Below are 144,179 nucleotides of genomic sequence, written 5' to 3'. Positions count from 1 at the left end.
GTGGTACATGACTCTTTTTGAATTATGGTATTCTCAGGGTATATGCCCTGTAGGGGGATTGCTGGGCCATATGGTAGTTCTAGTTTTAGTTTTTTAAGGAACCTCCATACTGTTCTCCATAGGTGGCTGTGTCAATTTACATTGCCACCAACAGTGCAAGAGGGTTCCCTTTTCTCCACACCCTCTCCAGAATTTATTGTTTGTAGATTCTTTGATGATGGCGGTTCTGACTGGTGTGAGGTGATACCTCATTGTAATTTTGATTTGCATTTCTCTGATGATTAGTGATGTTGAGCATCCCTTCATGTGTTTGTTGGCAATCTATATCTTCTTTACAGAAATGTCTATTTAGGTCTTCTGCCCATTTTTGGATTGGGTTGTTTTTTTGTTATTGAGCTGCATGAGCTGCTTATATGTTTTGGAGATTAATCCTTTGTTAGTTGCTTCATTTGCAAATATTTTCACCCATTCTGACGGTTTTCTTTTCATCTTGTTTATGTTTTCCTTTGCTGAGCAAAAGCTTTTAAATTTTATTAGGTCGCATTTGTTTATTTTTGTTTTTATTTCCATTTCTCTAGGAGGTGGGTCAGAAAGGATTTTGCTGTGATTTATGTCATAGAGTGTTCTGCCTATATTTTCCTCTAAGAGTTTTATAGTGTCTGGCTTTACATTTAGGTATTTAATCCATTTTAAGTTTATTTTTGTGTATGTTGTTAGGAAGTGTTCTACTTTCATTTTTTACATGTAGCTGTCCAGTTTTCCCAGCACCACTTATTGAAGAGGTTGTCTTTTCTCCATTGTATACTCTTGCCTCCTTTATCAAGGATAAGGTGACCATATGTGCATGGGTTTATATCTAGGCTTTCTATCCTGTTCCATTGATCTATGTTTCTGTTCTTGTGCCAGTACCATACTGTCTGGATTACTGTGGCGTTGTAGTATAGTCTGAGGTCAGGGAGCATGATTCCTCCAGCTCCATTTTTCTTTCTCAAGATTGTTTTAGCTATTCTGGGTCTTTTGTGTTTCCATACAAATTGTGAAAGTTTTGTTCAGTAAAAAATGCCATTGGTCGTTTGATAGGGATTGCGTTGAATCTGTAGACTGCTTTGGGTAGTACAGTCATTTTTATAACATTGATTCTTCCAATCCAAGAATACAGTATATGTCTCCTACTGTTTGTATCATCTTTAATTTCTTTCATCAGTGTCTTATAGTTTTCTGCATACACGTCTTTTGTCTCCTTACGTAGGTTTATTCCTAGGTATTTTAATCTTCTTGTTGCAGTGGTAAATGGGAGTGTTTCCTTAATTTCTTTCAGATTTTTCATCATGAGTGTATAGGAATGCAAGAGATTTCTGTGCATTAGTTTTGTATCCTGCTGCTTTACAAAATTCATTGATTAGCTCTAGTAGTATTCTGGTAGCATCTTTAGGATTCTCTATGTATAGTATCATGTCATCTGCAAACAGTGATACTTTTACTTCTTCTTTTCTGATTTGGATTCCTTTTATTTCTTTTTCTTCTCTAATTGCTGTGACTAGAACTTCCAAAACAATGTTGACTAATAGTGGTGAGAGTGCACAACCTTGTCTTGTTCCTGATCTCAGAGGAAATGGTTTCAGTTTTTCACCATTGAGAACGATGTTGGCTGTGGGTTTGTCATATATGGCTTTTATTATGTTGAGGTAGGTTCCCTCCTGGCTACTTTCTGGAGACTTTTTATCATAAATTTGTGTTGAATTTTTTCACAAGTTTTTTCTGCATCTACTGAGATGATCATATGTTTTTTATTCTACAGTTTGTTAATATGGTTTAGCACATTGTTTGATTTGAGTATATTGAAGAATCCTTGCATTCCTGGGATAAAACCCACTTGATCATGGTGTATGATCCTTTTAATGTGCTGTTGGATTCTGTTTGATAGTATTTTTTTTGAGGAATTTTGCATCTATGTTTATCAGAGATATTGGCCTGTAGTCTTTTCTGTGTGTGTGTGTGTGTGTGTGTGTGTGTTTGTGTGACATCTTTCTTTGGTTTTGCTATCAGGGTGATGGTGGCCTCATAGAATGAGTTTGGGAATGTTACTCCTTTGCTATTTTTTGGAAGAGTTTGAGAAGGATAGGTGTTAGCTTTTCTCTAAATGTTTGATAGAATTTGCCTGTGAAGCCATCTGGTCCTGGGCTTTTGTTTGTTGGAAGATTTTTAATCACAGTCTCAATTTCAGTGCTTGTGATTGGTCTGTTTATATTTTCTATTTATTCTTATTCTTATTTCTATTTATTCTTATTCTATTTATTCTATTTATTATTTATTTATGGTTCAGTCTCAGATGGTTGTGCTTTTCTAAGAATTTGTCCATTTCTTCCAGGTTGTCCATCTTATTGGTGCTCGTAGTAATCTCTCATGATCTTTTGTATTTCTACAACGTCAGTTGTTACTTTTCCTTTTTCATTTCTAATTCTGTTGATTTGAGTCTTTTCCATTTTTACCTTTATGAGTCTGGCTAATGGTTTATCAATTTTTTTATCTTTTCAAAGAACCAGCTTTTAGTTTTATTGATCTTTGCTCTTGTTCCCTTCATTTATTTTTCATTTATTTCTGTTGTGATCTGTATGATTCTTTCCTTCTGCTAAATTTGGGGGGGGGGGTTTGTTCTTCTTTCTCTAATTGCTTTAGGTGTAAGGTTAGTTGTTTATTTGATATGTTTTTTGTTTCTTGAGGTAGTATTTTATTGCTATAAACTTCCCTCTTAGAAGTGATTTTGCTGCCTCCCATAGGTTTTGGGTGTCATGTTTTCATTGTCATTTGCTTCTAGGTATTATTTGATTTCTTCACTGATCTCTTGGTTATTTAGTAGCGTATTGTTTAGCCTACGTGTGTTTGTATTTTTTCCAGTTTTTTTCTTGTAACTGATATCTAGTCATAGCGTTGTGGTCAGAAAAGATACTTGATACGATTTCAGATTTCTTAAATTTACCAAGGATTGATTTGTGACCCAAGATATGGTCTATCCTGGAGAATGTTCCATGAGCACTTGAGAAAAAAGTATAATCTGTTGTTTTCAGATGGAATGTCCTAGAAATATCAATTAAGTCCATCTTGTTTAATGTGTCATTTAATGCTTGTGTTTCCTTATTTATTCTCATTTTGGTTGATCTGTCCATTGGTGAAAGTGGGGTATTAAAGTCCCCTACTAACTTGTGTTACTGTTGATTTCCCCTTTTATGGCTGTTAGCATTTGCCTCATGTATTGAGGTGCTCCTATGTTGGGTGCATAAATATTTACTATTGTTATATCTTCTTCTTGGATTGATCCCTTGATCATTATGTAGTGTCCTTCTATGTCTCTTTTAATGGTCTTTATTTTAAAGTCTATTGTCTGATATGAGAATTGCTACTCCAACTTTCTTTTGATTTCCATTTGCATAGAATATCTTTTTCCATCCTCTTACTTTCAGTCTTTATGTGTTCCTAGGTCTGAAGTGGGTCTCTTGTAGACAGCATATATACATGTCCTGTTTTTATATCCATTCAGCCAGTCTATGTCTTTTGTTTGGAGCATTTAATCCATCTACATTTAATGTAATTATCAATATATATGTTCCTATTACCATTTTCTTAATTGTTTTAGGTTTGTTAGGTCTTTTCCTTCTCTTGTGTTTCCTGCCTAGAAAAGTTCCTTTAGCGTTTGTTGTAAGGCTGGTTTTGTGGTGCTGAATTCTCTTAACTTTTGCTTATCTGTTAAGGTTTTAATTTCTCCATCGAATGTGAATGAGATCCTTGCTGGGTAGAGTAATCTTGGTTGTAGGTTTTTCCCTTTCATCACTTTAAATATGTCTTGACACTCCCTTCTGTCTTGCAGAGTTTCTGCTGAAGGATCAGCCATTAACCTTATGGGGATTTCCTTGTATATTATTTGTTGCTTTTCCCTTGCTGCTTTCAATATTTTTCCTTTGTATATAATTTTTGATAGTTTGATTAATATGTGTCTTGATGTGTTTCTCTTTGGATTTATCCTGTATGGGAGTCTGCTTCCTGGACTTGATTGACTGTTTCCTTTCACATGTTAGGGAAATTTTCAACTATAGTCTCTTCAAATATTTTCTCAGACCCTTCCTTTTTCTCTTCTTCTTCTGCTACCTCTATAATTTGAATGTTGGTGCGTTTAATATTGTCCCAGAGGTCTCTGCGACTGTCCTCAATTCTCTGCATTCTGTTTTCTTTATTCTGCTCCCTGGCAGTTATGTCCACTCTTTTATCTTCCAGCTCACTTATCTGTTCTTCTGCCTCAGTTATTCTGTTATTCATTTCTTCTAGAGTATTTTTAATTTCATTTATTGTATTGTTCATCACTGTTGTTTTCTCTTTAGTTCTTTTATATCCTTGTTAAATGTTTCTTGTATTTTCTCCATTCTGTTTCCAAGATTTTGGATCATCTTTACTATCATTACTCTGAATTCTTTTTCAGGTAGATTGCCTATTTCATCTTCATTTTTATGGTCTTGTAGCTTTTTACCTTGCTCCTTCGTCTGTAAGTAATTTTTTTCTCAATTTTTTCTCAATTTTTTCTCAATTTTTCTCTCATTTCATTTTTTTTGTTTTGTTTTGTTTGGTGGGTGGTGCTATATTCTTGTCTTACTGGTTGTTTGGCCTGATACGTCCAGCACTGGAGTTTGCAGGCAGTTGGATAGAGCTGGGTCTTGGTGCTCAGATGAGGACCTCCAGTAGGCCTCATTCCTACTGATATTCCCTGGCATCTGAGGTTCTCTGTTAGTCCAGCAGTTTGGACTCAGAGCTCCCACTGCAGGAGCTCGGGCCCAACCCTTAGCCTGGGAACCAAGTTCCCGCAAGCTCCTTGGCATGGAAAAAAAAAAAATGAAGAAAGAAAGAAAAAAAAGGAGCAGTACAATATCAAAGAACAGAAAACAAAATAAAATTAGAAAGATAAAAAATATATTAGGGGGCTTCCCTGGTGGCCGGTGGTTGAGAGTCTGCCTGGTAGTGCAGGGTACATGCGTTCAAGCCTTGGTCTGGGAGGATCCCACATGCCGCAGAGCAACTAGGCCTGTGCACCACAACTACTGAGCCTGCACGTCTGGAGCCTGTGCTCTGCAACAAGAGAGGCCGCGACGGTGAGAGGCCCACACACCGCGATGAAGAGTGGCCCCCACTTGCCACAACTAGAGAAAGCCCTCACACAGAAATGAAGATGCAACACAGCAAAAATAAATCAATTAATTAATAAACTGCTACCCCCAACATCTTCTTTAAAAAATATATATATATATATATATATATTAGGAAAAATAAAACTATAATTGAAACAACTGAAACAAGGTAAAATAAAACCACAGCAGAAAAAGGGGGAGGGGGGAGGCGGGGAACAAGCCAAAAGGAGAGATCACTAACAAAGTATAAAGAATAAAATAAAATTAGAAGAATAAAAGTTTTTTCAGGAAAAATAAAAATATAAAAGAATCAACAACAGTGAATCAACAAGGTAAAACAGAGCCCTAATCTATAAGAGGAAACAAGAAAAAAAACAAAACAAAACCTTGGCTCTGGGGGCCAAGTTTAGGCAGGGGATGGAACTTAGGCAGGGGCAGGTTTTAGGGTAGGGCCGGACCTACGCGGGTTGATGTTTGAGCGTGGGGCGGGGCCTGGGCGCGCGATGTTCAAGTGTGGGGCAGAGCCTCTGCTTAGGACCTGCGCAGAAGGGGAAAGGAGGGCCTCTGGATTGTGGGGTTCTGGAGTTTGCAGGTAGGGCTCTGAGTGAGGGTGTGTGGGTGGGGTTTAGGCCCAGCTCGTTGGAGGGGGTCCTAGAAGGGGTCTCTGAGTGTAGAGGTAGGGCCCTGGGTGCGGGTGTAGGGGTGGAGCTTGGGCTCTGCCCAGCAGGAGGGTGGCTCCGAGGATAGAGGATTAGGCCTGGGAGCCCAACAGGCTCCCTGGTGCCTAAGTGGACAGGGAAAGCGCTGGCCCCGTTCCCTTCCATTCCTTTGTGCCCCTCTCCCATTGTCTCCTCCAGGGTCTCTCCCATCGCCGCTGGACCCCTAATCATGGGTGTGTCCCACTGGGTGTAGGAACTCCTTCCCTCCCCCAGCCACCCCTCAGCGGTGTTGGTCCCAGAGGTCCGGCCTTTACTTTTGCTCCCCCTTCCCTCCCTTCCACTCCCTCAGGACCCGCCGGCTGGAGGGGGCCTAGGTGGGCAGAGTGTCAGGCCTGGGGTCTCAACAGGTTCCTGGGGTCCAAGTGGACAGAGCAAACCTGGCCATACTCCCTTTTGATCCTCTGCCCTCCCAATGGTTCCCCAGTATCCCCCTTCGGGCGTGGGATCCCTTCCCCTCCCCCTGCTGCCCTTCAGGGGCGCCAGTCCCGTCCCACCTCCACTTCTCCTCCCGCTTCACTTCCCCCATGCCCCACATCCTACCCAGTTGCTGGGGGTTCCTCCTGTCCCCTCAGGTGTCCGTGGTCCCCCACCAGTGCCTGCTAGGTGCCCTAGTTGTGAGGAGAGGCGAATTCCACATCCTCCTAGTAGGCCATCTTGACTCCACCCCCTCCCCCTTAATATCTCGTAAGGTTTTGAGAAGACCAAACTGACAAGACAAGGTGAAATTTTGGACAAGGTTGTAAGAAATAAGGCTGGCTAATTACAAGAAGGCTGGGGTAGGGTGCAGCTTGTCAGAGAAGTTTAAATTGGGTTTAGTATGAAATAGGAGGTAAGAGGAGGGGTTTTATATCACTAGTGATAGGAATTTACCATCACCTGTTTGACCTGCTTGCAATCTAAGTAAAATCACACTTCTTATTTTCCAGTTAGTTGTTTGAGTTCTCAAGTTTCCTTATATAGAATAAGGTCCTCTGTTTCTTTTTTTAAGATGTCCCCCTACATTCCTGCCCCACCCCTCACTGAATTTTCTAAGAACCAAGGGGCTTACCCAATACAAGTGAGATTAGTTCTGTTTCCAGACACCAGACAGGAAAAGAGGATGGTACAGTCAGATTAACCCACATCCACCATTGGTTGGGTCATGAAAATTTCATCCAGTCAGATGATGTTTCTCCCCTCCTGCAGGGGTGCCCTTGTCACTTCTGATAACTGATCAGCATAGAGTTGTGACCATCTTTCAGCTTCAAGGATACATATCTTAGATAAATATTTTCTCAGACATTGTTTCCTATAACAGGACACCATACCACAGTGGCTGGGTCTCAACTCATGCTGACTCACAAGGGAACAAGACCGCAGAGATGTTCTTAGAGGGTGAGCTCAAAATTCCACAGGCTCTGCCTGCTGGCAGCTGATCATGGAGTAAACTTTGCTGCCCTGCTGCAAATTGGCTTCAAGTTTAACAATACCAAGTGCTCTTGAGGATGTGAGTAATCTGTAAGCTTTAGAGAATGCTGGTAGGAGTACAAATTGCTTACACACTCACCTTGAAAAACAATTTCACATCTAGTAAAGTTCAAGATGTGAATTTGCTTGTACTCACTAATTCCACTTCCTAAATATATGCCCAAGAAGAGCATGTTCATGGCGGTATTGGCAGAAGAAGGGGAAATGGTCGAAATGTCCTGCAATGGAGAATGACTATATAAATTTTGATACAGTCATGCAATGGATTAAAATTCAGCAGTGAAAATAAATGACAAAGAGCTACACATGCCAGCATGGATAAATCTCACAATGTTGAACAACAACAAAGGCAAGTCATAGAAGAACACATGCAGTTTGAGGCCATATACATCATTTCAAAAATGTGAAAAACTGAACAATATATGGCTAAAGGATATGTACATGTGTGGTAAATTAATAAACACAAGGGAATAATAAACACAGACTTCAGGGTCCTAGTTAGCACTTGAGAGGATGGAGAGAACTGTGATCAGAGACAGGCATATGGGAGGCTCCAAAGACATTGTTAACTTTATGTAATGTAGAGAACAAAGTGTTTGTTTTATTCTTCTTTAAACCAAACATAGGCATTTTATGTTTTGCCCACACCCATCTACAAACACACACATATATAATTTCATAATTAAAAAATTTTCAAAAAATCATTTAAGTAAGGAGATGAAGAACTATTTGCATAAGGATCTCAGGGGCTTTCTGAGAGAAGAAAGGCCAAAATATCACCTCCTCCCTAAATGTTCTCTACAGACAACCACAGATATTTGTAACTGTGTCATCAGATGCTCGGAGAGCTTCCTCACGTGAAAGGCTTCCTGTGGATGACGGGACCCCCACATCTTCCCACAGTTTTATCTCCAAGTGTCTCCTCTCCAGGCAACCATGCCTCTTGTTTACCTCTTCCAACTTCTTTTTTCCTTCTCTCTTCCTTTCTTCACCTACTTCCCTGATTTTTTTTAACTTTATTCTCTACTTGCGAAATCTTAAAGCTCAAAGTAATAAAGAAAGATTAGGTAGGAAGAAGAGAAAAAGAGAAAGAAGTACTTCCAAACAAGTTCTAAATATACTCATTGTGTCCCTGTAGGTATTTGAGGGGGTGGAGCCTCCCTTATTAAGTATAGCAGATATTATAAAAAATGTGTTGTTTTCTTTTTTTTTTTTAACATCTTTATTGGAGTATAATTGCTTTACAGTGGTGTATTAGTTTCTGCTTCACAACAAAAATGTGTTGTTTTCTAGCAGGACATATCAGAGTCTTTGAAAATCTAAGAGGAAGATTATAGTATGTTGTTTATATCCAAATTTGTTTGACAAAAAATTTCCCTGTTTTTCAAATGCCTATCTTGGATAATACTATGTTCAGTGGGAAACTTATGGGAAATATGGAGTTTGAATTATGACAAAGAATGTTCTCACAGAAAAAGAGGAGTTAAACATACTTTTTCAACATTACATATTGCTCACAAAATACTTTAATTGGATTCTCCTACTTTCTACAATGGATTCTTTGTTGATATGGATAATACAAATTCTTGATGGTAAATATTACAGTTTAGTGAGTACTCTCTCAACATAATCACCTTTTAAAATTTTTTATATCATGCTTTCTCCCCCACTACTGAATGAGTCCCCACTCTATATTAGAATCTTAGTGCTAGGGACATAATAGTAAACTATAGACATAATTACTGATCTCATGGAATTTACATGTAAGAAAAAATTGTTAGAAATTAATCACCCCTCTATTAAACGCACTTAATATAATAGTAAAATAAGGAACACAATTTTTAAAGGCAACTTGAGTGTAATTTTTAATCCCAAGTATATTTTTTCCAAATTATTACAACTCTATGCAGGTAAAAGCCTGAATTAGTTACCTGGGTATTCATTACATATTTGAATTCCCCATAGTAAAAAATATTGCATACGGAAGGAAAAGTCATCATATGATGAAAATTTCATTTAGAGGTTTTGATTCACTCTGTGCTCAAACACCCCTCTTCTGTTAATAGCACTACATTGATCACCCATGACAGCAATGTCTTTACCCATCCAGGATTTTAATTTTGTATTTGTGTTTTATGACCTGATGTTCTATGCAAATACCATTCAAGTTATGAAACAAAATTACCAATGTCATTGAGACTCTAAGATTTAATGCAATTGATGAAAATAATGTTGGAAAAATACTATAAAGAAATCCCATAAAGAAAATCTGTCAGAATAAGAATTGTTAGCAAATAAAGGGAAATATTTATAAGAATAACAAAATAGATTATTCAGGGTTGAATTATTAAGACAGTTGCTGGAGAAATTTGGTATGCTCTCAAATATGTTTGTAGAAAGGATTCTTTAAGATCATTCCACAAAAACCAAATATAAAGGCAGTTATACTCTTACACATTTTTTTGTAAAATTCTATACCAAAAGAGTCAACCCTTTTGCTTTACTCTTTGTTCAACAAATTAGAGCACAATTGAAATGTAATCTAAATTTTGTTAAACATGTGTATTTTTAGAGTTTTCCATTTCATCTGTCAAGAAAACATCCAGTCAACCTTGTTTATCACTATTTATTATGGATTTCCCCCCTATCTTAAAGGTATTCATTTTAAAAGTCACATTGAAGTTTGGAGCCCTGTTTTCTCAGTAAATGAGTTCCTTATTGTGGTGTTGGAAATTGTAGTTAGCTGACTTAGCCATGTGTCTGAGATTGTTAAAATATTGAATCTTTCATCTTTAATAGGATAATATTTGGTTCCAAGTGCTATGCTCTTGACACCAGAGCAATGAAAACAGCAAGTCTCTGTAGGCTGAATATTGGCTCCCCAAAGATGTCTATGTTCTAATCCTTGGAACCTGTGGATATGTTATTTTACATGATAAAAAGAACTTTGCAGATGTAATTACATTAAGGATCTTAAAATGCAGGAGAGGATCCTGTATTATCCAGGTGGGGCCCCATGTAATCACAAAGGTCCTTAGAAGAGGGAAGCAGGAGGGTCAGAACATTTATAGAACATGTAAGGGTGGAAGCTGAGTTCAGAGAGGAGATTAGGCTTCAGGTCTTGAAGGTGGAGGAAGAGGCCACGGGGCAAGGGATGCAGGCAACCTCTAGAAGCTGGAAAAGGCAAGAAACAGAGCCGGGAGCCTCCTGATGACATGCAGGCCTGTGGACCCATTTTAGACTTCCCACCTCCTGAATTGTAGGAGAGATTATCTGCATTGCTTTAAGGCACTAATTTGGTGGTCATTTGCTACAGCAGCAAGAGGAAACCGATACAGTCTCATCTGAAATTTTCATGCTTTCTGCAAACTTCACCTTCCCCTGCCCATTTCCCTTTTAGGGGAAGCTTGGCAAGGAACAGAGAAATGGCTTTCCTTTTCTAACCATTCCTTTTATGGGTCAGTTCAAAAGTCTTTTCCTCCTTGAGGCCTTAAATCTATCCCCTGGCCTCTCCTATCAGGTTGCTTTTATTTACAGTGACCATAGGTCAATTCTGAAGGTGCAATGGGATGAAATTAATAATTATGCTACAACAGGGACAAACTGGAACAGTGCTGGGGCATATGGTCACCCTACATATATTTCCACTGCAGTACTCATTTTGTCTCGTATTTAAATTACCAGTAAATTCTTGTCTTTCTTCACATCTCCTTCCTCCTTCTGCCAGAAGTAAGAGAAGCTTTACTGCTCACCTGTATTCTCCATAACATATCCATCACCATCATTGCCTGCATCATCATCGCCATCATCACCATCACTATCATGGTCGTTATAGTAGTTGAATCTTCCATCATACTTACTATATCTCCAGTACATAGTCACATTACATGTAATAACTCAGTTAATCCTTGCAACAACTATAGGAGGATGGCACTATGTTATCCTCATTTTAGAAAGAAATTATTTGAGGCTTGGAGAGGCTAACGTGCTCAGGGTCACACAATAGGAGGTGGCAGGACCAGGATTCAGTTGCAGACAGTTTGGTTTCTTTATCACTATTGCCCCCAAATAGGACTTCTCATAGAGAAGGTGTAAATAGTCATTTGAAAAGTAAGGGACACCTAGATTCACATGCTTATACCCCTAATTCTGAATTTTAATAGAAAAAAGCATTTAGGAAATAAACAATAATTTCAGTATAATAATTTGTGTTCTATCTACTGCAAATATTAAAAAACAAAACAGGTATGCACACAAAATGTTGCCCCTGGTCTTCTAATAAATTATTAGAATTGATTTGGGGAAGTGAGAGTTATTGGAAGGAACATACACATTTTTGTTTATTTTCCAGTTTTGTTGAGTTATATATAATTGACATACAGTACTGTCTATGTTTAAGGCATATGGCATAATGATTTGACTTACATATATTGTGAAATGATCACTACAATAAGTTTAGTTAACATCCATCATCTCATATTGAAAGAAAAAGAAAAAGGGTTTTTTGCTTGTGATGAGAACTCTTAGGATCTACTCTCTTAATAACTATCAAATATACCACACAGCAGGGTTTACTATAGTCATCACGTTGTACATTACATCCTCAGTATTCATTCATCTTATAACTGGTAATTTATACCTTTTGATCACCTCTATCCAGTTCCCCCACCCTGCTCCCCCCACTTCTGGTTACCACAAATCTCATCTCTTTTTCTATGAGTTTGGTTAGGGTTTGGTGGCAGGGGGTGGGGGTAGTCTTGGTTTGTTTTTAGATTCTCCAAATAAGTGAGATAATACAGATTTTGTCTTTCTCTGCTTAACTTATTTCATTTACCACAGTTAACATCCAAGGTCTCAAGTGGCAAGATTGCCTTCTTTTTATGGCTGAATAATATTCTATTTTGTGTGTTTACATATCACATTTTCTTTATCCATTTATCCATCAATGGACACTTAGGTTGCTTTCTTCCAACCTATTGTAAATAATGCTTGCTATGAACTTGGAAGTGCAGATATCTCTTCCACATAGTGTTTTCAGTTCCTTCAAATATATTCCTAGAAGTAGAATTGCTGGATCATATGGTAGTTAAATTTTTAATTTTTTGAGGAAACTCCATACTGTTTTCCATAGTGGCTGTACCAATTTACAATCCTACCAGCAGTGCACAAGGACTACTTTTTCTCCACATCCCCTCCAGTATTTATCTCTTGTCTTTTGGATGATAGCCATTCTAACAGGCCTTAGGTGTTATCTCATTGTGGTTTTTGATTTTCATTTCCCTGATGGTTAGTGATGTTGAGCACCTTTTCATGTACCTGTTGGTCATTCGTACATCTTCTTTGGAAAAATGTCTATTCAGTTCTTTGTCCATTTTTATATTGCATTGTTTTATTTGCTATTCAGTTATATGAGTTCTTCATATATTTTTGTTGTTAGTCTCTTATCTGTTACATGGTTTACGAATATTTTTCCCATTCTGTACGTTGTCTTTTCATTTTGTTCATTGCTTCTTTTGCTGTGCAGAAGCTTTTTAGTTTGTTACAGTCCTACTTGTTTACTTTTGATTCTGTTGCTGTGCTTAGGTGTCGTATCCAAAAATAATCATTGCTAAGACTGATGCCGTCTTGCCTATGTTTTCTTCTAGGGGTTTTATGCTTTCCAGTCTTACATTTAAGTCTTTAATTCATTTTGAGTTGATTTTTGTTAGTGGTGTAAGATAGGTGATCATTTCATTCTTTTACATACGAATATCCAATTTTCCCAGCTCTGTTTATTGAAGAGACTGTCTTTTCTCTGTGGAGTTTTCTTGGCTCCCTTGTCAAATATTAGTTGACTGTATATGTATGGGTTTATTCTATTCCATTGATGTGTGTGTCTGTTTTTATGCCAGTACTGTATTTTGATTACTATAGCTTTATAATATAGCTTGAAACCAGGAAGTGTGATGTCCCCCACTCTGTTCTTCTTTCTCAAGATTGCTTTGGCTATTTGGGTTTTGTGGTTCCATATAAATTTTAGGATTGTTTTTTATACTTCTGTTTAAAAAAATGCTATTGGAGTCTTGATAGGAATTACATTGAATCTATAGATGGCTTTGAGTACTATGAACATTTTACCAATATTAATTCTTCTCTTCAATGAAAACAGAATAACTTTCTATTTATTTGTGTCTTTAATTTCTTTCATCAGTATCTTGTAGTTTTCAGTGTAGAGATCTTTTACCTCCTTGGTTAAATTTATTCCTAAGTATTGATATTTTATTGATTTATGCTACTGTAAATGTGATCATTTTCTTTATTTCTTTCTCAGATAATTCATTGTTACTGTGTATAAATACTACTAGTTTTTGTATGTTTATTTTGTATTCTGCAACTTCACTGAATTTGTTGATTATATCTAACGGGGTTTTTTGGTGCTGACTTTAGGATTTTCCATATATCAAATCATGTCATCTGCAAATAGAGACAATTTTACTTCCTACTTTGCAATTCTGATGCTTTTTCTTCTTTTCTTCCTTCCTTCCTTCCTCTTTTTCTTCCTTTCTCCCTCCCTCTCTCTCTCTACCTCTCTTCCTTCCCTTCCCCCCCTCCCTTTTTCTTTCTCTTGCTTAATTGCTCCGGCCAGGTCTTTTACTACTATACTGAATAGGAGTGGTGGAAGCACACACCTTTGTCTTGTTCCTGATCTTAGAAGAAAACTTCTCAGACTTTCACCATTGAGTATGCTGTTAGCTGTGGGTGTGTCATATATTCCTTCTATACCTAATTTGTCAAGAGTTTTTGTCATGAATGGATACTGATTTTTTTTCAAAGCTTTTTCTTTATTAAGATGATCATATATTATTTTTCTTTGATTTTATTAAGGTGATGTATCACATTTATTGATTTGTGTATGTTGAACTGTCCTTGCATCTCAGGGATAAACCCCACTTGATCATGGTAAATGATCCTTTAAATGTGCTGCTGCATTCAGTTTGCTAGTATTTTATTGAGGATTTTTGCATATGTATTCATCAGTGATACTAGCTTGTAATTTTCTTTACTTGAGAGTCCTTTTCTGGCTTTGGTAACATGGTAATGCTTGCCCCCTAAAATTAGTTTAGGAGTATGTCCTCCTGTCTGATTTTTCGGAAGAGTTTGAGAAGAATTGGCATTAATTCTTCTTTAAATGTTTGGTGAAATTCAGCAATGAAGTCATCTAGTCCTGGGCTTTTCTTCACTGAGGGATGTTTGATTACTGATTCAATCTCCTCAATAGTAATTGGCCTGTTTGTATTTTCTGTGTCTTCCTGATTCAGTCTTGTGTTTTATATTTTGAAAAAGTGTCCATTTCTTCTAGGTTGTCCAGTTTGTTGGCATTTAGTTGTTCATAGTAGCGTCTTATGATCCTTTGTATTTCTATGATATCAGTTGTAATGTCTCCTTTTTCTTTATAATTTTGTTGATTTGGGTCCATTTTTTCTTGGTTAGTATAGCTAAAGGTTTGTTAATTTCATTCATCTTTTCAGAGAACCAACTCTTAGTTACGTTAATCTTTTACATTGTTTTCCTGTTCTTGGTTTCACTTATTTCTGCCCAAATTTATCATTTTCTTCCTTCTGCTAACTTTGGCTCAGTTGTTGTTTTTTTCCCCTAGTTCCTTGAGACATAGAGTTAGGTTATTTGAGATCTTTTTTTTTTAATGTAAGTGTTTATTGCTATGAGCTTCCATCTTAGAACTGCTTTTTCTGCATCCCATAAGTTTTGGTATGTGTGTTTTCAATTTCATTTGTCTCAAGATACTTTTCAGTTTCCTCTTCAATTTCTTCTTTGATTCATTGGTTGTTCAGGAGAGTGTTATTTAATTTCCATGTATTTGTGAGTTTTCTAGTTTTCCTCCTGTTAATGACCTCTAGTTTCATACCATGGTAGTTAGAGAAGTTACGTTGTATGATTTCAGTCTTCTTGAGTTTACTAAGACTTGTTTTGTGGCCTAGCGTTATGGTCTGTCACATAGAATGTCTCATGTGTGCTTGTGAAGAATGCGTGTTCTGCCGTTGTTGAATAGAATGTTTTGTATGTCTGCCAGATCCATTTTGTATATAGTGCTATTCACATCTATTTCCTGGTTGATTTTCTGTCTGGATAATCTATTCATTGATGAGAGTTGGGTATCAAAGTCCCCAACTGTTACTGTATTGGTGTTTAGTTCTCCTTTCAACTCTGTTAGTTTTTGCTTTTTATAATTAGGCACTCTGATGTTGGGTACATAAATATTTACAATTGTTAAATCTTCTTGAGGGATTGTCCCCTTTATCATTATGTAATGATCTTCTTTGTTTCTTTTTACCAGTTTCAGTTTAAAGTCTATTTTGTCTGATGTAAGTGTAGCAACGCCTGCTTTAGGGGCGGGGGTTACCATTTGCTTGAAATATCTTTCTTCATCCCTTCACTCTCAGTCTATGTGTGTCTTTAAGGCTAAAGTGACTCTTTTATAGGCAGCATATCATTGGATCTTGTTTTTATCCATTCAAACATTCTAAGTCTTGGGAGAATTTAATCTATTTACATTTAAAGTAATTATTAATAGGTAAGGACTTACTATTGCCATTTTGTTAATTTTTTTCTGACTGTTTTATAGATTCATTTTTCTTTTTTCTTATCCCGCTGTCTTTTTTTGTATTTCGTGTTTTTTAGTATCAGTATGCTTTGACTACTTTATCATGTTCTCTTGTGTAATTACTACAGGTTTTCCCTGTGGTTACCATGGAGCTTACATAAATATTTCAAAATTATAACACCCTATTTTAAACGATAAGAACCTAACTTTGATAGCATTCCTAAACTTTACATTTTTACTTCTCCTCACACTCACATTTTAGGTTATTGATGTTATAGTTTACATATTTTAATATTGTATATCCAATAACAGATTATTGTAGTTATGGTTAATTTGCTACATTTGTTTCTTAACTTTTAGAATTGTAAGTGAATTATCACCACCACTACCATATTACATATTTCTTCTGAGTGGTCAAGTCTGCTTTTGAAGCTCTCTATTCAGTTCTTCAGGTCAGTCATTTTATTTTTCAGCTCTAGGCATTTGTTTAACTTCTTTTGTTCATGTATTATTTTCTCAAATTTGTTTAGTTGTCTGTGTGTTCTTATAGTTCACTAAACTTCTTTAAGAGAATTATTCTGAATTTTTCGTGTGACAGTTCCTAGATCTCCATTTCTTTAGCGTCACTTATTGGAGCTTTATTAGTTTCCTTTGGTGCTGTCATGTTTACCTGATTTTTTGTGATTCTTGATTTCTTTCATTGGTATCAGCACATCTGAGTAAGTGGTCTCTTCTTTCAGACTTTACAGCTTCACTTTGGCAGATAGTTCTTCACCAGTCAGCTCAGTTTGAGCTTCTAAATGTGTCTACTTGTAACATCCTTGGGCAGATGGAGCTTGCTATCAGGGTCTGTTTTCGGGTGAGGCCGCTGCCCAAGGTATGAGGTTGGGGCGGGTGTGTTTTCGGCTGAGAAGAGTTGGTTCCACGACTGTGACTGCTTTCTTGGTTCCCTGCCCAAGCAAGTCTGAAGGATGGGTTCTGCAGTTGCGTGGGTCCTCTAGTCAGGCTTACTAGATGGTTGGGACAGAGTCCTATACTCAGTAGTAGGTGGGTCTATGAATTAGCTTCCCTGCCCTGGTGGGAGAGCGGAAGGGGCCCCAGGGCCTGCATGGCTCATTGTTTAGGGACCTAAATCAAGCAAGACTATGCCCTGAGTTCCCTAGCTAGACGAGAACACCAGTTTTGCTCTGCAAAGGGAGAAAGCCCTGGGCTGGACACTCTGTTCAGGTGCCACTGTAAGCAGGGATGTTGGATGCGCTGTGCAGCTTCCCATGTGCTCTAGTTAAGCCTGATCAGATGAGCTGAAAGCTATCTTCAGCAAGGGGTGGAGTCATGAATTAGTTTCCCTTCCCAGGTAGAGTGGGAAAATTGGCTCCAAGATTGGAAAGGCTTTCTGTTTGTGGTCTTGATTCAAGCTCACTCATGCACCAAGTTTTCTGCCTGAAACAGGCCACTGACTTGGCTTTGCAAGCAATCAGCTCTGCCTGACAGACTCTCTGCTCACGTGTTGCTGGGCTGTGAAAATTTCCAGTTGCTACAACCAGGCTTTGTAGTCAGGCAGGGTTGGGAACTATACTTAGCAGTGCCCTGGGCTACGACTCAGACCCTCACTTCCCCTCCCCCAGCCTGGGTAGGGGCAGACCAGGCTCCAGAGCCAGCAAGGTCCTTATCTGAGTACCTGAATCAGGCAGACCTGCATCCCACCAAGTTCCCTGGTCTGACTGCACCACCATCTTGGTTCTGCAGATGAGCAAAGCTGCTGGTTGGGTCAGTCAGTCTGTCAAGATCCGAGTGCTGGTTTGTTGCAAACCCCTCCTCCCTTCTCCATCACAGTCACATTCTAAGTGGTCAAGCCCGGAAGATCCACCATTTAATTTCCAGGGGGCGAGACTGGAGTTGGGGCTCCCAAGAAATAACCCACAGTGCGGGTGGATGTCCACCCTGGGCTCTCTTTTCCCACTGGAGGAACTGTAGGCTCAGGGGTGCTGGGTGGCCTAGGGGAGGGGCAATGCGGTCAGCATGTAGCGGCTCCTCTTCCCCTTCGAATGCAGTCTGTCCTGGTCTCTGTGTTGCAAGGGTGTGCTTCAGTCTCACCCCTGTGTTCTAGGGTTTTCTCAGTGGTGTCTTGTCCATGAATAGTTGTCAGTTGTATTTCTCATGAGAGGGAGCAAAATCAGGAAGGACATATGTTGCCATCTTGGTGACATCATTCCTGCATTTTTAAGTTGCTTTTTGATTAGCAATTAACCATAGTGTCTCTACGTGGAGCTGGTTTAACAGGTCAAATGCTTTCCAGCTGTCCTTGACAATAACTAAACAGAAAGGACATTTTTGCCAAAGGTTCAAGGAAAAGAGAGGTAACATTTAATTAGAAAATATGGTACTTTTATATGGCTTATTAGATGAACTCTTGCCAAATTTGCGGCAAGTCATGTTGAGAGAGAGCTGTGGCCTGGAACTGCCAGCCAAATGTGTGACGTCTTCTACTGCTTAGTAAACAGAATAACCATTGATTTTGATTATCGACACACTAATGCCAAGAAAAATCACAGGCCTAAAAAATAAAGTTGGATTCTTAAGAAATTAGGTAGAGGAATGATGCTGCTTTTTTCCTATGGAAAATAATGGTTCCAATGTGAACAATGATGTATTTAAGTAAAGGTAAATGCAGTCTACTCATTTAGTGATACGGAGGGTAGAAACAGACTTACCAGAATGAAGATAGGACTTGTGTATGAGCATGATTTGATTTCCTAAAGACGGATTCTTTCAAACATTAGATTGTTTGATATAAAAAATGAATATAAATTTACTTGAATATTAATGCCTTTAATGGATACATAATCATTTAATTAAATGATAATTAAGTGACTATAAAACCTATTCTTTTTCTTCCTATAATTGTTAGAGCAACTTAAATCAGCTTTAATCATTTAGACTATTCCAAACTTTAAAAAACCCCAAACTAAACATATTTCTAAAATATGTCTTGATAATTTCAACTATTTACCAATGAAATTATTCACATATCCCAGTATAGTTTTATTTGGTACATGTTGTACTGAGTAGAAAACATTATATTTCTCATGGAATGATTTATGTATGTATACTCTCATTAGAAGTATGGCTAAAATATGCATATATGTAAAATAATCTTTCTCAGATTGATACTATTCAATTAATGAACTCAAATCCTGAGGGAAGTTTGAGGATCTAGAAAGCTTCAATTATACAGAGAAACAGATGAGATTTTATTGAAACTTAGAAGAGATGTGATTTTATTGCTGTCTTGATGAGAAATACAAAGCATGCATCTAAGACCTTGGAATATTTGGTGTCCTATCTTGATTTAAGCCCTGCAGAATATCAGATTCCTGTCCTCCTCCACACCTCCAGGGAGCTACTCTTTCTGAAAAAAGTTCAGAAGCTTTTTTAATGCATGACTGTACTCAGCCCAGTCCTGTGGGAGGTGTGGAGGAAGAAAGGAATTTGGCCGGGGGAGTTGAAAAATATTAAAAAACAAAACACAACACAGTAACAACATTAAAAAGAACACTAATATTGTGATTTGGCTTAAGAATGCTAAAGAGATGGGTTTGTAAACCAGGATTTAGTAGTTTTCCAGTGCCCTGATGCATCTACTCCTATTCCACTTATTGGAACTAAAAATAAAGATACAGCTGTTTGAAAAACTCAGTTTTAGTTTTAGAGTATGGATTTAAAATGTGTGTTGCTCTCTTTTATTACAGCTGACATATTTGAAGTGAGAATGAGATAGCCAGCCCCCTTCCCCTGAAGGTAAAAGCCATATTACACCAAACCAAACCATAGCATTTTATAACTGGAGTAGTCTTCAAGTCTTAGCTTTTTATCCATGGTATCTGCTTCTCTTAAACTTGGGAACTGTTCCATGGAATGCAAATAGAGTTGTTGTGGAAGAAAAAAATCAGTGTTTCACTTCCAAGTAGAAAGATAATGCAAGATGCTTGAGTATTTTATATATTCCATGAGGCACGTTAACCAAGTAAGGAGGAACAGGTGGAATTTTAAAGATATATTTAATTTAACTCGGTATATCCAAAATATTAATTTAACGTGTACATTCTTTGTTCGCATAAATCTTGGAATTCCTGTGTGCCTTTGCCCTCATGCCACACCTCAGTTTGGACCAGCTACATTTCAAGTGTCCTGCAGTCACGTATGGATGGTGACTGCTGTGTTAGCACAGCTCTAGGTTTGTAAAACAGCGGGTTAATACACACAGGGGCTTCTTCACTGAAGGACTTTTCATGGCCATTGACACGCTAATGTACACCAGGCACACTTCACATCTGCTTAGGCAACACTATTTGGGACACACTGCACAACACCCTGCGGCACTCTTAGGGAAAAAAACCTCTTGATGCGACTGGATTCTGAAGCCATGGCTAACAAATGACTTTCAGCCCTGGATTTTACTCCCACTCTGCCATTTGCCAGGGATTCAGCATTACACCAGATACTTAACCTTTCTTAATGTGTCTCCTTATCTGAAAAATGGAACTTTGACCAATGACATTGCAGGACTTCTCTGATGACTAAATGGGAGCATTCGTAAAGCACTGTGGGAAGTCCTGGGACACAGCAGATACCAAGGAAATGTATTACATATGCATTTTCTATGTATAGTTATGATATTAGAAGGGACAGAAAGATTATTAGAAACTTATGTATAAGCTTAAGTTATTAAGCTTAAGTTATTAGAAACTTATGTATAAGCTTATCGTGTTGAAGGAATCCTTATTATATTAGTAAAACTTTTCAAGGGACTCAATTTAGAACTATGTTGGGGTTTTTTCCTATATAAATAAATATATATATATATGTATTTAAGCTGAAGTACAATTGATTTACAATGTTGTATCAGTTTCAGGTGTACAGCAGAGTTATTCAGTTACACACACACACACACACACACACACACACTTATATATGTATATCCATCCATCCAACTATCTATATTCTTTTTCAGATTCTTTTCCATTACAGGTTATTACAAGATATTGAATATAGTTCCTTCTCTACTATACATAAAATAGACAAAGAACTTTGTTGTTTCAAATCTGCACTTAGAAGCCTTAGGTGTAAGAGATCAGAGGTGGGGTCTCAGAGAGAAGAAAGGGCGCTTTATATTGGTTCCATGCTTTCCCCTCTACCTTTGTCCAGAAGAACTCTTTAATCATTAGATGTTAGATGAGTTTCCTTTTGACAAAAAATATACACAGTTAAAACTAATTGGTAATCTAAAATAATAGGGAATTTAAGAATGGAGTAAAATATATTCCCAAGCCTGCAAAAAAGTTCCATTAATTAGAGGTTAACTGCCTTGGGAAGTAGATTGCTATGAGAAATGGTCACTTATATTAACAGGTTACTTATGTTTGTGAAAAGGGGAAACGCGTTATATTCTAGTGGAATGCTGCACGGTGAGCACCACAAATTAGATAAAAGAATTTGCTGCTGGGATGGTCCACATTCCACAAGCTACAGAATCAACAATTCAGTACTATCGGGTTGGCTAAAAAGTGCCTTCGGTTTTTAAGTAAAAATAAAAGACAGTTTTCATTTTCATCAAGAACTTTATTGAACAACGTATTCACCCTTTTGTTCCACTACCTTCTGCCATTTTACAGGCAACTTCATAATTCCATCTTCCCAAAACTTTTTATCTTTTTGAGCAAAGAACTGTTCCAGTTGCCTTTTACAGTCTTTTACAGTCTTGCAGGGAATGGAAATTTTTTCCATTAAGAGAATTTTGTAAAGACCGAAATAAATGGAAATCCAAAGGTGCAATGTCTGGTGAATATGGCGGATGAATCAGAACTTAGGGAGGAGCTCATAATAGAGGACTCCCTTCTAATCCCACCATATACACATTACCTTCTTTGGATGGAGACCGGCCTTGGGTGCTGTTGGTGGTGGTTCATTTCACTTGCCCCATGATCTCTTCTGTTCCACATTATTGTACAGTATCCCCTTTTCATTTCCTGTCACAATTTGTTTTAAAAATGGAATGTTTTCATTACATTTAAGTAGAGAATCGCATATGGAAATATGATCAAGAAGGTGTTTTTGCTTAGCTTATGTGGAACCCAAATATCAAAGCGATGAACATAACCAAGCTGGTGCAAATGATTTTCAACACTTGATTTGGGTATTTTGAGTATGTCGGCTATCTCCCGTGCGGTATCACGCTGATTGTTCTCAATTAATGTCTCAGTTTGATCACTATCAACTTCAACTGGTCTACCCGACCGTGGAGCATCTCCCAGCAAGAAATCTCCAGCATGTAACTTCACAAACCACTTTGGACATGTTCGATCAGTTACAGCACCTTCTCCATACACTGCACAAATCTTTTTTTGCATTTTGGTTGCATTCTTTTACGTTTCTTGAAATAATAAAGCATCATATGCCGAAAGTGTTGCTTTTTTTCTTCCATCTTCAGTATTAAAATGGCTACACAAAAATTCACCAATTTTAATGTGTTTTTTTACATGCACGCTGATATGACAGCTGTCGCATACAGTCTAACAAAACTGTTTCGAATGAAGCTCAAGACAATTAAGTGCTACTAGAGCCATCTTACTGAAAAAAACAAATGAAACTTTTTGGCCAACCCAATATTTTTTTTCCTTGAATGAGTACATTTTTATTCACAGACAAATAGAATTTTAAAGGTGGAAGGACATCAGGCATTTATTCCTTATTCTACTTATTTTTATTTAGACATAATTGACATTGTTTTCCACAGTGGCTGCACTTATTTACATTTCTACCAACAGTGCACAAGGATTCCCTGTTCTCCACGTCCTTACCAATGCTTGTTATTTCTTGTCTTTTTTATAATACCCATTCAACAGGTATGAGGTGATAGCTCATTCTGGTTTTTGACTTGAATTTCCCTGATGATTAATGACTTTGAGCACCTTTTCATGGATGTGTTGTCCATCTATATGTTTTCTTTTGAAAAATGTCTACTCAGATCCTCTGCCCATTTTTAAATCAGATTGTGTGTATTTTTTGCTGAATTGTAATGAGTTCTTTATATATTTGGTCTTTATATATTTGGATATTATCACCTTATCAGATACATGGCTTACAAAATTTTCTCCCATTCTGTAGGTTGCCTTTCCAGTTTGTTTATGGTTTCCTTTGCCATGCAGAATCTTTTTTAGTTTGATGTAGTCCCACTTGTCTATTTTTGTTTTGTTGCCTTTGCTTTTGGTGTCAATTCTAAAATATCACCACCAAGACAGCTGTCACATAGCTTACTGCATATGTTTTTTTCTAAGAGTTTTATGGTTTTAGTCTTACGTTCAAGTCTTTAATCTATTTGTAGTTAATTCTTTTGTATGGTGTAAGATGGTCTAGTTTCATTCTTTTGCACGTGGCTGTTCAGTTTTCCCAACACCATTAATTGAAGAGTCTTTTGTCGCTATATATTCTGGGATCCTCTGTCATAAATTGATATGTAGATTTATTTCTGGACTCTCTATTGTTCCTCAGATCTATGTGTCTGTTTTTAATGCCAATATCATACTTTTTGATTACTATAGCTTTGTACTATAGTTTGAAATCAGGGAGTGTGCCTCCAGGTTTGTTCTTGCTCAAGATAGCTTTAGCTGTCTGAGGTCTTTTGTGGTTCCATACAAAATTTAGGATTGTTTGTTCTATTTCTGTGAAAGACGCCATTGGAATTTTGATAGGGATTGTATTGAATCTTTAGATTGCTTTGTGTTGTATGGATACTTTAACAATATTAAGTCTTCCAATACATGAGCATGGAATATCTTTCCATTTATTTGTGTCTTCTTCAATTTGTTTTATCAGTGTCTTATAGTTTTTAGTGTACACATTTTTGGTTAAATTTATTCCTAGGTATTTTATTCTTTTTTGTTAATTTCTCTTTCTTATTGTTTGTTATTAGTGATAGAAAGGCAACAGATTTTTGTTGGCATTTATATTGACTCTATATCCTGCAACTTTACTAAATTTGCTTATTCTAATAGGCAGCAGCTTTTAAAATATGAAAATATATATAGTCCTGCGGGACCACAAGCATAAATCCTACTGGCCATCAGAGCTAGGTGACCTGAAGCCATCTTCTGGAAAGCAGTTGCAAAAATTGGGGCATGAGATGAGTGTGCAAGCCCCTTTCCAGGAGATACTGGCAACCTGGAGTGAGGCAGAGGGAAGCACACAGATGGTGTCTGCTTGGCCTCCCTCCCCTACACTTCAGTAGACCTGTAGATATATGCGAAGTCAGAAGCCTGCCCCATAGGTTGCAGCTCCAGGACAAGCAAATAGGCCTCTTTCCCATAAAGACTGGGGGTGTGTTTCAATCTGCTGTCTGCGCTGTTCCCTGGTGGTGGTAACCAGCTAAGAACTCTCTCTCCATTTGTTACAGTCCCATGAAACCCATGAATGAAAGCCCCATTTGCTACCAGAGACAGGCAGTCAAGGGGCATCCCCTGGTTGACAGACAGAAAAACTGGGCCACCAGACGTGTGTACAAGCTCCCCTCTGGCAGGTACTGTCACTCAGGAGCTCAGCAGAGGGATAGTGAAAAGAGAGTGCCAGCCTTCTGAAGTCTCTGGAGAGGATTAGAGTTGGCCCTTAGATGTGTGTTTAATAAGCAGCCTGCCCCTCAGGCTGCAGCTATGAAGATGAGCTAATGTAGCACTTTCACAGAAAGACAGGGCACAGCAGTCTCTGGTCTCTGGCTGGGCCCTGGGGATGGTAGCCCGTTAAGAACTCTTTCTCTGTTTGTGACAGTCTCTTGGGAATGGTGAGTGTAAGCCCCACTGGCCACCAGAGCCAGGCATTCTAGAGGTGTCCCCTGGGCAGCAGCTGCAAAAATTGGGGTACCAGATGAGGGTGAAATTTCTTTTCCAGGAGATAACATGTGACCTGGAACAAGGCAGACGGAGCCCACTGTCCTCTGTCCCTGGAGAGTATTTCAATAGGTCCCTAGATGTGTGTTACAATAGATGCCTGTCTCTCAGGTCCATGCTTTAAGATAAGCATAAAAGCTTCTTTCACAGAAAGTTTGGGTGCTTTTCAGTCGGCTGCCCCTGTGGATGGGCCGTGGCATTGGTGCGTCTGTGCTCCATCCCTCTGAGAAGTGTTTCTGTTTGCTATAGTCTTGTGGGTCTCATGGACGTGAGTCCACTAGCTTCAAAGCTAGATGTTTTGGGTGCTCATCTCTGAGGTGCAGGCCTTAAAAGTTGGGGTGCCCAATGTGGGGTTCAAACCCTTTGCTCGTCAGGGAGAAGCCTGGGGTTTTGAGTTCTGTTCTGATTGTGTGTTGCCATCCCGTGGCTGGGTTTTATGACAAGATTGTGTCTCAGTTTCCCTTACCTGGTTCGATGTGGGGTTTTTTCTCATTTGCCCAGTGTGTAGGAGTTGCTCAGCTAGTTTTTCGGTTTTTTTCCAGAAGAAATTTTTCCACATGGAGCTGTAATTCAGTGTGTCCATGTGAGGCGGCAAGTTCAGGATCTTCCTATATTACCCTCTTGAACCAGAACCCAGGGTTATTTCATTCAATGAAAATTAAAGACAGAATTGTTTAGAAGTAGCTTTGACTTCACTCAGTTTTGATTTTCAAAAGTAAGGAAAAGGATCAAAGTTGAAATTACTGTGATATTTTCACAGAAAATAAAATTCAAGAGGGCATGACAGAAAATTCCAGGTAATATCCAGTCTTCATAGTGGCTTATTTGTAAGACTAGCTTTACAATGAAATTGTACAAATATGTCAATTTAGTAAAAATTAACTACAAAATCGTACACCTGTGTTGGAAAAGGAATTTCTTTGGTTTGGATTCTTAGGTTCTCAAGAGTTCTACTCCATGTACTTACTTTCAGGTGAGGCACTATGCAATTCAGAAGGATGTGATACCTTCTTTTGCTAAAAGTGGCACTACCGCCTGCTGAAATAATAGTTAAAATCTGCTTTGACTGATCGTCTATGCATCGTTTGCTAAATACTAGCATCTCATTTTTAATCAGTTACAATGCATTCTTAATTTGAACACTATCCCTTGGCAATGTTTCCATTCAGTTTGTTGGTATGGAGACCCAGGAAGATGGCCAGTGAATCAAAGAAGTTGAAAATATTTGACCTTATATATGGTGCTCGATATTTATAACACGGTAGGCCTGTCCCAGTTCAGGCCTCCTCAGCCCTGGCCTGCTAGGTTGCAGCAGATTCCTGCCTGTGCATATTTGGGTGTTTCCGGACTTGATGAAATGTGTTTCATAACTTTTAAAGTAACTAAAAAATCCAAGTAAATAATAGAACACATCACAACAGACACCAAAGCAAGCAGTTACTGGTTAAGGGAAAAATGCCTAGGAAACAGGCCAATGGAGTTGTAAAACATAAAAGTTTTGATATAAATGCCATTTTAATTATTAAGATGGGGGTTTTCAGAAGCAAGAGAAAATTTCCCAAATGAACTTTAAAATAACATAAATCTCGCATATTTTTGGTTACGTTAAATAACATCATAATAAATAACGCAAATAATAAAAAAAAATAAAGATAACAGAAGTGTCCTGAAGTTAAGGAGGTGCATTTTTTTTCTTCTCACATTTTTCCGATATCATTACCAATGTGAGACACTCTGAAGTTTTAACTATAAAGATGAATTATGATAGTCAGCTTGTTTGGAGACATTTCATTCAAAGCTCGTATCAACAGCTGCTGGTTAAGCACTGATTATGACTTTAAAGGCACCCCCAAGTTAAATAGTTTTTATAGTCAAATAGCAATAATACTTACTGAAGGTTTACCACATGCCAGGCTCACTTCCAAGTACTGAACATGCATGTGAACTTAATTTTAATGGTCTGATTATTTAATCCCTATTTTTTCAGATGATAAAAAGGAAGCCAAGAAAAATTAAATAACTTGCCCAGGTTTACCCAATTAATAAGAGATAGAGCCAGGGTTTGAACTCAGACTGAATGCCAGGGCCTAGGCCACCCCCACTTTCAACTTCTCTCTAAAATAACACATTAAGCAATGACAATGCTAACATCTGTAATAGAGATTACATTATTAAACTCCTTTACACAAGGCACCATGGGTGGTTCTGTAGACAATAAGCGATGTAAAAATGCCCATCACTGTTTGTCCCCTTAAGTGCCTTCAAATCTAATGGGTATTGATAACATAAATAGCTTTGATACAAGATATAATAAGTATCATATATATTGTTTGAAGTTTTTATGTATTTTTATCGATCATATAACAGTATATTAGTTCATGTGTACAACATAATGATTTGCTATTTGTATATGTGGCAGAATGGTCATAATAAGTCTAGTTAACATCCATTACCATATAGTTACATATTATTTTTCTTGTGATGGATGAGAACTTTTAAAATTTACTCTTAGCAACTCCCAAATATGCTACCCAGTGTTATTAACTATAGTCACCATGCTGAGTATAGTTAGTTAACTATGGTTAACTGACTATAGTTATTAACTATAGTCACCCATGACTAATTTCATAGCTGGAATTTTGTAGTTTTGACTTTCTTCACCCATTTTGCCCACCCACACACCGCCTCTGGCAACCACCAATCTGTTCTCTGCATCTATGAGCTGAATTTTTTTTTTTGATTCATATACAGGTGGTATCACACGATATTTTTCTTTCTCTGATTTATTTCACCTAGCATAATGTCCTCTTCAAGGTCCATCCGTGTTGCCGAAAATGGCAAGATTTCATTTTGTTTTATGGCTGATAGTCCTCTGTATATGTGTGTAGCATGTTTTCTTTATCCATTCATCCGTGGATAGACACTTAGGTTGTCTGTCTTGGTTATTGTAAATAACGTGGCCATGAACGTGAGGGTTCATGTCTTCTTAAGTCAGTGTTTTCACTTTCTTTGGATAAATACCCAGAAGTACAATTTCTGAATCATATGGTAGTTCTATTTTTAATATTTTGGGGAACCTTCATCCTGTTTTCCATAGTGACTGCCCCAATTTACATTCTCACCAATAGGGCACAAGGGTTCCTGTTTCTCCACATCCTTCCCAACACTTGTTACTGGTCTTTTGAGAATAGCCATTCTAACAGGTGTGAGGTGATAGCTCACCGTGGTTTTAGTTTGCAGTTCCCTGATACTTAGTGATGTTGGGCAATTTATCATGAACCTCTTGGCCGTCTTTTATGGAAAACATAACTTCATATTCTCAGGCCATTTTGTAATCAGGTTGTTTTTTTGCTATTGAGTTGTATATTTTGGATATTAACTAACCCCACATAAGATATATGATTTGCAGTTTTTTTCTCCCATTCCCCAGGCTGCTTTTTCAGTTTGTTGATGGATTCCTTTGCTGTGCAGAAGCAGCTTCTCAGTTTGATGAGGTCCCACTTATTTTTGCTTTTATGGCCTTTGGTTTTGGTGTCAAATCTAAAAAATTATCACCAAGACCAATGTCAAGGAGCTTACTGCCTATGTTTTCTTCTAGGAGTTTTATGGTTTCAGGTCTTCCATTCAAGCCCCTAATCCATTTTGGGTTTTATTTTTGTGTGTGGTGTAAGATAATGATCCAGTTTCATTCTTTTGCATGTGCTGTCCAGTTCTCCCAACACCATTTATTGAAGCAACTGTCCTTTCCCCATTGTGTATTCTTGGCTCCTTTGCCATAAATGAATTGACCACATATGCCTGGGTTTATCTTTGGGCTCTCTATTCTGTTTCTCAGATCTATGTGTATGTTTTTATGCCAAAAGAACACTGCTTTACTCTAGTTTTCTAATATAGTTTCAAATTATGGAGAATGATGTGTACAGCTTTGTTCTATCTTAAGTATTTTTATTCTAAAAATATTATGATTCAGATAAACTCAGAAGGCGAGAGTGGGAATGGTTAAAAGACTATTTAGCCATTTTCTGGAAATAAGGTAGCATTATTTGGAGTTCTCTGATAGGCAGGAAGTCAGAAGTCATAGGTTTGAAACCTTCATCTTGCTCGTTAATTAACCTCTCTGAGCCTTTTTTGATGTATCTCACAGTTACTGTTGGCATTCAGTAAGAACATAAGCATTTTATAGTATGGATTTTGGGGGGGAAAAGATTGAAACTAAATGAATGAGATGAAGCATGAAAGTATTTTTTAGAAGGGTACTGAAATAGATGGAAGGGGATTTTAGAAACCAGAAGAGCTTTAGGAACTTTGGGAATGGGAACTAGGACTGTGTGATTGGTTCAGCTGGGGTGCTCGCCCAGTGATTCCCCAGTCGAGGGAGGTAGAACTGTGATTGGCAGCCCTATCAGAACCATGCCGTTCCCAGGAGGGCGGGCTGAAGAACAGATGCCAGTTGATCTAAAAAAGAGACCACAGGGCTTCCCTGGTGGCGCAGTGGTTCAGAGTCCGCCTGCTGATGCAGGGGACACGGGTTCATGCCCCAGTCCGGAAAGATCCCACATGCCGTGGAGCGGCTGGGCCCGTGAGCCATGGCCGCTGAGCCTGCGCGTCCGGAGCCTGTGCTCCGCAATGGGAGAGGCCACAACAGTGAGAGGCCCGTGTACCTCAAAAAAAAAATAAAAATAAAAAAGAGACCACAAACAAAAGTGCTAAGAAGTAAAAATAACAACATTAACAGACCTGAATGAACATTTCCCATGTTCCAGGTATTGTTTTGAGCATATTTCAGGTAGTATGTAGTACAATACTTGAAGGAAAGCCCAGGCTATGCACAAAGTATTATCAGAATGTGAGGGAGAGAGAGGGGATGTAGTGAAGTGGGCTCAGATGATGAAGAGCCTGGAATGGAAGGCTTAGATTTCACTTTATTGACAAGTCAGAGCCAACGCACAGAAAATAACGCAGCCAGAGTTCTAGATTAGGATAAGTAACCTGGATTAAAGAAGGGAGAAACTGGAAGTGGGGAATGTAATAAGCCATTTTAAGTGGAAGTTAAGCAAAGACCTGAATTCAGTAGGTGGTAGTGGGAATGGAAAAGAGAAAACAAACAAAAGACACATGCGAGGCACTGGGAAAGTAGACTTGTGAGCAAATGGTGACTTATATGGCTGAAAAATTCCCCACTGAGGGATTAAATGAATGATGGTGCAATGACAAAGTCAGAGGGTGAGAACTTGTTGGCAGGGAAAATGATGAATTTGGTTTGCACATACTGAATTGGAGCAGGCAGTCACTTCTCAGAAGGGGGTATCAAGCAGGCAATTCCAAATGTGGTACCACATCTCAGGAGGAAACTTGGGGCAGGGAAAACTCAAGCTTCTGGAGTAGATGAAATTGCAGAAGGACAACACAGAGAAAGAAGAAATGAACACACAATAGACTGATACTTAAATGCTAACGCAAAACATGTATTAGCCAACAGGTTTGTAAAATTTTAAAAATTCAAATTTATTAGGTTTTATTAGTAACACAATTACACAGACTAAAGTTCAGGAATTCATCAATTATGGTCACCAATATGTGCTTCTTGTGGCGTTTTAAACTTATTTCTCATGATTCAAATTGACTTACAGGATAGTTGAACTTCATAGCTTCATAATATGAATACAACAGGTCTTCCATCCATAAAATTAATGAAAACATATCTTTCCTCAAAGGCACATAAAGAATCTAAACTAACACATTTGAAGAATTTTGTTAAGAAATTTTTGAATTTCTCTACATTACAGAGAAGAAAAACAAATCCCCAAAATGAAACGGTTATACACACACGCGCGCGCGCACACACACACACAACCACAAAGAGACTTCAACAGAATGAGAGCACACAACTAAATTTAGAAACTACTTACCCATGAAGCTTACTGAAAGACTAACTTTTTCAAGATGAGTAAAAAAGAGAAGTAGGGTATGGAATGCTATTCACTTTGCTGAAACAAGGTCATACAGACACACCATGAATAATTAAAAATGACTATCAAAATTCAGTTATCTAGCAGAAATGTAACACTTACTTGAGGATACACACAATCACTGACTTAATTAAATCCTGCTACTCATTTTCTAAGTGTAATTGCCCATTTCATTCTCAGAAATAATAGCACAGTTTAAAAAGAAATAATACAAACTCAGGCAAGTGGAGGCAATTTGAATAATCTAAGGGAAAAAAGTAATTTTAACATAGCGTGATAATTAAATTTGAAACTAGTTACTTACATATATGAATTTAAAGCTTGCATTTTATCATCAGCAGAATATTCAAAGAAAGATCTTTCTTGTTATCTTCTAAACAAGGAGCTATCATGTATAGTAGGTACAAGGGATTTCCCAAAGGAAATACGCAAATGAATGTCTCAAAATTCATTATGCTAACTTATTTTTTACCCACAAAAATGCTCTCACACCCACCTAAACTTAGTTATAAATAAGTGTATAAAAATCTGGCATCACCTTTAAGGCAATGCATGAATACCATCCAAATATTAAAATTCAAAGTGAAAACAAACCAACCGAATAAAAATTAAGAATTTATAATAAGTCTGTAAGTATATCCTCAAAAATCTGAAATTTGTTTTCAAACCAAATCTAATGTAGAATCAGATTAGCATGCATTCTTAAAAGAAAAACTGAAATGCATACGATGTTTAACTGATCCAAAGGCAGGTATACTCCTCCACTTCAAGAACGTTTCAATGAAACACATTAAATTTAAAGAACAAATCATGTTATTAAAATAGTCTGTGCAATGTTTGTACAAATAACATTTTTATGATTACAAGTATACATATAATCAAGACAGGGCTGCAATGTGTCCTAATATTAATTACTGTACTTAAAAATTTACAGGATATGAACATAAATAAAGCTGTTTAAAACTGGCAAACATAATAGTCTTTCAGTACAAAGTACTTAATATTTCTGTTATTTCCCAAGCCATCACGCTAAAATCATAAGTTGCCACTCTTAATACCTAAAAGTAATGTGGAAAACTAAAGTCATAAATACATGTATACATACATTTGCATATTTACACTTACACAGAAGTCATCAGTACACTAGAGTCCAGCTTTAACACTGCCCTTATTTTCACACTGCAGGACCACCTCTCACATTTAAGAAAGGACCTTCCATTACTTCCAGTTAAAAAAAAAAACAACAAAAAACCAATTTTGGTCAGGTCCCAGATGCGTTTCCCATATACTACATTCTGTGTTGCTGCAAGACTCTAGTGTAGAGAGATCCACATATAAGTACTCATTTGGTTTGAAAATGCATTTTACCATTTACTGCAAAACTCAGAAGAGACCACAATCTTTTAGATTATTTTTTATGATGACATCTGTTACAGCATCAAAGACAAACTGCACATTCTTGGTATCTGTGGCACATGTGAAGTGGGTGTATATTTCCTTCGTGTCCTTTCTTTTATTGAGGTCTTCAAACTGACATTGAATATATGCAGCTGCCTCTTCATATGTGTTTGAGCCTGATATGGGAAAAGGAAAGAAACATAAGGCGAAGTTAAAATGAGTATACCACTAAGCAACATGGACCTTAAAATACTGACATCAGTTTCTTATGTGTAAAATATGTGGACTCTATAATCGTCCTTGCCCTTCGAGACTAAGATAAACTATTTCTTCTAAGTGAAGAATACCCAATGTTAATCACCCTGTAATGACTATAAGTTACCCTTAAAAACAAAAAACAAAAAAGCACGGTATTCCATGTTCCCCATGATCTTTGTTCCTGCCTCAATCTCCAACTGTCAGAGTCCCTTTCTTTCTAGCCCCTTACACTCTACATCCCAACATGGTGGCAGCACACTATTTCACTTCTAAGCCTAGTGGCTGGATCAAGAAATGTTGGCCAATGCTGATCGGTATTTTTTATTCCCCTTCCTATATATACATTAATTAGCATTTCTCAGTTTTTGTATTCAAAAACTGTACAAGGGTCTACAATGTGGTTTGTGCCTATGAGGTTACAAAAAAGTGAATGACACACTTCTGCTTTCAGGTGACTGAAGACTCCTGAGTACAACACTTTGATACTTGGCAGTATCTAAAGATAATCACACATACTCTGTGACCCAAGAGGTCAGTTTCCCAGATGTGTCCTTGACAGAACTATATACATATGTTCACTAGAAGACACATAGAGACTGTTAACAGCAGAACTTCTACTTTAGGAAACCACCCAAAAGTTCATTAACTGTAGACTGGCTACTAAATCCTGGTATATATTCATACAATGAGCTGCCATAGAGAAATGAGAATAAAAGAACTACTGCTACACACAATACTATAGATGAGCTTCATAAACATACTGTTGAACAAATGAAGGCAGACACAAAACAGTATATACTGTAAACAACTAATGTTTAGAAAACAAGTTTGGAAACAATCAAAATTAATCGATGAAGACAGAAGTCATAATAGTGGTTAACTCTCTGTGTGAGTAGGTGGGTGGATGGAAGTTGATCAGTTAAGACTGGGGAGGGGCATGACAGGGTTTCTGGGGACCTGGAAATGTTCTATTTCTTGACCTGAATGGTGCATATTATCAGTGTTTTCACTTTTTAAAATTCAGTAAGTTTCACATTTGTGTTAAGTATGTATCTATATACTTTATCTCTATAGTTCATATATGTATACATATGATACTTTAATAAAATGTTCCTTTGAAAAAAACTGTTAATTCTGTCTCTTGCAGTAATAACACAAAATTATATGCCTGGACTTCAAGGTCCTCTGTTACCCAGCCTGCTTGGTAAAGCCATTCTAAGACCCTCTGTTCCACATCTGAGGCTCACTCCATGTCAGGAGGAAACCTGTATTCAAAGTACCACCTGTGTTACTGCAGTGCTTTCCCTCCCCTGTACTTCACCAGCTGTTATCATAGCTTGGCTACTCTAAGTAATGCTGCAATGAACAGAGACGTGCATGTATCTTTTCCAGAAAGTGTTTTCATTTTCTTCAAATAAATACCCAGAAGTGGAATTGCTGAGTCATATGGTAGTTCTATTTTTAATTTATTGAGGAATCTCCATATTGTTTTCCATAATGGCTGCACCAATTTACATTCCCAGCAATAGGGTACAAGGGTTCCCGTTTTTCTACGTCTTTACCAACGTTTGGCATTTCTTTTCTTTATGATAACGGCCATTCTAATGGGTGTGAGGTGATAGCTCATTGTGGTTTTGATTTGCGTTTCCCTGATTGTTAGTGATGTTGAGCACCTTTTCACGGACATGTGGGCCACTGGTATGTCTTCTTTGGAAAAATGTCTATTCAGATCCTCTGCCCATTTTCATAGTGAAATTGTGTTTTTGTTACTGACTTGTATGAGTTCTTTATACAGCTGGCCTTCTGTATCTGTGGGTTTATAACCAGCAAACATGGAGGACCAACTGTACTATGCCACTTTATGTAAGGGACTTGAGCATCCGTAGATTTTGGTATCTATGGCAGGTCCTGAAACCAATCTCCCAAGGATACTGAGGGATGACTGTACATTTTGGATATTAACCCCTTATCAGATAAATGTTTTGCAAATATTTTCTCCCATTCCTTAGGCTGCATTTTTATTTTGTTGATGGTTTCCTTTGCTGTGCAGAAGCTTTTTAGTTTGATGGTATCACCCAACTTGTTTATTTTTGCTTTTGTTGCCTTTGCTTTTGGTGTCAAACTTAAAAAAAAATCACGACTGTCAAGCTTACTACCTGTGTTTTCTTCTAGGAGTTTTATGGTTTCAGGTCTTACGTTCAAGGGTTTGAGGTCTCACGTTCGAGTCTTTAATCTGTTTGGGTTTATTTTTGTGTATGGTGGAGAAAGCAGTCCAGTTTCATTCTTTAGCATGTGGCTGTCCAGTTTTCCTAACACCATTTACTGAAGAGAGTTCTTTCCCCGTTGTATATTCTTGGGTCATCTGTCATAAATTACTTGATCATGTATACATGGGTTTACTTCTGGGCTCTCTAGTCTGTTCCTCAGATATATGTGTCTGTTTTTTATGCCAATACCACACTGTTTTCATTACTGTAGCTGTGTAATATAGTTGGAAATTAGGGTGCACAGTGCCTCCAGCTTTGTTCTTCTTTCTCAAGATTGCTTTAGCTTTTGGAGTCTTTTGTGATTCAGAATTTTAGGACTATTCTCTTTCTGTGAAAAATGCCATTAGAATTTTGAAAGGGATTGCACTGACACTGTTAGACAACTTTAGGTAGTACGGACCTTTTTAACAATATTAATATTCCTCCAATCCATGGGCATGGAATATCTTTCCATTTATGTGTATCTTCTTCAGTTTCTTTCATCTATGTTTTAGTTTTCAGTGTACAGGCCTTTCCTCTCCTTGGTTAAATTTATTCCTAGAAATTTTGTCCTTTTAATGCAACTGTAAATCTGACTGTTTCAGTTTTTCTTATAGTTCATTACTAGTGTTATAGATTTTTGTATACTGATTCTGTATCATGCAACTTTACTAAATTCACTGATTATGCGTTTTAAGTTTTTTTGTGAATCTGAGATTTTCTATGTATATACCATGTCTTGTGCAAACAGTGACAGTTTTACTTCTTGCTTTCTGATTTGGATGCCTTTTTCTTGCTTAAACTGCAGTGACAGGACTTGTAAATACTATGTTGAATGAAAGTGGTGAGACTGGGAAACCTTGTCTTATTCCCTATCTTAGAGGAAAAGCTTTCAACTTTTTACTGTTGAGTATGATATCAGCTATAGGCCTTTATTATATCGAGGTACATTCCCTCTGTACCCATTCTGTTGAGTTTTTATGCTAAATGGATGTTGAATTTTGTCAAATGCTTTTTTTTTTGCATCTGTTGAGATGATCGTGTGATTTTTAGCCTTCATTTTGCTTTGCAGACAGTGAACTATATGCTTGCATAGTTGTGGTGCAATGATCCTTTTAATGTATTGCTGAATTCAGTTTGCTAATATTTTGTTGAAGATTTTTGCATTTATGTTTATCAGGGATATTGGCCTGTAATTTTCTTTTCTTGTGGCATACTTGCCTGGTTTTGGTAACAGGGTAATGGTGGCCTGGTAAAATGAGTTATGGAAAAGGAGAGAATGCTTCCAATTTTGGAAGCGTTTAAGAAGAACTGCTAACAATTAATTCTTTCTTTTGTGTTTAGTAGAATTCACCAGTAAAGCCATCTGGTCATGAACTTTATTGGGAGGTTTCTGATTACTGATTCAATCTCCTTACTAACATAGGCTGTTCAGATTTTCTATTTCTTCATGATTCAAACTTGGTAGGTTGTATGTTTCTATGAATTTTTCCATTTTCTCTAAGTTGTCAAAATAAGTTTAAATTTTATCTCTTAAGTTGCTAGCAGACAACCATATACTCTACAAATCAAATTTTAACTTATTAAATCATAATAAGGTTGGTACTTTGAAATTCTAAAGCAATAAACAATGTCTTCTTGACTCACAGAAGCTAATAAAACCTCTAAATTAAAAACATGTTTTGAGAAAACAGCTTGCCCTGAGTGCATGGCTCAATTTGCTGTAGCTATTGTGGGCAGCTAGTTAGATTACTGAATCCCTAGAACTACAAGATACATTCCTCAACTTGATTTTATGTTTTGGAAAAGAATGACTACGGGGAAGGTGACAGATATTTTCTAACGTGATAGAACTGTCTTGAATAAAGGTTAAGTACAGATGATAATCTGGTTCAATACTGGAGAACTGGGTGCCTGGTGATATAATTCAAAGGGAGATAAAGGAGATTTGAATAAAAAAAAAAATAACATGAATTCAGTTGGAGTCTCAGGTGCTAAAAAACAGGGACAGATTCAACAAGCAGTTGGAAATGCAAGCCTGAGTCTCAACAGAGAAATTAGAGTTGACAACTGAATTTATCATGCTGAGAATAAATATGACTATGAAAGAATGGAGTGCTAGAAGATTATAAGACTACAGATGGAATCTGGTGAAATGCCAAAATGTAGACAGATAAAAAGAGGAGAAGACAGGAGCAGAGAGAGGTAGGGGATCAATCAAGTGAGTAGTCTGGAGGCTACAATGGGTTCTCCTATAGCAAACATAGCCACAGGGATTAAGAGTTGAGGGTGCAACAAGAGCTGACAGCATCAATACTTAGCGTGTGCAATGAAGTTTTTAATTATAGTCTTAACACTGGGACTATGAAAGAATTATGTAATACTCTCCTTGCTCACAGAGCCTGAGATCAGTGATTCTTATTAACTTGACAACATACGAGAAACATTTTGAACACAATGCGTACCTGGCAAAAAAAGAGCTAACAACTATCTTCTTGGCTGCTCTAAAAATCCCTGTAAGTATGTAATATCTGAGGATTGATCTGGGTCCTCTGATAATATTAGCACAAAAGGGCTACTTCACAATAGAAAATGACAAAGATGAACTGAAAGACAGGAAAGTAAAGGCCAAACGGAGCCACCTTGATTCTGGGGAACTTCAATCTTGGAATTAGAACTATAAATAATTTTATTCCTATAAAGCACGAAAAATGTTTCTGAATAAGGTGACTTAGGACACTGACTTTCAAAAAGAAAACAAAACTAAGTTAATTCTGTGCAATTATTTCAAAGTATAACTTTGCGATACATAGAAAGGGCTGTAGTAATGAGAGGAGGATCATACTGATGGGAGACCCTCCTGCTTTGCCTCCACTGAAAATATATAATTAAATGTATTCTGGTTGTTAATGTCCTGGATGCAGGAGTGCAACAGACTTGGGTCTGGATTTGGACTCTATTGCTTCATTAAATCACAGTGCTCTCACCTACGTAAGTGGGATGTGAAAGCACTGATATCATATGGTTGTTTTAACACTGCCTGTGAAAAGGCAGTACAATTTACTGAATACAAAATTGACAAATTTTGTTTATGATGAAACAAATTCCTGCGACTTGGGCAGCAGTGGGGGAAGCCGGATTCCATGACAGCAACAGCAGGGATCATGGCAAGAATCACGGCTTGAAGGCTGCCCCGGGTGGTCTCATCTTCCTGCAGCTTGTAGACCCTCAGGCTTAGTGGAGCTGTTAACAGAGGCGGCGGTCACCCGGAGCAGCAAGAGTAGCACCAGCAAGCTCCTTCCCCTGGAACTACACTCAGTGTCGCGGCATCAAGATGCCATTTGTCTCCGTGTGGCTGACAGGGACTTGGCGCCTGGGCCTGGAGGCAGGCCTGAGCCGCTGAGGTGGGAGAGCCGAGTTCAGGACATTGGACCACAGAGACCTCCTGGCCCCATGTAATATATCAATCAGCGAGAGGTCTCCCAAAGATCTCCGTCTCAACGCTAAGACCCACATCCACCCAACAGCCAGCAAGCCAGAGATCTCCATCTCAACTCCACCCAAAGGCCAGCAAGTTCCAGTGCTGGATGACCCATGCCAATCAACTAGCAAGACAGGAACACAACCCCACCCGTTAGCAGACAGGCTGCCTAAAATCTACTAAGGTCACAGCTATCCAAAAACACACCACCGTACGCCGCCCCTCCCACCAGAACACAGGCACCAGTCCCCTCCACCAGGAAGCCTACACAACCCACTGAACCAACCTCACCCAGTGGGGGCAGACACCAAAAACAACGGGAACTACGAACCTGCAGTCTGCGAAAAGGAGACCCCAAACACAGTAAGTTAAACAAAATGAGAAGACAGAGAAACACACAGCAGATGAAGCAGCAAGGTAAAAACCCACCAGACTAAACAAATGAAGAGGAAACAGGCAGTCTACTTGAAAAAGAATTCAGAGTAATGATAGGAAAGATGATCCAAAATCTTGGAAATAGAATGGAGAAAATACAAGAAACATTTAACAAGGATCTAGAGGAACTAAAGAGCACACAAACAGTGATGAACAACACAATTACTGAAATTAAAAATACTCCAGAAGGAATCAATAGAAGAATGATTGAGGCAGAAGAACAGATAAGTGACCTGGAAGATAACATAGTGGAAATAACTATTGCAGAGCAGAATAAAGAAATAAGAATGAAGAGAATTGAGGACAATCTCAGAGACCTCTGGGACAACATTAAACACACCAACATTCGAATTACAGGGGTCCCAGAAGAAGAGAAAAAGAAAGGGTCTGAGAAAATATTTGAAGAGATGACAGTTGAAAACTTCCCTAACATGGGAAAGGAAATAGTCAATCAAGTCCAGGAAGCACAGAGAGTCCCATACAGGATAAATCCAAAGAGAAACATGCCAAGACACATATTAATCAAACTGTCACAAATTAAATACAAAGAAAATATATTAAAAGCAGCAAGGGAAAAACAACAAATAACATACAAGGGAATCCCCATAAGGTTAAGAGCTGATCTTTCAGCAGAAACTCTGCAAGCCAGAAGGGAGTGGCAAGACATATTGAAAGGGATGAAAGGGAAAAACCTACACCCAAGATTACTCTAGCCAGCAAGGATCTCATTCAGATTCGACAGAGAAATTAAAACCTTTACAGACAAGCAAAAGCTAAGAGAATTCAGCACAACCAAACCAGCTTTAAAACAAATGCTAAAGGAACTTCTCTAGGCAGGAAACACAAGGAAAACATCTACGATAACAAACCCAAAACAAATAAGAAAATGCAAAGAGGAACATACATATTGATAATTACCTTAAATGTAAGCAGATTAAATGCTCCAACCAAAAGGCACAGACTGGCTGAATGGATACAAAAACAAGACCCGTATATGTTGTCTACAAGAGACCCACTTCAGACCCAGGGATACATACAGACTGAAAGTGAGGGGATGGAAAAAGATGGTCCACGCAAATGGAAAATCAAAAGAAAGCTGGAGTAGCAATTCTCATATCAGACAAAAGAGACTTTAAAATAAAGAATGTTGTAAGAGACAAGGAAGGACACTACATAATGATCAAGGGCTCAATCCAAGAAGAAGATACAACAATGGTAAATATTTATGCATCCAACACAGGAGCACCTCAATACATAAGGCAAATGCTAACAGCCATGAAAGGGGAAATCAACAGTAACACAGTCATAGTAGGGGACTTCAACACCACACTTTCACCAATGGCCAGATCACCCAAAAAGAAAATAAATAAGGAAACATAAGATTTAAATGACACATTAAACAAGATAGACTTGATATTTCTAGGACATTCCATCCAGAAACAACAGAATACACTTTCTTCTCACGTGCTCATGGAACATTCTCCAGGATAGATCATATCCTGGGTCACAAATCAAGCCTTGGTAAATTTAAGAAAATTGAAATCGTATCAAGTATCTTTTCCAACCACAATGCTATGAGACTAGCTATCAATTACAGAAAAAAGTCGGTAAAAAATACAAATACATGGAGGCTAAACAGTACAATACTAAACTACCAAGAGATCACTGAAATCAAAAAACACCTGGAGAGCTTCCCTGGTGGCGCAGTGGTTGGGAGTCTGCCTGCTGATGCAGGGAACACAGGTTCGTGCCCTGGTCTGGGAGGATCCCACATGCCACGGAGTGGCTGGGCCCGTGAGCCATGGCCGCTGAGCCTGCACGTCCAGAGCCTGTGCTCCGCAATGGGAGGGGCCGCAGCAGTAAGAGGCCCATGTACTGCAAAAAAAAAAAAAAAAACCCTAGAAACAAATGGCAATGAAAACACAATGACCCAAAACCTATGGGATGCAGAAAAAGCAGTTCTAAGAGAGAAATTTATAGCAATACAATCCTACCTCAAGAAACAATAAACATCTCAAATAAACAACCTAACCTTATACCTAAAGCAATTAGAGAAAGAAGAGCAAAACCCCCCGAAGTTAGCAGAAGCAAAGAAATCATAAAGATCAGACTTAAATGAAAAAGAAATGAAACAGAAAGATCAATAAAACTAAAAGCTGCTTCTTTGAGAAGAAAAACAAAATTGATAAACCATTAGCCAGACTCATCAAGAAAAAAAAGAAGACTCAAATCAACAGAATTAGAAATGAAAAAGGAGAAGTAACAACTGACACTGCAGAAATACAAAGGATCATGAGAGATTACAAGCAACTCTATGCCAATAAAAGAGACAACCTAGAAGAAATGGACACATTCTTAGAAGAGCACAACCTTCTGAGACAACCAGAAAGAAATGGAAAATAAAAACAGACCAATCACAAGCACTGAAATTGAAACTGTGATTAAAAATATTCCAACAAACAAAAGCCCAGGATCAGATGGCTTCACAGGCAAATTCTATCAAACATTTAGAGAAGAGCTAACACCTATCCTCTCAAACTCTTCCAAAATATAGCAAAGGGAGGAACACTCCCAAACTCATTCTATGAGGCCACCATCACCCTGATACCAAAACCAGACAAAGGTGTCATGAAAAAAGAAAACTACAGGCCAATATCAGTGATGAACATAGATGCAAAAATCCTCAACGAAATACTAGCAAACAGAATCCAGCAGCACATTAAAAGGATCATACACCACGATCAAGTGGGGTTTATCCCAGAGATGCAAGGATTCTTCAATATACGCAAGTCAATCAATGTGATAACCATATTAACAAATTGAAGGAGAAAAACCATACGATCATCTCAATAGATGCAGAAAAAGCTTGTGACAAAATTCAACACAAAGTTATCATAAAAACGCTCCAGAAAGCAGGCATAGTGGGAACCTACCTCAACATAATAAAGGCCATATATGACAAACCCACAGCCAACATCGTTCTCAGTGGTGAAAAACTGAAACCATTTCCTCTAAGATCAGGAACAAGACAAGGCTGTCCACTCTCACCACTACTATTCAACATAGTTTTGGAAGTTTTAGCCGCAGCAATCAGAAAAGAAAAAGAAATAAAAGGAATCCAGATCACAAAAGAAGTTAAACTGTCACTGTTTGCAGATGACATGACACTATACAGAGAGAATCCTAAAGATGCTACCAGAAAACTACTAGAGCTAATCAATGAATTTGGTAGAGCAACAGGATACAAAATTAATGCACAGAAATCTCTTGCATTCCTATACACTCATGATGAAAAATCTGAAAGAGAAATTAAGGAAACACTCCCATTTACCACTGCAACAAAAAGAATAAAATACCTAGGAATAAACCTACCTAAGGAGACAAAAGACCTGTATGCAGAAAATTATAAGACACTGGTGAAACAAATTAAAGATGATACTAACAGACGGAGAGATATGAGAGATATACCACGTTCTTGGATTGCAAGAATCAACACTGTGAAAATGACTACGCTACCCACAGCAATCAACAGATTCAGTACAATCCCTATCAAACTACCAACGGCATTTTTCACAGAAGTAGAACAAAAAATTTCACAATTTGTATGGAAACACAAAAGATCCAGAGAAACCCCTTACCTAAATGTAAGGCCAGACACTATAAAACTCTTAGAGGAAAGCACAGGCAGAACGCTCTATGACATAAATCACAGCAAGATCCTTTCTGACCCACCTCCTAGAGAAATGGAAATAAAAACAAAAATAAACAAATGGGACCTAATGAAACTTCAAAGCTTTTGCACAGCAAAGGAAACCATTAACAAGATGAAAAGACAACCCTCAGAATGGGAGAAAATATTTGCAAACAAAGCAACTGACAAAGGATTAATCTCCAAAACATACAAGCAGCTCATGCAGCTCAATACCAAACAAAAAACAACCCAATCCAAAAATGGGCAGAAGACCTAAACAGACATTTCTCCAAAGAAGATATGCAGACTGCCAACAAACACATGAAAGGATGCTCAACATCACTAATCATTAGAGAAACACAAATCGAAACTACAATGAGGTATCACCTCACACCAGTCAGATTGGCCATCATCAAAAAATCTATAAAGAATAAATACTGGAGAGGGTGTGGAGAAAAGGGAACCCTCTTGCACTGTTGGTGGGAATGTAAGTTGGTGCAGCCACTATGGAGAACAGTATGGAGGTTCCTTAAAAAACTAAAAATAGGACTACCATACGACCCAGCAATCCCACTACCTGGCATATACCCTGAGAAAACCATAATTCAAAAAGAGTCATGTACCACAATGTTCACTGTGGCTCTACTTACAATAGCCAAGACATGGAAGCAACCTAAGTGTCCATCGACAGATGAATGGATAAAGAAGATGTGGCACATATATACAATGGAATATTAGCCATAAAAAGAAATGAAACTGAGTTGTCTGTAATGAGGTGGATGGACCTAGAGTCTGTCATACAGAGTGAAGTAAGTCAAAAAGTGAAATACAAATATTGTATGCTAACACATATGTATGGAATCTAAAAAACTAAACAAAAAAAAAGTGGTTTTGAAGAACCTGGGAACAGGACAGGAATAAAGACGCAGCTGTAGAAAATGGACTTGAGGACACAGGGAGGGGGAGGGGTAAGTTGGGACGAAGTGAGAGAGTGGCATGGACATATATACACTACCAAATGTAAAATAGGTAGCTAGTGGGAAGCAGCCGCATAGCACAGGGAGGTCAGCTCAGTGCTTTGTGACCACCTAAAGGGGTGGGATAGGGAGGGTGGGAGGGAGACGCAAGAGGGAGGGAATATGGGGATAGATGTATACGTATAGCTGATTCACTTTGTTATACAGCAGCAACTAACAGCATTGTAAAGCAATTATACTCCAATAAGGATGTTAAAAAAATAATGCAATAAATGTAATATTTCACTTTCACATTTTTCAACCAAAAAAATTCTTGAGACCTTTTTTTTTTTAACAGTGAGGATGGAGTGAGGGTAACTTGTATCAAGCTAAATTAACCAAGCTTCATAATGTTTAGATTTAGAGATGAGATAAACTATTGGTAGTCAAACTTTTTTTTTTAGGCATCGAACTTTCTTCATTAAAATAAAATAAAGCCTTATTCAGAAACCCAATATGCAAAACAGATGAAAGCTAAATTACTCTGCCTTAGGGAGGGAGAAGTTGAGTGTGGAGGGGGGCAGGGGGTGGGGGGTATCACTGTTCCTTGCACCCACTTTCAATAGCAGCCAGGGAAGTGTTCCAAGGAACTAAACTTAACCAATGTTTTAGCCCAACTTCTGATTTCACAGATGGGGTAGTGAGACCCCATTAACTGCCTTGTTCAAGATCAAAGAGCTAATTATGGAAAAGCCAGGACTGCATCTCAGGTCTCCTTTTCTCACTGCAGACCATTTTACACAGTAGTAAAATTAAAGTACCACTAACAGTCTCATTACCAAAGCCTGGATTTCTTGTGAAACCTTTCCTGACTCCCCTGAGGAGTTAGCTAACTCTCAGACTCCTTTCTAATTTTTCCCCCTTCCAATTACTATCCATGTTCCTTTGTACTCGTGTGCTGCACTGCTATTGTGTATTTGTTTGTTTAGGAGTACCTCTGTCTTTGACATTAAGTCAGTGACCAGAGACACATTTTATTTATTGTGCATCACACAATACCTGACATAAGATCTGTTAACTGGATGAACCAATCAATACCGTAAGTTTATGAAGACTTGGAGTCATCATAGAAAATTATCTAACAGCTTTTCCCTAAAATGAATGTTATTTTCAATCATCTCACCCACAACTCAAGGAACTACTTGTGCTTGAATGCAGTTTGATAAATAATTTCTCTTAAAGGTTAAGAATTACTAAGCCAAAAGATTCAAACCGACAACTGAAATCTTGCCTTAGGGGACGTTCACTTAGAAATATACGAGCTGACAAGTTATCTACAGAAAGTAAAATACCTGCATATTCTGGATAGCATATAGTGAGAGGGCTCTTCTTGATTTTTTCTTCGAAGAGATCCTTCTTGTTTAGAAAAAGTATAATAGATGTATCTGTAAACCATTTGTTGTTACATATGCTGTCGAACAACTTCATGCTTTCATGCATTCGGTTCTGTAATAGAATACAGCCAGTTTGTCATAATGGCAAGGATTTTAAGAAATATTACTTTTAAAAAATGAGCGTGGAAAAAAAAAGTATGGTAATACAATAGAACTTAGCTGAAAAATAGGTAACATCCCACAAAAACATATTTTTGCCATTTAAGAACAAGCACACACTTTGATTTTAGGCAAGATGAGTGTCTACATCACTCATCACTCAACCAGTACTTGCTGAGTGCCGGCAGCGTGTCACTGTGCTGCAGGACCCTGAGATCTAGAAATGCAAAGTGCAAACGTTTCAAAGGAGACCTCATTATTACAGAGTGAATTGAAGTTTCCATTAAAAGATAAGTAGAGTTTTCTAAAGATTAATAAATTAAACTGAAAAAGCTGAAACACAATTAGCCCAATACCCTAAATATAATGGTATATGAGGGAAGGAAACCTCCAATTCCTGTTTCCTGCCCTTCCAGTATCTGTGGTTTCAAAAAGGGCACTAATATATTTTATAGTGCCAGAATGACAGAAATGAACATGTGCACTACACCTACTGCATGATAATTGTATATAACTTATTTTAATAAAAGAAGCTGACACTTACAGCTTTTTTCTAATTAAAAATATTTTCCCCAGATTAATGGTACACTGAAACACATCTGAAAATTACATGACAGTAGCAAAGTATAACAGAGATCAAGGATTACTGAGCTGGCAGAAGTAATAAGAAAAATAAGCCTTGGACTATAATGGAACTAACTTTATTTTCATTTAGTATGTAGATACCAGATCTCATAAATGCCTAGTTATTAAGCAACTAGGGTTGAGGTGAGATTAACTTTTTGTGTTTTCCCTTTTTTCAGGATCCATCTGTTCTTTGTATTCTAAAAGGGAAATATACTAAACAAAAGTTAGAGAAAACAGCCTGAACTTTCAATTAATTTAGGCATTAGTATGAATTCTTCAAGAATTTTTCACAGAAAAATTCTTGGCAACATCTCCAGCTCTTCATATGCCATGCTCAATCTTTAAAAGTGGTTCTACTTGCCATTTCTTCATCTTCAGCTAGAACCAGGTCATAGTCACTCAGTGCCACACAGAAGATGATGGCGGTCACTCCTTCAAAGCAATGAATCCATTTCTTCCTCTCAGATCTCTGTCCTCCCACATCAAACATTCTGTAAGAGGAAAAATAATGAGTTTGACATCACGCTGAATGTTCAGAGGCTCTGAGGAGTTCTATAAAAATCAACAAAAAAGCTCCAAATCGCATAGGGAATGTGGGATGGAAAGAAAGGAGAAAAGGATTTTATGGGAGGAATATAATGTCACAAATTGATTTTCACAAAGGAAAAAAAGTCTGCTGGTTTTTAAACCATTTTGTTTTTATCTCACAGTAAAACAAAACAAAAAACCCAAAATACCCTAAAAAAAAAATAACACATTCATTAACATATGAGAACACTTTAGAACAGAACATGAAAACAAATACAAAAGAAGGGGCAGCACTATAAGAATGCAGAGATAATAGAATACATTCAATTTGCTAAAGTCACAGAACATTAGAGGCAGAGAACATGGTCCCCTCATCCAACTACAAAATGTTTTCTCTCAGAAGCAATACAGCAGATGTAAAGGAGAAACCATCCCAGGTAACAGAAGCTGGGCAAGCAAGTCATATTTAAACAGGGGCAAACAAGCTGCCTAAATTAAAAAGTAAAACCATGGTATAGGAAAAAAAAAAAATGAGATGAGATAAATGGATGGCCTACTGAATAGTCTGAAAATTAGGACTGAAAAAACTCAATTTTTACATGATACACAACAGTAGACCACTGTAGGTTACTGTACAGGGTAGTAACACAAACAGTATAAAAACAATAATCTTCCTCCTTTCCTTGTAAGAGTTTAAGTTAAGCACAAGTTGAAATTCACATAGATTACGTTATGCAACCTAGAAATAACCACTTACATAATGGAAACACTATGCAAACTGGTACATTTTTAAAGGCTCCATTTATCTAGATACTGCACTAATTAAAATAGTCCCTATTTAATTCTCAGGCAAAAAGAATTTTCCCTGTAGAATAGTTTTGGCCTATAAACCAAATCTGAGTACATAAGATCTGTACTCATTACAAAAGTGACTAGTATTGTTACTTTTATCATCATTTAAGTGCCATTCTTTCTATTAGTTTAGCTAGTAAATTGTTCATTAAGTTTAAGTATGCTATATAACAAAATGATTCTACTACACACTAAAATGGGTAAGATATAAAAAGGACAGCTGGTAATAAAGATCAAACAAGAACAAAAGAAATTAAAATGATTACCCATTTGTTAAATTGCCAAGGAACACAACTGGAAGACAACTTTACCAAAAAGATAATATATTTTAGCTAACTCCTCTGATCAAATGTCACATATTTCCTGACCACTCCATGTAAAATAACAACAAAACCCACGCTGTCCCATATTATCCCTCTGTTGGTGGCTGGTTTTATGTGTCAATCTGGCTAGGCGATCATACGCAGCTATTTAATCAAACACTAATCTGGGTGCTGCTGTGAAGATATTTTCTGGTTATGGTTAACATCTATAGTCAGTTGATTTTCAGTAAAGGAGATTATCCTTGATAATGTGGGCAGCCCTCATGCAATGAGTTGAAAGGCCTTCAGAGCAAAAACTGAAGTTTCCCAGAAGAAAAAAAAAATTCTGCCTCAATACTGTAACATCAGTTTCTATCTGAGCCTGCTGTCCTGCACTACAAACTTCCAATTCACTGGCACCTACAGTCACGTTAAGCCAGTTCCTTGAAATACACAGAACCTACTGGTTCTGCTGCTTGCAAGAACCCTGACTGACACAAATTTTAGTAGCCAGAGTGGGGTAATACTGTAAAACGAATTCCCAAAACTGTGGAAGTGGCTTTGGAAATGGGTAATAGGGAAAGGCTGGAAGAATTTTGAGTTACTTGACAGAAAAAGCCCAGAATGCCTTGAAAGATAGTTGGTTAGAAATACGGATATTACAGGTGATTTTTTTTTTTTTTTTTTTTTTTGCGGTACGCGGGCCTCTCACTGTTGTGGCCTCTCCCGTTACGGAGCACAGGCTCCGGACGCGCAGGCTCAGTGGCCATGGCTCACGGGCCCAGCCGCTCCGTGGCATGTGGGATCTTCCCGGACTGGGGCACGAACCCGCGTCCCCTGCATCGGCAGGCGGACTCTCAACCACTGCGCCACCAGGGAAGCCCCTACAGGTGATTTTGATGAGACTTAGATGGAAGTAAAGAGGATGGTAGAAAAGCTTCTATCTTAGAGAATGAATATATATCATCATGAACACAATGTTGAAAGATATATGAATGTTAAAGATGTTTTTGTTGAGGTCTCAGAAGGAAATGAGAAGTATATTATTGGACACTGCAGAAAAGGTAATCCTTGTTATCAAGTGGCAAAAACTTGGCTTAACTATTCTAGTGCTGGGTGTAAGGTAGGACTTGTAAGAGATGAACCTGGATATTTAGATTTAGCTGAGAAAATTTTCAAGCAAAGAATGCAAGGTACAACCTTGGTTCTCCTTGCTGCTAAAGTAAAATGCAAGATGAAGGAGAGAAACTGAGGAGTGAACTAATAAGCAAAGAGGAACCAGACCCACACAGGGAAGAAGGCCAAGGACTGGAGTGATATGACCATAAGGCAGGGAACACCAAGGATTGCTGACAACCACCAGAAGCTAAGAAGAGGCAAGGGAGGATTCTTTTTTCGAGCCTTCAGAAGGGGCACAGTCCTGCTGACAAACTGATTTTAAACTTCTAGCTTCAACTATCAAAGAATAAATTTCCATTGTTATATGCCACTAGTTTGTGGTAATTTGTTACAGCAGCTTTAGGAAACTAGTATATCCCTGCCATCTTGCTTTATTTCTCTTTGTAGCAATTATCACCCCCCGAATCCTCAATAGTTATTTCATCTCCTCTCCTCCCCCATCCCTAAAACAACATAAAGGCAAAGACTTTGTTTTGGCCATGTTATAGCCCCTCCACTGGACAAACACACGCACTTCATAAACATTTGTTGAATGAAAGAATGAACAGTGTCTACAGAATATTTTAAAACACTTTCAATCAATAACTTTCAAAACACTTTCAATCAACTATTTTTTACCAATGGCATTTTTCACAGAACTAGACCAAAAAACTTTAAAATTTATCTGGAAACATGAAAGACCCCGAATTGCCAAAGCAATCTTGAGAAAGAAAAACAGAGCTGGAGGAATCAGACTCCCTGACTTCAGACTATACTACAAAGCTACAGTAATCAAAACAGTATGGTACTGGCACAAAAACAGAACTATAGATCAATGGACTAGGATAGAAAGCCCAGAGATAAACCCACACACCTTTGGTCAATTAATCTATGACAAGGGAGGTAAGAATATACAATGGAGAAAAGACAGTCTCTTCAATAAGTGAGGCTGGGAAAACTGGACAGCTACATGTAAAAGAATGAAATTACAACATTGTCTAACACCATACACAAAAATAAATGGATCAATAATAGGTTAGTTTTACCATGTTGAAGATCCAGACCTTCCAGTTATGCTGTGGGAATGTTAAATATAAAAGCACTTTAACTTGATAATCAAGTAATATGAATACAGAAGAAATCTTCAATTTATTTAATGTAGAAATGAATGAGGGTCATTCATATACTGGTCATAAAGAACCTTTAATCTAAGCCACTGCTTCTCAAACTTTAGTGTGCATTAGAATCACCAGGTGGGTAAGTTGATGCTGCTGATCTGGGGACCACACTTTGAGAATCACTGGCCTAATTCATAAGTCAAGGAGCAAAAATGACTAAGAACTAATATGACAAAGGATCAGACTGTGCACAGAGCATTTTCATTATTTCACAAATACAGGAGAATTATCTTCAAATTCTGAACTTCTATTTCTTTAACCCAAAACAAAGCAAGATTATAGTATGTTCTCCTTCATATGAAAAGATGAGACTTTTGACTGGTATCAAATAGGGAGTGAAATTGCGTTTTCTTAGGTTTCTCTTTTTAGAGGGAGCCAGGGGAGGGAGGGAAGATGGAAGGGGATATATTGGCTGTCCTGAGCTATGCTGTCTTACCCTCAGACTGTCATCTAATTCCACTGTGACCAAGACTGAGACAATTCTAGTTGACCATATATAAATACCAACCCCATAAATGACATTCCACCCCAAAACCAACTGCACATTACATTACTAAAGAAAAGGAATAGAAACATGTTATGATGATTTTCTAATAGAAGGGATGCTTTAATTCTATATTCGGCAAAAATATAACAAGATAAAACTGTTAATCCTTTAAAGCAAAATAATCCTCATAGACACTTTCCATAAATGCCTAGTCACAGAGGTGATAATATATATTTATAGTGCCTTATTGCCTCAATTTGAATTTGTTAATTCCCATACCAAAAAATAAGTGAAACTGAAATTTTGTATCAGCAGTTAAAAATCAGACAATGAATTTATACCACAAAACACACAAAATGATTAAGCACACTCGAATTTCCAAGTAGAATTATTCTAAGTATATTTTTGCCCTCATTCTTCTGAGGCTCACTTAATATATAAAAAGCAAAGTTGGAACCATATATTAGCAATGATAGTAATTTAACAGAATTCAAATCCAAAATAAGACAAAGTTTATTTGAAGTTCCTGACAGACCTATGTTTATCTGTAAGCCAGCAAGTGAAAACAGTAACTAAAAACATCCTGTGAAATTTTACCTCACCCAAGGAGACTAAATAGAGCAAGGTAAGTGGACTTCCTGGAAGGATCATGATGACAGACAACTCCTGATGTTGAAATCGCAACTTTGAGAAACCTAGGCTGGAAGTGAAGTGTATGGTCTGGAAGCGAATGTTTAGGGCGCATCTACTGAAGAACGAAACTGAATTTTACACAGTTAGATTGCCCAAGGCACCAAATAATTGATGTGACATTTACCTTTGCCGTTTCCCATCATTTACAGAGCTCACACCTCTATGTTTCCTTTTATAGACAGTAACCATTTTACGTATAAACCTCTGACAATGAGCAAGATTGGAACAGTCTGTTAAGAATCTTAAACAAGTTTGCCCTTACCTAACCAGGGGCCTACGTCCAGAATCCTTACTTGCTAACCCTAACCCCATGCATTTCCTCCTGAAACTTCATGGTTAGAATAAAGTCATCATCTGAACGTAACAATTTAAATTTGCTATAGAATATGGTCTTAAAGCAAGGTAAATAGAAACCAAAAAAAACCCAGAATTTAAGGAGTACTAGGATTAAAAAAAGACCCAATAAAGCTTAAAATCTAAGAGTGAATTTCCTTATAATTAAAATCACTTTATAATTTTTAAATACATCTGGCAACAGTTATCAAATAAGACAAATCAGATTATTTAAAATAATACTATTTTAATATTCCTCAGTTTGGTTATTTAATATTCTCCAAATAGTAAGCAAACTATAAGATTTTAATAAGAGATCATACCAGCAGGGAAAGGAAAAAAAAAAAGCCCACTGACAGCAAAAAAAAAAAAAAAAGAAAACAGAAAAAAATTAAAAGCAAATGCAAAACAGTACCATGTTACAGTACCAAAAGTTACACGGTCAGATAAACTAATTATGATCTATATCTCTGTTTAAGAAAGCAGGGCAATGTTTGTTTTTTTGGAGGGAAGCTGCCAGGGAAAACTGAAATTAAATTTTAGTTTTCTGGAAAACTTAATTACATTAATCACTGAATGTGGGATAATGTAGTGATAAATGATAGTAACAAATGTATTATGTTTAAAATACTTATGGAGAGAATCAGAGGTATAGTTGCATATATTTAGCTGTGCTCCCCACAACTTGTAATATTGAGCTTCTTTACGAGGTGAGATGATGAATATCTCTTTTTAATCTTTCACTAGGAGCCTTTCTTTAAGATGGTTTCAGAAATTCTGCTTTACTATCATACTGTTTCAGAGCACTGGAGTTAACTGAAGCAAAATTCAGCAGTTTTTCTCATACTTTGAAAACTGTTACTTACTGGAAAAAGAAAAACATAGTTCTGTAAATCTGAATGCAATGTTTAAATGAACTTCCCTCAGCCCAGTTCATGACACAATGAGCGGACTAGACAAAATGAACTCCAGATTCCCTTTCATTCTAAAGGCTACCACTTAGTGCTTCTCTGTTCAGACTTCAGTTAAGTTATAGTACACTGTAAATGAAATGAACATTTTTCATCATGAAATAGTACAAACATGAGTTTGCATAAATAAAAATCTTCGTGAAAAATTTTAAAAAGGTAACTTTTAAAAATATTTCCATAAATAAGCATATATTCTATCAGTAAAACCTAAAACTGGATGGCAACACTTTCCCAAAATATAAAATATTAGAGCAGTACTTTCTTTTAAAAATAAAAGCCAAAAACTATTTTTATTTAAGTCACTGTGAAAAATATAGGCAAAAGGAATTTGCATGGCTATTTTTTCTTAAATAAAAATATAAATATTCCTCCTGAATGTTTCTTGACCTCTTTCAGCCCAAAATTCTTTTGTCCAATCAGGTGTGAAACATTTTTTGTAATTTCAAACTCTAAACATTTAAAAACTTTTATTAGTATACCTTTTTTTTCTTAAACAGTGTGTTCTGTATCTAAATTCATAAATCATATGTTTTGAAGATACTCACTTAAAATGAAGATCTTTGAAAGTAAAATGGGTTTCAACAATTCCCGTAGTTTTCACTCGGGTTCTGAGAACATCTTGTTGAGTTGGGATATAATTTGGTTGTGCAATTCTGTCCAAGTCATTCAAATAGCTGAAAAAATAAACAACAATATGCTAATAGCTAACACTGTCAATAAAGATCATCTAAACCAAAGAGTAAAACATTCTGATGCATGCAATACTCCAGATTACTGAAGTTTTTATATTTCTGTGGAATGATGTGATTTTAAGTCTATATCTTACACAACTCTCACAGAAATGAAAATTTTTATACTTCTCCAGCCACAAAGTTCCTTAAATATTTCAGTAATTCTCCTTGTTGGAAAAGAAAACAAAGTAATGACTTTATGAATATCCAAACTCACGGCACACCATGAATTTGTCCCTTAAAACTCTTTATTACACTTCTTTGATGTAGCACTGTGTTTATGTTCCAGACATTATTCGTTTGTTGAGAAATTAGAAAGCCTTCCTAAGTAGTGAGGAAACCTCTGGCCAAAGGCTGAATTCAATATTGTTTCTTTTCAACCAACCTTAAGTAACATACAGGAAAACATGACACATGCTCCTTCCTATACTCTACATTTTACTGCCTCTATGAATCAGTATTCATATTTTACTTCTCATTGATTTCAGTCACTCATTCAACTTTCTGCCAATGATGCAAAATATGTTGTGCTATAAAAATGTAGTGGTGTCGTACCATGCAATTCTTTCATTTTGTGTCCACTTATGTAGTAGAATCAATAATGTTACAGTCCAGGTATGGAGAGATTAAGGTGAACCTGAGTGGTTCAAGAGGGCTTCATGGATAGTGAAGGGCATAAATAGAAATCTGACAGGTGCAACGGATAAAAGGGAATGTCATTCACATCAGGAAAAGCAGTAGAACAGTGTGGAGGTAGGAAGAGTCACGTCTTGTATCTCAGAAAGTAAGTCCACTAGTAGGCTATGCATGCAGTTAATCCTAAGGTCAGTTGAATGTGGGCCGCATCACTGAAGTGTTTTCTAATACTAGAGTGGAAGAGTCCAAGATAATTTAGACGATACTCTAGGTTTATTATAGAGAGGCACCAACTTTTGCAACTTTAATTGATGTTATCCTCTGAAACTGTTCCTTAGCCATTTAGAATGGGGTCTTATAAACAAAAGGAGCTCAATAAATATTTTATTTCTGGAGATGGGGTTGGAAAGCTATCCTGTGAATTAGTAATCAAAATGTTTTAGACAGTTAAGTCTATGTATGTGATGCTGATACCAGAAGCTGATACCAGAATACATGGATATGATAGCTTGAGTTATCTGTATTATATTGACTGAATTTAAAATAATCAATGTATTACTGCATTGGTGATAATCCCCTAGTACTTCATCTGTGTTTTTAGTTCCACATATATAACATTCACCTTACTGTAAGAAAACCTGACTTAAAAAACAAACGAACAGGCCATGGCTAGATTTTACTAATTGTCCCTTTGAAATAGTGAGCTATTCTTATCTAAAATTTACTGATTACTTCTGTGTACATTTCTTTGCTTAAAACTGCTACAGTTCTATTAGCCTCTAAAAATAATGCACATTTATATTTCAACAGGACAAAAAAGAAAAACAGGCATTGTGAAAAACTCCAATTGTTTTAAAAGATCACAAATTTAAAATGTAAATTGGTGGTTAGATGGTCATAATGGGCAGCTTGGCAGCATCCCCTATCTCCGGTCAAGAATTCAGAAATCAAGATAGCTTGTAACTACCACAGGGAAAAAAGATTTTTATGATTCCCTTCATTCTTGGAAAATGGCTCCATGATTGCCATCTTAAGATCAGAAGGACCAGTAATGAAATAACGGGGAGCCAAAGTGACGCGTTTCTTTCAGAGCGCGTCCAAGCACTGTGCACAGGAAAAAGGGTCTTGGTAAATATACTGAGGGGGGTCCAGAAAGATAGGGGGAAAGGAACTTCCATCTATTGTCCCTAAGAAGCACCCCTTCATTATTCAAATAGTTCCCCTTGCTGGGCTCAGCTCAGAGAAACCTTCTCACCGTGAGTGACTTCCACTTAGATCTTTCTGCAGGTTCTGGTGGTGCCAAAGCAAGTATGGAGCACGAAGAGCTGTGTCCTTGCCCTAAGAATTTTTTTTCTAATTTTCTCTCCTAGCTTCTGTAAAGTTTGGTTTACTAATTTAAGGGCATATTGCGTGATGACCATGTATCACGCAATGGAGATAACACTGGGAAAAACAGACCTTACTGAATTTACAGTGCAGTGGCAAAGATAAAAAAGGAATCAAACAGTCTCAATATAAGTCAAATCACCTCAAAATAAATGTAAATCTGTGAGTAGTATGGAAAAAAATACATCACATCACGAATACCTAACAGGGAGTCAAAGGCCTACGCACTGAGTCGAAGAGTATTTCCTTCTAGAAGTGAGGACACCAGTTGGAGAGATGGGCTACACGGCAATAAGAAGATGTTACATACACATATATAAACTATGTATGTAATAATTTATATGTTTATACACTTGTACAACACTAAAAATACATATTGAGAAATATAGCATTATAAAAACTGTGACGGGTTACACAGTAATTTGTATTACTTATTCATTCACACTAAATCAGTTACCTAACACTGAGTACTCTGACGTGCACTACATGACATGCTATACGATAATAAGGTCCTCAGGAGCCATAGCCCGTTGGTTTTCCACTGTGGCAAACTAGGTGTATTTACCTGGACCTTCTAATACCTGTCATCTTCTATTTAATCCTCATTTGTGTTCCTAAGAGCCAATAGCTCTGTCAAGAAGACTGAGTAATTTTGGAAAGTAAAATGAGAGCAAGGCACATGTCTCTAGTCATATCATCTTTGACATTTCTGAGTGTGTGCGCCAAGTAACGGAAACAAATCCTTGATTCTTTTTTTTTTTTTTTAAATTCTGCGTGGATCATCAAACAGAAAGCTCTCTGATTAGGTTTTATCAAAACTTCCTTTATAGACTTTTCTGGAGCCACCACCTAGAAAATCAGGGCAGATTTTTCTTCTAAAAAACTAGACTTAGATATCTGTAAACAATGTCCAATGCAACAGGGCACATACAGTTGACAACTTTCAACTAAATCATTTACCTGAGTACTCTGTGTCACTGAGTACTCTGTGTCTGTCACTGGACAAGTAACTTCTCAGGCACTTAGTAAACAAAAAGCACACAAATCAGTTACCCTCCCCTTTGGCTAGCCCCAGGTAAACCAGAGATACACCCAAATTCAGAGTGAATGTTCGCAAGTTCCAATTACTTTCTTGGAAATATACTGGAAACAGCTCCATTCGGCATGTTTCAATTAGTTACATGAGTCCCTTGAGACAACTTTTGAACACAAGGGAAATATGAGCCTTGCTACCTACAAACACACACAAAAAAGACAGAAGTTTTGAAATACTGTCATCCTAAATATCCTGAGTTGTATAAGAATGTGTCAGCCAACTCTGCATTAAAAGTGACCTGGAAGTATACCTGACTTCCAAGTAATTATTCATGATAGTGTAGTTCTGAAGTTATGATTACTTACTATGCTGCAGAATCATTAAGCTGGTACTCTCGGGACCTGTTGAAGCAGGCTTGTACACCACTGTCTTTCCACAATCTCTTTATAACTCCAGCAAGTTCTGCAGTCATAAAACCTTCCTCAGCAGCGCCAGCAAGCACAAAGAGTTGGCGGGCATCATCCTGAAGATTCAAAGTCCATTTTTATTTAAAAAGTAAAAAGCCAGACACTACAGATAAAGTATATTATAGATTACCAAAAGTGCAAGAGTGAATTTCCTTTATGCCTCTTATTGGTGTCATAACTTGGATTTCTCTAAAAGAACCACTTAAAAAATTGGCTTAATCAAAAAAGCATAATCTTAAATCATGAGTCCATGTTTTGTGATATTAGTAACAGCTATCAAGGCACTAAGGAGCTGAAAGAATGACGACACTTGCAGCTCATGAGAGAATATATTAACCAACTACCCACTGACAGTCTGTTGTACCCTTCTGAGAAAACAGAAGAATGTATGCTTTGCCTCTCCCTTACCAAAATGTTTCTAATCTAAAAAACACATTAACACCATTAGAGGTTATTTTTAGAATCTAATTAAATGTTAGCTTTGTGATATACTTCACAGATGCAAAATAAGTTCAGAGAAGGGAGAAATCAATGTGGGATAAAGCAAGAATAGTTCCACAGAATGGTGCGAGATTTTTCAGAAGACCTTAAAGTATGTATACCTTCAAATCAATGGGCCAGGAGATGGGGATAGCTGTTTGCTAATCCAGGCAAGGAAACAAAATAAACACAGCTTTGGAGTAGAAATACTCATGACACATACAGAAGAGAGCATGCAAAGTTTTTAAATGAAGGAATACTACACATAAATTTAATTAAATTTTGCTTAAGTTTTGAGGCTACAATATTTAGTTATTCTGATCCATAGTTAATCAAGCCCACAAAAGAGATATGAGCCACTGACACAATTCTAAATTTTCCAAAATTTAGACAAATTTAGACAAAATTTGGACAATTTTTAGAATTGTCCAAAAGAGATATGAGCCACTGACGCAATTCTAAATTTTCTAATAGCACATTTTAAGAAGTGTAAAAAAAAAAGTAAAATTAACTGTAACAATATATTTTATTTAACCTGTATATAAAATACCATTTCAACATGTAATCAATATAAACTTATTGAGATATTTCATATTACTATAGATATTTAGTCTTTGAAATGTGGTGTTTCTTTTATACGGACAATGCATCTCAATTCGACACATTTCCAATACTCAGTAGCCACATATAGGTAGTAGCTACAGTGCTCTATAACACAACTCTAGTCTTCAGGTAATAACACAGTTAATACAAAAGTAAGGGATATGTGAAGTTACCATCTTCACAAAGATTCTTTCTGGCCTGAGATATGCGGCTTTATGTTAACTGGATACAGTCCATAATTTTTCTCTAGGGGCATTTTTTCCAACGTGGTGTAGTAGCTCTTCATAAAGTGCTGGCACACATTATGATAAGGCATACAGAAGGGAAGCATTTGGTGACATGGGCTAGCAGAGGGTACTAGCTGACAGTATAAATTCATTCTACTGCCAGTTCGTGAAACATTTTCTTTTCAGATGGAACCCATCGTGAGAAATAATTAAGTCACTCAGCATGGGAACGTTATTATTCAAGCATATGTTTCCCTTTTTAGTAAATCACAAGAGAAACGCATGCAAGCAAGTAACACTTGTACCATGTCCTTAATAAACCCCAAAAAAACACAATTTCAAGTCGTTTTTAGCACCATTTACCGAATTCCAGTAAACAGTTATTCAATTTTCCAAATGACTTATATGAGAAATTTCTAAATTTGGTTATTTTTATTTTTAAGTGACATCAAACGTACTTTTCTCCAACCATTTTAGAAAAGTGCTTTTCACTTAAGTGAGCTTTAAAATGAGCTTTCATTATGATATATTTATTCAATTTCCATAAAATGTGTTGACAGAAAGGACTAATGCCCTCTGATATGGGTCATAAGATCACGTTCTCTTCAAACTTTCCAGGAAAGAAGCCTGAAGAAGAGACCTGGGAAACTGTAGCTCTATTTATAAACTGCGGCATTCAAAAATGTCTCCTCTTCACAAAATGTAAAGAAGTCTCTTTTCCTTAAAAAACGAACTGGAATACTCATCTCCATTTCATTAGCAGGACATTCAGATGTCTGCAGATGAGCTTGAAGTAATACATTTAAGCAGGAAGGTACTTTAGAAATTATTCTACCTAATTTTTTGTTTTGTTTAAAAAGAACCTGAGACATAGAGAGATTGTGCAATTTATTTAACGTTCCACAGGTAGTCACCCAATCCCACATATTAGTCAACAATTACTAAGCAGCCACTTCCTAAGACAAGATAAATTTGACAACTGCAGAATGATGACAATAATCCTATCTTGTCATGGACTGAAGTCTTTTCAAGATTCATTTAAAATGTTACTTAAGAACATTTAAGAAAGAAAGACAAACCTGAGTGTACTAAAACAGTATGACATAGTGTCGAAAAAGGGTAGGGATTACTAAAGGGCTACAGGTAAGTAAAGCAGTTTACAGGAACTCTTTCTGTAGTGTTAAAAAGAAATTTATTTGCCAGGCAATTATTTGCAAGTAGCAAGGAAAAAAATCCTCGGATGTAGCCGAGTTAGTATGTTTTCAAATGACTAAGAACTAAATGAAAATAAGATGGTTTAAAGAATGTAAATTCTAGTTCATATAACTGCATGTTTGGGGAACTCAGAAAGGAGATACAAAATGCTATCCTGTCAAGAGACACATAATAGCCTCTTCTCACACAGTGATGGTCAGGGAGCACCTGTTAGTTAGTGACAACACATTTTATTTGAAGCCGTCACCTATTTTGTGAGAATTATGGGGAAGAGAGGACTTTGAGGGACCATGATGGCTGTCTTCTGATATATCAGGAATCATCAAGTAAGAAAGAACTGACTTTGTGCTTAGGCACAGAGCAGAAAAAGAATTCTGAGGGCAAAAGACATCAGATTTCAATTCAATAAGAACACTTTTTCACAACCAAAGCTATCCAAAAACACACAAAAAGGAGGGAGAGTGAGAGACTGCAATTGTTAAGCAAAGGCTAGATGAGTGTTTCAACAGAAAACATCAGAAAGCCCTTCTACAATAGAGTCTAAGTAATATGATAAAGGAGTGTCAAAAAAAATAGTGCACCTTTGAATTTTTGACCACAGGGATAATGTACTGATGTCATGATTGATACAGGTATAGAAATCCTTTGTTTCAATGCTTTAGGATAATTATTTCATTAATAACATTAGGCAACAATACCAAACACCACATACAATGAGAATTACTGACATATTTAATCTACCACATTTCTAGAGCATACAATCACTCCTATAAATTTAAGCCAGTTATACTGCTTTCACCAAAGTTAGTGTACTGGTAAGGAAATCTTGAGAACTTTAGTGAAGTCACCTCTCCATAGCAGCTGGTGCCAATCCCAGATGTTAAAGAACTGCTTTAAGAAATAAACAAATGTAAAACTTTTTTTCACTAAAAACACAACTGTAACCAAAGTAAAAATGACTGAGGCAAGGAAAGAGGAAGTTGTTTTTCTTTTTTTCCCCTGTAACACTGCTTAAGGGGGAAGGGGTGGGGGAAAAAAGTAAAATCATCTAAATTAATTTTTGACTAAATTGCAGAGAGCATGAGCTTCATTATGTCAAGAAGAGAAATTATAATAAGTATATTACATAAATATAACTTTTATGTATATATATGAATCTTATAACTATATAGCTTTAATTTTCAAATTAATAAAATAAACAAACTATTCTTTGTATGCACAATAGAACCTATTGTGAAAAGATAGACAAACATGTAATAAATAATACATGAACTGAGCAAAGTAGAAAAATACTGTGCTGGAGGCATATAATACATTTCAAATGAAGGTTAGTATCACTTTGTCACATATATAAATCAGTATTTCTCAGAATCAAAAACAACATAATATTATAACTTCTTCATCTTAGTTCTCAACGATAAACCAGACTACTACTATAAATAATTCAAACATTCATCTGGAAAAAGGATAAGTAGAAATAACTAGCAACATTTTGAAAAAGAATACTGGGGACAGAGGGCTGAAATGATCAGATATTAAAAGTCTACATACAATATGTAGAACATCTAGTATTAATGCAGATCAACAGGGGGAGAAAATCCCAAATGTGAACTTACATGACAAAGGTGGCAAGATAAATCAGTAGGAAAGAATACAATTATTAAAAAAACACTCGTGAATAATTAGATAGCCATATGAAGAGGAAAAAAAATAATGCAGATCCTTATTCCATGCATACAACAGAGTTTCAGAGGGATTAAAAAACTAACATAGAAACGATGTTGAAATTCACTCCCTAAAAAACTTCTAAAATAGCACAAATATTCAGTAAATCTTTGGTTGAGAGAAGGTTTTCTAAATTTAAACACAATGGAAGAAATAATAGGGGAAAAATTTTTAAATGACAACCTAAGATTAAAGGCAATAAGCCAAATGTGAGAGAAAGGGACAAAGGGTTAATATACAAGTACATACAAACAAGCAAATACATAATCAAGACACCAAGACTCCAATCCGTAGATGAATAAAGGATAAAATAAGCCACTAACAGAGAGAAATAAAAACAGTCAATAAAGAAATGGAAAACTGCATAGTTATATTAAAAAATTGAAAATGCAAGTTAAATTAAAATAAGACTTACTAATAAATTAGCCAATATTTTAAACATGTCAGACTCCAAATGTTGGCTACCCAGAGTGCTAAGAAAAGGCACTGCTGCTAGGAAAGTAAATTGACACAGCCTTTCTCGAAAGCAATCTGGCAAATCTGGCAGAGACATAATCTAACTAAATAATGAAATTAATTTTAAAATTAGAGGAAGAGAAAAGTGGCCATTATGCAGGAGCACGCTGAGGTTTGGGGGTGAAAGGGAGCTTAAGTCAATTCTAGGCAAGGTTTTCTGTTCCTTACAACCCAGCTTATTCCAAGGAAGTGCTTCTCAAGCTTTCTGGGATGAAAGATCTGTCTTGTGTTTTATTTGTTTCATTTTCTTTTATTTCCAATCTTTCAGAACTAATACTATTGGAAAAATAACATTTAAACGACATAAAATATAAATACATTTTTGTAAACTATCAGAGTTAATGTATAAATTACTCTGTCAGTTGCTGTAAAAGTTGGTCTAATCGCTTCCTTTACTTCTGTACTCACCTGTGCACATGCCTGTGTGCAGGCACTGTCCACGGACCACACTCTGAGCAGCACAACTCTAAGCGATGCAGTGACATGTTGATAGGCCCCTGTTCAACACTTCCCTAACTGTACATTATTAAAAACAAAATAATCTAATTTATCAATAAACTGTCATCCACAGATTGACTACACGCATTATAAGAGTTTTGAAAGGATATTAGGCACAAATTTTGATTGCTCTTTGCCAGCCTTGAAACAGTTTTGTTTCCTCTTATTTTAAATAACTAATGTGTAATCTGCTTTGCATATCTGGTAGCTGCCAAATACGAAGCAAACCACAGAAAATTGTCACTGTCTCTTAAAATTTTACATCTTTTAGTCAGTTCTCACCCAGTTAACCTACATATTAAAATGTAATTCCAATCAAGATACCGACAGGCTTTTTTTGTTTGTTTCAAAAGGGATGTGAGGAATTAAGTTGATTCCCAAGTTTATCTGGAAGAGAAATGCATTATAGCCTTTATATTTTGGTTAAAAAAGAACAATGGGATGGGTGCACTTACCCTACCAGATACCAATATCCTATGAAGCAAGAGAAACTAAAATAATGTGACTCTGACAAAAATAATAGTAGTATAATCATTATAAATAACAACAGCAATAACAAACATTTACTGAGCATTGATTATGACCAAGGCATGTAGTAAAGGCTTGTCATTATTTCTCAGAACGCTGTAAGGTGGATGTTATTATTATTTCCATCTTAATTATGAAAATAAGTGACTGAGCTAGGGAAGAAAAGAATATATCAATTTAAAAAAATGGAGTTCAGAAAAACACTCAATTTAATGCTAAGGGTAGCATTTTCAAGTCACTCAGGAATGGAGTATTTAATACATGGTTGTAGGCAAGAGATGATCAGATTATAAAATATACTTAGATTCCACCTAGAAAAAGGAAGATAATTTTTAAAAACTAATTGTAAGCTGAAGAATATCTGACAAGGCACAAAACACAGAAGTCACAACTGACTGAAGAAAATTAAAAGTTCTGTAACAAGAAAAATACTGTTTCAAAAAAGTAAAAGAAATATGCTGAATAAAAACATTTGTAAAACATAAAGAAGTAATATCCCTAATATTCAAAGAGATTCAGTGTGAAAAGGACAAGGAATTTAACAGAACTGAGTAAAGAATACTAAGAGGAGTCCACAGAAGAGATACAAAAAGACAAGATTCTCAACCTCACTACAAATCAGGAAAATAAAAACTAAAAAAGAAAGATTTTTTCACTAAGATATTAAAAAATTAAAATGTTAATGTATCTAAGTCAATGACACTCTGGGAAAGCTGACACTGATGCGCGGTTGCTAGAAAAGATTATTCACTTCGTGTTTTCTTCTGAAAACAGAAAAAACTATGGTACCTATCAAACTTAAATATCTGGTTATCCTTCAACTTAAAAGGCTAATACTTCCAGGAATTGATACTGTAGAAAAAGAAATATACTCAGCCTTTCTCTATACTGTTTCTTCTTTCTAGAATGCTTTTTCCTTGTTTTTGTCTAGAAAACTCTTAAGACATGTTCCAATACCAAGCTCAAAGTCCCCTCTTCCTGTCTAAGCCATGTTTAATTCATCTTTGTATTCCTTAGCACAATTTCAATAGCCTCATAGTATTTTAAAATTTGCAGACTTCCCTGGTGGCACAGTGGTTAAGAACCTGCCTGCTGATGCAGAGGACACAGGTTCAATCCCTGGTCTGGGAAGATCCCACATGCCGAGGAGCAACTAAGCCCGTGCGCCACAACTACTGAGCCTGCTGCGCTCTAGAGCTCGTGCGCCACAACTACTGAGCCCATGTGCCACAACTACTGAAGCCTGCACACCTAGAGCCTGTGCTCCACAAGAGAAGCCACCACAATGAGAAGCCTGCTCACCACAACGAAGAGTAGCCCCCACTTGCCCCAACTAGAGAAAGCCCGCAAGCAGCAACAAAGACCCAACGCAGCCACCAATAAATAAATAAATAAATTTATTAAAAAATAAATAGAAAAACAAGATTTGCGTAGAGGCAAGGCAACAAAGACACGGAGTAGACCAATCAGAACCAATGAGAGAGACTGAAGATGTTCATGTGAAAGAGTTAACAACGGCTAACGGTAACAGAAGTAACAGTCGGAAGGTAGGAAGAAAACAAGGGACCCGGGGACAGATAGAGAGAGCCTAAAAAGAGTGGGTGAAACTAGAACCAGTGAAACAAAAATGACCAGCTCAGGCCCCCATGTAGATTCCAAAGCATCAGAAAACCAGTTTTAAAAAAAAGCTTGTGGTTAGAGAGCAGTTATTTCCAGTCAGTCCTGAAACAGCCCAAATCTGCCCCAGAAAGGACAGAAAATGACAATATTCCTTGAGAGAAAAATATGAAAATAAAAAGACCTCATAAAAAGCAGCTTGCATCGACCCATCATTACCTCAGACAATGGAGGCTACAAAAACCTCTCTCTCTAATAATCACATGTAAGATCTGAACACAGAATACTGTACACATGAATTGGAATTAGAGTACAATTTATTCAATTCTTTATCATAGGGTAGCTCTCTTTTGTGTAAGACTAAGAGCTCAAAAAAAAATTTGCTGAATGAATAAAAGATAAATGAGTAAGTTACAGCCTGAATGCATAGTACTGACCAGGCAAAAATTGTCTGGATATGATCAAATCTTATTTCAGATAATTTAGAAGAATGCTATGAATTAGTATCAAAAATGATCTTGAAATCTATTTGAAAATTTTAATTCATCACACTAAGCTTTTTAATCTGTTTAAAAGCTTAGTAAATTAATATGGCCTAGCAACTTATAAAGAAATATTAGATTAACTTATAAAAAATAAACCAGATTTGCTTTACAGATTTCTCCAATGTATGTTCTCTACTGTTGCTTTCATTCATTTTTTTTCCTGTTAAGCACAAATTGAGCCTCTATGTAAAAATAAAAACCTAGCAGAGATTAAGAGGACAACAAGTTACGGTCTCTATGCAAAAAATCTTCACAGTATTATCAGGGAGATAGCACACACATATTGAACACATAAAAATAAAAGGGAACTATAAAAAGGGGTAACAGTAGTAGCAGTAATAATAAATCTACTTTGTACAAAAATATTAAAAATTAATCTAGAGATTCGGTTAAAGGTTTCTGGGAAGGTCAAGTTTTACATCAGTTATTAAAAAAAGAATCAGTGAAGAATTAAACCATAATAAAATAATAATAAAACTTGAAATAAACAGATTAAGCAAGCAAACTGGGACTGGGGGAAAAGGAGAAAAAGAAAATACCCTATGGACTGGCTGGGGCTACTTCCAATCAAACTGAAAATAAGTTACACATTGGGCCAAACAAGGAAGCACAGGCACACTGCCTTGGTTACCACCGTGTGGTAATCTTTCCTTCGTGTAATGTCTTGGGTTCCAGTTTCTTTACTGATAAAATAAAGAGGTGAAACTAGCTTGTCTCCTAAGGTCCTAGCTGTGAAATTCTGAAAGATGTTTTCTAATAGCCAGTATTCTCTGATTCCAAAGATTAGCAAACTTGTATACTGTTTTCATTATCTGAGACTAGACTGCTTTTTAGTCTGGGCATGAACGCAAATAATTAGATCCTCTCAGCACTCCAAATCATAAAAACAAATTCTGAAGAATGCCAGTGTAGGCTGTATACTAAACTCAGTAGTAACTACTAAAAACTGCTATGGAGGTACAGAGGTGCCCAATATGCCATGTTATACAGAAAACACTGCGATGGATATTGAGTGGTCCCAATCATCTTATGGATAAGGAAAGTATTCTAGCTCTAAAGGGAAGATGATGCAAACCTGTGTATTCTTAGTTCACTCACTTCTAAAGCATCTGACCTACTTCACTCACTACCATCCTTCTGGTCCTGAGACAGTTGATAAATCTATGTTATACAATATGGTGTCAATCATGCAAGTTGTTTTTTTACTCATCAGGTCTGCTCCAAGGACTTTAGGAACTTACAGCCCGGGCCGAGTCACCGAAGTCTATCTTCAACCTCCCCATGGCCCTAATGATAGCAATAATTGACTGGATGGTGTTACTGTAGACCACTGCTTTGTACTGTTTACATTCCTCTTCTGAATAACCAGCTTCGTGGATAATTCTAACAAGACAAAAAGAGAAAAGTTAACACTTACTTCCTTTGATGGAACAGTACACTTAAACATAAAAAAATTTAATGTTTTAAATCTACTTACTTCATTTGCTTCACAATTGTACTTTTCCCAGATTCACCAGCACCTAAAAAAAGGGAAATAAATGAGGGATTTCTAATTTTATCACTTATGTATATCCAACTCCCAACACACACACACTCTCTCTGTCTCTTACAGGTAATTTAAAAAAAAATTTTATTGGAGTATAATTGACTTACACTGTTGTGTTAGTTTCTGCTGTACAGCAAAGTGAATCAGTTATACATATACATACATCCACTCTTTTTTAGATTCTTTTCCCATATAGGTCATTACAGAGTATTGAGTAGAGTTCCCTGTGCTATACAGTAGGCCCTTATTTATTTTATATATAGTAGTGTGTATATATCAAGCCCAATCTCCCAATCTACCCCCCACTTCCCCCAAGTTTGTTTTTTACATCTGTGATTGAATTTTTTATATCAAAATGATCTTTATTGGTTTCCAAACATACAGAAAATTTCTTAAAAATAAGTCCCATCTGTTTATTACATCATAATCCTTAAACTCAGCTAAAAAAAAAAATGCTTTCATCGATGCTTTTATGTATTCCCTGAAGTATTAAAAAAATTCTTTCTTCTATAGCTTACACTGAAGCAGTATAAATAAATTTTACTCAAGATTTTGCTCCCCACTGGAAGATGTTTAACTTTCTGGCCAATTATCATAATTTCAACCTCTGCCTCATGTGAAGTGGACAGACCAGTGGTGCCAAGAAACCACGACAATTATTTTTAAATATTACGTTATAATAAAATAGCTATCTCACGCATTATATAGTCAACCACCATTACTGAACAAGTGACACACAGCCGGCACGCTTCGCTAACACTGGGGATGCAGTGGTATGGCAGAAATGTCTCCCCCTATGTTTTTCTTTATTCCCTGTCATAAACCCATTCTCAAAACTCTCCTTCACTCTCTACATATTGATGACCTCCTCACAATTTGAGTCTCTAGAATTATGCCATCATAACACGAAAATATCACTAACAAAATGGCCCTTTATAAAATTAGAGCCCTCTAGATACTGTGAACATCTGAGCACAGGACACAAAACAAGGAGGGTATGACAAGTCTACTGTTTGGCTTCATACTGTCTTTGACCAGGGCTACAGATCATGGAGCTGTTATTTCTGTCTGAGAGACAGGGCTCAGGATTTTCATTATCTAGGCCTCATATTCCCATTTTTCCAGAGCCACTGCTACATGCTCTATGCTCCAGTGTCACTGAACTTACAGTACTAACAACACCTACTGCTGATGACGCCACCAATCTTCAAACATACTGTTCCTCCTGCCAAAGTGTAATTTGCTCTGCTTCCTAGAGCTCCGCTGGTGATGCTGTATCAACCACCAAACCTACCCCCTTCCTCAGTCTTTCCTGACCCACTCCCGCTATGATCCCTGTTGCCTCTCCCTTTGAACATGTTCTACTTGAATGCTCAGCAGCTAACTTGTGCTAGACACACCATCAACCAGAAATGTACCTGAATGTATTCAAGCTATCTGTGACGGATCAGTTAGACGGCAAACTTCTGGGCCTCATTCCCTTCTCCCCTTCCCCCTCCAGCTACACACATCCAAATCATCAGAGGCATCTGAGAATAAGTCATAGTTAAATGGCCTATTTGAAAACCTGGGGGGGGGGAACTGCTTAAATTTTACTTGTGATTTGATATTCAAGAAATTTTCCCAAGATAGCTGCATATTAAGTAGAAAAGCGGGCACTGAATAAACAGTGAGGGCATTATTCATCTACAGACAGCCTTTGAATCTTGGCAGGGCAACTGCCAATACAAACAACTCCAAGATAAACAACCCATTATATATTAATCAACAAGCCATATACTTGGCTCTATGAAAAGCACAATCGTAGCCATTATGGCTCACACATTTCTCTAATTCAAGAGAAGCCCACCCAAGGAACACACCCTCGGCAGTCTCCAGCAGGGCTATCTTCAAGGGGGCCCTCTGTGCCTCTAGGGCACGGCAAGTTGACTCAGCAGCAGCCGTGTTTCGCTGATAGAACATTTTAGATCCCAACATCCATTCACGGGGTGGTGATTCCACATGCACAGTGAGCGTCGATGAAGAGCCACCCATGGCCCATTCTGTTAGTGAAACAACTCAGAGGTTCAGAGAAAGGCTCACATGATACAAGCTCGTGAGGTCTGAGAGCCATACAAGGGGAAAATCAGAAATAGTAAAGAATAAGATGGTTCCCAGCTGAACTCTATGGAGGCAGATGAGAATTTTTAAATCTTAATGAGAAAAAAGCAACTTTTCCTAATGTTAGACATTATCTTTAAATTTTAACTCACTTCCTGTCTCATAGAATAGTTGGTGACATGGGACATTGAGCTTACTCCACAGTGAGCATCTGGTCAATGGCTTGAGGTTCCAAAAAATCCTGAAATATGTTTAATATTAAAGAGTGCAGATGGCAGTGTTACTGGCTGGATTTCTACCTAATTTCTTTGCTAGTTAGACAAGGTACTCTCTGTGGACCAGATTTCCTAAAGACAGAAATACTGGGGAAAAAACTTTCATAATTTAGCAGTTTATATAATTAGAATTTTCAATTCTTACTTCCATGCAGAGACTCCTAATAGGAAAATTAGAAATGCTGCACGGTTATGGTTCCAGCATTCTAAACACTGGTATTCTTTCCACATAGCGTACAGGAAGAGTTAAAGGTTGTCCTCCAGAAATCTCAGTCAGCACAGTCCTGTCTGAGAGACTGACAGGAAGCAATATTGTAAAAAAACAAAACCAACCAACCAACCAAACAAACAAAAAACCCCTCAGGGGTAGTGGAGGCAGGAGAAAGGAGAAAAGGGTAAATTTTCCTAGCAGTATTCAGCAAGGCAGCTACTGCTTTTCAGTTCAATCCATAGGGAAGATTAAAAGAGTGAGAGTACCCTGCTTTCAAGAAGAAACAAGGAATATGTAACACGTATCAGTCAGGAAAGATCAAAGCGTGGGACCGTTGCGGTCACAAAGCTGAGATGGTCAAGGTGACTAGGTGGCCTGTAGAGTAACCGTTGACAAGCTGGTCGCTGTGAAATGAACGAGACTTTAGGGTAGTGGGAAGGGAGGATGCAGCTCCCCAGGGCAAGAATGTGTGCAGTGTCGCCACAGTGGGCCAGGAACCATAAAGCCACTGAGGGGGATCCCCCAGACCTCTCTTTAAGGAGGAAGTGGCGGATGGAAAACTGCATATCTGAGAGTAAATACTGAGCCCAGCAGGTGTGTGAAGTGGAGCTGGGCACCTGATAATGCACCACACAGATAATGGGAGGGCAAAGGAGCATCACCACAGTAACACGGACAGGGACCCACCTGCGGCTCCGGGCTACACACGCAGGGCCGCTTATTAACAGGGCTCGGAAAAGCAAAATGTATCCAGTGAGGACAAGTAGAAGGATGAGGGAGGGGAAGACTAAAAACAAATCACGGTCTAAGTAAAGTAACCCCATGGCTAGATTATAAGTCCTTGAACAGAATTATATAAGTTACCATTATAAAAATGATAATCAAATCGTGCTCACCCCTGATTTCTGTTGAGGGGCAGTCTAGAGAAATTTGGAAGTTTAACTGTGGCGAGGTTTAAAAGAAAAAAGAAAACACCTCTGACCCCAGAAAACACATACTCCACCCCCCCGGAAGAATATTCTTCATCCAGCTTTGCTTGGGTTCACATTTATATCATTTATTATATCATTATATCATTCCTGGTTTCAGCTGCCTCACATCAAGGCTGTTCGGCATTAAAACGGTGATTTTGTCAAAGTCACCTTATGCTGAATTCCTGACGCCACTACTCCACTTTTAAAAACGCCCAACTTTTACGTACAATTGAACCATTTTTACGTTCAATAAGACTAAATAACAGTTCAGTTTAAACTGGAATAAAACCAAATTTACAAGTGCATTTAAAGGCGCTTCTGTTTATCATAATGCTACTGTAAGATTAGTAAGATCAAGGTCCTTATTTTTAAGATAGAAGCAAATAAAGAGGATGCAAGGGCAAATACTAATTAAAGATAAGAGGCTTAATTATCCCCCTTGAAAGTAAAGGAAAATTTCCCTCCCTTTTTCTTAGGACATTTACTTTAGAAAAATTTTAAATGTAAGTGCTTTCTCCTCTTTGAAATGTATATACAGTTGACCCTCACCAACCTCGGTTTGAACTGCATGGGTCCACATATACGTGTATTTTTTTTTTTTCCAATAAATTCATACAGCACTACGCAGTCTGAGGTTAGCTGAATCTGTGGCAGGTCCTGGAACCAATCCCCTGCAGATACCAAGGGACAACTGTATACCCTTTTGAAAACTAAACTGGCCTTTTTTGTCAGCTTCATGATCAAGAATGTCTTTCTCAAGAACCTGAGAACCATCTCTTTGAAAGGTAAACATCACAGGAGATAGCACCCCTACCTTCCAGTTTCTGCAGGTAGGTAGGAGTCTACCTTGGGTGGGGGTCTTGCTCCAAGTTGCAAAACTACCTCTTGTCATAAGATAAGTTTGTTTCTCTTCTGGATAAGGTCAGTTAGCTAAAAGATGGTTACCTCAATTACCAGGCAAAGTTAGGATGAACTGTGTGTGACATAAGGTGTTGTAAAGCCTCTCATTTGGGGACTAGTTGTCATTTATCTTGAAAACATGTACGTAACCTGTTGAATCAGCTTGGCTATGTTAAGTGGATGACATACCTTTCTGTCTTGCTGTCTCTTAATGGACTGCTTGTGATGCAATCCATTCAATAAGAAAATGTTTTCTTTCTCCACTACCTTTGTGAAGATGATTTCTGGGTTGGGAGAAGACTTTGTTTTTAATTATTATTCCCCAACATGGGAACAGTCTAGAAATCTTTATTATTCAGCCGTGAGAAGCTCTGGACTTACATTTATATAAATATATATGTATTTATAGGCTATATCTGACATTCTGGGATATAAAAATAATGACTGTAAACAGCAGAATCTAGATTCCCCCAAATGATCCCCTTTCTCCAAATATTAACTCCCCATAAAATTACTCCCCGAGCCATTCATGTCTGAGATGGGGATCACACTATTACACTGCACAAGGATGATTACACACACACGACTACTCTAGCATCCAGGTAGGACAAAAGAAGGGAGAATTGTGGGCAACACAGGAAGCTTTTTCCTGGCAGCCTAGTCAAAGAGACCACAGAAGTAACTAATTGATTGAACTGAGAGATCAATGTTTCTACGAGTCAAGTCTCAAGACTCACACGGTGAGGGTAAGGAAGGATAGAGGACTGGGGGCCACAAGTATACGCTTCGGGGTCTACAAGTTTGCTGCAAGAAATTTTAATTCAGTGTTTTTATTTGTATAACAAGAATAATTTAAGAAATGCTGAGTCATCTGAATGCCTCTATCTAACTGAATTTCAGGATCTATATTTGAGTTTGTGTTTATAGGTCCTGAGATACTCAAGCAAGTGCCAAACACTGTACCTTGCTTGAGAATCTATCCATCCATCACTCTATCTGGTTTGGCTGTCAATCACTAGACCCCCTATCCAAAGAAAGGGCCATGTGTTTCCAGCAGGCCAATCTGAGCTGTGTTTGAGAGTAAAATTCCCTATGCTTATACATCTTATACAAACCATCAAACAGAACATTTTACAAATTAATATATGTAAACATATTTATGTATAATATACATAAAATATACTAAAAACTTAACAAAATAATCACTTTGGATACACTGATTTTTTTTTTTTTTTTTTCCTCCAAGAAAAGAATGAGATCTAGGTGCCAGAGATTTTCCCTGGCCATTTTTGTGAAGATTATCAAGAAAAAAAAATCACAGCACTGCAAAGCATAATGTGAAATCTGGCCCACAGAAGTCATTTTCCATGATCACATCATGGAAAACAACATTAAAGGATGGGGCCAAAACAGAGGGAAGCAACACTGAGAGAAAACTAGGATAAGAGAAGCCAGACAGCAACCCTTGAGCCTTTAGATATAGTCATATTTAGGGAGTCATATTACAATTGACCATCCAGAGTGGAAACACTGTTGAGAGTTAAAGGGGGCACAAGCATAAACTAGGACTGACCTGGGAAAAGGAGAAAATATATCACTCTAGTCAGAACTGAAGACAATTTCAACTTGATTTCCAAGTATGAGTCAGTTATGAGTTTGCTTTCTGTCACATGGACCCGAAAAGAGTTTTGGACTAACCCTGTGCCAAACAGTATTACTTTAATTATCTTTAGCTAATGAAGGAAAAACAAAGGAGGTTAATGATGCATTTGCAGCAAGTAAAGGTCAAATGATAATTACTGCGTGCTTTACAAAAGAAAGTTACAGAAGTTCAGACAGAGAAAAGATGTGGGAAAATCAGTCATTATATAGCCCACTGTAGAAGAGGGATGCCTTAATCCAAGAGTCATACTTGTAAGTACAATTTATTGTGACTTATATTGGGTTGGCCAAAAAGTTCGTTCGGGTTTTCCTGTAATGTTACAAAAACCCGAACGAACTTTTTGGCCAACCCAACCACCATTATTTGTCTTACTAAATTCATATTAACTTTACTTTTTAAATGTTCATATACACTATGTTATAAAATTGTTTGTTTTTATAGTTCATAGAAGACCTATAAAGCATAAGGAACTTTGTTCCCAATGACAGTTACACACATTTGTGAAAATAATTTAGAATTACACAGGGGGGAAAGGTTTTCCTTTATCAGGGGGCCATACACTGCACTGTCTAAAACTCAAGTCTAACTGCGCTCCTGTTTTTGCTCAGCTGTTTACTATTAAGGACCAGTAAGTAATTAACATATACAAACTCTCAACTTTTCCTATGTTGCCCTACAATTCTCCATGGGTCTCTGTCACATTTCTGAACATATGTGAGCAGAGGCACCGACTGCCTTTATTCTCAACCATCTTTTCAAGGATGTTTATATAGAGAATAGTCTTAGAAGACAAGAGATAATGCTTCCCTCTGGAACAGAGAGCAGGTCTGTTTGTTGTCTACCATCGTAAGATAACATGCTCTGGGACAAAGATCAGGTGGGCTTACTGCACATTATGAAAAAAATACTGGGGATCCCCAACTTAAGGGCTCCTCTACTGCAACATAACCCATTGCTTGTGCAGCCACGGCTCTCTTCGTGTTGCCCTTAGGGAACTGGGGCTGGGTAAATCGCCATAAAGGCTGATACTCTGGCAACTGCAATTGCTATAATAAAGTCATTTTTGTCTCTGAACCAGGCCTCTCATGTCTTCTGTCAGCAACCATGAAACTGGGGTGGGAATCCTCCAGCAGTCCAGTGGTTAGGACCCCATGCTCTCGCTGCCATGGGCCCGGGTTCGATCCCTGGTTGGGGAACTAAGATCCTGCGAGCCGCGTGGTGTACGCCCCTTCCCCTCCCCCAAAAAAGAAAAATGAAACTGGGGTAAGCTAACTTGTTAGTTTGTAAGTAGGGTAAAGTCTCAGGTACTGAATAATTCTTGACATGCTCTTCTGCTTAATTTTTAATTAATTCCCGAATTTCTGACAACTAAGGACGCTTCCAGCCATGATCTCTACACCTGTACTACTTATCTTTCCTCAAATGGCAGCTTAATCAGGTTTGTCCAATAAACCCAAAGAAACAGCTAGAACAGTGGTTCTCAAAGCATGATCTAAGGACCAGTAGTATCAGCAACACTTAAGAAATGTACATTCTCAGGTCCCACCCAGAACTTACTGACTCAAACTCGGGGAGTGGGGCCCAGCAGTCTGTGTTACAACAATCCCTCCAAGGGATTCTGAGAACAAGGGAGGTAGAAGAAAGGTCTCCTCCTTTTTTCTTGATTGCGATCAGAATTATTATAGTGATTAAGTTGCTGACGAGCTATAACAAACTATTATTTTTATGAAATATTTATATTTCCCTCCTCCCCCTGAAAGTGAGACAAGTAATATTGTTTTACATTTCTGCAAATAGCTTATTAAAAGACAGCTTAACTCTCCTATCTATGTCTGCATTTAATATGATACAATGTATTACTTTGGTTGAATGAAGAAAATCCATTTCCACATATTAATGTACTTAGAAAATGAAAGAGCATTTTAATGGCATTTGCAGATAATTGTGGATAGTCTTCTTTGATTCTATACCAAACTTTGAAAAGGGTAGCTTAAAGTTTGGTTATAATGCATTTCTGTGAACTTTGGTAGCTTTGGTCTATCTTGTACTTGGAATGGATCTCTTACCCATGTCTTATTTGGAAATTAGTTCACTGACTTATGGAGAACTGAATGTTGACATATTTTCAATATAAAAAAAAAGGGCATTTATTTTTAAATTGCCTTTTTAATATTATACATAATTTCACCAGAAAAAAGCTTTAGGTCATAAGATGATATCAAGCTCCCAGTGGTAGGGACATGGTTTTTAAATTTCTTTTTTCTTTTTTTTGGCTTGAAAGCTCAAATTTTATTATTGGCAACAAATACTGTTTGCTGTTTTCCTTGAAGTGACAACTGACTAACTGCCAAATCCCCAAGTCGGATTAACCATATTTTTCTATCAGTCTTTCTTTCAAGTGAAAATGGAATGGTATTCCAGGAAAAGAGCAACTAGTTCAATTCACAACTCAATCAATCACACAGCTGCTCTTCCTCACGACAACCAACGTGCTCTGGCATATGCAAAAGTAGTTTGGGAGTACTTCCCATTTGGTCACACAGAATATTAAAGACATATGTACTTAATGGTCAAGATTTGATAAAAATCATCATGCTTATGACTTCAGCATTTTTTAAATCACAAGTGCTTAGTAGTGAAGAATACAATGACTACTGGTACAATCTCATGCTACTGACATGATTCAGCAGTTTGACCATTACTACTTTTGTACCATTAGAGCAAACAACGCAATAGAAAAGGCAAACAACATCTTAGTATTACTATGAAAATGGTCTCAGGGCGCCCAGGGTCCACAGATCCCTCCTAAAACCAGATTTAACGTCTTTCTCACCCACTGGACTATGAGCTATGAGGGAAGAGAGCCCCTGGTTTCTGTCACCATGATATCCCCAAAGCTAACTCCTATGGCAGGAGCACAAGACACTTATTCACCAGCTGGATGACAGGAAGAGAGGGAGGAGAGCGGGAGGGGAATATACAACATGAAGAAAGCATAAGAAAATGTAACTGAATATTTACATGAATTGTGGAAAGGGAGAATTCTGTCAAGACCAGAAGAAACAAAGAAGTGGGTGGAAGCTTGTGACTGCCCCTTAAAAACAGGTTCTCACACACACACACAAAACAGACGAACCCAACAACAACAACAACAAAAACAGATTCTCTCCTTCTTCTATTGTAATAAGAGTAGTGGCTTGGAACATGGCAGCTAGAGACTACATTGCTTATCTTTCCTTGCTGCTAGGTGTAGCCACTTCACCCCATTTCTCACCAAATCACGATGTGTGTAAAAGGAAAATGCAGCCTTGGACGCTCTCTCTCCTGTTCCTACGTACGAGCTAGAAAATGGGTGTCCCTGTAGTCTTGTTCCAACCATGTGAATTAAGACAATGTCCAGGGGGGCTTCCCTGGTGGCGCAGTGGTGGAGAGTCCGCCTGCTGATGCAGGGGACACGGGTTCGTGCCCCGGTCCGGGAAGATCCCACATGCCGCGGAGCGGCTGGGCCCATGAGCCATGGCCGCTGAGCCTGCGCGTCCGGAGCCTGTGCTCCGCGACGGGAGAGGCCACAACAGTGAGAGGCCCGTGTACCGCAAAAAAAAAAAAAAAAAAAAAAAGACAATGTCCAGGGACAGTAGGGCAATGAGAGGGCAGGAACTCAGGTCCCTGAATGGTCATGTGAGGCAGAGCACCCCAGCTCTAGTTAACCTTGGATCCGTTACACAAGAGAAATAAACACCTATCTTCTTTAGGCCACGGTTTCTCTGATACAGAGCTAGGCCTTCATGCTGACAATTCTTTAAAAAGTGGTCTAGATTGAAATATACAAGCAAATATAAAACAAACTAAAAAGTCCCCAAGCCTACAAATGTTTTAAAAGATTACCATAAGTAAAGTAGAAAGGCAAACTACAGAATAGGGAAAACTATCAGTAATTAATGAGTATCAAAATGTAGATTTCTTTTTTTTTCCCAGTGCACAGCAAAGTGATTCACTTATGTGTGTGTGTATGCTTTCTCAGATTCTTTTCCATTATAGGTTATTACAAGATATTGAATATAGTTCCCTGTGCTATACAACAGGCCCTTGTTTATTTTATATATAGTAGTGTGCATATCTTAACCCGAAACTCCTAATTTATCTTCTCCCCTCCCCCACTATCCCCTTTGGTAACCATAAGTGTGTTTTCTATGTCTGTGGGTCTATTTCTGTTTTGTAAATAAGTTCATTTACATTGCTTTTTAGATTACGTATGTGATAACATATGATACCTGTCTTTCTCTATCTGACTTACTTCACTTAATATGATAATCTCTAAATCCATCCATGTTGCTATATATATATATATATATATATATATACATACACACACACACACCCCCCACACACACACCCCCCACACACACACCACATTTTCTTTCTCCATTCATCTGTCAATGGACACTTAGGTTGCTTCCATGTCTTGGCCATTGTAAACAGTGCTGCTGTGAACACTGGAGTGCATGCATCTTTTAGAATTAGAGTTTTCTCCAGATACATGCCCAGGAGCGGGATTGCTGGATCATATAGAAGCTCTATTCTTAGTTTTTTAAGGAGCCTCCATACTGTTTCCATAGTGGCAGCACCAATTTACATTCCCACCAACAGTGCAGAAGGGTTCCTTTTTCTCCAACCCTCTCCAGCATTTACTGTTTGTAGACTTTTTAATGATGCCTATTCTGACTGGTGTGTAGCTGTCCAGTTTTCCCAGCACAACTTATTCAAGAGACTGCCTTTTCTCCATTGTATACTTGCCTCCTTTAGCATAGATTAATTGACCATAAGTGCATGGGTTTATTTCTGGGCTTTCTATCCTGTTCCACTGATCTATATGTCTGTTTTTATGCCAGAACCATACTGTTTTGATTACTGTAGCTTTATAGTATAGTCTGATATGAAAACAGAACCCATATATATGCTTCCTACAAGAGAACCATTTCAGTTCTAGAGACACATACAGACTGAAAGGGAGGGGATGGAAAAAGGTATTTCACACAAATGGAAAGCAAAGAAAGCTGGAGTAGCAATATTTATATCATACAAAATAAACTTTAAAATAAAGCCTGTCACAAGAGACAAAAAAGTACACTCCATAATGATCAAGGGATCAATTGAAGAAGATGATATAACAATTGTAAATATATATGCACCCAACATAGGTGCACCTCAATATATAAGGCAAATGCTAACAGCCATAAAAGGAGAAATCGACAGTAACACAATAGTGGGAGACTTTTACACCCTACTTACATCAATTGATAGATCATCCAGACAGAAAATCAATAAGGAAACACAGCCCTTAAATGACACCTTAGACCAGATGGACTTAATTGATATTTATATAGCATTCCATCCAAAAGCAACAGAATATACATTCTTTTCAAGTGCCCATGGAGCATTCTCCAAGACAGATCACATGCTGGGCCACAAAGTGAGCACCACAAAGTGAACATCAGTAAATTTACGAAAACTGAAATCATATCAAGCATCTTTTCCAACCACAGTGCTATGATATTAGAAATCAACTACAAGAAAAAAACTGTAAAAAACACAAACACATGGAAGCTAAACAATATGCTACTTAACAACCAATGGATCACTGAAGAAATCAAAGAGGAAATTTAAAAATACCTAGAAACAAATTAAAACAAAAACATGAAAATCCAAAACCTAGGAGATGCAGCAAAAGCCATTCTAAAAGGGGTGTTTACAGGGATACAAGCGTACCTCAGAAAACAAGAAGAATGTCAAATAAACGACCTAACCTTACACATAAAGCAACTAGAAAAAGAAGAACAAACAAACCGTGAAATTAACAGAAATCATAAAGATCAGAGCAGAAATAAATGAATAGAGATGAAGAAAAAAACAGAAAAGATCAATGAACCTAAAAGCTTGTTCTTTGAAACGATAAACAAAATTGATAAACTTGTAGCCAGACTCACAAAAAACAGAGAGGGCCGAAATCAATAAAGTTAGAAATGAAAAAGGAGAAGTTACAACGGACATCGCAGAAATACAAAGCATCATAAGAGACTACTAGAGCAATAAAATGGACAACCTGGAAGAAATAGACAAATTCTTAGAAAGGTACAATCTCCTAAGACTGAACCAGGAAGAAATAGAAAATATGAACAGACCAATCACAAGTACTGAAATTGAAACTGTGATTTAAAAACTCCACACTGGGGCTTCCCTAGTGGCGCAGTGGTTGGGAGTCTGCCTGCCGATGTAGGGGACGCGGGTTCGTGCCCTGGTCCGGGAAGATCCCACGTGCCGCGGAGCGGCTGGGCCCGAGAACCATGGCCGCTGAGCCTGCGCGTCCGGAGCCTGTGCTTCGCAACGGGAGAGGCCACAACAGTGAGAGGCCCACATACCGCAAAAAAAAAAAAAAAAAAAAAACTCCACACAAACAAAACTCCAGGACCAGATGGCTTCACAGGCGAATTCTATTAAACATTTAAAGAAGAGTTAACACCCATCTTTCTGAAACTGTTCCAAAAAATTTCAGAGTTAAGAAAACTCCCAAACTCATTCTATGAGGCCACCATCATCCTGATACCAAAACCACACAAAGATACCACAAAAAAAAGAAAACGTATATTTTTAAAACTCATAATGAATTAACATTAACTGACAAGAAAAACACCAATACTCTAAATAACAAAAGACATAAACACAATTCATAGAGGGAAAACAGATACAGTAGTTTTAAACTGTATATAGATATATATATCTTCATACTATAAAAAGTACCTTGAAAGAAATACACTGAAAAGTGTATGTGACTAATGCAATTTTTTGCCTCAAACATTTGTGTAATTCCAAATTTTTAAACTGTCAGACCGAATCAAAATTATGCAATTTATTTATAAAAATTTGGTCATCTCTCTCCAATGATTAAAGTTGAATAAGATCATCTTCTTTAATCTCATTTGTTTCAACCCACGTTCCCATCTCATCACTCATGCACATAAATCTCACATTCTGATCACAGCAAATTAGTTTTACTTCCAAAGTTTCACAACCATCCCCGCCTCCATTCCTCCCCCATACCTTCTCCCAAGTGGAGCCTTTATCAACATCGGCACTACAAAGGACCACACCATGTTCAGGCAGGGAGCATCTGGGATTGAATTTTCCCAACCAAGGCACGTCCAATTCTCAGGGACAGTAAAAACTGAGCAGACAGACACCAGGCCTGCTACATGGCCCAATATAGCAGGCGGGAAAACCACCCAGCCCGCAGCCATACAGAGACTCAGGTGAGAGATTCCGAGGCCTGCACTTTGAGGCAGCTCAAACAGGCAGGCTCTAAGCAGGCCATGAGTTACAACACCAGAGACTTCAACTGTGATACCAGGAGCACCTAGGTGAGAGCCATTACCTCCACGATCAGAGGAGGAAGAGGGCATTACATCTAAGGGACTAGACCCTGTTCCCGCTGCAATGAGTTCAAGAAAGTCACTCTTCCCTCCCTGCCCACTCACAGTGCCCCACACCAATTAGGGAGAACAGCAGGAAGGAAGGATGACAAGGGATGAAACATTTTTATCTGAACGCTACATAAGTAGACTGTTTAAATAATCAGATTGGACCAAGGCTTAAGCAACATTGAACATTTTGTAATTTTCCCTGCTAATCAGCAGGAAGTAAATTGATTTTAGGCTAAATTAAAATTAAAATAGTGTGAATCAACTCTTGTAACCCTCACTATTAATATACAAGCAATGATCTTTAAGCATATTTTTAAAAAGACAAGGATATTATACTTTCCCCTATCAAACATCTCAAATTTTACACACTATCTCCATAGCCTGTTCAGAGGAATTATTAAACCAGACTTGGATGACCACATGTCTCATATCTCATGTGAGCTGACATCATCCTTTCACCACTTTGAACACTTCCCTTCAGTACGTAATCCGATGAAGATTCCCTTTTCTACTTTAACCAACTCAGAATAAATCAATTCCGTGTGGTGCCAAGCTTTTGCCAAGTTTCCATGTACCTTAAAGTTTTAATCAGGATCCTGGTTCAGGCAGTGGAAGTGGTTTAAACACGAGAGAAAAGAATTCCATCGCTCTTTCACAAAGCAGTCCAGGGCTTGCGGTCAGCTTGTACTGTGAGAGACCCAAGCACCTTCTATCTTATTGCTCCGCCACCTTCATGACACGGCTTCCGACTCAGGTTAGGTATATCTGTTCAGGATCCCACTGGCACAAGAACTTGCAGTCAGTGGGAGGGACAACAAGTAGAGGAAGTGAGGGAATGTGCTTTCTCTTTAAGGGGACAACCCAAAAGTTGTAACTCATTTCTCCTCATATCCCCGTGACCAGAACCTAGCTTCCTAGCTTCACTTGGCCACCAGTATAGCTGGGAAATACAGTCACTAGCTGTGTAACTCTGTGTCTAGAAAATAGATATGGAGGGACCGTGCATACTGGGGAATAACCAGAAATCTCTGCTTAGCTAGCCCATAAGCGTATTCTTTTCTTTCTTGTGCCATCTGTTCCACCTTTAAGTTAAAAAAAAAGCAAAAACTTTTTAAATGAAACATTATGCCAGTCAATATATACAAAATGAAAGAGTTGGGTTTGTTTTTTATTTGTTTTGGTTTCCTCCTGAAAACTAAGTTGGATGCCTTGGAAAAACGTAATAAAGCAAGCTATTTTAAAAGGCCACTGAATTAGGTAAGTGTGAGAAATTGTCCAACGGAGACAAGCAAAAAAATTAAATCTAAAAGGATTCTTCATTCATATTTCTTTGCAAGTACCTTTAATTGAAAAAAAACTGGACACAAGGGGTTCATTTTGGATATGCAAAAAAGACAGCTGTGAACTACAGTCAGTGATTCATACGCCCCCCAAAAAGGCCATGATCGTACATCAAAAGATTGCTGAATGGCATTATACCTGTGTTTTCAACTTAAACAATATATTCAAGTTATACTTGCAGAAGTTTTTTTTAGGGTTTCCCCTCAAGACAGGTAAATTCTGATCCCATCAGCACAGAGAATTTCTACAAAGGAAACTTCCCCCTGCTTATCAACATATTCAGAATTTAATTACCTTTATCTTCCAATTTCTATACTCCCCCCCACAACTATTTTTCTAAAATGTTTAAATTTGTATCAACTGTTTAACCAAAAACTTCTGAGCATGGCATTGCAAGGATGCTAGGATTCGGACCCACATGCCTTTTAGCCTCATGTCTTCTATACTATACACCTCCAATCATTCTCTAGCCATGTAAGTCTTCAACATAATCTAACCTATACAGCCAGAATTCTAGCATCTATGCGTCAAGGATTATGTTAGGCAATCAAGTCAAAGTTGAATAAATCATGGGTCCTGACTCTAGAGAGTTGTATCCAGAATCAAAAGAGATAGTCAAGAAAATGAACAATTTCAATATACTTTCTTTCATTCAAAACATATGAAGTACCCACGTGATGGCAAGCACAACTCAGGGCATCGAGGGCAGAGAGAGCGGGAGTAAGAGCTGTGGCCCCCATCTCATGGGGGGAGGAAAAGGTGGCAGGAAACACTTCAGGTCTTGGGGTGAGGAAAGGCTAGTTAGAGGGGGTGACTGACACATGCAGATCATTTACTTAAAATATCAATACCTGCTACTAATATATCTCAACAAATTGATGCATCCAGTAAGTCAGTGGAAGAGCTCAATGAATGAAAGGAAGAAAATGACAGTAAAAGGTTACAGAAAAGTTAGTACAAACAAAACGTGTACAACTATGTAATTCCAAAGTATAATAACTACAGCCCTAATATACTTTTCACTGGCCCAATAATGTCTAAATTACCCTCTTTAACCACTCTCCTAGGAAGGACACCAATAGGATTATGTCCAGAGAGGAGGTGTAGAGGACTATAAAATCCTTCATTTGAGCAAAGGCTGATGGGAGGGAGGAATGTTTAGAAAAAGACCAGGAGACAACAGGATGTCTGATAAACAGCTGAAGAGCCCTCTCATGGGAGGAGAAGTTATACTGTGTGACACTCAAGAAGGCTGAATTAAGATCAATAACAAATTACACAGAAGCAAACCTGTCTCAGTAAAAGGAATAACCTATTAATAAAATGATGCCAGAATCTATAAAAACACATCATCTGTCAATAGGATTATTATTCCCCCCAGTTCTTTATAGCAGGAGGCATATATATATATATATATATATATATGTTATATAAAATTTTGTTAGATGTCATTTTACATCATTAAGATATAAGCTAAAAAGAAATGGTGCAACTCCCCATTTCCCACAGTTAAAAATATCGTACACTTAACGGTTTGTTAAGAGGGTAGATCTCATTTAAGGTATTCTTATCACAATCAAAGCAGGTGTGTGTGTGTGGAAGGAATGGGGCAATACAGAACTCTGGATTACACTACTGGAAATCTTTAAAATTACTTGTACCACCTTGATTTATGCAGTTGTGTTTAAACGGTAGGTTTCATACAAACAACAATAATAAAAGATTATGTTGAATTCATACATTCTGGCCATAGCCAGTTTCTGTATGAGGTCAAAGTCCCATGGAGATGAATAAAAGAAAAGCCTTCACTACTTTTTCTCATCAGCTCTCTCCACCAAACAAGAGTGAGTCTAAAAACTATCAAATGATGGGGCAGCTTTAACTAAATACCCTACTCTATGCAAATTGACACACAGACACCTAAAATTTATAAGTAATAGAAAAAAAGTCTTCAGTAAATATCCAATAAATTAATTTTTGCAAGGAAATAAAGAAATATTTTTAAGTAAAAATGAGAATAAACAATGCATCAAATCCCTCATGACTGGCTAGGACATAAAATAGGTTGGCAAGTATTGGCACACTAATCAGAAAAGATTTATTTAAGCAAAGAGGCTTCACATCACTTAAAAATTTAGTCTAGTTATCTGTAAGAGAAGGAATTACTTGATGCTAATTTGAGAACCCTTTAGTTTCTAGTTGAACCGGTTGCTCTAGGACTATGGAAGCAGAAACAGTAAAGTTCTTAAATGCCGACTGGGTTTTCTTTTCAAATTGTCTTTATTATAGCCATACTACACTTACTATAAGATGTGCTAATTTCTGTATGTTAAATGTGAAACACGTGTATAATTAATGAAATACATGTCTTGATTCGTCCTCTCTAATGGATGTAAATGCCAGATTAGGGCTTCCATTAGGGATTTAGTATACTTAAATTTTAAGAGTTAAGTAAGAGTTAATAAACATGAAAAGATAACACTGATACATCAGTTGTCATCAGGGAAAAGCAAATCAAAACCACAACAGGAGGGGCTTCCCTGGTGGCGCAGTGGTTGTGAGTCCGCCTGCCAATTCAGGGGACACGGGTTCGTGCCCCGGTCCGGGAAGATCCCACATGCCGTGGAGCAGCTGGGCCCGTGAGCCATGGCCGCTGAGCCTGCGTGTCCGGAGCCTGTGCTCCGCAACGGGAGAGGCCACAACAGTGAGAGGCCCGCGTACCGCAAAAAAACACAACAGGATACTACTTCACACCAGGATGCCTGCCATATAGCACAGCGGTCCCCAACCCCTGGGACGGGTTTCGTGGAAGACAATTTTTCCACGGACGGGGGGGACGGGGCTCAGGAGGTAATGTGATCGATGGGCAGCGGCAGATGAAGCTCTGCTCGCCCACCGCTCACCTCCTGCTGTGCCGCCCAGTTTCTAACAGGCTGCAGACCGGTACCAGTCCATGACTTGGGGGTTGGGGACCCCTGACATAGTGGGTACCAGGATGGCTAGAATCTAAAGGTCAGATAATAACAAGTGTTGGTGAGTATGTGAAGAAATCAGAACCCCCATACACTGGTGGTGGGAATATAAAATGGTGCACTGACTTTTGAAAACACGCTGACAGTTCAAAAAGTTAAACAGAGTTACCATTTGATTTAATATTTCCACTCCTAAGTATGTACCCAAGAGAAATGAAACATAAGTCGATGCAAAAAGCTGTAAATCCATGGTCAAAGCAGCATTATTCGTAACAGCCAAAAGATGGAAACAACCCAAATATCCATCAATTGATTAATGGATAAACAAAATGCGGCATATCCATACAATGGAATATTATTGGGCATATAAGGAATGAAGTCCTGACAGAGGCTACAAACATTATTATGCTAAGTGATAGAGGTCAAACAAAAGGACCACAGAGTGTATGACTCTATTTATATGAAATGCCCAGAAATGTCAAACAGAAACAGGAGTAGTGGCTGCTTAAGCCTGGGGATGGGGGTGGGGGGGGAAGAAATTGAAGGTGACTGCCCAAGGATACAGGTTTCTTTTGGAGGTTATGAAAATGTTCTAAAATTGACTACAGTAATGGCTGCACTACAATGCGAATATACTAAACAACACTGAATTCTACACTTAAAAAGGGCAAATTGTACGGTTGGGGAATTATACCTCAATAAAGATATTTTAAAAAGTTAGTAAAAATTTGATAGTCAATAATTATAATTAAAAATGTAATTTTAAGAATACTTTAGTAGAAAACAAACTTATGACTACCGGGGGGAAAGCTGGGGGGCGGGAGGGGGGATTAACTGGGAGATTGTGATTGACATATACACACAACTATATATAAAATAGATAACTAATGAGAACCTACTGTATAGCACAGGGAAGTCTTCTCCATACTCTGTAATGACCTATAAGGGAAAAGAATCTAAAAAAGAGTGGATATATGCATAACTGATTCACTTTGCTGTACAGCAAAAACTAACACAACACTGTAAACCAACTATACTCCAATAAAATTTTTTTAAAAAAGAATATTTTAAATACCAGATTACAGGCATTCCATTTACCTCCTTCCTATGAAACTGTCTTGAAAATTGACTAACACTTGGTTCCCTGCTCACAGAAGACCAAATCTTTTCTAAATGGAAACTTTGTTGTACCTTTCCTTCTATAGTGTAGCATTTCTGACCACAGTTTGCTAAAAGACTAGTGACTTTATCTAAAGCAGAAATCCAAAGATTTTTATACGTAGCAGATTAGTGGTATCTGTTATGAGAGAATGATGTATTTCTACTATTTTAGTCTTAATCTAGTACTAGCAAAATACTCCCTGAGGAGGAAATTTTAGTCTGTAAAGTCTCTAGACTTGCAAAAGTTAAATGCTTTTAGACCATTAAACAGTCATTTTAGAGCTTCATTAAGGAGAGCCAGAGGGTTCCTACAGGGGCAAGTGGATGGAAAAAGCCACCCCAAGTGCCAGATGTAGGACAGGATATGGGATCTTCCTAAAACTGTCATCTTTAAGTCATGATTCTTGCTCCCTCTTTTAAATCCAGGAATATTTAAAAAGATAGAAATAATTATTTTTTCAATTCTGATAGACAAAATAGTTAAAACTACAAGAATCGGGAAAAGAACTACAGAAAGAGGGTAATGAGAAAACTATTATTTAAAATACTTAAACTAGGTAAGATGAAACCAACGAACTAATATAGAGTAAGCAACAATAAACAAAAAATAAAGCACGAGAATGGCAACAGAGGAAATATAGAAGCCCTGTAAACTTAAAAAGATAATCAATCTCACTAATCACCAAAAAGAAAAGTAATAAAATATTTTTAGCCAAATCAGTATGGTAAATTGTAAGAAATGGTGTGGGAGTGTAAGTACACTCACATACTATTCCTGAGAGTAGAACTGTTAACAACCTTTTGGAGGGCAACAGACTATATATTTCAAAAGCCTCAATAAATACCCTAATCCAAACACTATGATCCTTTTTAGAGATCTGTCCTAAACATATTTATACATTTTAACAATATGAAAAGAATATACTCAACTTAAACGTCCAGTAACAGGGAGCTGATTAAACAAATCATGCTATAGCCATATAAATGTATTTTTATAAAAGCATTAAAAACGTGATGGCTCTATATGAGTCAACATAGAAAAATGTTCAGGATACATTATGTGAAAAAAAAGGATGTAAGAGTGTATGGATAGATTAAATATGTGTGTATGAATACACACATACACAATCAGTATCTAGAAGGATATACACAAAATTGTTATTATCCCTTGAGACTAGGATTATGAATGCTTTTCATTTTCTAATTTACATATCTTTTTTGGTAAGTCTTTTTATAATAATCACATATCACTTTATAATAAAAATAATATTCGAAAAATAGCATTCAAACCAAGTAAATAATATATCAAGTGGGCGAGTGCAAAAAGAGATAAGACATATCATGGTTAAAAATAAGAAAGACTGAAAAAGAAGACAAAGCTAAAATAATTTCAAAATTTAAGAAGAATGTGCTTATATTTAAGAATAAAAATGACTGCATAACACAAATTAGAAAATAAGTAAAATATTTTAAAAATTAAGTAGAAAAATGTACGTGAAAGGAGACTGATATTATAACGGTGAGATAGCTAACAAAGACTGATATTATAATGGTGAGATAGCTAACAATTCTGAAAGTGAAAAGTTTAAAATCTGGTAAATTAAGGAGTTCCCTGGTGGCCTGGTGGTTAGGATTCCAGGCTTTTACTGCTGTGGCCTGGGTTCAATCCCTGGTAGGGGAACTGAGATCCTGCAACCTTGCGGTGTGGCCAAAACAAAACAAAGCACACACATACACAAAAACCAAAAAACATGTAAAAGAAAGAAGTTGGGGGAGTTCCCTGGCAGTCCAGTGGTTACAACTCTGCACTCTCACTGCCAAGGGCCAGGGTTTGATCCCTGGTCAGGGAACTAAGATCCCACAAGCTGCAGGGCGCAGCTTAAAAAAAAAAAAAAAAAAAAATGAAGCTGGATCCTTACCTTGTACCATATAAAAAAGTTAACTCAAAATGCATAAAAGGTCTAAACATAAGGGATATAACCATAAAACTCTTAGAAGAAAACACAGGGGAAAGCTCCATGGCATTGGCTTTGATAATGATTTCTTGGATAAGACACCAAAAGTACAAGTAACAAAAGAAAAAATAGCTAAATGGGACTTCATCATACTTTAAAACTTGTGCATTAATAGACAGTAAAAAGAAAAAGCCCACAGAATGGGAGAAAATATTTTCAGATTAAGTATCTGAGAAAGGATTAATATATCCAGAATATATAGAGAGAACTACAACTCAACAACAAAAAGACAAATAACCCAATTAAAAAATGGACAAAGGACTTGAATAGACTTTTCTCCACAGAAGATATACAAATAGCCAATACGCACATGAAGAGATGCTCCACATTACTAATCGTTTGGGAAATGCATATCAAAACAGCCATGGGATACCATCTCACACCCATTAGGCCAGGTACTTAACAAAAACCCATAATTAACAAGTGTTGGAAAGGATGTCATGGGAATATGAAATGGTGCAGCCACTATGGAAAATGTTATGGCAGTTTAAACTTAAAAAATATAATTTTTTGATTCTAAAAAATGAAAATAAAAAATAGAATTACCATATGATCCAGCAATTCCACTTCTGGGTATATACCCAAAAAGAATTAAAAGTAGCGTCTCAAAGAGCTATTTATACACCCATGTTCACAGCAGCATTATGCACAATAGACAAAAGACTCAACAGCTGAAATGTGTATCAACAGATGAATAAACTGTAGTATATACAAACAATGGAATCTTATTCAGCCTTAAATAAGGAGATTCTGATACGTACAACAAAATGGAAAGACCTTGAAGACATTTTGCTAAGTGAAATAAGCCAGACAGAAAAGACAATTATTGCATGATTCCAATTATATAAGGTATACAGAATAGTCAAATTCATAGAGACAGAAAGTAGGATAATGGTTGCCAAGGGCTGGAATGTGGAGTTATTGTTTAATAAGTACAGAGTTTCACTTCGGGATATGTAAAGGTTCCAAAGATGGACAGTGGTGATGGCTGAACAATGTGGCTACACTTAATGCTACCGAATTGCACACTTAAACATGGTTAAATAATGAATTTTATGCTCTGTGTATTTTACCATAATTAAAAAAAGAAATTTAAAAAGTAGTGTCTGGTGTTCTAGGTGTGTTTTCTTATGCATGGGGGCTTGTTTCTAATATATTTCTAAGTAATTTAAAAATAAAATCTAGTAAATTAGTGAAAAGGGGTTAAATAAAGACTAAAGATTTCTACAGCACATTTTACATGCACAGGTTCATGTAAATTTTTTGACCTAAGGAAGTTCCCAGGGCTTCAAGGTGCTGGTAAAGTTATACTGGAATCAGCACAGGGCAGAGATTCTCAAAAGGATGGTGCGGCCTCATGGGCATTGTAAAGGAAATTTACGAGAGCATTTTTGGTTATTGGAGTAGCTGGGTGTATTACTGCAATATACAAAACAATCCTATCAATGACGCATTGTCCTGTGTTCTGCACAATTTTCTAATGAACTTCTGGACATCCCTGTTGCTCAAAAAAAAAAAAACTCTACTCAATACTGTGTAATGGCCTATATGGGAAAAGAATCTAAAAAAAGAGTGGATATATGTATATGTATAACTGATTCACTATGCTGTGCACCTGAAACTAACATACCATTGTCAATCAACTATACTCCAATAAAAATTTAAAAAGAAAAGAAAAAAAAAGAAGGCAACCAACACAATATACAAGGGCAGAAGACTGGAAACCTCCAATAAAATGTTAAGAAAATATGTCATCATAGCCAAACAATATTTATTCTGGGGATCAACGAATGACCCAGTATTAGGAAATCTATTAATATAAATTATTATGTTGATAGTTCTGAGGCAAATAATTGTACATGTGTCTCCACTGATATATTTTCAAAATTCAACACAAAAGAGAAGCAAGTGAGCTTATCTGTATATCAACTGACAACGTATCCACACAGAAAAAATTAACACAAGTAACTGGATCATATTATTTTAAATGTATACCCTTAATAAAACAGGTACTACGAAAAAAAGAAACAAAGATATCTCGAACTTAAAAAAAAAGTTCATAATCTGAGTCTAGAACCTAATGCCATTGCTCATAGAAACACAAAGGCCTTTTTGCATGGTTTTAATATATACTGGATGTTTCCTGGAAAGCAACTACTGCATAAATGGAGGGAATAAGTCCTTATCATTTAGAAATTTCAGGAAAGTTGAGCTCCATTTCTGACAATCTCATGTACCAGCGGCACACATACTGCACTTTGCAAGCGTAGCAAAGTACAAATGATTCCACACGCAGAAACAAGTATCTGACTTTTATGCAGTGTGGCTGAGTCACATACTGAAAAACATAGTATAAATTACTTTGTTTCTCTTAATACATTTATAGTTAAGAGTGTTATACGGATTGTTTTTTTAATAAGTATATAAATATAGGTTATTATTATCTACAAATTTTGTTTCAGAAGATTATGAGGCACATTAAAATTATTTGCCACGAAAGGGGGCATTGGGTCTGATAAGGATGGGAACCATTGCTCTAGAGCAAGTAAAATATAGACCCCTTTTCCTTTGTTAGACACTGGACTCCATCTTCACTTCAGAACACTGACCCCTGTCTCAAGTACAGAAAAGAGAAGCTAGACTCCACGTGACTTTCGCTGCACATTAAGGACATTGTAAATGTCTGTTTCCCACAGAACGCCAAGCACTGCAAGGAAGAACTTTCTTTTCTTCCTTCCATCCATCCATGTACAGTGCTCAGAGGCAGAATGCCCACCAATCACAGATGCAGAATGATGAAGGTCATTCCTACAATAGCTGAAGGCAGGACAAGGGTCAACTCCAAGTTTCTTTCTAACTCCAAGAAGTCTGTGAAACTCCCAATGATTCTAAGGTAATTTTAGGTTACCGAACCCCAGAACACAGCAAGCCATTAACCTACCCACTCTCAATGGTTTTTGTTTATAAGATGTCAACCACTTCATCAACTCCCATGGTTAGCAGACATCTGGTCCTGTCCAAAACATCCGTAAGACATTTGGTTCATAAGACATTTGATCCATGCCAAAACGTCCTTGATAGTTGTAGGAACATTTAGTCCTAGTCCAAAAAGTCCAACAAACATTTATTCGGTCCATGCCAAAAGGTCCTTGATATTTGGTCCTGTCCAAAACCATGTGGCATGGACCGAATACACTCATGGATATTTTAAATAGGACCAAATGTCCTACAAAGGCTCTCACAGGCAACATACTGCCCCAGGTGATACATCCCAATGATTGCAAATAAACCTGTCATGACAACCTTTATAGATCTTGTCAACCTATAAACCAGAAGACAGGAAAGACCATTTGGAACCTGCTTTGGGAACTGTAGCACATCATTTTTAAAAACCACAGGTATATATTTTATAGAGGATAATGCGCAGAAGAAGATCCATTTTTATCCCCAACCAATGACATTAGAATGGGGGGGGGGGGGCTTCCCTGATGGCACAGTGGTTAAGAATCTGCCTGTCAATGCAGGGAACACCGGTTCGAGCCCTGGTCCGGGGAGATGCCACAAGCCACAGAGCAGCTAAGCCCGTGTGCCACAACTACTGTGCCTGTGCTCCAGAGCCCGCGATCCACAACTACTGAAGCCCACGTGCCTAGAGTCCACGCTGTGCATCAAGAGAAGCCACGGCAATGAGAAGCCCGCACACCGCAACGAAGAGTAGCCCCCCGCTCGCCGCAACTAGAGAAAGCCCACGCGCAGCAACAAAGACCCAACTCAGACATAAATAAATAAATAAATAATAAATTTATTAAAAAAAAAAAAAAGAATAGGGGCAGGGGGGATGAAACTAAAAATAAATTTATAAATATATATATTACTGTCAAACTCCCACATAGTTTGAAAAGACTAAAATTAAATTATAATAGAGTTAAAGCAACAAAATTAGAATGGAGACTCAATCTGAGTAATCATAAAGTCAACCTAGAATACTAAATTAATATCAATATGTAAATATTCACAATGGAATTGTCTGTGACAAGCACTATGCTAAGCATTTTGCATTCATTTTTCATCAATCTTAATAAGCACTGAGCCATTACCATGTTATATTATAAATGGTAAAACTGAAGCTTGACAAAGATTAAACCAATTGCCCAAGGTCACACCACTTGTAAGTAGAGATCTAGAAGTCAAAGGTTTTATATTAATTTACCTTCTCTGTCTTTAATTCTCAATGAAGTACAAAGTAATGAAGGTCAAGTGGAATGACACTTCCTGTCTAAATGGTGCAGTAACTGTTATGGAAATATTTTATGGATTTACTTTGATATTTTGACTATATCTATTATTTATTTTATTTCCAAACCAGAAAAAATTTGGGATATTCTCAAATAGCATTTGTTCTTTTGAGATAGATAATATGACCAGCTTAAGAGTAATCTAGTTTCTAAAAAAGTACTATAGTGAAAAATACCTCCAGTTGTAGAATAATTTAGCTAAAAAAAACTACCTACTAATGAAATATTTGAAAGATGAACTAAAAATAAATGTATGGCATATTCAATTTCACAACATATAGAAAGATGTTCAGCCAAAACTCTTTTTTTTTTTTTGCGGTACACGGGCCTCTCACTGTTGTGGCCTCTCCCGTTGCGGAGCACAGGCTCCGGCCCAGCCGCTTCGCGGCATGTGGGATCTTCCCGGACCGGGGCACAAACCCATGTCCCCTGCATCGGCAGGTGGACTCTCAACCACTGCGCCACCAGGGAAGCCCCCAGCCAGAACTCTTAAGGTGAACTGAAAAATAAAGATTGTCATTAAAAACAATTTTCAAGTATCTCCTGCCATTTAAATTACTGAAATATTATATGAAGCATTTATATTTTACATAAACATATTGAGTTTTATTTTTATACAGAATAGTACACTAAACTGGATAGTTACTTTTCCATTAGCAGATTCATGATGGAATGTTAACAGCACTTTAATTGACAGAAAGAGAAAAAATAGGAGTGGCTCTAAGGCATCGGATCTCTAGGTGTGAGGTGAGATTTGTCGAAAGACAGAATCACTGGGCCAGAAAGGACTTGTAAACGTCAGCCAGTATCTCTGTTAGCCTTGGGAAGCACTATAAGGCTACACCATTATTGAGAGATGAAAATGTGTTATTTTTAGAGACTTTAGAGGGGAGGGAAAAAAATCCTACTTCCTCTAAAAAGTCACTCCAGAGATGAACAATTTATTTAGAATCATAAAATCTCTATCTATACTCAATATAAATCTTTGAATAATCCAGCTTAAATCCATTTCCTTTTGTTCGGTCTTCATGGAATGTGCAAAACAGCTGGCCATCACACTACAAGTAAAGTTTTCAGCTTTCTCTTCTGGGGGGACAAATATGCCACTTTTAGCTTTTTCTCATAGGCCTTATTTTCTAACCTGTTGTAAATCCTTTTCTCTTATCCCTCTCCATTCCTCTTAAAAGGCCAAGTGAGGAGGTAGGTGTTTTCTCATGCTCTAAAATGTCAACCCGCTGTTATTAAGCCACCATTCTTGCTCCTCCAATTGCTGGTATCTTTGTAAAGTCATCAAATGAAAGCTGAGAAATCATGGAGAATGCTAGAGAAGAGAAGAAATGGGCAAGGAGGAGTGGAGAAATTAAATAAGCCTGGAATCAATTTCTGACGATTTTGAAGACAACTCACTGAAAGGTAAACTGTGAGCACTCAGAACAGAAATCCCTGACATGAGGAAGTAGCACAAGGTTCACTAAAAAAAGTCGTCCTGTATTGATGAGATTATTAGACAGACAAAAAGGCATGACTACATTTGAGCCCAAGAGTAGCTTTAGTTTCAGAAAGGCTTTAACAAATGTCCCATAATATTCTTGTGCTCAATACAAGAATACAATGCTTGACTCTAGTTCATTTAGGTGGGTTTGTATCTGGTATCTATTTAAAGAATGTTGATTAATGAATTATTATTTGTGAATAATGTGTTATAAAATTTATACTTTAATCATGAGGTAGGGAAAAAAAATAGAAGGAAAAGCAGTATCTCTTAGTATCTCAAAATTCAGTAATAAAGGACTAGAACAAATTGTCTTCACATATGTTAAAATGGATGTAAAATACAGAACTTAGACTCAAAATGTCCAATTTTTCAAACATGTGTTACGGGTTTGAGCTAAGTAGTTACGTAATGAATTTTAGTGGAATACAATTAACGTGTTAACAGTGAAGTTTGCTAAGCACAAAATATAGTGATGGAGAATCTACCCTAAACAGACCATATTACTAGAGGATGTGTAGAGATCAAGCAGGGTCTAAGTACTTACTAATGTACACATATATCTGGGGTTTGCAAATAGGTGTGGGCCCGCCTACGGAAGGGCTATTAGGATGCCAGTGTGTGTGGGGGTGATGTGATAATGATGATTACAGAACAAAAATTATTTAACTTAAACAAAATATTGAGAGGTTTTAGAGTAGGGGCCATTCTGTCCTTTAAACATCTAAAACCCTTTCAGATGCTATATAAAAGACAAGTGATACGTATACTGCCAGAGGGAAATGAATACAAGGACCACAGACACACATGGAACCTAGATGTGTCAGCCTCCCTTGGGTCATCTCAGCGAGTCAGCTCTGAGTCTCCCATGAAACTGCAGTCAGTACTTGGCCTAAAAATCAAATCCAGGTTCCCACATTATTTTTTTAAAGTTTAATAAAGATTTTGTGGGGAGACAAGGAATAAGATTTGCATCACACAATGCATACCAAAAACCATCCATTCTTCCTTCCCCTGTTTCTCTTCACTGAAAATCACCACAACCCTCTCCCATTCCCTTCTCATATGCTTTCTCAAAATCCAGCCACCATGCCCAGCCACCGCAAATCCGAGTCTGTGGCTGAACAAGGACCATTTATTATTTCTCCCAGTTATCTTAACATCTCTCCCCCAAACTCGAGGAGCTGTTCAAAGTACTCCTTCAACCAAAGAAGGGTTTTGTTTCTTTTCTAGGTGGAGAGATTTACCACTGCTACTGAAATAACAGCTCCAGGAGCAAAACCTCTTTGAAAACATGAAACTGAAGACAATTCTGCTGATTTTGCTTGTGTATCAACAAAGCCAAGTCCAGAAGAGGTAGCAGAGAGTTCTTTTCCTGCCTTTGGTATTAACATTGGTATTCAGGTATGTAGTCTCAGTCTGAGATGCATGAGAAGAGTATCCGTTTCCTCATCTATGAAATGAGTATAATAATACAAACTTCCTCAGCCAGTTGCTGTAGGATTTAATAAAATACCTTAAAGATCCAGGCAAACTACCTGGCATATTAGCAGACACTCGATAACTATTAATGAAATAAGCTGATATTTACAGATCCCCTGGGACACTGTCTGGAAAATGCTAAGCAATGTATAAGCATCTGCTAATAAATAAAACAACTGCGCACCTTTCCAGTGACTTTCAATCATGCTATACAATTCCATGATCCAGTAGGAATGTTGCAAGGATAATTTCAGCTTTTCGAAAAGGGAGATGGACTAAGGGACATCGAAAATCTCTTTGAACTCAACTTCCTATCAGTCTATGATTCAGTGTTTTGGATTGTGGGGTTCACACTTTAGAAACAAATACAGCCTGCCTTAGCAAACAGTAACATTATACATTAACATGTATTTTTAAATTTAATAAGAATCCAAGGAGTTTATATTGCAGAGCCATAATGTACTTTTAAAAACATACAACATTTAAAGAAATTCCTTCTTGTTGACACAAACGTAATTAAGGAGTGGCAATTTTCACTTGCGTGCCCAGTGGTAAATAGCTGACATTCTTAAACTCTCATTCTCTAAATCAATGTCTTCTAACAGATTTCTTTTTAATCACCAAAGCTGTACTCAATTAACTGCTAAAATACTTCTCAAAACAACACGCTACTGCTGATTTAAGATCAAATTTCCCTCTCAACATAAGTCTCCAGCTAAGTAAATACATGCCTTTATAACACAGCCACAGTTTCTCCAACATTCACGTACCTGACTAGTAAAACAATACCTAACAGGGTTGTGAAAATCAAAGGAGGTAATAATGCAACAGTACTTTTATAAACTGCTAAGAACTACATGACTGAGCTTCTCATAAACTATATCCTTGGAACACTACTATTATGAAGAATGCCCGTAGGTGTTCTGTGATAACCAGGCTGTATAGTACAAAGTGCGTACTATACCTACTTTTAGAGGATATACACAGTGCACATTAGCATATTAAAGACTCAGAAGTGTCCTACATTTTAAAGGCTGTTAACTCTAACTCAGCACTTCTTAGAGGTAATTAACTGAGAAACCATTTTACTTGATTTATGGAAATTCAGAAAACTGTTCCAAGATATACTATACAATATCAACTATGATGTTAGCTATCAAAACATTTTCTTTTCTGAAAAACAGTATTACTAAATGTAAGGAATATAAAAAATATACTTCCTGTCTTCCTTAGAAAATACTCAAATTATTTTATCAAAATATCCCCTTTAATAGATTTTCACATTGCTCTCAAGAATATGCTATAACAATTCAAGGTAATATTCTTCTTTAACTGGTAAAATCACTCCAGATAATACACTGGCAAATAACTTGAAATGAAGTCTGATTTGCAAATGGATATCATAAGTACTATCCATTTTTTAATTTAATGAAAACCTTCAAAGGCAACAACCAAAAGGGGTCGGATGCTGTTGGATCAATTTCCAAACTCTGACTGGTATTAGGTTTCTCCTGGATACTTCCTTATTCCAGGCTGGGAACACCAGAATACATCTTACTTACGTGCAAGCCACCTGCCTAAAATACAAAGTTGAGCAAAGTAGATCTTGTCTTACAGAATAACAAATTTTTATTTTTTTTTTAGCATGGAAAAGTTCTTCAAAGATCACTTGCTTCATTCATCCTATTTTTTAAAATAACCAAACTGAGGTCTAGAGAACTACAGAGAAGCTGGGCTCTGTGAGCTGCTGCGTTTTAATCTAGACTCTGCTGAGTGTCACATGCTCACATCATGTGCAAACAGTTCTAATGTTTCCCGCCACATTTGAAAGGAAGATTGTCTGCAGTGAGCTACCAATACATTATATGTAAAAGTCACTTCTGGGGTGGTTGGTGGGATCATTTAAACAAGGAGCAGTTATTTTCCAGAGAAGCTGCAGGGAACTGATTTGCAGTAGAGCCGCCTCTAAGCTCAGATCTATGAAGCAAAGTAACAGGAGGAATTCATTTATTTACTGATGATTAATGAGCAATCCAACCAACTCAGGAAGGTCAACATCAGCTATCACGTAATAAGCATCCAGCGTGTGCAGAGCACTTGACGCATACCTAATCCTCACAACAAACCCTATGAGACAGATATTTTCTTACAATTTCACAGATGAGGAGATTATGTTCCCCAGAAATGTAGAAATGTGTCATGCTCATCCCACCAGTGAAAGTCTTGAAGTCGAGATTCAAGCTGAATTCTGCTTGCTTGAAAACTAGGATCTTTTAGCACAGAAAAGTGAAATGGAGAAAATCGACCTGGAGACAATCACAGTTGAAGATCCTCAGCCACCCAAACAGGAAACAAAGCATAATTCAAAATGTTAGAACAGTTTGCTGGGACTTCCCTGGTGGCGCAGTGGTTGAGAGTCCGCCTGCTGATGCGGGGGACGCGGGTTCGTGCCCCGGTCCGGGAAGATCCCACATGCCGCGGAGCGGCTGGGCCCGTGAGCCATGGCCACAGAGCCTGCGCGTCCAGAGCCTGTGCTCCGCAGTGGGAGAGGCCACAACAGTGAGAGGCCCGCGTACTGCAAAGAAACAAACAAACAAAAAAAACCAGTTTGCTGAAAAACAAAGAACTATGGAGCCTCAGAGCTATGGTTCTTAGCATGATGTCACACAGCCAAGCCCATCTGAACTTGGGCCTGAATAGGGCACAAGGGCACTGCAGTAAACAAGCAAGTAAAACTTAAACAGAACTCCTTCACAGAAGTCTCTGTGAGCATGTGAGAGCACAAGGCTCCAGAACCTGTGCCAGCAGCTGTGGCCCAGGACAGTACTCTCAACTTGACACGGGAAACATCACAAGAGACTTGGAGAGATCTTGAGACAGACAAAGCAAACTCAAGCCTGGGCACCGACAGCACCAGCACGTCTGAGTGGGCAGTAAGCAGTGGCAAAAGCTAGGCTGCCTCTGACCTCAACAGATATCTAGACATCACCACTGTGAGCCACAGCAAAAGGGCTGGGCAACAATAGAGTTCACGTGGAAGCCAAGAGCAAAGACACAGCAGATTTGATTCTCCCCAACAAATCTCAGGGCGGACCTGGAGGAATTGAAAAGGGATGGATTTCCTGAGGCTGGCAAGAGTAGCTTGGTGCATACTGAGAATACAGTGTTTGGCCACTTGCACTGTGACTTTTTATTTAATGTCACTCTTAGGAAAAGAAAAGTTTAATTACATATCTAGAAACCTTGTTAAACATTAGTATACTGATTAAGCATGCAAACACCTCATTAAGAGTCCTGGAATTTGAAGGAAATGATGTCATTTCAGTACTCAAAAGCCCTTCTTTAGAATACCTATACTTATACCTGGGGGTCTGTTTCACCTAGAAGGATATCTAAATCTCTTACCACTAGATACAGGGTACAAGAGCCTTCTCTTCCCTTGTTTTCTTTCACTTCTGCCAACAGTATGCATGGCACATGATAAGCCCACAGTGAGTGCTTACCGATACAGCATATTTATTTAAGACAGAGGGAAAGTGTTTCGGAGAGTTATGCAAAGGAGCATGGCATCCTCGACAACTAAAGACTGCTCTCCAACAGCTCTGATTTTAATGTCACCGGGAAAAGAGGCAAACGTGCCTGCTCATATGTACATTCGCTTTCTAACAGTCTGCTCAGTGACACACTGGATTGTTCTCTTAAACATCTAGCTGAATAACTCTGTTATCATTCTTTCTGGAATGCCATTGCTACTTAAAATTTCAAAACCTCAATTATAATCACTGATCTTTAATAATAAAGACACCAGCCTACTCGCTGTCTTTGACACCTTAATGACTAAGAGTGCAAAGTCTTGAAAACTAGACTACATAAAATATATTTAAGGAAGGTAAGCACATACGAGTTTTTGTTTAACCTTGATGAAATCATATGATTCAGAACAAAAACAACACCCCCCCCAAAAAAAAACACCACCCCAACAACCAAATTCTGAAATCACTAAAATCTTTAACTACTATAGACCTGGCACACCCCCCCCAAAAAAAATCATTTTTATGCTTTATACATGTATTGTCTGATAGAAATACAGAATTAGAGATTATTTGAAATTTATAATACTAGCAAATTTTGTTTCCTTTTTTATGCAGTAAAAAGCAATTCAATTATGATTAAGATATTCAAAACCAAAACAATTCATGTGCTTGATTAATATCAACTCTCGGAATGCTTTATCCTTACTCATGTTAAGGAAATTCTATTAAAAACATTAAACTTGGGCTTCCCTGGTGGCGCAGTGGTTGAGACTCCGCCTGCCGATGCAGGGGACACGGGTTCATGCCCTGGTCTGGGAGGATCCCACATGCCACGGAGTGGCTGGGCCTGTAAGCCATGGCCGCTGAGCTTGCGTGTCCAGAGCCTGTGCTCCGCAACGGGAGAGGCCACAACACTGAGAGGCCCGCATACCAGAAAAACAAACAAACAAACTTTTCCTTTTACCAAGAAAAGCTCAATAATTCAAAAGTTGGATAATCCCACTTATTGAATCAATAATTTTGGAAAATCTCTGCACTTTAGTTACAAATACAACATTCAGAGGCAATCCGCTTAAAAATGAATTCAAAAACTGGCTAAAACTGAATAAAGAATAACCAGCACATTATTTTATTTTCCCCATAACATGTAATAGGTATTTCTTCTGTGGCAGTACATCTCATTAAAGATGAAACAATATTTTATAAAAAATAATCTACTTTAAAAAAATATTGTATCTGTAACCTAATAAATAAGTCCAAGTCTTTCACAATTAGACTCCACGTATAATTCTGGAACACAGGCCAGAAAGCTATTGCTGAGGCCAAAGCTGTAGTTACAATAATCGAAATCTTTCTAAGTTCTTGGAACTTGGAAAAAACATCATTTTCAAGAGATATTTTATAGTTTTCTCTTAAATGTAAAATGTACCCATCATTTGCTTTATTATAACAAAGAAAACAACCTTAATGATATAACTGAAATGTATTATTTGTCAACCATGAACCTATATAAAGTTACTCTGGTAAAGAATATAAATTATGGTATAAGATTATTTATCTAAGAAGTACCCAAATAAAAAATGAAAGCTCAGATAACTTCAGTCTGGAAATTAATGCATACAAGAGTTCACAGAATCAGGTTCTGTCACCCCATCCCTGCCCTTCTTTCCAGGGAAAACTCCCCAGAATCTGGGGAAGATTAGGGCTTTATTTCTCAAACCCCTGTGCACAGAATGCAATCCTAGTTTACCATAACTGCACCAAATACAAAATTCACCGTATTTGCATAGAGGCTTTAAAGTATAACCTTAACAAAACATTTACAACCCAGAACTCAAACACAAGCCATTATAACCATAAAGATAACAATTAAAATAAAGGTATACCTCACCATTTTTCCTTAAAAAATCAAATCAGTTGAGAATATAAACCTGATTTCCACAGAGACTTTGTAAATTGGCTCCTTGAAATATTTCTAGGAATTATGCTAAAGGAAACAAAATAGAAGTCACAAAAGATTGAGAGTAAGAAAACTAGACAATCTTCTAAACGCGAGGGGAAAAAAATGTATTACTTTCAGCTCATTAAAAATTTTTTCCTCTCCTCGACCATGGAACAAAGGATGTATCTCTTTTTTTGATGGTTTCTGGAGTAAAGTATCTAGGGCCATATTTCAGAATGTTAAGGCCATTAACTAATAGGACCCCTCAAAATAGGCTCACCAGAAACACTCCTTTATATATTTACAGGATTTTAGCATTCTGGAGGGAATAAGCATCCTAGCCTAGAACCTCTGACTTACTAATCATCTCACTGTTTTTCTTATACAGAATCAGAGCAAAAATAACCAGGTTATTCCTGGTTAACCTGCAGAAATGGAAATGGTTTTAATTCCCATTTGATAATTAGACACACCAGTGTTCAAATATACTTACGAAGTTAGAAAAATACAAGCATGAACTACGCTTACCAATTTTTAAGATATACATTTTATAACCAAAACCTTAAACTAAAAATGTAAAACTGTGTATTATGCCTATATCAAAGAAAAAAGGAACTCAAAGTTAAAATGAATACTTTGATTCTTCTTGAGGTGTACATTAGACATGACAGGCTTGATTATTCAATCTGCCCTCTTAGAGTCTCCATCATTATCAAGCAGGGGCCACTGTGTCAATGAGACGGGTATTTTTACATTGTGGCATATTCTTAAAAATTAAGTATTTGAGTTACCTTGGTTAATGGGAAAGTCACTGATGTAGAAAAAAGTCGTTCTAAAATAAAATAGCCCATAATTTTTCTATGGTATAGTAAAATTAGTAAATATGGTATAGTAAGTGTAATTAACTCTTTCTTCAAAGATTCAGGATATTTAGTTTTATCAGTTTTTTTAAAAATAATAAATTTAATTTTTCATTTGAAATACTTCGGCTCTAGATTTGGAGATGGAAGAGATGAGACTGAATCTACACTAACCCGAGATTAGATCCAGAGGTTGGTTTCTCACAGTCAACATTGACACTATTTTAATGAACATGTATGATTTAGTCTCCCCTTAACAAATATCTAGCTAAAACATCTCATTTTGCATATCAGTTAATATTAGTGTTTTAAATTATAGTTATTAATTCTTTCAACTTAAGACATAATTGTTAATTTATTCAACCAACATTTACTAAATGTCTGCTCTTTACCAAGCCCTGTCCCCCTAATGTACCCTTTAATTTCACAAATGCAAAAACCCACATGAAATAACAGAACAGTAGTTTACTTTAGATCTAAGCTAAGAAAGTACTGACAGGCAGTATGTGAAGAGTGTTAAGAAGCTGGAATGTGATCAAGAGATATCCAAGACCCAGCCTGGCTGCTTGCTAGCTGTATATCCTTGGGCAGATTACATACGAGTATAAGCCTCAATTTCCTACTTTGTAACATGAGGTTAAAATTACCTTCCTTAGTTCTAGAAAACTGAAGGAAACAGGTCCATGAAAAAGAAATGAAGAGAGGCAATGAAAGGAGAATGAAGAACATAAATATGAAAGTAGAGAAATCAACTCAAAATAAACACATTGACCTAATATTTTTGCTTGTATCCTTTAACAGCTTAAGGGCTATTAAATGAACAGCTCTGAATCTGAAATCCAGGTGTCTCCCTATATATGTTCAAATACCCAGCATTTATTCCTCCTATAAATAATGTTTCCTTTTGCTTTATATTACCACTAAACTCCTTGAGGGCAGGATCCACATCTGATGTGTGTATGGATCCATACACTTGACAGAGCCCATAGCAGATAGTAGCTAATTTAATATTTATTGGTGATACCCGGATTTAAGTCTAGATATACTTTTTTTCACATACAAAATTAGGCCACTTGGTGGGAACACTATGGAGCCTTATGATTCATGATATCAGAGATGATGCCTCAGCAAAGCATTTATACCAATGAAGGTGGGAGAACCACAGAAATGAGGGTTTTCCAATAATTCAATTACAGAAGGGGGAGGAGAGAATTGGGACATTTTGTGGCATCCGGTAGCATAGGCATGCCACATGCAAAGGCGATATATACCTGACTCATACCACAACCAGCACAGAACAAATAATGTTAATGACAATTGTATACCTGCTTTTGTTTGTAAGTCTTTTGGCTTTGTGGTTGCTTAAGAGTTGCTTTGTGGTTGCTTAAGAAACATGATTTTTTACACCTAATTACAGGTTTGCACAATTGTATATATTTAAGTGATCCTGCAATACATTTAAATCAGGAATCTATAAGAACTGTTAGGAATCTATAGGAATATAGAATTAGGAATATTATTAGGAATATTAGAAATCTATAAGAATTGTTTCCTCTTTGTTAAGGATCCAGATATTATTCAATTTTGAGGAAAGTCGTCCCAAACTCTACTCATGAACATACATGGGCAGGACTGGAAATAGGTAAGGATGGAAGGGTATTCCTAGAAAGAAAAACAGCATGAGGAAGGGTATCAACATGGGAAAGTATGTGAAGTGCTCAGAGACTGGCAAGGGATCATCGTGGGAAATATGGAAAGGCAGGGTGGAAGCCAAACCGCAGAGGCTCTTGATTACCAAAGTAATAAACGGGGGGATATTCTGTCAGTAATCACAACTACTGAAGACTTCTGAGCAGTTACTGATAAGATGAAAGCTGTCACTCATGAGGATTCATTTAGAATGAAGGGCAGAAAGTGTGTGAGTAGGAAGTCCAGGTAGGAAGGAATTACAACAGATTAACTTATATGAAAATGGAAAAAAGAAGATGACGGACAAGGCAATGGAAATGAGAGTAAACAAGGCTTGGGAAATAACAGATGTGAAAGCACAAAGAAAGAGGATGCCAAAATTGACCTGAATTAGCCTACAGTAACAAAACTTCTGTGTACTTATGAAATATTTCAGTCATACAGAAATACCTAGAAAATAAGAGAATCAACACCTGTGTAGTGCATCCAGCATGAGACATAAAGCACTACACACCTCTCTTACAATCCACTTCCCTCTCCCTTCTCAGAAATCACCAGCGCTCTGAATGTGATATTTACCCTCCCCATGCATTTCTTCATACTTTGCTATATACGTGTGTACCTATAAACATCTGGTACAGTTCTGAAGATTTTAACTTTACACGGATGTGCCATACAGCATATCATTTAACGAACTGCATGTGTAACTTAACATTATCACTGAGATTCATCATACGCTCACTTTCTCTGGATAGGATTTCATTAGTTGTATAGTTGTATATATTTCATTTTTAATATATACTCGTATTTATTCATTCCTGCTCATTTATTTATTCACTCCTGAAGATGAGTAAATTCTGGTATTTCCAAATTTTGCTTTTACTACTAACAATATTGCAGAAAATATTTTTCTTGGTATAAGTATACTTATACTAAGTATAGTATAAGAAAAAGTTCTTAGGTTGTATATCCTGAAGGCATATATAACTAAGTGAATATACAAATATCAAGGCACAGTTATATGGTCTAACAATTTAAACACTTCTCAATCTTTTTATTTAACTTGAAGTAAGACAAGCAATGTATGTCAAAAAGCAAAATCGAGAAAGAAGCACACAAGTGAGGAAAAATATATGCAAAAGTATGCAGAGTATTACAGGACAGGTTCTGATGAATCTCAAAATGGACTGGATTAACTTCTTTAGAACAGAAAGCCCTTCTACTGCCCTTTAGTAAATCCAAGATTGCAGATTAAAGTAACAATGTGAAGCCATTTTATTCAATTTAGTACTTTAGTATTTATGAGAATACTCAATGCTCATGAGTGTGAGGTGAAACAGCAGCCTCACATACCACCTGTCGGGGTACAAACCTGAACAACTGGGGAAAGCAATTTACCTGTATACATAAAGCCTTTAAGCTGTTCAAACCTTTTAAGCCAGTAATTTAAGGAAATAATCAGGAATACAGGCAATGATATATGCATAAAATATGATCATCTCAGCATAATACCTGATCATAAAACTCAAAGATCTCAATTTTCAAGATTAGTGTGATTAAATAAATCATAGCAGATCTATAAAATGGATTATTATGTAGCCAGTGCACTTGAAATTTACAGAAAACATTTAATGACAGGTAAACAATTAAGACAAAACAGTTTTTTACACACACACACAATTATGTCAGCTGTTTAAAAATGCATCAAGAGGACTTCCCTGGTGGCACAGCGGTTAAGAATCCGCCTGCCATTGCAGGGATCACAGGTTCGAGCCCTGGTCTGGGAAGATCCCACATGCCACGGAGCAGTTAAGCCCGTGCACCACAACTACTGAGCCTGCGCTCTAGAGCTCGTGAGCCACAACTACCGAGCCCACACGCCACAATTACTGAAGCCCGCAAGCCCTAGAGCCTGTACTCTGCATCACAAGAAGCCACCGCAATGAGAAGCCCGCACACTGCAATGGAGAGCAGCCCCCGCTCGCTGCAACTAGACAAAGCCTGCACACAGCAACGAAGGCCCAATGCAGCCAATTAATTAAATTAAAAAGTGCACCAAGAGAAGAAACTTACTCAAAGGCTTATTTTCCCAAATGTCCAAAGAAACTTACTCAAAGGTTTATTTTCCCAAATGTCCAAAGTGCACATATAAAGGATTTGGAAGCACACACCATGCTTTTTTTTTTTTTTTTTAAAAACAGAGTCTGACAGCCCTTTCCTTGGCTTTACTGAGAAGCAGGCTCAATGACCCTGCACTACTCTCACACCACAGCTGCCTAGCCCAGAGAAGAGTGAGCACTTGACCGAAAGGTAGCCCAATATTCACCTACCGAAGACCTATGAATCCACAGCTTGGGGAAAAAGCTGAGATGGGCAGGTGATTTGTCTGATTTTGGAAAACTAATTAAGGGTTTGAGGCAGAGAGGGGTTTGAGCTGAACTTAAAAGCTCTAGGAATGAGGAAACCAAAGGCTGGATGGAAGTCACTGAGGCAATGTCATGCAGCTCCAGAACCAAAGGCACCAGTCTTGGTTCCTGACACACCAGCTTTAAAGAGTTTGAGCCTTGGGCTTCCTCTGAGTCTTCTGCGATAATGATGCCTTCTTTGCAAGAGCTGGTTTCAGGAGTATCACTCCCTAGCCCATAAAGAGCCCCACCTAAAAACAGAAGTATTCTTCACACACTTATCATGTCAGATGTTTACTATACATATCAGCACAGATGCCAATTTATTTTTAAGAGAATGATATATAAACATTAAATATCACATTAGAGAAACAGCTAGGAAGGAAGAAAAAAACACTTTATGGACGTTTTACGCCCAAGAAAGTTGAAGAATGTATCTTTTATAAAATCTCAATACTGAAACTGTAAAAGTAGACTGCATTAAAGTATGAAACAATCTTGGATCTATATTATATAATCCAATATTAGCAGAAGAAATGCATTCAAAGAGTACTTTTAATAACTCAGGTGCTCTGGCTGACTGCTCCAATTTAAGACATATACATGAAGTTTTAGAAACTTTATAGTAAACTAAACTGTGAAAATGCAACAAATGTAAATGCTATATACATTACTAAAAACCAACTTTTCTTCAATCACAGACTATTTATATGGGAAACACATGACAAGTAATTATGCCTCTGTATTTGTACTCAAAACATTCTATCAAATAAGGTGACTTTCTTGGTTGCAAACTTATCCACATAATATTTAATGATTAAAACTGTCATAAAATCTAAATACCTAATCTTAACTTTCAGAATCCAGATGGAACCATGATACCAAATTATTTTTTAGAATACCATATGATTCTTAAAATACTAAAGTCCAACTCTCAACTTATTCCCCCATGTACATGGATCCATTCTAGAAATTCCTCATGGCATTTGCTACCTTTATTCAGAAAAAATACGTTGCATATCTGACAGACTCATTCTCTTTGAATTTTCTAATGTTTCTGTTTTTTAAAATAACATTTGTCCACAACGAACAAAAACATCCACACCCCCCCAAACAAATTCAAAATCTACACAAGTCTGTGAATTATAAAGCCTAAGTTCAGCTGACTCTCAAAAGGTAGCCACTAGGAAGCGTTTGTTTAGAGTTTCATGTTTTTCAGAATCACTCTTCGTAGACTTCTTAGATTAGAGCTTAAGCTATTTCAGATGTGACTGCTAAAACTACAATGGGCTACATTTGTTGACTGATAACTTTTCAGGAAGTTTGTTCTGAAATTACACTAAGCATCACTATGTGCACAGTATAAGTTACTGTGGAGCTCATTACTTATTCTCTGCTCTGAAAGTTTTTTAATAGCTTTTGGCAAAAAGCAATAAAATTCAACTTGACGTATAAAATGCAATCATCCAAAGCAAAGTTAAAATGATCTACCACAAAGGCTTACTAAGACAAACAGCAGAGTGGAAGAAACCCAGAACCCATTGTTTTATACTTAAACTCATAACTAAACAAGCCAAAATAACCATATTGTTTTTATCTAATAGTAAAATGCTTAAAGAATACTTTCTCTAATGAATTTCCTCTTCCCAAAGATTTTTCCATTCCCAGATACCTAAATGCAGGCCATAGGGCTGGCATTCCATAAATACTTGTTGAATGAATTTACACATTTCATAAGAACCAGATGTCATAACTAACTTAAAGTAAGCCCAACCAACTAATGATACCATGATGAAAGCAGAAGTAATAGAACATTTATGCTATATTTAATCACATTTTGTAGGTCCCTGTCAGTAAATATTAATGTGACGGATAGTTTTCTAAGATCAGAATTCCCTTTTAAGGGCAGTGGAAAATGTGTTGTATGTGCATATAGATTAGGAGAGCTGAGATTGTATACAAATAGCAATGGCTATAAACTTGCTCCAAATTTGCAACCATCTTTTACTTACTTCTAACAAAGGAATTTCATCATGAACGTTACCAGATGAAAACGTCCATAAAAACATTATTATAAGGTCACATTCACCCTGACCTGAATAATCATATCATCACAAGAAGCAATCCACTGTAAAAATTCTTACTAAATACACAGAAGATTCATTATCACTAATTACAGTTTTTGATCACTTTCCAGGAAGCGCATGTTCCAGGAAGCGCATGTTTCCGTGCAAGAAAACATCAAATAGTTTTTTCTCAAAATGCACCTACAAAAACAAGGTTCCAGATTAACATCAGAAGTTAACTATATAATACTAAGTGGGTAGGCATTATATATGTGTGTACATACATGTGAATGTATAAAACATAATGAGTGCTCACTTCATGCAAGGCACTGTTTTAAATACTTTATTAATAAGGTTATGGGAGGCTTCATGAATGTGGCAAAGACCGGGTAAGTCTTGAAAAATGCTTACGAAATGGATAAATGGAGAAGATCCAGGAGGATCACCTCTAGGTCTTTGCTTCTCGACGTATGGACTGGACTGTGGGTCTGCAGCCAAGGCATCCCCTCTGAGCTTGTGAGGAATGCAGAAACTCAGGCCCCATCCCAGACCTACTGAATGAGAACCCATTTAAAAGATGCCAACTTATTTCTATGTGTATTGAAAAGTTTAAGAAGAGCTGCTTTAGGAAAACGAGGTGAGCACATATGGAGCAGCAAGAACATACAACTGTGGAAAAAACCAACTTCGGAGCAGGAATGTAAAGGATAAGAGAGAATGTAATGCGAGAGATACTTTGAAAATCACTGTGTTTTTTTTTTATCTTTTGCATGTACATGAATAAGGGGAAAGAGGCAGACAGAGTACCTTAGTGTCATCTAGATACAAATGTATGAATACAAGTGGTGTACTCTCCAGGCGTCACATCGCAAGACTGTAACCCTGGCAGCCACAAGGGACCCAGTGGCCTAGGAGCAAACTGCAGAAGGCAGATGGGGATAAACGAGGCAGGGAGTCACCTCTAACCTGATCTCCTCTTTGGGCCAAAGTTTCAGGGGTGAATGGTACGTGAGAGAGGATGAGGAGATGGCTAAAGGCAAAGGGGCCTATTTGGGATCCTGGGAGAAGAAAGTCGCCTGGGCAGCAACACATCCACGCAGCCTGGCGGAGACGTACAGTTCTGCCGAGAGAACACCTGAGCTCATCTTCCCCAGCACCGTGGCACCGCCCCAGAATCGATGCAACTCAGAACCTGCAACGTGCTTGAGGGGCTGCAGAAAGCAGAGCACTCAGGGGGCTAAGAGCCTCCCTTCTCAACCTAAGCAGAGACCACGTGAGCAAAGGGTGGAGGGAGGCAAAAAAACAGCACAGGAATAAATAAGTTCAGTGCTGCTGGATGATAAGAAGTAAGGCAGGGAAATAACTAAAATATTTAGAAAATACAGTCAATGGAGATTTTGACTAATGTGGTGTGAAGACAAATAAGAAGTCAAGGACTGGTGGTGCCGGGAGCTTAAGAAGAAGAAAACAGGAAGAAGGAGAAAGTGCAAATAAGTGGGTGAAAGATGATGCCTTCAATTTTGGAACACCATGTTAGGTAAATGAGAAATAAACCTGCCCTCCACCCTCCACCCACAGGACTGAAAGGAAAACTGCAGCCAGGCCAGGGTGCCCAGGATTCACACAGGCCACGTGTTGGTTAATATATGCTCACAAAAAAAAATTACAAGAGGATACAATTTACTTACCATGAGATACAGTCAAGACCCTACAAGTAGCTGAACAGCAAGATTTTTTTCCCAAAAAATCAATTTTTTGCAAAGAGACTACGAAGTAAGTGTAGTATTGATCAAAGTTACTTTTTAAAAAAGATAGAAAATACAATAAGCTATTTTTAAAAGATTAGAAATAGTTTCTAGAAATAAAAATGTCAGCATTAAAAATAAAGACTCAATTATGTTAAAAGGCACATTGGTTGATTACTGAAGAGAGAAGGTAATTAGGACATATCTAAGTAGCACACAAAAAATAGGGAGATAAAAAGCAGGAGAGAGGAGAGAGGTTGAGAGAGAGAAGTTAGAATGAGAAGCCGAAACTAATTATAAAAGAAACTCCAGTGGAGACAGAAAAGTCACAAGATACTATCTCTTTAAAAAAATATATTGATGTGTGTTCCATGAGTGTCTGTGATATTTCCCAATACTTCTGTACCACTGGAAAAGTCCACAACTTTAAAATAAAAAGCAGTTTAAAGACTGAATGGAAGGTGAAAAAGATGGGAATGCAGCCTAATATTTTGAAAAGATTAGATGACAAAATGTGGGATGAAAAATTATTTAAGGAGGGTACGAACAGTTTTGTCTAGATTTTATTACTTTTAATGCTGGGCATGTCTTGAGAATGCTTACGGAGCAGGACACAAGAGTCTTTAAAGAAGCGTGAAGATGGTAGAGAGAATCATGGAGGATGGGAAGGTCCTGAGGGTAAGAAGGGATGAAGGAGTCGGATGAGTACAGAGCGCTGGCCTAGAGTTGGCGGGGGCACCTTCTCATCAGTTCCAGCAACTCAACTGACCGGCATCACCGCTTTGTACTGTCACAACACATCTCTTGCAGGCATGTCTTGACATGGTTGCTGATGACATTGACGTGCTCAGTTTGTGAAAACTAAGTGGATCAGTTTTCAAACTGCATAGAAATATGTTATGCTTCAAAAGATTAGCTTCAGAACTACCGATCAGAAGGCAGTTTCCTTCTAACTCCTATCATATTATATTAATCTTAAATGTGGTTTCCTTACAGGTTGCATGCTTCTTAAATACATGAAACGCTATCAAATAAAAGGCACAGGCCCAAACAAGAAAAAATATAATGTACATTAGATAAGTATATTACCAGAAAAAAAAAAAAAGAATCTGGAGGGTACCTTAGAAAGGCAAGGTAAACAGAGGAATTCCAGGTAATTCAAGGCTAAGTCTTAAGTGACTCTTTTGAAAAATTATTAAAAGGCATAAATACTGTCACAGATTCAATGCTTGTTTCTATTTCAAGGTTACGACCACTTTTCAAGAGATGTTGCTTCTCTTTTAAAAGTAAATTCATTGTAATTCTGGAGTTTTATTAGTAATCTCTTTGAGTTATCAGTACAAGGAGTTTCAGAAGAGTTTTAAAATTTGTAGGAAATAATCATAAGCTCCCCTGATAAATGGCACATTCATTTGAGTCAACTCAATGTTTCGTAACTTATATCAACAGCTGTGTTTTATTTTCAAGAAAGATAAAAGGAAAGTTTGCAGGAAATTACTACATTTATTCTAAAAATGGGTAATAAAATGGAGAGAAATTACTTTTAAATCATTTGTAAAGTTTTCTAATTACTCAAAATTCATGCTCTATAGAATTCTTAACCTAGCACAGATATTTACCTGGTCTATTCCCAGTGGGGAGTCTGTTAACAGAAATCCAAGCCCCAGAAGGAAGCTGTGGTGGGGTCAGAAACTAGTAATTACAATTGATTTTATACTTTTTGAAATCTTTGCTATGTGCACACCCTCTGCTAAGAAGAGCCAACTAAAGGATTTCATGTCTATGACCATAAATGGATCTATCCACAAGGAGGCAGGGAGGGAGGGCTGATCGCAAAGAGTCTCTAAAGTATTTATATTAACAGCTTATATTTAATAAAAACTTGTGTCAGGTACAACTGCTCTAAGTACTGTAGATACATTAGCTTACCTTGTCCCCAGTCCTATAGGGTAGGTACATTTATTATCTGGAATTTATAGAAAACTGACGCTTAAAGAACTGGATAACTTGCCCAAGGTCTTAAGGAAAACATTTTACAGCCCAAGTTCCTTATACGTGGAAAAAGTAAGAAAACTAAACTATAGATGGCAAAGTCTCCTCTAGATTTCAGGTTTCTGTATAATACAGAGCTTACAACCAATCAGGATTCAAAAGTCTGCTCAGAAATACACGAAGGGGTTTTCCTGGCGGTCCAGTGGTTAAGACTCCGCGCTCCCACTGCAGGAGGTGCGGGTTGGATCACTGGTCGGGGAGCTAAGATCCCGCATGCCGCGAGGCACGGCCAAAAAAAAAAAAAAGAGAGAGAGAGAAGTACATGATGGCAATGGACAGATCCTTAACTGCTTAATTTCTGAGAGGCATGCTACCTACACCCTCATCCCACAAGATCAACAATGCACACTCCGATATTACAGCTCATGTCCCCGGGTATCTGTTTATACCACTTCTTCCCCATTTTCCCTTATAAGGAGTTATCTTTATGCACACATTTTCTTTCCCTAAGTAGTCTGTAAATTCTCCTAAGGATTTAGTAAACTTAAGACATAACTGGATACCAAAAACATGAAAGACACTTTACAAATGCCACCAATGACAATTCTCACCACACAAGGACAGGCAAAGACCTCCCTGGTGGGGCAGTGGTTAAGAATCCGCCTGCCAATGCAGGGGACACGGGTTCGAGCCCTGGTCCGGGAAGATCCCACATGCCGCGGAGCAACTAGGCCCATGCGCCACAACTACTGAGCCTGCGCACCAGAACTACTTAGCCTGCACACTGCAACTACTGAAGCCCACGTGCTACAACTACTGAAGCCCGCACGCCTAGAGCCCATGCTCCGCAACAAGAGAAGCCACCATGATGAGAAGCCCACATACCGCAACGAACAGTAGCCCCGGCTTGCTGCAACTCGAAAAGCCCGTGCGCAGCAACAAAGACCCAACATAGCCAAAAATACAAAAAAATAAATTTATTTAAAAAAAAAGGACAGGCAAGACATAAACAGACCATGGTGAGCTTCTGAGTGCCCTGCTGACTCCAGAAAGCCAGAGTTACACATAATCGCATCATCCTGTAGGACAGATATGGTGGTTGTGAGAATATATTTAATGCCTTGTTATTAAGAAAGCATTCAGAACAACAAAGCATTCAAATAACATGTGGAGTAGCAATGTAACAATCCTGTTAAAAACAATGTGTTCAGAATATACAAAAATCACGTTTCACTCCACCACTTAATTTACCAAGAGTCAAAATATTTTTCTGATCATGCAGCAAGAATTTGTTCCTCCAAATTAATTTTATTTTTCAGAACTCTGTTAGGAATAATGTAGTAGGCTTTAGTTACTCTAAGTAGCAAGCTAAGAAACATATAAATGGGAATACAATGGGCCTAAATTTACTAAAATTACCCAAAGCCCAAGGAAAATGTAGCAACTTTTTCCCTTTAAAAGACTATTACTCAAGGGGCTTCCCTGGTGGCACAGTGGTTAACAGTCTGCCTGCCAAGGCAGGGGACACGGGTTAGAGCCCTGGTCCGGGAAGATCCCACATGCCGCGGAGCAACTAAGCCCGTGCGTCACAACTACTGAGCCTGTGCTCTAGAGCCTGCGAGCCACAACTACTGAGCCTGCGTGCCACAACTACTGAGGCCCGTGTGCCTGGAGCCTGTGCTCTGCAACAAGAGAAGCCACCGCCATGAGAAGCCCGTGCACTGCAATGAAGAGCAGCCCCCACTCGCTGCAACTAGAGAAAGCCTGTGCACAGCAGCGAAGACCCAACACAGCCAAAAATAAAAAATTAAATAAATTAAAAAAACAAAAATAAAAAAAAGACTATTACTCAAAATTAATCATTTAATTAGTCACTCATTTAATTACCATTTATGAAAAGACTAGTATGTGCCACCTCATTAGGTGATAAACAAGCTGGACAGGATTCGTGCTCTGATGAGCCAATCCCCATGGAGAGATGCAACAGACAATCAAAAAGTAAACGCACAAGATGATTTCAAAACGGTCTAATTTGGAAGGGAGAGCAAAGAAGACTAATTTAGACTGGATGGTCAGGAAAAACTTCACTGAAGAGGAGGCAAACAAAGGAAAGTCTTATTGGTTCACACTAATCCTCAAGTGAAATACCATGAGTTCAATAAGAAACACCAGAAACTGGTGGTTTTGCTATTACCATAACAGTCACATAAATTATAAGGGACCAAAGAATATAAAATTACCATCGTTATGCATTCCCTAAATTTATACATGAGGTATCAGGGTATCTGGAAGTAGGGTGTTGCCACAACAAACACTAAAAATGTGGAAATGGCTTTAGAATTAAGCAATGGGTAGAAGCTGAAAGAATTTTGAGGACCATGATAGAAAAAGCCTAGATTGCCTTGACACGCTGTTAAAAACACAGATGTTAACGGCTCCCCTGGTGAGAGCTCAAAAGAAAGTGAGGAACATGGCAGAGAAAACTAAATACGGTCATGAACAGACTGTTGGTAGATATGTGGACTTTACATGTGCTGCTGGTGAGGACTTGGGATGGAAAGGAGGAACATATTATTAGAAACTAGAGGAAAGAGGATCCTTGTTATTTTGTGGCAAAGCGTAAGTGAATTATGTCCTGCAGTTATGTGGAAAGCAGAACTTGTAAACTATAAATCTGAATATTTAGACAAGGAGATTTCCAAGCAAATTGTTGAAGTTGTGGCCTGATTTTTTCTTACCGGTTATAGTAAAATGGGAGAGGAAAAGATAAATTAAAAGAGTACCTAATGCGGTGGTGGTGGTGTGATGAATTGGGAGATTGGGATAGACATATATACACTAATATGTATAAAATAGATAACTAATAAGAACCTGCTGTATAAAAAATAAAACAAAAAAAAAAGGGTACAAAATGAAAGAATGCTGTCAGATCACCATCATACAGGCAAGAAACAGGCTGATAACATTACTCTGCTACAAACATGTGCTACCTTTGATTGAAAAGGAAGGATGACTTGAAGGGCAGAGTCCAGAGGCCAGAAACTCAAGCAGCGTCACCAAGACTATCTGTAGGCCTTGAAACCTAAAGTAGTTTGGAAAGTGCACAGGACTGAATACTCACTCCTTTTTCTTTCCACTTTCTCCCTTTCTGAACGAGAGTGACTATAACTGGTATCCTGTGCCTGCTCTATCACTGTGCCCTCCTACTGTATTCTAGGAGCAGGTAATGTGTTTTCTAGCTTCACAGGTTCACAGAGAGAAAGAAATTTGGTCCCAGTATGGATTATAAGGAGAATCTCACCCATACCAGAGTTAGATTCTGAGATCTGGATGAGATTTTGGATGTTGAGTTGATGCTGTAAGGGGATGAGACTTTGGGAGATGTTGGGACAGGATAAGTGCATTTTCCATGAGGGCAGACTAAAGTAGACAGAACAATAGCCCCCAAAGATGCCCATGCCCCCAGTCCCTGGAACCTGTGAGCATGTTATCCTACACAGCAAAGGAACTTTGCGGATGTGATTAAGATAAGGATCCTGAGATGAGTCTGTTATCCTGGATTATCTGGGTGTGCCCAACTTAATGACAAAGGCCCTTAGAAGTGAAGGAGGGAGACAGGAGAGTAATGCTACATGAGAAAGACGCCACTAGCCATTGCTAGCTTTGAAGATGAAGAGGCCAGGAGACAATGAAAGCAGGTAGCTTCCAGATCAGGGGTCCCCAGCCCCCAGGCCGCAGACCGAGAGCAGTCTGAGGCCTGTCAGGAACCCGGCCACAGCAAGAGGTGAACGGCAGGCAACCTGCCGCTCCCCACTGCTCACGTTACCGCCCGAATCACCTCCCTGCCGCCCCGCAACGCCCGTGCAAAAACTGTCTTCCACAAAACCGGTCCCTGGTTCCAAAGAGGTTGGGGACCGCTTCTCTAGACAGAGGTTGGAAAAAGCAAATATACGGATTCTCTTCTACAACCTGCAAAAGAAAAGCGGCCCGGCTGACACCTTGATTTTAGCTTGGTGTAACCTTCTGACCTACAGAAACGTAAGTTAATAAATTGTGCATCGTTTTAAGCCACTAAGTTATGGTAACGAACATTTCGTTTTTAAATTATTTTTGCCCCATTTCTGTTAAGATTTTTAACCCTATTTCTGTTAAAGTTTTTAATTAGTATTTAACAAATTACGACAGAAAGCAGCCTAAGCGCTACAAGATTAGGTGCAGTTGACCTTAGCTCATTCAACTCAAATGCCATCCGGGATCTGAGCTTCACCAATGTCACACTCCGGGAAGTCAGACATTGGGTAACTGCGTGCCAGAACATGTGACCAAGAAATTTATGCGTCCTAGAAATGTGACAGATACATCAGGTCCTCCCATGTGAATCTGTGGTATCTTGAATTTTCCAAGGCAGAGAGAAATGCATAAGAAAATACAAATTAAGATCGTGGTTGGATACTCAATTTTTGTCTTAAAAATTACAGCGATCTTTTTCAGGTTTGAATAACATCTTCGACTAAATCCTATAATGTAGGTATTGTATTTCCTATCATTGATAAGTTAACAAGATTCATGCTCTTTATAGCTAAGAGGCCAAAAATAAAGAGTAAAAAAACTGAGATCTATCCTTACCAAAAGAAATTAAGGACTGACACTACACTATAACACTATAACAACATAGAAGACCCTCCTCCAATGAATATCCATTGTCATTTTCTTGAATTTATCTAACCCGTCAAATAAATATAACGACTGAGAAAAGTTCTTATAAATATGAAAAAAAATCTTAAACCAAACAACTTACTTTTAGATACCGCACGCTTACTTTGGTTGTCATTTACTTTTACTGTTCCCTTTTTGTTTACATTCCCATCAATACTGAAAATGGCAAAGTATAAGGTTTATATTTTAGGTAAATCCTAATCCTACACAAGATGCTAACATAACTAAGAACTAAATATGCTCATGACAAAAGGAAAGGGTTGTTACGATGACCTACAAAGATCCTGCCCCTGAAGTCTCACGCTAGTGCGGGAAGCAGGCGGGGCATAAAGCTAACTCACACTAGAAACCAGAGTGCAAATGTGCTCCGCCATATGCCAACTATTCCTGTTTGGAGAAGGACGGTGCCCTGAGGAAAAGAGTATGAGGCTAGAGGGAAGCCAGGTCTAGGAGAAAGTTTTTATTCTGCAGTCAATGGAGAAGTCAAGAATGGTTTTCCGAGCAAGACATTAGCATGATACCTACTGCAGGCTAGAGGCAAAGACCAGAAGCAGGAAAGTCTACTGGAACTAGGCTGCCAGAGGCAGAGGAGAACTTGAACTATAAAAGTGAGAAGGAAAAACAAAAGATACAGAAAAACCAGCACTTTCAAAACATATGTTAACACCACCTGTGGCTTCTAGTAAACTAATTGCTAATACAAAGTAGGTGAGGGAGAGAGAAGCACATAACCGCTGTAGAAATACCATATCCATTCACTCACTCAAGGAAAGGGGCTTTCTGACATCTAAGATCCTGAGCCAACTCTAAGGAAACGGCTAAAGCGATGCAAAATCAAAAGTTCTGCAATGCCAGAATTTCTCAACTAGGGAAGTCACAGGGCAAGTTTAAAGAAAGCCAAAAACATGAACGGTTTAGTTTCTCAAATAGCTGGTGGGTGGTAGCAATGTAAAAATATTCACCAAGCAGAAGAGATCCAGTCCCTCACCTCATTTTAAGAAGTTAAAGAGATAAAGGGTATGGATTTGTATTTGTTTGTGGGGATGAGTTCAGTGGAGGGAAGGATAATGGGTGGAGAGAAGGATAATGGGAGGAGTAAAGGAGAATACAAGTGCAAAACTTCAAAGTGAAGAGACTTCCCTGGTGGCGCAGTGGTTAAGAATCCGCCTGCCAATGCAGGGGACATGGGTTCGAGCCCCGGTCCGGGAAAATCCCACATGCCGCAGAGCACCTAAGCCCCTGTACCACAACTACTGAGCCTGTGGTCTAGAGCCCGTGAGCCATAACTACTGAGCCCGCATGCCACAACTACTGAGCCTGCTTGCCACAACTACTGAAGCCCGCACACCTAGAGCCCGAGCTCTGCAACGAGAAGCCACTGCAGTGAGAAGCCTGTGCACCACGACAAAGAGTAGCCCCCGTCTGCCGCAACTAGAGAAAGCCCACGCATAGCAACGAAGACCCAATGCAACCATAAATAAATAAATTAATTAAATAAATAAATTTCAAAAACTAGAAAAAGAAACTCCAGAGTGAAATAATTTAAGAACAATTAATTCATAAAAATTTTACTTGTATGTACCCTACCCTCATGTATCTTTGAAAATTACCGTAAGATATTTAATAAGTACCCATATGTACAATGTAGTCTCACTGAAACAACAACCTAGGCCTAATGCTATACCCTTAAAAGGATAAGTTGTAACATCCTCAAAGATATAACAATAAATGTTTTCTCTTGAGACAATCAGCCATATACAATGGAAAGAAAACTTTAATTATTAAAATAAGTTTCATTATTTAGGATTATTATTCTAATACTAAAGCCTGAAAGCTAAATCTTTAGAACCACTCAAACCCTGACCTGATTTCCTTTAGGTCAAGGATTAGACTAAGTCCTCTTTTTTTTTTTAAGGCCTAATTCACTGCTCCTAATAAGGATAGTGAAATCTCTCTGAGTTAAAAACTCACACACACACACACACACACACAATATATACATACACATATATCTACATATATAGTATATATACACATATATGTATAAAATAGACATCCAGTGCCCAAATCTTTGCATGTGTCTTATACCCGAATCTCTCAACCCAATGTCTAAAATGACAACACATGCCTTAAGAAAAATGAAATACAATGAACTATTTACTATACCATCTTAAATGTGCTGTATACCTTAAATGAAAAAAAAATCATTTGATTAGGAAAAAAAAATAAGTGAAGAGGAGGAAAATCTGATATAAACAGAATTGACATTGGTTATAGGTTACCTAGAGACCATTTTACATTTCACATTTCAACTGATTCAGTTGCCGTGTTTTACATGGACTGATTTCACTGAGCTCCTTACACGTATAACTTTAAACCTCCAAAAAGGAACCAAAGGTCAACCCTCCACTGCTAAAGTCAAACTAGGAAAAAGAAAAATGTTTTCAAACATTCCAAGAATAAGCCAACATTCTGTTTATAGGAACTAGAATGCTGGAACTCTGGGCAAAAGGGTAGAGCAGAATGGGAGTAAGACAGACAAAGAGGATGACTGCTGGGCCAACAAGACAGGGATGCGGTGACGGGAATTTCTACAGAGAAAAGGTGTAGGGAACAGCAAGAGACTAAAGCTAGAAAAGAGAGCTGAAGAAATTCAGTTACCTGAAGATTTGTAAATCACTGTGAAAGCTTTCTAATGTTATTGGTATGGAGAAAAAAATTCCCTAACTTCAGAAAATCGCAACTCTGCTACACCTTTCTCACGGCTCTCACTATAGTTCGTGGTAGAGATGCAACTTTGGGTTCTGTGTTACACATTGAAGTATATTTAATTGTTAGTCTAGAACAGTGATTCTCAGTCAAGATTAAATTTTGCCCCCAGGGGACGTTTGGGGGATATCTGGAGACTTTTCTGGGTCACGAGTGGATGGGGGCTGCTCCTGGCATCTAAAAGGTGGGTGCCAAAGATTCTGCTTAACATCCTACAATGCACAAGACAGCCCGCACAACAAAGAATTAATCCACCCAAAACATCAACAGTGCTGAAGTTGAGAAACACTGATCTCTTCTGAATATAAGCAAAAGCCAACTTGTCGGACCTTGATCCTAGGCCATCTCTCTCTAACAGACATCTATGTAAAGCATAAAACAACACCAGAGGACTCATTTTCCAATGCTTTAAACATGGTGGATGGCTGACTCAAACTCAGAGTCACACAACACACTGAAATAATATAACAGCAGGAGTGCAGAAACTGCAGGAAAAGAACTTTTCAACCCTTTTTTCCATTTTTGTCGCAAGCACATTGAATTCGGAAGAGGAGGACCTACACGTTTCCATACAAAGGTGTGTCTCTTCTGTGCTCAATACGCTAAAATACACTGACTTCCTCAAAAGACAATATTTCTCATTAATGTAAAAACCTAAGTAAACAGTATTAACTGAGAAAGATTTACGTTGGGGCGCGGGGGTGCAGAAAACCACCAGGTCTTTAAAATGCAAAGTTATTTCACAGTTACTTGCAGAATGACTCAGATCATTATTACTTTTAGTCATGCCAAGTTTGCTGCTTCTAAGCCTACTAGTAATGGAGAAAAAACCCACCATTTTTCCTGCAGTCATTAAACCAATGAAACAGAAGCTTACCGAAAACAGGTTTGTGCGATAGTATTTGTTTTATTGTAACTGTTACAAAAATAAAAGCAGTCGCTGCCAGTGCAAATAAAGATTCTGAGAAATCTTTCACCTACTTCACTGCCTACAGGGTGTGTTTGGGGGGTACGGGGATGCAAACAAAAGAAAACCCTAACTCACACATCAACAAATCTTAAGCTGCGGGTATTTTCCTAATGTATCCCTTAATCAAAATCCTGGCTTACTCTTTTTACGTTCCCTCCCTTCAAACAACTGCAAAAGACCTCCACAGAGCGTTTCACCAGGAGTACAATACTAAGAACAAATCAGAGCCTTGCGTGTACCTGGCAAATCTCATTCATCTGAAGCCGTGGCAGCAGAAAAGAGAATCCTGTTGTCCAATGTGACCCACTCAAACCTTTCACAACGGTTTTCACCGCTCGAGTATCATTTTTGAAGCCAGTGTGACCTAACTTTGATGGTTTCCATGTCCCCACCGTAATAAAAATCCAGCGTCCAGCATAGCCTACTTCCTTACGCAAGATAAATATAATCAGTGCTCCCCTAACACTTACTGAGTCGCCACAGGAAGTTCAACAGAAAAACACAATTCAACCCTACGGAGACCCCACAAAAGGTGCACTGATTTCACAAAACGTGGCACTCGTGACATGAGGAAACCACAACCGCGATACGACACCTTGTAGAAAGGGTTTTCGCGCGGGGGAGGGGTGGAGGGTAGGATGTGCTTTTACTTCCTTGTAGCCAGTGCCCTTTCATCTTCACAAAGCTGAGCTAACTTCAGAGAAAAGGGGCTCCTCGCGATCCGCTCCTCGGCTCCTGGCGGGATCCACACCGAGGCACGCGAGTGAAGCCCCTGCTCCCCGCGGGCGAGTTTCCCCCAGCCAAGGGAACAGAGAAGAAGGGGACCGGGGAGAGGGGCACCCGCCTCGGCTCTGCGCCGCGCCGAACAAGCTCACGCTCCGAAAGCATCCTCGGGCGCTACAAGACGAGCCCTCCGCCGCTTTGGCACGTCCCCTCCGGGCTTCCCAGTGCCGAGGAGCCCGCGCCCAGCACACCCGCCAGACTCCCTGGCCCCAGGCCGGCTGGGGGCCCCCGTCCGCCAACCCGGCCCGGCCGCCCTTACCGAGCAGCAGCAGCTTGACCTCGCGCGCCGCCTTCTCGCCATCCTCGCGGAGGTTCCGGTCGATCATCTTACTCCGCTCCACCGCCGCCTTGTCCTCGGCGCTCAGCGTACAGCCCATTGTGCCAGGAGCGAGAGCTGGCCGCCGCTCCCTTCAAGTCCGGCGCGCTGCCTTGAAACACAGGTGAATTCTTTCTTCCTGGATGCCGGCGTTCGAATTCCTCCCGACGCCGGCCACACCACCCCCACCCACTTCCGAAACGGACCTAGGGAAGCGCTGTCTGCGAAGGAGCTAGCAGCACCGCGCAGCTCTTGCCTACGGCCGGGCTCCGCGCCTCGCTTCTCTCCGCGGCCCCGAAGTCTTGCGTTTCCAGGCTCTGGGTACAGCCACCGGTGGCCTCCTGCTGGTGGCCGCGCCGCAACCTCTAGAAGCCCGGCGCTGCTCGGCGTCCGCGCGCCGCCGCGGCCCCGCCCCTGCTCGCCCCTCCCGCCGCCCCGCGACCACTCCCAGAGCGCGCGCCCGAACACGAGCCCTCGGACATTACCCCCTCGGACGGGTGCGCGCGCCCACGCTGCCGCGGACGCCGGCGCTCCACAGCCCCAGAGGGCCGGCGACCGCGCGCGCCCTTGGGGAGCGCCCCCGGAAGGCCGAACGTCGCGGCGAGGTCCCCTACCTTAATTCCTCCGCGGGAGTGTGATAATTTCTTCCCGTTTACTCACACCCAGGGATGTGTTCGGACCTGCCCCTTAGGGGTGCGGGTGGGAGAGCTGCCAAAGTTGGAAACCGAAAAAAGCCAGTCCTGGGCGTTTGAGCATGCCCAGCTCGGGCAGGCGCGCGACGGTTTTTCCAAATGTAAACGCGTGTCAGCTGGCCTTCAGGGGTGAGGGAAATAGAGGGAGCTGGGGCCGGGAATGGAACCGTGGAGAAAGCAGAGAGGGTAAAGTGGGGAACAGAAAAGTCTGGGGACGATAGGAGGTCAACTTTCTTCCGCTTTTTTCTTTTTTCCTTCTCTCCTCCCTCCTTCCATCCACTCTCACGTCCCTTTCCACAAGCAAAGAACATTTTGAAGGATTTCCTCAAACCTGAGAAAATGTAAGATAAAGAATCAAAGAGCATATTTTTTTCTCCTATCCATGCAATTTTATGTGCCATAAATTTTATTCAGAAAGTCTTTTCCATACTGTGTCCATTCATCCCACTTTCAAAATTATCCACAAAATGTCCAAGGATTGCCAAAATGATGGGATACTCTACAGCATTAAAAGTTATAGAATAATATTTAGTGATATAGGAGAGATATTTATATTTTAAATGAAATAGAATTTTTAAAGCAATGTGAAAAGTACGATAATGTTTTTCTTAAATAACAGATACATGTTGATAAAGTTATTTGAAAGAACGCCATTTAACATTAGAAGAGACCATAATCGTCACTTAGCCCAACCTCTCCATACGACGCAGATTTCACAGCTGCTACCTATTCCCTCCTGCCACAGATTCAGACATATTCCTGGCTTACATGTTTTCATTGACTGAGAATTCAGAAACGCAGGGGCATCAAAGTCTACTGCTAGATTGCTCTCGGATATTTCTTACTTGCATTAAACAAAATCAACCCTTAAAGGACTGAAACAATAGAAACGTTTTATTTTCTCTACAGTACCAGGGTAATTATATTTTCGAATGGATAAGCTTTAAAAAGGAGCATATTTTTAAATAAGACCAAACAACACACCCACACAAACAAATCTCCACACCTTAACTGACCTCCTCTGGGGCGACATGGAAGCTTCCAGGCCAAGTTCTGAACCAATATTTATGACCATGTTAGTAAATCATAAGCCACTGGGCATGTCATTCCTTATTGCAGGCCTTGGCTTCCTCACCCATGAAATGAGATGGAGTTGATCCAGACCATCCTCCATCCATCCAGCTCTACCTGGTCTGGGGGAAATAGCTTCTGTGGCCCTTAGAGGCATTTCACCCAGCACGGTATGAATGAGCATAGGTTTAAGGTCTGGTCTCTCCCGGTCACTTGTACGACTACACTTTTCCCTTATAGACATCACAGGAAATGTTAACTGATTATAAGATGGGGTTGGTAGCAAAGAAAATCATCTTTGATGTGTTCAAAAATTAGGAAATTGCTCTGATGGAAACCAAAGAGCAACCATCTGGAAGTCTTATTTTCTAAAAAAAATTCGTAAAAACTGGGCTTGAGTTTTCCAGGAAGGCAAGGCTGAGCTGATGCTACAGGAAGAACAAGGCCTGTGGGCTAGCAGAGGTTGCCAGTTTCCTCCTTATTGGACATGCCCTCTCCTGTTCTCCTGCAATAGTCAACCCTGCTGGGCTCAAGAGCTGCAATTTCAAGAACTGCCTCAACTTTTCCTGTGGCCTTTTGTAATATACCAACAAAAAGGAACAAGCTTTAAATTGTATTTAATCACCTCCTACCCTCTTTGTATTTCTTGGCAGTCTAAATGCTGATGTTCATCAGAGAGTCTGGAATTAAACTTGACAGAGTGAGCTTTCAACATAGTGTTTACATATTACCACTCGGGATTATCTGTGAGTCTTTCCTATAAGCTTTCACGCCATATGGAGTATGGGACCACCAACTGCAAGAAAAGAGGAAGCAATCATGACTGAGTACTAGTGGAAATGACTACAAAACTTGTGTTTTGGAGAAAAGAAAGCTGAACAGAATGGTACACGTTACCCCTCTGATTTGTCAAGTCGGTGAGGAGTTAAAATACAATATATGGATGAATAAGAACTGAAAATTAGCTTTATTATGAAGCTAAACTTCTGAGAGGATGCAGAAAAATGGAGTGAGCAGTATGAGGGGAAATTCCAAGAGGAGAAAGTTTTGAAAAAACTTTAGAAGGAAGACATGACTGGGAATTGAGGGGGAGTTTCCAGGGCTTTGTGTTGGTCAACTCAGGCTGCCATAACAAAATACCATAGGCTGGGTGACTTAAACAAGAGGAATTTATTTCTCACAGTTCTGGATGCTGAGAAGTCCAAGATCAAATTAGGAGCCAATTTAGTTTCCCGGTGAGGACTCTCCTCCTGGCTTTCAGATGGCTACCTTCTCGCTGTGCTCTCACTATGTGGAGAGAAAGAGCTCTATTCTCTCTCACTCTTCTTATAAGGACACTAATCCCATCATGGGGGCCCCACCGTCATAACCTCATCCAAACCTAATTACCTACCAAAGGCCCCACCTCCAAATTCCATCATACTGGAGTGAGGGCTTCAACAAATGAATGGGGTTGGGAGGGGGGCACAAACATTCACTTCATAACAGGGTATATTTTAAGAGGAATAATCAGCTAAAAGGGTTAAGTGCAAAGTACATGATGGAAATAACAGTTGTTTTATAATCAAAATGTAGTTTGGTTGTAAAGAATGATAGGAAGTATGGCACAAAGTTGAAAGAGAGCTTTAAATGTTAAGGTGAAGAGGTGGACTTTTTTACAACGGACACTAAGTGTTCCCTACATTCTCCTGAGCTGGGTAATAGGTGTTAAAAAAAAAAAAAAAAAAAAGCTTTTACCCAACAAAACAAGTGGTGTTACCAGCAAGTGGATTGTGTTAATAGTCCAGATATGAGGTGGTGAGAATCATTCAAATTAACAATTTACATAATTATGATGTTGAAAGATATGATTCAACAACCTTGTCAAGCAGGTGGAAAAAATAGTATTAACTCATCTATTTTATAGAGAGTGAAATTGATATACAGATGTTGAAGCAATCTACCTCAGAGTACTGTTTTCCCTTATGGACATCACATGTTTTAAGCAACTATATTGAGATATAATTCACATACCATATTATTTATCCATTGAAAGTATAACATTCAATGGTTTCTAGTATATTCACAGAGTTGTGTGACCATCACAACAATCATTTCTCAAACATTTTCATTACCTGCAAAAGAAACCCCATACCCTATAGCCATTATTCCCCTAATCTTTCCACCTTCCCTGCTACGCCCAGTCCTAGGCAACCAATAATCTACTTCCTGTCTCTATAGATTTACGCATTCTGGACATTTTATATAAAATGAACCATGTATGTGGTCTTTTGTCTATGCCTTCTTTCACTTAGCGTAAAATTTTCAAGGTTCATCCATGTTGTGGCATGTATAGTACTTCATTTCTTTTTGTTGCTGAATAACACTGAGCATCATATGTTAAGAAAGAGACATACGTTAAAAGACAAATTGAGACACATTCAGCTGAGAGCATCTAGGTCTTAAAGTCCCAAACCGTGTCATAAGGAATAATTGAAGAAACTAGGGACATTTAATGCAGGAATGAGAAGATACAAAGTGACATGATAGCTATTTATAAATGGTTGAAGAGATATCATAAATCAGAGGGAATAGACATCTTCCGTCTGGGTTCAAGGTGGTGGATTTAAGACCTATTGGAAGAAAGCTATAGGCAACAAATTTTACCTTGAAGTGAAAAAAAAAGTGTACAATTGCCGCTGAAGGAAATAGGGAACCTCAGAAACTCGTTTATTCTTGACTAAGATGTAAAACTCTAGACTGGATGATCATATATTGGGAAAGATCTAGAGATCGATGAACTTTTGGGATCCCTTACAACCTCGAGATTCTGTATCAGTCAGAAGCCAAATGGGATTAGTGTGAGAAATGATATTAAAATCCAGAAACTCCTTCTGTTCTTCAACCCTTTTCTTACTCATCCTGCCATGAGATATACAAGCAGAAGGGGGAAAGAAGAGTTTACGTGAGACATGTTGGCTTGGTGTATTGATGGATTAATGTGGGGATGAGGATGAACCAGAGAAGAGAGAGTCAGGACAACCAGATGTGTACACACACACACACACACACACACACACACAGAGAGAGAGACAACCGAAGGGCAGTGTGTGTCTTTGGCTAAGTTGGGAGCAGACGTAATATGCGGACACCTTTCCATTGTCTACATTGAGGGTTTTGCTCTCTAAGTAAGGAGAGAGTCTGGTTTGGGGAGAGGCTATAAATAACTGGAGAATAGCGGGGCTAGCATGGCATCCGTACCTGTCCATAGTTAGAAAGGCCTCAAACCAAAACCATTTTTGTTAGAGATGTTGTGAGATTCTGGGCAAAGGTTGAAATACAAAAGCTCATTGAATTATTACTGAAAGACTTTAAAAGACAAGCAGCACCCTTCGGTTTGCAAGTTACAACACTGTGGGGCAGAGATAACATAAAGGCCATTGTCTCTGCATGGAGCATATCACCACCCAGGCACCAGCACGTTGGTGGACTGAAAGCACACAGAGACAGCCCTTGAGTATGGACATTTACATGCTCCTGATGGGCACTGCACCACCGGCAATGCTCAGTCTCCCTCATTTAGCCTCACAGACAGCAGCCATGACAGAAGAGAACTGGAAAAGAAGAGGAAAAACATGTAAGGTATTAGGCAGTGACTTCAACCATCAGACTGGTTTACGAGCACATGTGAATATGATGCCAATTTCCTGCTGAAGCAGGTAGATCTTGAAGTCACTGCCCATGAGGCCAGGGGGCACTGAGGAATATAACAGTACATAAGTAAAGGAGGGAGATGTTTAAGAAAAAAAAAAAGGTAATATATTATTTCAAACGCATCAAAAATACTCCCAGGGACAAATATAAACAAAAGAGAATTGGAAATAGTATTATGGTAGAAGAAGCTCTAAGCAGGTAATCAAATAACCTTGGAGCAATTCAAAGCTCTATTTTCAACTGCATATCTATCTTTGAAAGTCCCTTAACTTATATAAACTGCAATATCCCTACCTATAAAAGTGTGTTGAATTAGATCATCGGCAAGATACCAATAATTCTGAATTCCTTTGAGTCTGTCATTTCAACAGTAGATGGTTGGTACAGATGAACCGGTTTGCAGGGCAGAAATTGAGACACAGATGTAGAGAACAAACGTATGGACACCAAAGGGGGAAAGCCACGGGGGGAGGGGGGCGTAGTGTGATGAATTGGGCGATTGGGATTGACATGTGTACACTGATGTGTATAAAATTGATGACTAATAAGAACCTGCTGTATAAAAACAATGTGCCTTCTTGATAAAATGTTTAAAATAAAAAAATATTTTAAAAACCACTTTGCGGGCTTCCCTGGTGGCGCAGTGGTTGAGAGTCCGCCTGCCGATGCAGGGGACACGGGTTCGTGCCCCAGTCCGGGAAGATCCCACATGCCGCGGAGCGGCTGGGCCCGTGAGCCATGGCCGCTGAGCCTGCGCGTCCGGAGCCTGTGCTCCGCAACGGGAGAGGCCACAACAGTGAGAGGCTCGCGTACCACAAAAACAACAACAACAACAACAACAAAAAAAACCCCACTTTGCTCTATGTATTTATTAAGAACTTTGGGGAAAAAAAAAAAAAAAAACAGTAGATGGTTGGCAAATATACCAAAGTACTTTGATGTACTGCTGTGAGTGGAAGCCATACCATGTAAAATTAAGAAGTAAGTGCTGAGAATGCAGAGATTAATGAGGAAATTTTCCAGAATTTTTAACCACGGTAAGTGGTAGACACATGGGATGGTAGAAGGAGAAGTGGGTTTGGGATTTGTTGTTGTTTCATTTAAGCCATGACTCTTCTTCCCAAGTATTAGGCAGGGGTAGAAAAGGAAATTGTTACTATGCTAAGGAAAGAACATGGCTGCCCCACTCTCTGACCTCTACCTCTGATTTTTCCATCTCACGCCCTCTGAAACCTCATCACCATCAATTCTTCAATCCACAGAGACCTTCCATCCATTGACCATATGCCTTTGCCCTGTCCCTCATGCCCTGTCATGTGATAATTTCTCTCCTTAAGCAACTTATGCATCTTGTGCCAGGATAATCATTCTTTTGCAGATACCCTCAAAACATCCCCACCGTTGTATTCAACAGAAAAACCTCAAATTTGGTTAAATCAACTCTTGGCCTATCTGTGTCTGTACCTGTACAACTGAGCTTGACTGGTAGAAAACACAGTACTCAGCAGTTCTATCCTTCCATTTGCTCAGGCCAAAAAGCTGGCATCATTTTTGATTCCTCCCTTTCCCTCAACCCCCGGAGGAAATCCTGTTTACTCTGCCTTCAGATATATTCAGAATTTGGCCAAACATCACCATCCATTGATATATCCTAGTTTGAGATATTGATGGAATATCACAATAGCCTGCTTTCTTGGCCCTCTGTCTCCACCATTATCCCCTCCTATTTACTATCTAGCAACCAGAGTCATCCTTTTAGAATTGTCACTCCTTTACTAAGAAATACACATCCATTTACTTTCCATCTTACTTAGAGAAAAATCCCACCTAAAGTTCTTATGATGACATACAAGGATTTACCTGGTTTATCAAGTTCACTTCTTTCACCCTAAATATTACTTCCTACCATTCTCCTCGCTCTCAGTGGTTCAGCCTCACTGACCTGCACGCTATTCTTTGAACTTGCCAAACATGCTTGTCATGGGACCTTTGTACTTATGTTCTCCCTGCCTGGAACACTCTTCCTCCAGATAGCTGCTTGGATGACTCTCTTACAACATCTCAGTTAAATGCCACCTTATCAGGGAGATATATTGCTTAACCGCCCACATGTCACTCTTCATTCCCTCACTATGCACTGCCATTTCTTTATAACTCTTATCATATCACAACTTATTTTTGTGATGTTTACTGCCTGTCTTTGCTCACTTGAACATAAATTCAAAAGACAAAAAAAATGTGTCTCTTTTGTTTACTGTTTTATCTCCAATCGCTAGCACAGTAAATACCCGTATTAAATAAATAAAGGGAAGGAGCTGGATTTAGAATATAAATCTAGTCTTCTATACCATTCATTCATTCGTTCAACAATATTAATTAAAGACCTGACATGAGTCAGGCAATGTTCTTAGCACTGGAAATGAGGGGGTGAATAAGACTTATTTTGTTGGGATGGAGCAATGGTAGAAGAGAGATGTTAAATAGGTAGGTAAGTGGATCAATTAAACAGGATACAATTAAAAATAGTTGTAAGCGCTATGAAGATAAAGAGTTTTACAAAAAGAGTATACCAGTTCACGTCTTCTGAGAAGCAAACTCCAAGACAGAATTAGACGTGCAAGAGGTTTATTGGGGGAAATGCCTGTGAAGGATAAATGAGAGCAGGGAGAGATGGGGAGGACCTTCAAATGGGATGCAGCTCTGACATCTGGGGAAGGAGAGAAGGAAAGAAGAATTGGGTAGGAAGAGTCTCAGACTATGGTACGACTCTGAGAAAGTCTTGGCCAGGCCAAGTGGGCTCCCTTCCCTGACTCCTGAGGAAATACTGCTCATTAGAGGGGTCCTGCCTTGGGCAGAAACGGCCTGGGTCTAGTATCCCTGTGATGCTCAGGGATGGACTCTGGGCAGCCTCAGATGTGAACACTGCAGTGGATCTAAAGACGGGGCAGTTGGAGGTGGTCAGCCAACCACACTCCCCTAAAGTGGGATCTTAGTGAGACGCTTTCATGGCTACAGCAGGGAGTTACTCTGAGGGAAGAATTGCTTTCAACTGAGGGTTCAGGGAGATCAGTCTGAGGAGGTGACACTTTTGAACTGAGAATTGGAGGAGAAGAAGGAACCAGATGAGGGGGAAGAGGATTCCAAGCTCTCTCATTGCAAAGTACCAGTGCCAAGTCCCCAGGATAGAACTGAGGTTGGCCTAATCGAGGAACCCACAGGTCGGTTTGGCTGAAGCGTCATAGTGAAGCAGAGAGTGGTGGGAATGAGAACGGAGAGGGCTGCAAGGGAGGTGGGGCAGATCCTGTAGAGCTGGGCAGGCCATTCTCAGGTGCTCAGAATTTCTTCTAACTTTATTCTAAATTGGAAGCTGTAAGCCTCAGTTTCTTCCACAAAACTGGATATATCAGCAGATGTGTTTTCATGATTAAATAACATCAAGTGTAACACAGTTCCTGGCACATCATGTGCTCCTAATTATAGTACTTTTTCTTTCTGCTTTGTCAGATCCAAGAGTTTAAGTATTTTACTTTTACACAAAACAGGAGAGAGAAGAGATTAAGGTGAAGAGGACAACTAAGGGCATTGAGGGCCAAGATGAAGGGTTTGGGTAAGATCCAGAGAGGAGAAATTATATAATAGTCAAATTCATGATATACTATCTATGTGTATCGTGATGGACAATGCTAAAAAGTTTGAATGTTTTTGGGATTCCTATTTGTCTTCTCTATTCCTGGTTCTGCTTCTCTTTGTGAGAGAATAAGCCTAAGAATAAGGTCATGTCTTTTTTTTTTTTTTCTCCCATTTATTTGTTTGACCTTGCCAAAATTTCAAAACGCGGTTCTAAAAAAGGATCAAGCAAACCTTGGGCCGAGCTTGAAGCATAAGCTAACTTCTCAAGGAAAGAGCTACCTGGCTTTATTAAAGTCTATGTGTTTATTTACTACACTGGATTAAAAAAAAAATAGGTATGTTGACACCTTCCCCGCGGTTTATGCTTCCTGCTGGCTCAGCTGTTCTTCTGTAGCTCTCTCTTTAAACTGTGAAACTGGCATGTGTGTCTCTTGTTCAGCTCAGCAGGAACTGCAACAGAAGGGTTTATAAGGACTGGAATTAGGAGCCAGGCCAAGGGAATTCAGGGAAGCACTTACTGCTTTTCTGTCCTAATTACCAGTATTGGCAATATTATTCCAAATCACGGTAGTAAGGAGTTTAGCATTCGTTGACTATCAACACCTTATTAGGCTATGTATGGATTAGGGGCTAAAAGGGACAAAATTATGTTTTATATTAAGTTATTAAGAAATGAGTTCTTTGTAAGAGTTCAGGGTCACTGAATGGGGAAAAAAAAACGTATGAGGAACTTCAAGGCATGAAATTTTCAAGGTTTTCCTTGAAAAAGAACCACAGTACTCAACCACTAATTGACTATTTTACTCAACCACAGGAAAATAGAGAGTCAATCAGTCAAATGCTGAAGATCAGACCTTAAATCTTCTATGAGAATAGCGACTGGGGGTAAAATTTATGTGTTGGCAGAAAATCTCTGGTCACCCCACCCTGGGCCTGGCCTGTCCTTGCGCCCTCTATTCCCAGCTCACTGTTACTCTACGCTTAACACCCAGGAAGAGAAATTCAGTAACTCAGGAACATGGCATGGGTGCTGGTACGTACATTGGTTTCCACCTGGGATCCACGCTCTCCTTGCATATCCTGCTTCTAATTCCCGTGGGCTGGGCAGATGGAGGCCTGGCCTCGGCAGAGCTGCTCTCTGCCCTTTGATGCGCTCTGGGTAGGTGCGTGGGCTCAAGGCCTGCCTGGGGTACACTGTTTTTCACAAGCATGCTGAGTGCGTTGGCCCACAGATGTTTAATATGTGTTGACTGGGAAGTGCTGCTTAGCCCTCAGGCTTCAGCCACAAGTTCACCCTCATCGTTTTACCAAAGCTCTGCTTCAGACACCTGGTGCTGCACAGCTGCTGACAGAGTGGGGCTCTGATTCACAACGCGCTCCTGTTCCTTTCCGAAACAGCTCCTTTCGGAGACCTGGGTGAGCGAGAGTGTCTACGTTGGTGGAGCACCTTCCAAGCCCTTCTTGGTCCTAGAAAGTAAAATTTTAAATAATTATCAGAGCTTTACCCTTAGCTTCTAAAATTGTCAAAGCAGAGAGACAACTGATCTATGTTGAGTCACTAGCAATTGCTTTTTCAACAAGAAGAAGAAGTTTATGCTGAGAAAAGTATCTAAAAATCCCAAAACAGAGCCAGAATATTGAGAAAGGTAAGGTAAAAAGGGGCACTGGCTCTTTTTTAGAAGTTCACCAGATTATTCAGACTCCTTTTTAACGTATAGTGGTTGAGGGAATTTCGGCGAGCATAGGAAAACAATGAAAAGGAAAATGTAGCAATGGAAGTAGCGATTGCAGTGGAGTCAGTGTTCATTTTCAGAATGATTTTATTATTCTGAATTTATACACAATTTGAAATGTGATGTTGTTAGTTTTTTTTAAATTGGGATATAATCCATGTATACAATTCACCATTTTAAAGTGTACAATTCAATGATTTTTAATAAATTTATAAGATTGTGCAACCATTACTACTAAATCCAAAACACTTTTATCACTCCGAAAAAGAGATCTCATGCCCTTTAGCAATCATTCCCAATTCCCTACCCACCCCAGCCCTTGGCAACTACTAATCTACTTTTTGACTCTATGGAGTTGCCTATTCTAGACATTTCATGTAAATGGAATCATACTATATGTGGCCCTTTGTGTCTGGCTTCTTTTATTTAGCATATTGTTTCTAAGTTTCCTCCATGGTGTAGCCTGTATGAGTCTTCATTTCTTTTTATTGCTGATAATATTATCCCACTGGATGGATATGCCACATTTTGTTTTTCCATTCATCAGTTGGTAGACATTTGGGTTGTTTCCACTTTGGGGCTATTGTGAATAGTGCTGATATGAACATTTGTGCATACGTATTTGTTTGAATACATGTTTTCATTTATCTTGGGCATATACTAGGAGGGGAATTGCTGGGTCATATGGTAACTCTATGTTTAATTTTTTGAGGATGTGCCAAGCTGTTTTCCAAAGTGTCTGCACCATTACATTCCCACCAGCAATGTATGAGGGTTGATGAGATTAGTTTCAGAATCTTAACTATTCAGTTCTACTGCTGAAACCGGATCAGGCTTTGTGTGACACTGCGATTTCAAAGAGTACTTAAAAAAATCACAAACACTGTGAACTGCATGGTCCTCCATTACTATTTAGTCTTTTTCATTTTACAATTGTAAGATTCACTTCGGTCAAACTATTCTTGCTCAGAAGCAAGGGGTTGTCACCTACTACAGTGCTGGTCACAGAATAGGAATTCAACAAATATATATTAAATGAGTAGATGAATGAATAAGAGGTAATCTTAGTGGTTTCATTAAAAGCGTTTAAAAAACATTAAAAGCATTTTGTGAAAAGCAATGTCTTCTTGATTCTTGCCACTAAGGTATGCTACCCCTGTTCTGTTAGTGTCATAACATTTGAAGGAAATAAAGAAAATTCAGTGCAGTAACATGAGCCCAGGAGTCAGGAAACATATAGGCTTCGGTCCTGCTCTGAGACTAATTGCCCATAAGACACTGGGTAAATGATTTTTAGTTTCCTCATCTGTCAAACACTAATGATGTGTTTTAATTACTTGACAAGTTGTTGGGCAGATCATAGGGAATAATATATGTACAGCCCTGACTCAGCTGCTGCCTCGCTGCCCTTGAGATCCTGGGTGGTGTATGCTCTGCCTCTCATAAGCAAGGGGCTTTTTCGTTTCTGCATACATTTCTTCTCTTCCTTACTGATCTGGTCCAGACGAACTTAAGTTACACACACACACACACACACACACACACACACAACACACACACACACATACTTACCTCATTTACATAATGTCTACAGAGCAGTCATATAACCCAAATTACACAGAATCAATTAAAAACCACATTGAGTTATTTTCCTCCTTAAAGGACTTTTTTGGGTTAGATGGAAGCTGAGGCTTATTCTACCACCAGGGAGATTTTTACAACTTCTTTACTCCATGCTGCTTTGATGCACAGCATTTCTTGGACTCTTGGCCTCCCTGTCTCCTTTCTTCTTTTTCCTCCCCAGTTGTCTTAAGAGCTGAATCCAATGCCTTTCATTTTCTGGAACGGAGAACCCTCAAGCACTCTTTTGTTCTTGGGACTCAGGTGGTACCCACACCCTCAAGATCTCACATTTCTTTCGAATATCTTGCCAAAGTATTTTTTTCTCCTCAACAAAAATAGTTTCATCCCTCAGAGAATTCTATATGTTGTTTATTAAAACATTTTTTCACCTCACTCACATGCGAAAATGCTTTCGAAAGTAAAGGGGAATAGTGGATACCTAAGGGATTTGATGTCTGACAGCCCCTTTTCTAGGGAAGGAGAAAGGGTCTATCCTTCCAGTCTATTGGAGAAGAGCAGTATTCACTGAACAGCCGTTTCGTTTGTCTTGTCCTTGATCATTGCTCACAATATAGGGCATGGGTGGGCACGTGATCCAAGCATAACCAGATTCCCCGTGAATTTGTAGTTGGAAATGAAAGAGATCAGTGTCTTTAGGTGGCTGGATCTGTAAAATATATGCTCTGGATCTGTGGGTAGCCGCATTTTCATTCATGGAAAAGCAGAAGAAATCTATCTTTAGATTAAAAAAAAAAAAAAGCTTCAGGCAAATAGAAGAGAAGAGAGAAGTAACTGGTTTCAGTTTTTTCCCTAAGATCTTGATGTGCTCCTGATTTCATATACCAAGAGATGATTTTGCATCCTTATATTACAAACCTCTCTCCATGTTTTGCCCCCCTGAAGCTTCTTTGAGTTCATTTCTTTTGCTTGCAATCAGAAGATTCCTAATAAAAGAAATACTTACAGGGCTTTCCTGGTGGCGCAGTTGTTGAGAGTCCGCCTGCCAATGCAGGGGACATGGGTTCGTGCCCCGGTCCGGGAAGATCCCACTTGCCGCAGAGCGGCTGGGCCCGTGAGCCATGGCCGCTGAGCGTGCGCGTCCGGAGCCTGTGCTCCACAACGGGAGAGGCCACGACAGTGAGAGGCCTGCGTACCGAAAAAAAAAAAAAAAAGAAATACTTACAAAATGAGGACTTGTCATTGTTATTACTAATGAAATTTTTCTAAGCTTCCAAGAATAATCTCTCTTTTTGTTTACAAAATGTATTTATATGTTTTACCTCATTTGATTCTCATGACAACCCTGTGAAGTAGGTAGCACAAGATGTAGTGTCCCCATATTATATATGAGGAAATTAACTTTCAGAGGTTAACCGACATACCCTTGCTAAAAATCAGTAACTGGCAGAGCCAGAAATAGAGGACAGACCTTCTTTCTGGTGCTTCTATGACACTGTAGGAATGATGCAGAGATGAGTGGCTTCTAACTGAATTACAATGTGTTTATATAAAAGGTGTAACTGTTAGAAATTTAACAATGCCTAGGTCCTACTTATTATCTATTTAACTTGAGTGAAATGTGGGACATAGGAGGCAAAACCCTTACTGCTGAAATAAATGGATGAAAAAGATTCAACTGTACTGCTCTTAACCAAGAAAGTCATATGATTTTATTTATGGGGTAAGTAGCATAACTGGTTCAAATTTTAAGAGACTTTTTCTAGCACTGCTAAATATGGTATTATATTTTATTTCCATATAATACCATAAAATATTTTTTCTTCTGTATCTGTAATTTTCTCTATATTAAATTTCAATCTTTTCTGTCTAGGAACCTACCAGTGGCCTGACAACACTGGAATTTGTAATTCACACAATACTGAAACACTGAGCATATACTGGACTCAAACCTCTTGGAAAATCAAGACAGTCCTACTCTGTTTATCTCCCCTAATGTGGAAAGTATCAGAAGTTCTCTGGAGACAATATTGTTACCTATTCTGGACACCTGGAGCAGATCTGACATTTTGGAGCACAAAGGATAAAGGCCTCCCTGAATTGGTCTGAGAACCATTCCATTCCACATCCCTTGGCAAACCCCTGAGGTTGGCCTAGATGGGTATATTCTGATCTGTTCTCAGTGGGGCTGGACCAGAGTACCTGTCCACACAGGCTCTTTGTCTTCTGACGTTGTACTCACAGCATCTTCTAGAGTCAGGCAAAAATGACAGATATCAGCCAGAGCATTCAGCCTCTTATATCCATGAGCTTATATTCTGTTTTTAAAAATAGCAGTATTTCATTTATCTAAAATTATTTTTAAAGTGTTCTCAGAGAGATGAAATCATCATATAACATATTTTTCCAGAAAATTAGAACTGTCTTAAATAGAATTTTAAAAAAGAACTTAACTGTTGTTGATAGAAATCTTCATAATATGTTATTTACTTTCTGTCTTAATAAGCAGAAGGTATGAAACATATAAAATCTCTCTCTTTTTTTTTTTTTTTTGGTACGCGAGCCTCTCACTGTTGTGGCCTCTCCCATTGCGGAGCACAGGCTCCGGACGCGCAGGCTCAGCAGCCATGGCTCACGGGCCCAGCCGCTCCGCCGCATGTGGGATCTTCCCAGACCGGGGCACGAACCCGTGTCCCCTGCATTGGCAGGCGGACTCTCAACCACTGCGCCACCAGGGAAGCCCTAAAATCTCTTATTTTTTATTCGTAGGGACATGAGTCTATTAGAACAATATGTGTAGGAGTTGGGTAAGGTCATTTGGACCAAATGTCTTCAGATAACCTTGATGCCCTTGATTTTAGCCACTTCGGTCTTCTGCTTGTTACTGCTCCCATTGTCACTGAAAACTCTTCTTGCCACCACTTGTGTTCCTCCTGGAGCCCACTGTGACTGATTCTCCATCCATTCTTTCACCATTATGCATAGTAATCCACTACTTTTGCTTTCCATTACTTTCATTACTTCAATGATTATTGAAAAATTTCTCCTTGCCTTCTTTAATTGCTTTAAAATTTAGCATTGAAGGTGTTTGGCCTTTATAACCATCGCTTATGCATAAACATCCCTTAAATTATCTCCCTAGCATTGTATTTAAAGTGAAAATTTAGAAATCATCTAAATGTTCAGTAATAAAGAATATATCTAATACTCCACACAGTGAAATACTAAACAATCATTCAAATAAGCTAAATATAGATCTGTATTTATTGACTTCAAAGGATGTTTGTACAATATCATTAAGTCAAGGAAGTAGTTTATAAAAGAATATGTTTTATAAAAACCTATATATGTGTAAGTATATGTATATATAAATATAGATGTATATGTATAAGTGATATTCAATAGAAGTATAACGTAAGCCACATATGTAATTGAAATTTTGTGGTAGCCACTTCAGAAAACATAAAAATAGATTAGATTAAAAATATTCTACTTAGGGGCTTCCCTGGTGGCGCAGTGGTTGAGAGTCCGCCTGCCGATGCAGGGGACACGGGTTCGTGCCCCGGTCCGGGAAGATCCCACATGCCACAGAGCGGCTGGGCCCGTGAGCCATGGCCACTGAGCCTGTGCTCCGCAACAGGAGAGGCCACAACAGTGAGAGGCCCGCGTACCGCAAAAAAAAAGAAAAAAAATTCTACTTAATCTATTATATCCAAAATATTAATATTTGAACATGTAATCCATAAAAGAGTTATTACTCAGATTTTTTGGAGTTTTTATATTGTCTTTAAAATGCAATGTATATTTCACATTTACAGCACATCTCAATTCAGACATTGTATTTTCAATAAAGCAAAATGTAGTCATGCCAAATAATAAAGTGGTGTTTGGAAAAAAAATATTTTATACTGCCTTAATTTGAATTTTAGTTTTATTAAAAATAAATAAGTAAATAAGTAAACTAAAAATTCAGTTCCTCATTTGCACTAGCCATGTTTCACGTGCTCAATGACCATAGGTAGATCTCCATGGGAAAAATCTGGAAATTATGTAATAAAACATTAATTGAGGTTTTGACCAGTTGATACGATAGCAGGTATTCCTACGTTATTTTTCCTTATAATATTTTCTAAGATTTTTGCAATTATATATACATTTCTTTGTAACTTTTCAAAAAGGAATAATGTGTCCCTTTAAACTTAGTATGTTTATTTTTTGTTCTCTCAGCTGTACTGTTGTTCCATATGTTCTTGGATTATTTACATTTTCTGAATTTTCTAGACAATTGAGGGTATAGACCACTTAGTTTGGGTTAGATTGTGATGTCATCCAATTTCACACTCCTTGACCTTTTTCATATAATAAACATACTTTATAAATAATCTATTCATTTAGTCATATATTATTCAACAATTACCTATCAAGTGCTATACAGGGCAGACATTGGCCTGGGCTTAAAAAAAAAACAAAAACTGATCCAGAGAGATAATGTCCCTGTTCTCCAGAAGCTTCCATTCAAGTGAACATTCAAATGGATAAAGAGTGAACGAGAAACCAAATCAGGGGACTTCCCTGGTTGGTCCAGTGGTTAAGACTCCGCACTCCCAATGCAGGGGCCACAGATCTGATCCCTAGTCAGGGAACTAAGATCCCGCATGCTGTACAGGGCGGCCAAAAAGTCGGATGTTTTCAGGTGGTGTGAGATAGGTGTAGGGCAAAGTAAACAGAGTGAGAAGATAAAGAGTAGTAGGCAGAAGCTACTTTAAATGGTTTGGGTAGAGAGGAGGACTCTGCAAAAAGGAGACATTTGAGCTGAAATATAAAGGATGAGAATGAGCCAGATGAAGGTTAGGACTGGGAGGAAGATCATTTCAAGCAGAGAAAGGCAACGTGGATACTGGAAGGGCAGTATGAAGGCCAGGTGGCTGAAGAATGGAATGTCAGCAAGAGGTGACACAGAGGACCTGTATTTGCAGAGGTAAATAGGAGCTTGATCATGGAAAGACTCCACGGGGAACAATTAGAGGAGAATAAACAGATAAGTGATATGATCTTATTTATTTTAGAACATCACTCTTAATACAGTTTGGAGAATGGAAGAATTGTTCATGAGAGCAGGGATTATAATTAAGAAGTTTTTGTAATATTTTAGGCAACACAGGGAAGATAACTTAGAACAGGGCTGGTGCAGTTCAGAATCACAATTGACATCTTTTAGATAAATTCAAGCCATATTTTAGAATTAATTGGACCAGGAGGACTTGATGATCAATTGGATTTAGGGATGATGGTGTAGAACAGAAAGGAATCAAGTATGATTTTTAGATTTGTTTGTTTGTTTTTGTCTTGAGTAACTGGCAGAGCCATTGCGTAACATGGGAAAATAGAGAAAGAAATAGGTTAGTGGAGAGAATCATCAGCTACGTTTGAACATTTCTTACCAATTAGGTATCTAAGAGATGATGTCAGATAGGCAGGTGAATACATGAGTCTCGACTTCGTGAGCCAGGATTCAGATCTAGAGGATAGGTATGACATGGAAAAATAGACATGGAATGTGGGAGAACAGGAATAGTATCTAAAGCTATGAGAAAGAAAAGGCAACCTAGGAAGAAGATGTGGCTAATAAAGAGAAGGAGGCATACGAGGAAGGCATTTAGGAAGATCTAAATCAGAAACAGACTTTGAGGAGACTGTGAGGTAGGAGGAAAAGCCTGAAACTATTAGGTCAAGGAATCCAGGAGGGAAGGTTTCCAGAGGAACAGCATTTCCAACATGTTGAATACTGTCAAGAGGCCAAGTAGGTTAAACACAGAGAAATTCCTCTTGGAATTGGCAGCTTGGAAGTAGTTGGTGACCTTGAAAAGAATAGAGTCAGTTGAAAGGAGAATGAAGTCATATATGTGTAGTTTGATGTATGAGTTGCAGAAATGAAGTCGGGGAGAGTAAGTAAAGCCGCTAAATAAAGAATGTTTTCTGGGAAGAGGAGTAGAAAAATAGAACAGTAACAGGAGGAAATGAGGGGTTATGGAAGGGATTTTAAAATAGAACGAGTGGAGAATATCTGTATGCTGATAGAATTATGCCAATACATAGGAAGAGACTGCTGATGGAGAGATGAACAGATTGAGGAGGTAGGGGAGAGGAGGCATGGCTGAGGAGTGAAGTTCTTGATAAGGCAAGAGGGCATGGAGGCCAGTGCATGCAAGAATAGACTTGATAGGACACTCGTTCCTACTCTAAGTAAGAGTGCAGAGAAAATGAATAGATTTGTTGCTGGGAATGTGAGGGAGTTCCCCTGCAGTAACTTTTCTCAGTGAATGACGGGGTGGGGTGTGCATCAGCTGAGAGTTAAAGGCCGTGGGAGAGGGAAGGCAAGTACCAAGGAAATGGACAATGCGAGGAACAGTGAACTGGGAGTGGGTGGGGAGGCAGCATTCTCACTAAGAAGGAGGGGATGTTTCTGTTGCGTTTTAATGTCATAATGAATGGGTTACTTTTCAAGACATGAAGGATGAGTGCATCAAGTAATATGACTGACATATTTTTAAAGGTTCAGGAAAATAAGGTCCCATGTAAATTTTAGCATTAGCTTTCTAATATTTGTTAGAATCAATTAATTCTGTTTCCATTTAGGTCACTTATTTTCTGTTCCATTTTTACTGATCTGGGAAGCACTTGATTATCTGTATTTACTGACACCTGACCAGACTAAACTTCTGTCTTCAATAGAGTGATGTTTAAACAGAGTCCCGGAGATGTAATGACAAGTCTTAGAACTACTATTTAGTGTAGTATTATTGAAGGATTTACATCATATTTTATATTATTGAAGAATTCCATATCCTATTTTCCACAAGGATTTTCTAAAATATGTACATATGCACACACAGGAAAATTCCTTTAAAAATATTCAAATAAATAAGATAAACTATAAAAAAATCGGAGATCCTAAAGGACAGAAATCACAAAAGCATGGATTTTAGTAACCATAATAAGATTACATAAATAAAAAATCTAATACAAACTAAAGCAATATCTAGTGTCTTAATAATCAGACAAATTGACCAGATTAAAATCTAAAATAGTCTTTTTTAAAACACTTTAAAACACCAAATTGCCCCATCTTTTTATGTATCTGTACATTTTCAACTGGGGTAGTATATGAGCTGTGATTCAGTATATGTATGTGCACGTACATTTGTACATAGCAGAACTATTTTTTTCACGAGTAGTAAAATAAATCAATAGAGAATGTAGGGCTTCCCTGGTGGCGCAGTGGTTGAGAGTCCGCCTGCCGATGCAGGGGACGTGGGTTTGTGCCCCGGTCCGGGAGGATCCCACGTGCCGCGGAGCGGCTGGACCTGTGGGCCGTGGTCGCTGAGCCTGCACGTACGGAGCCTGTGCTCCACAACAGGAGAGGTCACAACAGTGAGAGGTCCGCATACCACAAAAAAAAAAAAAAAAAAAAAAAAATAGAGAATGTAAATATGTTAATTTTTAATTTCCTTAGTGCACGGAACTCCAATAGATTTATTTTTTGTTGAATTATGCATTATGTTTACTGGGTAAATGAAAATATAAAATTAACTTGTTAGTAGTCTGTCATACCAACATAAATACAGAAAATGTATTTTTTTATCCTAATACTGTTTTAAAACACCTAAAATAACTACATTCAGAGGCTTCAAATGAACAAAACTCAGTACCTTTGGTAGGAGACATGCCTTTGATATGGTCATTAGCAAAGATGTTGCCCTTCAGTTTGTATCAAAACCTCATCTCCGAGGCTTCAGCCCACCATCAAGAGACCCAATGTCTCTTGATCCTCCCCACTTGAAAACAGTCTCCTACCAAACTGTATCTTTATCTTTTCTTTTTTTTAATCCCATGAAGGTCAATACCAACTATTAACAGATGACTTCCACTAACCAACTAACTATACTAACTAGTTCCACTAATCACAATATACAATCTAGAGATGTCTACTTCAGCTCCTATTAATTTTAATTAAATATAATTAAACCCTATCAACATTTCTCTCTGACAACTACCATCTACATAGTTCAGACAACTATCATGTCATGCCTATACTACTGACATATAGTTTTGACTATTTACTTTAAATTTCAGTCTGGGATAATTTTGAGAATGAAAGGGTAAAAATTACATTGCATAGTTTTAAAATGAGAAGACAACCAACAGAATGGGACAAAATATTTGCAAATGAAGTGACTGACAAGGGATTAATTTCCAAAATATACAAAGAGCTCATGCAGCTATGTCAGAAAAACAAACAGCTCAATCAAAAAACAGGCAGAAGGTCTAAATGGACATTTCTCCAAAGAAGACATACAGACGGCCAAAAAGCACGTGAAAAGATGCTCAACATCACTAATTATCAGAGAAATGCAAATCAAGACTACAATGAGGTATCACCTTACAAGGGTCAGAATGGCCACCATCAAAAAGTCTACAAACAATAAATACTGGAGCGGCTGTGGAGAAAAGGGAACCCTCTTACATTCTTGTTGGTGGGAATGTAAATTGGTAACAGCCACTATGGAGAAGAGTAGGGAAGTCCCTTAAAAAACTAAGAAGAGAGCTACCATATGATCCAGCAATGCTACTCCTAGGCATATATCTGGAGAAAACCATAATTTGAAAAGATACATGGACCCCAATGTTCCTTGCAGCACTATTTACAGTAGCCAAGACATGGAAGCAACCTAAATGTCTATCAACCCCGGAATGGATAAAGAAGATGTGGTACATATATACAATGGAATATTAGTCAGCCATAAAAAAGAATGAAGTAATGCCATTTGTAGCAACATGGATGGACCTGGAGATGATCATACTAAGTGAAGTAAGTCAAAGACAAATATCATACAATATCACTCATATGTGGAATCTAATTTTTAAAAATGATAAAAATAAACTTATTTACAAAACAGAAACAGACTCACAGATATCAAAAACAAACTTATGGTTAACAAAGGGGAAACATGGCAGGGAGGGATAAATCAGGAGTTCGGGATTAACACACACACACTACAATATATAAAATAGATAACCAACAAGGACCTACTGTATAGCACAGGGAACACTATTCAATACTCCAAAATAACTTATATGAGAAAAAAAAATCTGAAAGAGAATGAATATATGTAGATGTATAACTGAATCACTTTGCTATAAAAACCTGAAACTAATGTAACATTGTAAATCAACTATATACCAATAAAATTTAAAAAAAAGAATTTAACTAAAGATATGAAAAAAAATTACCTTGTTTTTTGAAATGTTTATCTCCTTACTCCCCCAATTATTTTACTATAATGCTGACACTATGCAAAGATTTCTAAAAATAAAAATAGCATATATCCGGGCTTCCCTGGTGGTGCAGTGGTTGAGAGTCTGCCTGCCGATACAGGGGACACGGGTTCGTGCCCCGGTCCGGGAAGATCCCACAAGCCACAGAGCCGCTGGACCCGTGAGCCATGGCCGCTGAGCCTGCGCGTCCGGAGCCTGTGCTCCGCAACGGGAGAGGCCACAACAGTGAGAGGCCCGCGTATCGCAAAAAAAAAAAAAAAAAAAAAAAAAAAAAAAAAAAAAAAAAAAAATAAGCAGAATAATTAATTTTGGCACATATTCATGTTCTTTAATCGGTTTTTTACATAATGTCACTGGTGGTTTTCTTAAGAACGTATTTTTTCAACATTTTTTCTTAAAAATGTCTTAATTATTTTGTTTTCATACAATTACCTGCAATATTCTTTGAGGTTGTATTTTATGTTTACTAAATTTGAAATTGTTGACAATTTATATAAATATTTCTCTGTGGACCATTGTATTTTTAATTAAATAAACAGTCTCTCTATAGATGTTAAGATGCCTGGTAAGATCTGAGCAAATTTTGCTAAATGGAGGATTTTGTCAGTTCTTCTTTTTGCCATTCAGCTGTGCAAATATTTCACCTAAATATTTTGACAGGCTTTCTTTTTGCCTCCGTTCAGGAAACCTTTTTTTGATGTATATTTTATAAGAAAAAAGCTTGTCAGTTATCTCTTTCTATTATTTTTTGATGTTTTACCATATTTATAATTGTAGGTCTTTTATTCAATTTTTGTGGAAATTATAAATTTATCCATTAAAAATAAGGCCTCTGTCAAAAGATTCATCCCACAACTTGCGATATTCCAAAGTGCAATTTTAGAATTCAAAAATTAGATTGTGTACCCCATTGGAGCTCTCATCCTTTATTCAATTTCTCCTTTGCTTTTAAACAGATATATTTTAATGCCTTCCTGATTTTAGCATTGTTTCAAATAATTTTTCTTTTCTAAAAGTAAGTTTTTTATTGTTTCATTTGCAGAAAATTTTGGTTAAACATTTTCAACTTTAATTTTGAACAAGGGTTTCCCTGGTGGCGCAGCGGTTAAGAATCTGCCTGCTAATGCTGAAGACACGGGTTCGATCCCTGGTCTGGGAAGATCCCACATGCCGCGAAGCAACTAAGCCCATGTGCCACAACTACTGAGCCTGCGTTCTAGAGCCCGTGAGCCACAACTACTGAGCCTGCGTACCGCAACTACTGAAGTCCGCGCGCCTAGAGCCTGTGCTCCACAACAAGAGAAGCCACCGCAATGAGAAGCCCACGCACTGTAATGAAGAATAGCCCCCGCTCACCGCAACTAGAGAAAGCCGGCACGCAGCAACAAAGACCCAACACAGCCTAAAATACATAAATTAAAAAAAAATTTTTTGTTTCAACAAAACGCAACCACAATTTAGAAGCCTTTTATTTTTAAGAAATTCAATTCTACTGTAGGCCTTTTAGGTTGTTTTACAAAATTGTGTCTTCCAAGTCTCAGATGCTTTTAAAAATCAAACTGATGATGAGCAGCAAAGAGAAAGCACATACTTCAAAGCCGAAGTGTGTTTATGTTTATTTAACATCAGCTTTATTCCTCCAAATTTTGTAGTTTACTCTGTGAACATATTAAAAAGTGTAAATTTAGGGCTTCCCTGGTGGCGCAGTGGTTGGGAGTCCGCCTGCTGATGCAGGGGACGCGGGTTCGTGCCCAGGTCCGGGAGGATCCCACGTGCCGTGGAGCGGCTGGGCCCGTGAGCCATGGCCGCTGAGCCTACGCGTCCGGAGCCTGTTGCTCCGCAACGGGAGAGGCCGCGGCAGTGAGAGGCCCGTGTACCGCAAGAAAAAAAATTAAAAAATAAAATAAATTTAAAAAAATTAAAAAGTGTAAATTTTGACATCTACATCCTCTGTTTTGACTATAGAGCGCAGTACTTTATGGGATGCAGTCAATTATGTATAAGCACAGCCAACTCCAAGCTTATCTGTTTAAGAGCTTATTGCTTCCAAACGGGTTTGTAGATTGAGTGACTGGCCCAAATTTTTGCATCCACACCCTTGTCATCCTGAGCAGAATCTACTTCCCATCCCTTGGCTTATTTTGGCCAGCGGCATGTGGATAGATTTGATAGTGTGCTAGTTCTGACCTCTGGCTTTAAGAAGTCTGCAGCATTTCTGCTTGCTCTCCAGAGCCTTTGCCATAACCATGGGAAGAACAGGTCCTTGTCTATTCCATTGGGTCCACAAGAAGGATGAAACAGACATAGAATAAAGTGGCAGTTGAATATAGCCCAGATCAGTTGACGCAAAGCTGACCCATGTATTTAAATTCAGTCACTTCTTATCACTCCCCAAGTCCTAGCCTGAGTCACCGTCATCTCACTCTTTTTTTTGCGGTACACGGGCCTCTCACTGCTGCGGCCCCTCCCGTTGCGGAGCACAGGCTCTGGACGCGCAGGCTCAGCGGCCATGGCTCACGGGCCCAGCCGCTCTGCGGCAT

The 144,179-nt window shown here is 38.3% G+C and overlaps 1 protein-coding gene across 2 annotated transcripts; it reads right to left on the bottom strand.

The window, feature by feature from the left end:
- Positions 1-30,369: 30,369 nt before the first annotated feature.
- Positions 30,370-120,488, bottom strand: GNAI1 (G protein subunit alpha i1). 2 transcript variants are annotated; one of them, XM_019940519.3, is made up of 9 exons: positions 120,389-120,488; positions 119,847-120,015; positions 65,693-65,735; positions 65,457-65,598; positions 56,160-56,317; positions 52,551-52,679; positions 45,865-45,994; positions 44,676-44,829; positions 30,370-32,432 (listed from the first exon to the last, which is right to left on the bottom strand). In XM_019940519.3, exons 2-9 carry the CDS (start codon positions 119,962-119,964, stop codon positions 32,242-32,244), a joined length of 1,065 nt encoding a protein of 354 aa, XP_019796078.1. In that variant the 5' UTR covers positions 119,965-120,015; positions 120,389-120,488; the 3' UTR covers positions 30,370-32,241. The 2 variants fall into 2 exon arrangements, with proteins under 2 accessions (XP_019796078.1, XP_019796077.1); XM_019940518.3 differs by lacking the exon at positions 120,389-120,488 and adding an exon at positions 120,110-120,324.
- Positions 120,489-144,179: the final 23,691 nt, after the last annotated feature.

Source organism: Tursiops truncatus, chromosome 9, assembly GCF_011762595.2.
Source record: "Tursiops truncatus isolate mTurTru1 chromosome 9, mTurTru1.mat.Y, whole genome shotgun sequence".
In the NCBI taxonomy this organism is placed as follows: domain Eukaryota; kingdom Metazoa; phylum Chordata; class Mammalia; order Artiodactyla; family Delphinidae; genus Tursiops; species Tursiops truncatus.
This window is presented reverse-complemented; position numbering and strand designations above follow the sequence as displayed.

What these genes read in the sequence shown, in the direction of transcription:
- GNAI1 (XM_019940519.3), bottom strand. Translation starts at nt 119,964, where the DNA reads ATGGGCTGTACGCTGAGCGCCGAGGACAAGGCGGCGGTGGAGCGGAGT. An exon ending in ACAATTGTGAAGCAAATGAA is followed by an intron (nt 65,599 to 65,692) that starts GTAAGTAGATTT and finishes TTGTCTTGTTAG; the next exon opens with AATTATCCACGAAGCTGGTT. An exon ending in TCGGTGACTCGGCCCGGGCT is followed by an intron (nt 56,318 to 65,456) that starts GTAAGTTCCTAA and finishes TTGAATCTTCAG; the next exon opens with GATGATGCCCGCCAACTCTT.